This window comes from Giraffa tippelskirchi, chromosome 12 (assembly GCF_054371585.1).
Source record: "Giraffa tippelskirchi isolate mGirTip1 chromosome 12, T2T-mGirTip1v1.2.pri, whole genome shotgun sequence".
NCBI classification, from domain to species: Eukaryota; Metazoa; Chordata; class Mammalia; order Artiodactyla; family Giraffidae; genus Giraffa; species Giraffa tippelskirchi.
In genome coordinates, this window is record NC_137286.1 from 138,412,905 (window position 1) to 138,557,083 (window position 144,179).

At 41.8% G+C, this 144,179-nt stretch overlaps 1 protein-coding gene and 2 long non-coding RNA genes across 27 annotated transcripts; 1 reads left to right on the forward strand and 2 right to left on the reverse strand.

Annotated features, from left to right (window-relative positions):
* Positions 1–3,078: 3,078 nt before the first annotated feature.
* On the reverse strand, positions 3,079–5,654 carry LOC145529141 (uncharacterized). Its single transcript, XR_014070956.1, has 3 exons — positions 5,504–5,654; positions 5,260–5,334; positions 3,079–5,082 (listed from the first exon to the last, which is right to left on the reverse strand). It is a non-coding gene; the product is annotated as an uncharacterized LOC145529141 (long non-coding RNA).
* An 896-nt stretch (positions 5,655–6,550) lies between these two features.
* LOC145529142 (uncharacterized) lies at positions 6,551–28,960 on the reverse strand. The gene is made up of 5 exons (XR_014070957.1): positions 28,482–28,960; positions 17,791–17,847; positions 17,643–17,706; positions 12,750–12,844; positions 6,551–8,372 (listed from the first exon to the last, which is right to left on the reverse strand). It is a non-coding gene; the product is annotated as an uncharacterized LOC145529142 (long non-coding RNA).
* Positions 28,961–57,567: 28,607 nt separating this feature from the next.
* IPO5 (importin 5) lies at positions 57,568–119,061 on the forward strand. Of its 25 annotated transcripts, none has more exons than XR_014070958.1 (29): positions 57,568–57,594; positions 57,999–58,078; positions 69,002–69,113; positions 75,952–76,045; positions 82,299–82,379; positions 86,519–86,711; positions 90,628–90,730; positions 91,830–91,926; positions 92,136–92,240; positions 94,222–94,344; positions 94,430–94,550; positions 96,336–96,423; positions 98,260–98,366; positions 102,762–102,886; positions 102,980–103,069; positions 103,151–103,324; positions 105,049–105,267; positions 106,726–106,809; positions 108,175–108,307; positions 108,413–108,534; positions 110,062–110,158; positions 111,382–111,554; positions 112,435–112,546; positions 112,635–112,690; positions 113,715–113,837; positions 114,674–114,924; positions 115,734–116,028; positions 117,292–117,433; positions 118,306–118,451. XR_014070958.1 is itself a non-coding variant. In XM_081548887.1 (29 exons), the coding sequence occupies exons 3-29, from the start codon at positions 69,109–69,111 to the stop codon at positions 118,390–118,392; spliced, it is 3,303 nt and encodes a 1,100-aa protein (XP_081405013.1). In that variant the 5' UTR covers positions 57,568–57,691; positions 57,999–58,078; positions 69,002–69,108; the 3' UTR covers positions 118,393–119,061. The 25 variants fall into 25 exon arrangements, 24 of the variants coding, with proteins under 24 accessions (XP_081405013.1, XP_081405015.1, XP_081405022.1 ...); XM_081548887.1 differs by having other exon boundaries at positions 57,568–57,691; positions 114,674–114,893; positions 115,800–116,028; positions 118,306–119,061; XM_081548889.1 differs by having other exon boundaries at positions 57,568–57,691; positions 69,005–69,113; positions 114,674–114,893; positions 115,800–116,028; positions 118,306–119,061.
* Positions 119,062–144,179: the final 25,118 nt, after the last annotated feature.

A 144,179-nucleotide genomic window follows, 5' to 3' on the forward strand; every position in this document is an offset into this window, starting at 1 on the left:
TTCCTGAGCACCATCCCCCTGCTTCTCGGGTCTTCCCTCCCCCTAGCTCACTTCCCCTCACCTCGTGTGTGAGTGATAAGTTGCTTCAGTTGTGTCCAACTCTTGCCAGGTTCCTCTGTCCATGGGATTCTCCAGGCAAGAATACTGCAGTGGGTTGCCATGCCCTCCTCCAGGGGATCTTGCCAACCCAGGAATCGAACACACGTCTCTTACACCTCCTGCCTTGGCAGGTGGGTTCTTTACCACTAGCGCCACCTGGGAAGCCCGCCCGTGATCTCCTGAGCAGGTAAATCCCAACTTCCCCAAGTAAATTACAAATTTTCCCGGATCTCTTCACTTCCTTCCCCAGATGAGCACAATCAAGGCATGAGAATCAGAGGGCAGGGAAAATCTCGGAATCGCTGTCTTTAGGGATCTGTCACGTGTGATTTGTTGCAGTTGGTTTTCACCACAGCAAGCCGATTTTGTTCTGGGGAATGCCAGGATGGTCTCGGAGCTGGCTGAGCCTTGGAGGTGGTGTACCTGAATGCGTCACTAGGTGGCGACAGAGCATCACCACCAGCCCTTCACCCTCAGAGCTTGAGGGAAAGAAACGAGTTCACGCTCTGGGAACCAACTCTCCTTTTACATCACAAGTCACTGAGCCTTCCGTCACGTGGCAAAGCAGGCCAGGCAACAGGCCTCTACCGGTCTGTTCCGGTTAATGATTTATTGATTTTGTTGGCTGCGGTTTTCACTTAATCCTTCGTTTGATTTAACTGAGCTTCGGGAGTTTTTGTTTTTCAATTGGTCAGTCTTGCTAGAATTCTACCCAAAGAAAAATAAACCGTGTTTATAATCGCCTATGGTGGGTCCAGTAGTTCTGTGGATTCTAACAGGAAACTAGCTCGTGGGCACTGTTTAGTCCAGAAGAGAAGAGAGCAGTAATGCTAATGAGGAAAAGGCCAGCAGGTGGGTGGCTGACTCCCAGGTGGAGTTATTCCAGCCCCTGACCCCAGGCTGGGCCCCTAAGTCTTAGTATCTGTCTGTACAAGTCATATGTCACAGAGAGGCTGGCTGAGAGTTGCAGCAATCTGCTTCTGCTACCAGAGAGTCCAAGGGAGGGGGATATCAGTGCCTCAATTTCACATGCAAATGACAGCCACAGCTAATCCATCCAAAAAAGCTTTGTTGAGTTTCCTAAAAGGTCCAGATCCTTGGTGGCTCTTGCTAAAGACTGTGAAGCTGCCAGCTGATTTCACAATCAATCTGATTTATATCAACAGCATAACTGTAGAGTAAAGAAAAGTATCATAGTACCATATGATGCTTCAAGATGTCTTGAGGGAACTCTAACTTGCATTGATTTTTTTGTTTTGTTCTGTCATGCTGCTGCTGCTAAGTCACTTCAGTTGTGTCCGACTCTGTGCGACCCCATAGACGGCAGCCCATCAGGCTCCGCTGTCCCTGGGATTCTCCAGGCAAGAATACTGGAGTGGGTTGCCATTTCCTTCTCCAGTGCATGAAAGTGAAAAGTGAAAGTGAAGTCGCTCAGTCGTGTCCGACTCTTAGCGACCCCATGGACTGTAGCCTACCCAGCTCCTCCATCCATGGGATTTTCCAGGCAAGGGTACTGGAGTGGGGTGCCATTGCCTTCTCCGTTTGTTCTGTCATAGCATGTGTCAACTTCAGAAGGGGAAGTCATTGCACCAAATTGAGGCATAAAGAGTTTAACTGTTACACAGACACTAAAAGGAAGGATTGGAAGTACCCTGGTCCTTCCCCAACACTCTAACCTGACAGATTTTGGAGCAACAGTCTTCCTTTAATAATTAATTCATACTACTAAAGATGAACTATGGGACATTACGGTTGATTCACCATAAAATTTACCATTAAATTTTGCAAATGAGTTTCCAACTTGGCTTACTAAGACAAGCCAAGGGCAAACTGGGCAAATTCCTTGAACCAAAATCTTTCAGGTCTACAAAATTTGCATACGGAGGGGCTTCGTGTAGGGTTTTTGCTCTGTTGTTTAGTCACTAAACACAACACCTGCAGGAGACCTAAGTTCGATCCCTGGGTTGAGAAGATCCCCTGGAGAAGGGAAAGGCTACCCACTCCAGTGTTCTGGCCTGGAGAATTTCATGGACTATACAGTCCATGGGGTCGCAAAGAGTCAGACACGACAGAGCGACTTTCACTTTAGTCACTAAGTCGTGACTCTTTGCGACCCTGTGGACTGTAGCCCACCAGGCTCCTTTCTGTCCATGGAATTCTCCAGGCAACAATACTGGAGTGGGTTGCCATTTCCTGCTCCAGGGGATCTTCCCTACCCAGAGATCAAACCTGGGTCTTCTATGTCTCCAGCACTACAACTGGGTTACCACTAGTGCCACCTGGCAAGCCCTTTAGAAGCCAGAAAAGGCAAGAAAAGAGATTCACTTCCAGAGCCTCCAAAACGGGACACAGTCCTGTAACAGCTGGCTTTTAGCCTCATGAGACCCATGTCAGACTTCTAATACACAGAAGCGTGAGAGAAGTTGTGTTTTAAACCATTAAATTTGTAATGATTTGTTGCAGTAGTAATACAAATCCCAACCCAGGTCTCCCGCATTGCAGGTGGATTCTTTACCAGCTGAGCCACAAAGGAAACCCAAGAAAGTGGACTGGGTAGGCTATTCCTTCTCCAGGGGATCTTCCCAACCCAGGAATCAAACCAGCGTCTCCTGCATTGCAGGCAGATTCTTTACCAACAGTGAAGTTGCTCAGTCGTGTCTGACTCTTAGCGACCCCATGGACTGTATAGCCTACCAGGCTCCTCCGTCCATGGGATTTTCCAAGCAAGAGTACTGGAGTGGGGTGCCATTGCCTTCTCCGGAAAGCCCAACTAAACAACTAAATAAAGGATAAACTGGTTAATACCTAATCCCAAAGTTATAACAATTCTGAATTTGTATGTGGTTGAATAACATTGCCTTAAGATATGCATGGCAAAAGTAGGAATTACTAGGAGGAATTGAAAACAAATTTCTCAATAACTGACTAACAAAGAGTAGTTAAGGAACAGAAAATCTAAAGACGTAATTCCAACTTTCACAGTGCACGCAGAACCTATAGAACTTTATTCTGGTTTAGTGTTAAACTGAAGAAAATTATAAGATTAGGCTTAAGGCAACTTGAGGAAGTATCATGATACAAAAGTAACATTTTAAGAAAAATTGGAGGACTTCCCTGGTGGTCCAGTGGCTAAGAACCTGCCTGCCAGTGCAGGGGACATGGGTTCGATCACTGGTCCAGGAAGATTTCACATGCTGTGGGGCTTTGGAACTAGTGAACCCACGTGCTCTAAAGACCATGCTCTGCAGCAAGAGAAACCACTGTAACGAGAAGCCCACACACCGCGACTAGAGAATAGCTCTCGCTCACCACAACTAGAGAAAGCCTGCAGCCAGTTATGAAGTCGAATCATAAACTCCCATTGTTCCTTGTCTACAGTTTATGGATAATGCTATCATAAAACTTCTGAAATATTCCCGCTGTTACAGGAACCATCAATGTCGAAAGATCATGTGATGTCAGAAATTAGAACAACTGAAAAATTGTGAGTTCAGCTCCAAGTAATGGGTCACAGTGGCTGTGATGAACGCTTGCTCCTCTTGGTGGCCAGGTCTCAGGTTACCTCATCACTAGATCTAAAAACAGTACAGGAAACACTGAGGAATGCCGTCAGGTTCTAACACAGGTATGTTTCACACTTACAGGGAAGCAAACAAAATGTTCGAGAGACAACAAAACCTCAGCCTTGCTAAGAGTTGGGTAGAAACCACTGGGAAATGAATCACACTGAAAATGCCTGGTGAGAGACCGTTGAAAGTTGATGGGCCTGGTTCTACAGCATGGCCAGGTTGAGTTAAACGCATTCCCCACACAAGCAGAGTCATTATTTCAAATTCGAGCATCCACTTGGAAGTCATTTTCTTAGCTCTGGCTGATTGCTTGGCTACACGAAAGGGGTAAATTACCCCAAGGGGGTGAGCCACCTCAAATTAATCTCCACCTTCAGACCTCTTCCTATCAGCATTAACTCGAATGACACAGGGTATTCTGTAGCTCAGGAAGGCCCAGTACTTTGGGGAGAGTAGTTTCTGTGAAATTACAAACGGGGGACACAGGGGCAGCTAGGTTACTCAGAGAAAGCTTGCCCTGCCCCCTCCCCCAACCCGACCGGAAGCTCTCTGAGTGAGTGCAAGTCACTCAGTTGTGTCCAACTCTTTGCAACCCCATGGACTATACAGTCCGTGGAATTCTCCAGGCCAGAATACTGGAGTGGGTAGCCTTTCCCTTCTCCAGAGGATCTTCCCAACCCAGGGATCAAACCCAGGTCTCCCACATTGCAGGCAGATTCTTTACCAGCTGAGCTACCAGGGAAGCCCGAAGCTCTCTGAACCAAGCTGATAACCCATCCACACTACAGGAGTAAGATGTGCAAGAGTTGAACAGAAGGACACTGGAAACACAGACTGGGTTGTAACTTAGCCTTCCTTAGTTGCAAAACAATAATGAAAAGACACAGTTCATATTAATAGCGGCTTCTCCTTCGAGTCACCTGTTAGGTAAGTCAGCACAACTAGAGCTGACACCCCACATTTATATGGGGTGCCTCATCTGAAAATCTTGGAGGTCCCTGCTGATTATGTGAGAGACATGTCCCCAGTCTGTCTACACAGACATTAGCTGCAGGATACGGGGAAGTCCCTAAAGTTCGGAACGTTGAGAGATGAAGGGTGATGGGGAATAAATAACAGGGCGACTGCCAAGCCGAGGTAGCAGCTCTGCAAACCTCTGAACCAAGAGGAACCTTGATCGGGTAAGGGAACGATCAGCAGCACAGCGCCCCTTGGTCGGAGGGCACAATGCTGCTGCTGCTGCTGCTAAGTCACTTCAGTCGTGTCCGACTCTTAGCGACCCCATGGACTGTAGCCTACCAGGCTCCTCCATCCATGGGATTTTCCAGGCAAGAGTACTGGAGCGGGGTGCCACTGCCTTCTCCGGGAGGGCACAATACAATGGAGAAATTGGCAACGCTGGCAAGACACGAGGCTGAAAAAGGAAGTAGAAGTTGCGTCTTATTTGAAGGTAATGGTTCTCACGCTCATTTAGTGGCAGCAGAACCAGCTGGAGGGCTTGTTAAACCGGAGGAGCATGCCCACTCCCAGAGTTCCTTGTTTCATGCATCTGGGGTGGGCCATGAGAACTGCATTTCCAACGAGGTTATACCTGATGCTGTGGGTCCAACGAACCATGCTTTGAAAAATCACTGCTCCAAGACGTGTCTACATTATCCCGAATGCCCTGGACATGAACAAAAACAGAAGGCTTCTGGAGGTGTGTCATAGCCGACCTGACCAGTGCATGGTACCTGCCGAGGGCAAGGACATGGCTGGGAGTCAGGAGGGCACGTGGGGCCTTGAGCGGAGTGAAGGTGTTTTGATACGGTTGTGGCAGAAAAGAAGACACAAACCTGTGCAGAGGTTCAGGTGGGTGGCTGAGCAACTGTTAAAGTATGGATTCAGGGGACTTCCCTGGTGGTCCAGGGGCTAAGACCCCACACACCCAATCCAGGGCTGCCAGGTTCGATCCCTGGTCAGGAAACTAGATTCCACTTGTCACAATGAAAGATTCCGCATCCCGCAAGGAAGACTGAAGATCCCACGTGTCACAATAAGACCCAGTGCAGCCAAATAAATAAAAATAAATGCACAAAGAGGAAAAAAAGCTTGGATGTGGTCGGAGACAGTCCGTTTGTTGTGGCAAAATTTTACCAGTTGCCTGACTTTCCCACCATGAGCAGAAGTGCAGGTATAACAAGAGAAGTACGGTGGTTTAATATCAAATAGAAAGAAAAGGGGGAAGAAAGAGGGAAAGTGTTGGACAATGGTAGGATTTTGTAATTTTTCTTTATTTATGTGTAGCTGTGCTGGGTCTTTGTGCCTATGCTCGGGCTTTCTCTGGTTGTGGCGAGTGGGGGCTACTCTTCATTGCAGTGCATGAGCTTATCGCGGTGGCTTCTCTTACTGCAGAGCAAAGGCTCTAGGTGCCCGAGCTTCAGTAGTTGAGCAGGCAGACTGAGTAACTGTGGCTTGCTGGCTCAAAAGCACACTGACTTCAGCAGTTGCGGTGCTCAGACTTAGTTGCCTCACAGCATGTGAAATCTTCCCAGACCAGGGATTGAACCCCTGCGTTGGCAAGGCAGATTCTGATCTACTATATCACCAGGGAAGCCCATGATATTGTAATTTATAAGAAATACAGATATGGTCATTCAGATGAGCCAGCTATATTTCTTGTTTGTGTTTGGTCTTCATTTATGGTTCCTGGCCCATAGCTCCCCAAACCCTTGGAATTTCCTGAGTGAAAAGACAACGGTAAGTGTCTTTTATTACAATGTTTGGTCTCTAGTTCCCAACTCCTGAAAATCTTCAGAGCCAAAAAGGTGAACTGGGTATATTGTTATTCCTGACAAGTCCTTTCCACCACAATTGGGTTTACGTTAATGAGATGACTTTCGTTTATTCTCTATTTTTTTAATTGAAGTATAGTTGATTTACAATGTACAGATAATTTCTGTTGTGCAACAAAGTGACTCAGTTATACATACATACATACATACACATTCTTTTCTATTCCTTTTCCATTACAGTTCCAGGAGATCGGAAGATGTTCCCTATACAGTAGGACTTCATTGTTTATCCATTCTACATGTAACAGTTTGCATCTCCCAACCCTAAACTCCAAGTCTGTCCCTCCCCCTCCCCATCCCTTGGCAGCCACAAGTCTGTTCTCTGCAAGTCTGTTTTGTAGACAGGCTTGTTTCTGCCACATTTTAGATTCCACATCTAAGTGGTATCATATGGTGTTTGTCTCTCTGCTTCTGACTTACTTCACTTAGTGTGATAATCTCTAGTTGCATCTATGCTGCTGCAAATGGAATTATTCCATTCTTTTTACAGCTGAGTAATATTCCACTGTATATATGTATCACATCTTTATTCATTCATCTGCTGATGGACAATTAGGTCTTTATATGTCTTGGCTATTATGAATAATACTGCTATGAACATAGGGGGTGCACGTATCTTTGCGAAGTGACTTTTGGAAAGCAACAGGAGAACCAACCATGAATAGAAGGGCGGAACTTTCAGTCACATCCCCTGGTTTCTGGGGAGGTGAGAGGGGATGAAGGTTGAATCAATTGCCAATGGTCAGTGACCTAATCAACTGTGCCTATGAAACCAAGCCTCTGTAAAAACCCAAAAAGAGGGGGTTTGGAGAGCTTCCAGGGTGGTGAATCAGAATGCTTCCATATGACACCGCACTGGGTCCAAAATCCATGAGAGTTTATGTCTACATGTCTTGGTCACCCACAAATGAGTAAACAGTATTTTAAAAGATGGACAGGACATCAATAAACTGAAGGAGTCAACCAAAAACAATATGGGAGGGGTGACAACCATGGTGAGGGATGCAACTGGCAGACGAGATGAGAACATACACACCCCAAGAAAGCTGAGTAAAGCTGGCTGCAGCAGCGACGTGAGTCACCTGTGGTGAGGGATATCCAAGACGCTCAGGGTCACACGGTTTCTTTGTGAGTTGACTGCTACACTCTAAATGAGGGGTCCCCAACCTCTGGGCCATGGACCAGTACCTCCTGTCCGATCAGTGGCGGCATGAGGTTTGAAATAAAGTGCACAAGACATGTAATGCACTTGAATCATCCTGAAACCATCTCCCCAACCCCTGGAAAATAAAAATTGTCTTCCACAAAATTTGTCCCTGGTGCCAGAAAGGATGGGGACCACTACTTTAAGCCAATAATAAGTAAATAGCCTTCACCTCATCACAAAACTTGCTTATCCACAGAGTCTAAATAAATGAAAGAAATTACAAGATACCCACCACACATGACATATTTCAAATTGCAAATGGGTCAAGAGATACTCACCATTACCCCCAAACCATATCAAGGAGTGCTAGGCAACAGCTGTTATCCACCTCATTGAGGAGAACGTTCTATGAGAAGCAGGCCAAGCATGGAACCTTTGGGAGGCCAGCTGAATATAGCACAAATGTCTGTGTCTGTGATCCAAGAGGGATCCAGGGATCCAAGAGCTCTGGCTTGCAGCTGTTCAGCTTTCAAAGACATGAATCCTCTTGGATATTTCTGGGCCAGAATTAGCACCCCTGTTCCGTGAGCTCCCTTATGCTGCTCGGCTGACATTCTTCCTGCCCTTTCTGAGAAAGTAGCTGACCTGAGAGGGTAGGGTAAAAAGTTCCAAAGAGTTTCACGCTCTGCTATTTCCCTAAATAGCTGTGGTCTGCCTTTAGACCTGTAAAGAGCAAAACAGCAACCGTGGATCACAGATGACCCTAAGAAAGGAAATTACTGGACAAGGCTAAGCCTGCCCCTTTAACCAGAACCCAAAGTCCAGTGGATGACCTTAGCATTTAATTTTTTTCAACACCAAAAGCATTTTGTATTGGGGATTTCCCAGGTGTCACTAGTGGTAAAGAACCTGCCTGCCAATGCAAGAGATGTAAGAGACATGGGTTTGATCCCTGGATGGGGAAGATCCCCTGGAGGAGGGCATGGCAACCCACTCTAGTATTCTTGCCTGGAGAATCCAATGGACAAGGATCCTGATGGGCTACAGTCCATAGGGTCGAAATGAGTCAGACACAGCTAAAGCAACTGAGCACATAGCCAATTAACGATGTTGTGACAGTTTCAGGTGAAGGGACTCAGCCATACACATAAACCTTAGCATTTCTGAATCAAGAACTGTCCTCAGACTAGAGTGATGAAAAAGCATGGTGGAAAGAGGGCTGAAGCGGGAATGGAGGACTTGGTTTCTTAGCATTGTCCTTAACCTAGACTTTGGGCAAGTCAACTGAACTCTGAGCCTTCATTCTCGCTGTCTTTAGAAACAGGAACGGGGTGTTCACTGGCTCCTCTGGCTTCACTCTCCACCCTGCTCCAACTTGCTTTCTACCCTGGGAGGCTGACCCTGGTAGGAGGAATGACATCAAAGTGTCTTTCACTCTCTAGATTCTGGCTGGGGATCTGCCAAAGGGTGCTCCTGGTGATCTCAATGAGGCAGCAGTGAGCAGCAATGTGAAGTGAGATCTTAATTCCCTGTCCAGGAATTGAACCTGGGTAGCCTGGAATCCTCCCTGGAGGAGGGCAGGGCAACCCACCCATTCTCCTTGCCTGGAGAACCCCCATGGACAGAGGAGCCTGGCAGGCTACATACAGTCCATGCGGTCGCAAAGAGTCGGAAGCAGCTGAGTTATGACTAAGCACAGCACAGCACAGCCTGGGATCGTAGCCACCAGACCAGCAAGGGCTAGAGGCTAGAAGCTTTTTTCCCCTGGATCTTTGCCCCCCGAAAAATGTGTTTCTCATGGAGGCCAGAACTGTAAATGTGCCTACCCAGCTTATTATTAAGAGATAACCACAACAACAAGTGGGAGAGCACACAGAGAAACAGTTTAACAAGATAGAAGCAAAGCAGAGATGCACAGCCAGAAAGGAAGGGCGTGGGTGTCCACCCCCTGGTGAGGAGCACAGTGGAGAGGCGGGTAAGTCACTCATATAGGGCAGTTTCTCTGGGTCTTTGTTGACCTTTAGCCAGTTATCTGTTGTCCACACCTGACCTATCCTAGAACCCTCCCCAACATGCATGCACAACTTTTTCTAGGATGGATTCCACCCCAGAGGTGTACAGGATCCATATTAGCCTCATATATAATGGGGTGGTGCCCCCTCCCTTTTCACCACCAAGGAGCTTTCCTGTGCACGTGCAATGTCTCCCTTGCCCCAAGGATGGGAAATATATGATCTTCTGATCCCTTACTCAGAAAAGGTTTAGCCCCTCTGTTCTTGCCAAGATTGTTGTTATCTTAAAGCGTCCACAGGAGACAAAGCCCGACTATTTACTCTGTTTCAGTCGTTACTTCCACAGTTGTAAATATCTAACCTGGAGCCCACTGATCTCCCGCTTCAGGAAATGCAAACAGGAGGCCAGTTGTAAGTGTCAGACTTCAAGCCCATATTTTTTTCTTGCCTCAATAAATGTAAACAGGAGGCCAGTTGTAATGCCTAGCCTGAGGCCCATCTATCTCATGCCTCACTGGAAGGCAGTAGAAGGAGAAAGGAGAGTGAGACTGGGTATATACTCGTTTTTCTCCTGGAGGGTCTCTTGGGAGTGGCGGAGACCCTCTCCTGAAAGCCTCTGCTCTCTCACGACAGCACCCCCTACACAGTCATCTTCCAGGTTCTAAGTGCTCGCTCAGCTCACCCTCAGGTCTACTGGTGGTTACAACTCCACTGTCACCAGCCCTGAGGGATCCCTCCACCTTGTGTGGCTCCCCAACCCTGCCTATGCTCTTGTAAATGCTTTAAAAAATTGAAAGGCTCCTGGAAGCACCCTAATTTGAGAGTGCCAACTGCTTCCTGTTGGGGCTGTGCCTGATACAATGCTAGATTAGAGGTATACTGAATACCATGGGACACTTCCAAGATTTCATCTGCATTTTGATTCAAACTGTATGGATGTTAACTAAATCTTATAGAAGACCGCGAAACCAGAAATCACCAAATACAAGTTTTGGATTCTTCCAAATTGCTTGGGCTTCCATGGTGGCTCAGTGGTGAAGAATCTGCCTGCAGTGCAGGAGACATGAGTTCAATCCCTGGGTTGGGAAGATCCTCTGGAGGAGGAAATGGTAACCCACTCCAGTATTCTTGCCTGGAGAATCCCATGGACAGAGGAGCCTGGTGGACATCAGTCCATGGGGTTGCAAAGAGGCAGACACAACTGAGCACACACACAGAGAAATTGCTTTACTCTTCTTGTTGACTGAGGCTAACATAAGTCAACAGAATACCTTTCGACTTAAAAAAGGTATCTTAATAGCAAAATTTCACTTGACTGGTTTTGCAGATCAGTGTGTCATATAAAATTTTATTCGAGAAGGAAAACAGACTTTACTGCTTTCAAATGTTTGATAACCACCAATAGTTGGCTTCTGGGTTCCTTCCAAGATTCTGAGACTAGATATTCCTTTCAAGAGCTGAGCCACACCTAACTCTCTCTCAGCCACGCTTCTGGGTGATGAAACAGGGTGGCAGCCCCTAGAGGTAACGTACAGGGAGAACTCTACAGGCCACTTCCACCACTGCCCAGGGCGACAGCCACTGGAGGCGGGACACCAAGAAGGTTACATCACAGGATGCAATAGCATCCTCCCCCCAACGCCCTCATCCCCTCAGCTCAGATGGCTTGTTCTTTTCCTCATCAAGATCTCTCCAGTAATAATATAATGATGCTCATTGCTACTGACCATTTCTTTATAACCTACTAAGTGCCAGGCAATGTGCTTAGAGCTTTATATTTGTAATTGGTCACTGATATGACAGTAGTATTCCAAAATGGAATGCTGTCAGCCCAATTACCCTGCCCAGCAGGAAGTCCAGGGCCCCACACCCCAACCCCTCCCACCAGCAAAGTGCTCCCCAACTCTGGGTGAGGAGGGGTGAGCAGGGGACTTCCAGGTAGTCCCACTGACTCCATCTTCTCAGGCTAAAACCATCAGGAAAAAACTTTACCCCAAACTGGACAGGGCTCCCTTTTAGGTTATTCTTCTGAGCTGCTTTTTATAAGGTCTAACTTTGCCCTCGGGAGGGCCAGGTAGGGGAAAGTAGCAAGCAGGTTGGCTTCCTGGGGGATCAAGAGACACCTGGACTCCGCGCTGTTCACCAGCTCAGGGCTGCAGACCAGCCACCACCCCCGGGCTATACGTCTTTCTACCTTAGTGGTAATTTTACTTCAGTGTCTTCATCACCCTGTCTCGGCTTGGGGTCCCCCTGAACCTTTCAGAAGACTGTTCTGAACCTCGATTCTTGGGGACAAGAGGTTAGGGTCTTGGTTCCCTGCTCTCTTAGAAGGTCCAGTGCTCTGTATGCGGATGTTGAAGATCCATCAAGCACTCTGCTTTCCAACAGGGTATGTGATGGGAGACTGATGGAGGCACTCTCCCTGTGCACCCCCTCCCCAGTAATTCAGATCTTCTGCAAAGTAATATTTGCAGTCTCTACCAAAAGCTCGCCAAAGTTTTAGGACCCAAATCACCAAGTACTGCCAACTGTCCACATTCTGTTTTCTCAGCTCCATTATTCCCAGGTTACAGCTGCAGTCTAGAGTGTCCCAGATCCTAAACACAGGAAAAGGTTTAGCTGCAACTGTCATGTTTCAGGGCAGAAGAAAACGCCAACAATTATGCCCATTTCTAATTTCTATTATGAGCAGAGATCTCTCGAATAAATCCTCCTGCTCTGACTTTAAAGTCATCCTGTATTGTCAGGACACCAGATTCTAAAATAGAGCGCTTGGGGAGCCAGGGGTAATTTTTAGAACCACAGTGAATTACAGAGCATGCAGAGCCTCAAAGTCAGAGTAAGGCACGTGTCTCTGATGAATGAGTTAGCAAAAAAAAATTGTTCTAGTTCAATTCAAACCCCGAAGTCAGACTCTGCTGTTTTTAGAATCTGTAAGGGTTCTGCTAAGTTCAATTCAAGTTCAACAGTGTAAAGAAGAGGCGTTCGATTGTCACTGTGAAAACGGGAGGAAGAACTCCAGCTTTGGAGGCAGGGGAGCAGACTTTAGTCCCAGCTCTGTCTCGGGTGGGCGCATTACTTAACTTACCTGCAGCTCAGAATCATCATCTATAGAAGAGAGACAGTAGTAGCGACTTGGTTGTGAAAAGTCAGAGATAATACAAGCTGAACTCCAGACAAGTCCTGCCACATTGGAGACAATAAATATTCAATATTCAAATGAATAATGCAATAAAGCACCAGGTATTCACTCAGAGACTACTCAGAAAAATTGATTTCCTCCTCTAAGTTGAAGCACGGGTGTGACTGAGGTCATCCAAGGGATGAACAGACAGTGAAAAGAAGGAATTCCCTGGTGGTCCAGTGGTTAGGTACTTTCACTCAAGTCCCACAAGCTGCTCGGTGTGGCCTAAAAACAGAACGAGAAGGGCCGTGCAGGTGTGCAGGGACGGGCGGGTGGACCAAGTGGTGCCCATAGATGATACCCTTCAAGGGACCTGCCAGCTGCCAGGAGGTAGGGCCTGGGAGAGAGGAAGATGGAAGGAAAGAGGTTGATGAATGCAGAGATGCCCACTGTCTGGTGCTAAAGATTAGAATGGAAATATGTCCGGGTGATTAAAAGATTAGGAGGCCCTTGGGTTCCAGGGTCAAGGTTTCAGCAGAAAGAGATGGTAGTTCCAAAGAGAGCTTCATAGAGACTATGTGGAAGGCTGGGGGCAGACTTACAGGAAAGTGGCCAGGGTGAAGAACCTGGCACTGAAACAGCAGGAAGCCACTATCACCCTTGGGTGAACTGGAGAAGAGGGGTCAGGTTCTCCAGGGCCCATGGACACAGACTGGAAGAGGGGCTGTCCACATGGGGTCTCGGGAGAGAAGGCACAGCCCTTCAGAGATGGCCACATGGGCGGGAACTGCTGCTGACTCTCCCCTGTCCCTCCTCCCTCTGCCCACAGTCTCCAGACCTCCCCTCACCCCTCTCCCCACCTCCATCTCTCTCCACCTTCCCAGTACATATACCCTCCCTCCTTTTCCTCCGCCCCTCCACCCTCCTTCCATCTGCCCCCCCTCCCTCCATCTGCCCCTCCCTCCATCTCTCCCTCCCCCTCCATCTCCCCATCTCCCTACATCTCCCCCTCCCCCTACATCTCCCCTCCCCCTCCATCTCCCCTCCCCTTCATCTCCCCTCCCCCTACATCTCCCCTCCCCCTTCCTCTCCCCCTCCCCCTCCATCTCCCCCCTTCATCTCCCCCTCCTCCTCCATCTCCCTCTCCCCCTCTAGCTCCCCCTCACCCATCTCGCCCTCCCTCCCTTCTTCCCTCCCTCCATCTCCCCTCCCTTCTACCCCCCTGCACCTCCTCTTTCCCTCCTCTCTACCCCTTCCTTCCACCCCTCCATCTCCCCCTCACCTCCCCTCTCCCCCTCCCCCTTCCCTTTCTCCCTCCCTCTTTCCCTGCTGGCCTCCACCAGCAACCAGCAGTCAAGGGAATCCAGGTGGTGCCATGGGTGAAGGGTGGACCTGTGGCCCACCGTCCCATCCTCAGTGCCAGAGCAGTTTTCACAGCAGGGAAGTGGGGAGAAGGTGCAACAAGCCCTCTACACACAGCGGCTCTGGGCACAGCCTGAGTGTCTACGTAACCCTGAAAAAACAAACCACTACACAATGCCACCTCCTATAAGACAGCCTGTTGTTCAGAATGAAGACAAGGTCTCCCTGGCCTCTCCCCGGCCTCTCCCCGGCCCCCGCTGAGCTGGGTGTTCCTGCCCACTGTCACTGTGAGCTGCAGATCAAGCACTGTTGGACACTAAATAGACATACCTCAGCGGCTGTATTGGATGGCAACAAGCCATGGCACTGTTTCTCTTAGAAACTGTAATTCCCAGATCTGAAAACCCTTTGAGAAAGAACTAAAAAGAGGAGTGTGTCTGCTCCGCTTCTCTCTCTTGCGTCATCACCAGGCAGGGATGGGAGATATTTCAGCTCCTCCTTGGAGGACAGACGTGCCCTGACCCACCTTCCCTCCCCCTGACTGCTTGGAGCTATCTTTGAAACTGGGTCTGCACTGGGGCTGTGTGTCCTCAAAACCCTGGAGCGAATCAATCAGGCACTAAGGTCTGTGGGCAGGGAGTGGGGGAGCCAGGGGTGGGGGCATTTTTGCTTTTCGGGATGGCCCACAGTACACTGGCACAGTACACGCCATGGTCTGCACCCTCCAAACTTAAAAAGCAGCAGGGCATCACCTCCACCCTGAGGGGAAGCCAGACCTTCTGGATGGAGCTGGAGCTACTTCTTCCCACCTGAATACCCTCAGGCCACGGGCACATCCAGGGAGGTCTTGTGGCTCATGGAGCCACGGGTCAATGCACCAACTCTCTTACAGACACTGCGCAGCTCGCATCAGCAATTCTGACAGCTTCCGGCTTGTTCCATTTTCCTCCAGGCCCTGTTAAAACATCCTTTGCCAGCAATTTCCCAGACCTTTTGAATGTGAAATGTGACAGGTTCAGGGGACATTGGGGGCCCTAAGCGTCACTCTCCATCTCTTCAAGGGATTCCATCAGTTGACGTGTGGCTTGAACCATTTGGAACTGCTGTTATTCTTAGGTCAAAAAAATGGTTGAATGTCAGCACTGGAGTAATCCAACCTAAATCACAGAAAGAACCAACAGTCGAAATATCATCTTTATGAATGGCTTGGACAATGCCCAGCAACATCCCAAAGGCAAGGCTGTCTGGGGAAAACTAGATTAGCTGAAGTGCATCCCGAGGCCTGAATGGAGTCTCCAGTTGCCTTTGCCTAGAACTGCTGACCTGTCGAGGTCGCAGGAGGCAGGGTAGGGTGAAGGTTACCCCTTTACTTCACTCTGAACAGTGAAAAGTGGCCACCGAACAAGCTGTCCTGCATTAGCCTGGGGTATGGACACACTAGAGTGAAACTGGAAGAACAGCACGGTTGTGATGGTTAATTTTATGTCAACTTGGCTGATCATGGGGTGCTTAGTCACTCAGTTGTGTCCGACTCTTTGCGACCCCATGTGCTGCAGCCCGCCAGGCTCCTCTGTCCATGGGATTCTCCAGGCAGGAATACTGGAGTGGGTTGCCATGCCCTCCTCCAGGGGATCTTTCCTGGAGATTAAATATCAGTTCTGATGTGTCTGTGGGCTGTTTCCAAATGAGATGAGTGTTTGAATCAGTGGACTTGGTAACATAAATCATCCTTCCCAATGCACGTGGCCATCATCAAATCCACTGAGGTCCTGAAGAGAACAAAAAGTGGAGAAAAGAAGAATATTCTCCCCCCCCCTTTTTTTCTGCCTCACTGCTTGAACTGGGATCCTTCATCTAATCTTATTCCGCTCTTGGCCTTGGGTTTACACCATGGTTCTCAGGTCTTCAGATTTAGCTGAGTCACAACACTAGCTTTCCTGCGTCTCCAGCTTGCCGGCAGCAATCCTGTGAGCCAGTTCCTTGTAATGAATCTCCCTTCGGACTTGAGGATTGTCTCCTACTGGTTCCGTTTCTCTGGAGAACCCTGACTGGTAGAATCGTTCAGCAAAAGAGCACCCCGGTACTCTGCTTCCCCAAGCTACTTGTGGCTTCCAGGGGCGTAGGTAGAACCAAGAAATTCCTACAGTCCCTACGTTGAGGACTCAAAAGGCAGCTGAGTTAAAAGCAGCAATGGGCCCGCCATGGTGAAAGGAGGAACAACCAGAAACAGAGCCCTGGGGTGGACTCCCGACCAGGGGGCTGGTGCAGAGATTCAGTATGCTTAGAACACCAGTAAGAACCAAGGCCAGGTCTCACGGGAGGGCTACCAGGCTCTATGTTATTTGTGAGAGCAAATTAACACATTAGTTCCCACCAAGACTGTAGATGCACATGCCAGGAGGGTGTGTGCCAACCAGAGCCGCCGGGGAGACTCGCACCTGACAAAGCTGTATTAGTCACCGTCCGCGCTCCTTGCATCCGGAAGCCATCTTAGACGGCAGAGAACAGCGCTGAAACAAACGGCAGCAAACCACAACCAACGCCGACTTACTAAACACTCCAAAACCCTGACTTACTGAAAAACCTGTTTACGTGTACTAGATTAGACCATTTTTTTCTCTCTACTCCTTAATGTGGTGATATTTATGAGAAAAACTAGATAGCTATAGAAGAAAATTAAGAAACATCTGAGAATAGTGTGAGCAGAATTTGTGACCCTACTATACTTATGAAAAGTATTTTGAAGAAACGAAAAAGACTACACTATATCTTTTGCTGGAACCTTGCATAATCTAGATGGATTTTGGTACACACCATATATGCATGACATCCAAAAGGCTTAAAGTAAAAGGATGCAGTGGATAAAACTATTGGTCCCAACTCTTCCTTCATCCCTATATCTATGCCCTTTGTCATGTGATTATGAAGTTACTGCTACACAAAAGATGGTGTGAACTTCCCCACCCCTTGACATTCTATTTGACTATGTGACTTGCTTTAGCTAAAGAGATGTTAGCAAGAACTAGGCACATGATAACCTATTGAAGCCTGTTTTCTATTTTTTCCATCACTGATAGGTAACGGGCCTTGGCTGATCCCAGAAGAATGAGAGCTATTTGGTGCAGCGATATCCTCACTGAGCTGGAACATAAAACAGTTGACTCAGCTGCCTCAAATTCATGAGCAAGAAATAAATGTTTATCTCTGTGTGACACTGAGATTTTGAGATTGTTAGGCAGCTATAGCTGACTGACACAAAGACAGAAAGCCTTCTAGTATGCTGGAACTAGTCCAAACTTAATCTAGGTGGTAGTTAACACAGATGTATAAAATTCATTGAGCTAATCACTTAAGATTTGTATTCTTTGGTGTTATATAAGTTACACCTTAGTTTAAAAAAACAAAAAATTATTAATATTAGTATCAGTAAGCTTTTTTAAAAAATTGAAATCAGACAAAAATTTAAGATAAAATCTGCTTGATTTTCTCTCTTACCTCTTTTCCCTTGAAGCATCTTTAGTTTGGAGAATTACCTGATATGCTCAATGGGGACACATTTCTAAAACAAAAACAGTTGGCCATTTTTAAGTGTTATGCAAAGCATAATGCAGTTAAATCAATTTTTAATCTTTTTTCACTTTACCTTATAACATGGGACAGTCTTTTCTTCTGCAGATCCTTCTGAGCTGTAGTTAGTTGACTTGTAAAAAGAATGAGAATTTTCTGTGCCTCATTTGAGCCATAAGAATCTGGGAACAAAATCCTGCTAGCATTCAAAAACATTTGGACGTTGTGAGGAATATTTAGAATATGTAATGTGGCATTCTAGCCTAGGCTAGCCTATGCACTAAATGTGTTGGTAGATTCCTTTATAATTAATGAGATTTCTTTCATTGTGAATATTTCCCCTTTTTTAACTTCTATCTTTTGAATATAGACTGTATTCTGAAACATAAAGTCTAAGAAGTTTCTGACAATTTAGTTTAAATCACTAAGATACTAGACTCTCGAGCTTTGCCTCCCCTGGAGTAAAATTTATGTTGAATGGAGTTCCAAACAGACATATCGAACTCCAAACTGTAGCTTATCAGGGCACTTTAGGTAGCTTTGTAGATGGGGCAAGAGGCTTGTCTGCAGAAACCCTTTCCCTGTGTACTAAGGACTTAACCTTTTCTGGGTCAACCCCAGATGTTCTTTGACCCCAGAATCTCCTTTAGAATCTACTCCCACTACCTCTCTGACCTCCTTCTCCTCCAGATATCTAATGGTTGGGGCACCCCCTACCTACAGTAACTTCCCACATGACTACTTATTATGAATTAGAGTGGTTCCAAAATCAGTGTCACTCCCCATCTCTTTAGCAAATTCGCCTCACAGCACATCATCCATCTACAAAGTAAAGAACATATAGCTACCACCAGTTCTGCTAATGAAATGTGTTTTCCCTACTGGGGAAAAAACAACCAAGGTAGCTTTTCCTCCATCTCTGGGGAAGGGTGGGGGACTCATGCTCCCTAGAGTTTCTCCCATGCTTTTCTACTCAGCATCCTTTAGATCTAAAAATCTCCATCCCTCCCTCTGGGTGTACCGCTCCCGCTTCCCACGTGATGGGCACTCAATTCATTCACCATATGAACTGAAGTTGGAATAATGGCATTTAGAATTCCACACTGATTTCCTATTAAAAAGAATCTAGGCCTGTGCCCCTTGGGAACAAGAGTTACTTTTACAGGTTACCATGAATATATCAGTACTGAATTAATTTAGAATGTCCAAAGTTTAAAAAAAAAATCTTTCAAATAACTATGACCACAATCATAAAAGTCAGACCACAAGACTAAGAGACAATAAACAGGGAATGGTACTGATGATTTTCAATCCCAGAGAGCCTCTTACAAAGCAAAAAGAGTCTGAGCTGAAAACAAGATTTACACATTACCTATTTCCGTGGGTTTTTTTCCTTAGACATCACCTGGGCAGCTGACCTATTTCCCTGTCAGCAGCAATGACATGAGGCTCTATGTGATATTTTCCTACATCTGTAGGCTTGAAAATAAACAATTTTGAAAACCTGCAGCTCAGCACTTGGCATTTCACCAGAACTTTCCCAACTCCCAAAAGACAAATCTGTTTTTTATTCCACTATAGAGTGCCTCATCTATCTTTCCAGGAGAAAATATAATAAAAACTAGAGAATTTGGTTCAGAGGATATATAATGGACACTTAAAACAATCCTGTAATAACAATTTTTATTAAAAGCATATCATAGATTTATATATATATAATAGATATTATGTAGATAGATTTATATTTACAGACATAACTTATGTATAAATAGGTAGATTATATACATACATATGGTCTAGTAACCCAGTTTTTATTCTATCTCTTCATTAGTAGAGTAATAAAATTTGGGGCAAGAGATAGCTGCTGCTGCTGCTGCTAAGTCGCTCAGTCGTGTCTGACTCGTAGTGACCCCATGGACTGTAGCCTACCAGGCTCCTCCATCCATGGGATTTTCTAGGCAAGAGTACTGGAGTGGGGTGCCATTGCCTTCTCCAAGAGAGACAGCAACAGAGCTAAATAAAACAGAGGCAAAAGACCAGTCTTTTAGTATAATTATTTACAGAATCCTGAGGGGTAAGTTTCATAATATAGCTAACATCATACCTTTAGTCAAGAAGGGACAAAAGGGCTGGTGCTGTCTTTATAGCATATGAAAAATTCATTTTTTCTCAGCAAAAAAAAAGTGATAAAAATTGATCTATTCCTTCTAAGAAAAAATTTACTATGGCGGAAACACTCAATATTGCAGTCATTTATTACAAATGTTGAATTCAAGAAGTACAGACTTAGTCTGCCCTTGACTGGTCAGATTTATTTCTCTTAAGAATAATCTGGAAAATCCCTGTACAAATGTAAACCATCATGTGATTCAGGGTGGCCAAAGGCCTGACATAGGGCCTGCTGATTTAAAACATGTACATGAACGACTATACTCCAATAAAAATAAAATAAAACATATCCGTGTATTATGCTGACTGAAACTTTAAATGCTATCAAAATGTTAAAAGTGTTTAAACCAAAAGCCAATTATCATTTCCTGCAAAATAGGGCACTTAATCACCCACGCCATCTACATTGTCAGGGGCAAAGGCTCGCCTCTGTGATTATCTGAAAGGGCCCCCACCAGTTCACCCAGGGCTTGGGGGAATCAAAGAGCTATTCAACTGCTTCAGCTGCCCACAATTCCAGTCCAGAGACAAAACAAAAGCAGAAGCTGTTGTCCCAGTAAGATGAAAGCTGTGCACAAAGGGGAAGACCCCACTGAGCCCGCCTGTCCTTCAAGCAGGTGTTAACATTGTCCCCACCTTCTGAAGAACAAGAAGGCTCAGCTGGTGGAAATGGCACACAGATGCACACCACCACCCTTAGTGGCCGGCCTGCCTTGGGCCTTAAAAGAGGAGTTCCCAAGTTCATTCTCAAGGGATAGACCAGAGTAGAATGTCACATCTAAAGAAAGACACTTTGCACAGGTTAACTCAGAAGACAGAGGAGCTCTGGCTAAGCTAGTGGAAGCTTTCAGGACCACTTATGATGACAGATACGTGGAGATCCACCATCACTGTGAGGCAATATCACAGGTCCAAAAAATATCTATGGTTCTCACTGACAAAATGGAAAGGGAAGGGCTAAAGATCTTGCCACCAAACTAGGATAAAAGCACAATGTTAACTTTTCTGTATGTAAAAAATACAAATTACCCTTCAAAAAGACTCAACCTCACAGCAGTGTCTTCACTCTCCAAATTCCCATACTGCTACTACATCCTAGCACATGCAAACACATGCATGAATACCCATGACGGCATGTTGTCTTTTTCCATTGAGTTAAGGTGAGTGACATGACTTTGGCCACCTGATGCAAGGAGCTGACTCATTTGAAAAGACCCTGATGCTGGGAAAGATTGAGGGCAGGAGGAGAAGGGGACGACAGAAGATGAGATGGTTGGATGGCATCATCAACTCGATGGACATGGGTTTGGGTGGACTCCGGGAGTTGGTGATGGACAGGGAGGCATGGCGTGCTGCGGTTCATGGGGTCGCAAAGAGTTGGACACGACTGAGCGACTGAACAGAACTGACATGTCTTTGCTAGCTAAATTACAATCTACAATTTATAATCTCCCCAAGCATGGATGGAGGAGCCTGGTAGGCTTCAGTCCATGGGGTCGCTAAGAGTTGGACACGACTGAGCGACTTCACTTTCACTTTTCACTTTTGAAAAGTGAAAGCATTGGAGAAGGAAATGGCAACCCACTCCAGTATTCTTGCCTGGAGAATCCCAGGGACGGCGGAGCCTGGGGGGCTGTCATCTATGGGATCACACAGAGTCGGACACGACTGAGGTGACTTAGCAGTAGCAGTAGCAGCAGCAGCAAGTCTAGAAAATGTTATCACTCTACCTTGTATTTTAATTACTTGGTATCTGTTCTAAAGCTCTCCTACCAGGCTGCAAGTTTATTGAGGGGAGAAAGTGTATGTTCCTCATCCTTGGACTTAACTGATTTAGGACTAAGATCATGTTGTTGTTGTTTCTGTTGTCAAAGTTCCTCATGCAGTAAGAGCATGGCAGCAAATGAGCAAAGCCTAAATAGGGCTCCCAGGACCTCCACCACGTGCCCAGATCCACATCAGATATCAGTCTCCCCACCTTTGGGATTATCTCAACACTGCAAGTGGTGAATGGGTTAGTAGTTCTCAATTTTCCCATGGTGGCAGGACTTAAAAGAATCAGCATCACACTAGATTGAAGTCTAGTAACAAACAGATAGCAAAATTTTAGTGGCTTCTCAAATCCAAAGTTTCTTTCCTATTTATAAAATGTCTAATAGAGCTGCTGTCCTTGATGTGGTGACTCAGTGATAGAAGCCACCTCCCTCTGTGACTCCTCCATGTCAAAACAGTCACCACCAAAAGAAAGATTATGAAAACCTAGACTTCTTTAACTCCCTTGGACCAAAAGTGACAAAAGTCCCTTTTGCTCATGGCCCACTGGCCTTAATCTAGGTACCTGGTCCCAACTCAGTTATAAGGGAGGTTGACAATTAGGGGTGTCCATGGAATTATCTGTTGAATATTGCTGGCTCACCATACAACTGAATTTATGAAATGAACCAGGGACCAGTTAAGGAATGACACTTATGTAGAGAGATGGCTGTATGAACAGAGTACACAACGAAGATGTAACGTTTCATCATATCACTGAATCCACCATTTTTATAAAAGATCTAAGTTTTTGCAATTTACTTTTACCATTTTCAAGGAAAGTAAGTCCTATAATAAAAAATATGTTTTCTATTACAGATAAGACAATAAGGTGTTTTGACTTTGGAGGGAAGTTCTTAAAATAATACATCAGGCTCATCTGTTGAGGCCCTTCTGCTGCAGCTTGCTATTGCCCAGTTTGCTGTCTCTTATAATAGTAACCAGCTTTGAGGCCAAAATAAACCCTCTAGTTGTTCTTTAGGACACCCCATCTGCCGCATCCTTCAACACCAGGAGTGCTTCCAGGGCTCTCAATGGTTATGGCTGCTGCTGCTGCTGCTGCTAAGTCGCTTCAGTCGTGTCCGACTCTGTGCGACCCCATGGATGGCAGCTCACCAGGCTCTGCCGTCCCTAGGATTCTCCAGGCAAGAATACTGGAGTGGACTGCCATTTCCTTCTCCAGTGCATAAAAGGGAAAAGTGAAAGTGAAGTCGCTCAGTCGTGTCCGACTCTTAGCGACCCCATGGACTGTAGCCTACCAGGCTTCTCCGTCCATGGGATTTTCCAGGCAAGAGTACTGGAGTGGGGTGCCATTGCCTTCTCCATGGTTATGGCAGTGCATAGTATAAATCAATGGTCACAGGGCTTTGCTCCATCCAGGCTAAAAAGATGTGCTCATTTCATCACTACTGCAAGAATACTTGAATTTTTTTTAAATTTCATACAGCAGTTTTCCTCATATCTCCATCTTAAACACTGCCTTTGGGAAGGCAAACAAAAATTATCTAAAAACATTCCTTGGAAATCAAAATAACATCAGAAGAGAATAATCACACACAAAAAAAATAAGTTTTGCATCTTTTAACAAATGCATTTATTCTATTTATATGCACAGACTAATCATTTCATCATAGCCCTTTTCTTAGTTTACTAGAAGAAAACAGAAAAAGACCTATTTTTGTAACTTATAAATAATGTTTTTATAACTTATAACTCTAATAACTCCTAAAGTCTGTGACAAAAAAAAAGTCAAAACCAAAAACAATTATAAAAATCACACTGGTGTTTCAACAAATTCCAATAAAACGGCATCCGCCAAAATGCCAGTACTCTTCCAAACTGTCAAGGTCATCAAAAATAAGAAGAGTCTAAACATCACAACCAAGAGGCACCTAAAGAGACATGACAAATAAATATACTGTAGTACCCTAGATGTAATTCTAGAGCAGGAAAAATATCATTAAATAAAAACTGAGGAAATGTGAATAAAGTATGGACTACAGAAAGCAGGAGGCTGAGGCTCCAGCCTCAGGCTGGAGGGGGATGGGAGTTATTGTTTAATGGGCAGAGAGTTTAAGTTGAGGATGTTAAAAAAGTTCTTGAGATGAACAGTGGTGATAGCTGCCCAACAAAGTGAATGTACTTAATGCTACTGCATGCCCACATGCTCAGTCACATCCAGCTCTTTGTGACCCCATGGACTGTAGCCTGCCAGGCTCCTCTGTCCATGGGATTCTTCAGCCAAGAATCCTGGAGCAGGCTGCCATGTCCTTCTCAGGAGATCTTCCCAACCCAGGGATCAAACCTGTCTCTCTTGAGCCTCCTGCATTGACAGGCAGATTTTTAACCACTTGAGCCACCTAATGCACACATAAAACTGGTAAAAATGGTAAACTTTATGTTGTATGTATTTTACCAAAATAAAAGCAATCATAAAGTGTGATATGTGTCACAGTGGTATTACTCAGTTTAGAGATAGTTTTTATAAGTATCAGGTGTGTTCTCTGTTCTCAAGGAACTCCAATATATTCTAAACATTAATAACAATGGGATGTAACTCTAAGTGAAGGCTCAGGAAGTGTTGATTAGTCAAGAACAGGGAAGCTTTCCCAAAAAAGTGTAACCTGAAATCCTTCTAGAAGAAAAAGAAAATTTGGCTGAGAGGAGGTGTTGATGGAGAAGGCAACATTTGATCCAACAAATGTTCTTCTGCCAAGAATTAGGCTTCTAACTGATTTTGGATTAGATCTGCTTGAGTTGGATTCAGGCACAGAACGTGGCTGACTAACTCTGACTAGCCTTATGGTTGCCACCACCCACTCACACCTTTGTAAAATAAACTTCCCCAAATTACTCAAATCTGAGTAAACCATCTGTGTCTTGTTAGGACCCTGACTGGCACATGGAATCAAATTATAAGTCGCCGAGTTTGGATTCTGCCTTGGACAAAATTAAAAAGGAAACTGTAGGTAACACGGTATTTGATGAGAAGCTTTTGGAAGAAATAATATGTTGACATATAATTTGCAAACTCAAAAAGATGCTGGTTATTATCCTTGTAGATAAAATGAGAGGACAGAGACAGGAGATATAGGTCAGCCTGGGCTTCCCTGGTGGCTCAGACAGTAAAGAATCTGCCTGAAATACAGGAAATCCAGATTTGATCCCTGGGTCAGAAAGATCCCCTGGAGAAGAAAATGGCAACCCACTCCAGTATTCTTGCCTGGAAAATCCCATGGACAGCGGAGCCTGACAGGCTACAGTCCATGGGGTTGCAAAGAGTCAGACATGACTGAACGACTAACACTTTCACTTTCAGAGCAGAGAGCAGGATGGATAAGAGTGGAAAGTGTACCTGGACGGGCAAAGGGAAGCTATCCAGCACATTCCACAAGAAAAATACTATAGAAGGATTGGGAGCTCTGTCAATTATGATACTTTGGACTATAAGAAATAGTAGACCCAACTAATAGAAGTTAAAATAGGGATTTATTATTTTACAGTAAGTCTGGAGAGGGGGAGGGGAGCTATTTCTAGGTAAATCCATGATGTCCTTAAAAGTCAGAGGCCTTCCATTTCACAGGCATGAGAACAAGGTCTCTCCTCTGGGCCACAAGATGGCTGCAGATGTTCCAGATGTCACACACTAATCTAGCAACATCTAGTCAAGAACAAAAGTGTTTTGCCTCCACGGTTTTCTTCAGTGAGGAAAATCTTTCACAAACTTTCCATGTAGGATACCTCAGATCTCATTAGCCAGAATTCAAGCCTAAACATTCCCTAGCAATGTGATTGAGACTGTCACTTAAATTCATCATGATTGATGTCTGGGATTGGGACGGACCTACAAATTCAGAGGTCTACCAACAAAGAGAAGGGTGGGAATTTCTGAGGGCTGTTATCCAAAATGCCCAGCTCAAGAGAGGATAATGTATTAATAACATTCTTTTCTAGAAAGAGGCTTTCTTGTAGCTTCTCCCTCCTTCCCCCAAGAGATCTTCAAAGTTAAGGTAAAATTTTTTAGTGAGAGGAAGTTTGGAAATTTCTATTCCTCTCTGCATCCCTGCCTTTAAGAAAGTGCATCATGGGGCTTTTTACTTAATCTTCTCCTGCTTTCATTCATTCATTCACCAAATATGTGTGGAGAACTTAACATGTGTCCAACTTTGGAGATATAACCAAAAATAAAAAGACAAAGTCCCTGAATTCTAGAAGCTGACAACTGATGTCAAGAGAGCGACCATAGAAAGTGCTCTGTGTATGGAGGAAGGGCAGGTGACTGCAGTCAAAGAATGGGCAAAGGTGGCCAGGAGATACCTTCCACTCTGGAGAGCTGGGTGGAGAAAAGGAAGCAGTTGCTGACAACTTATTTTAGATGCTGACTTTTTAAAAAATTTTATTGAAGTATAGTTGACTTGCCATGTTGTGTTAATACCTTCTGTACAGCAAAATGACTCAGGTATATATATATTTTTCATATTCTTTTTCATTATGGTTTATCACAGGATATTCAACATGGTTGCCTGTGCTATACAGTAGGACCTTGTTGTTTATCCATCCTATATAAACTAGCTTTCATCTTCAAATCCCAAACTCCCAATCCTTCCCTCCCACACCCCACTCACACTTTGGCAACCACAAGTCTGTTCTCCATGTCTGTGAGTCTGTTTTTGTTTCATAGATATGTTGATTTGTGTCATATTTTAGATTCCACACATAAGTGATATCACACAGTATCTGTCTTTCTCTTTCTGACTTACTCCACTTAGTATGATAATCTCTAGGTCCATTTATGATCTTGCAAATGGCATTATTTGATTTTTTGATGGCTGAATAATACTCCATTATGTGTAGATATACCATGTTTTATACACACACACACACACCCCACATCTTCTTTATCCATTCATCTATTCATAGATATTTAGGTTGTTTCCATGTCTTGGCTATTGTAAACAATGCTGCTATGAATATAGGGGTACATGTATTTTTTCAAATTATAGTTTTGTCTGAGTATACACACAGAAGTGGAATTGCCGGATCATATGGCAACTCTGTTTCTTTGAGAAGCCTCCATACTATTTCCCCTACTGGCTGTACCAATTGACATTCCCACCAATAATATAGGAGGGCTGCCTTTTCTCCACACTCTCTCCAGCATTTGTTAATGATGGCCATTCTGACCACTGTGAAGTGAACTACAACTTTAGAAGGGAGATGCAAAGACTTTACTAGGATAAGAAATAGGGAATCAGGACAAAGTTTCTTTAGACGAAGGATGTATGGTTGACAGAAGCCCTCCCTGAGCTGGCTCTCGGGAACCAGAGTGGAGCGGTGATGACTCATGAAGAACACCTTCTCATAAAAATGCAGGGAGGGGCACGGTGGGACATCCCAGCCAAGAGATATCACAGGAGCCAAGGTTCAGAGATGAGACTCCCAGAGCTAAATGCATACATGTGCGAGATAAACCTCCCTTGGGGCAGAGGTCTGTGACTACAGAATGGTGGAATATGGAATAGAGGTCTATGCCACATGCAATGAGTTCCTAAATGAAACAATCCTAATGATGGCTGTAAAGATGACCACAGTGATGAAGATGATGATAATGACAACATCCCGATGGCTGACTGTGATCACTTTCATAAGCCTGGTAGGTTAATGTAGGTCTTTCCTTGACTACTCTTACAGTGTCACCTACAGGTAAACTTGGGAATGACCTGACCCTTTTTATCGCTTGACCCATAAATCCTGACAACCTCTCTGATGCTTTTCAGGAGGATGTTGCTAAATATTAATATTTAGCTAAGTAATACCTCTATCACTTCACATGATGATCATTTCTTTTTTATAGTGGGAACAATTAAGGTCTAGTCTCAGGACTTCCCTGGTAGCACAGTGGATAAAGAATCCACCTGCCAATGCAGGGGACATGGGTTCAATCCCTGGTCCACGAAGACTCCACATGCCATTGAGCAACTAAGCCCAAGTGCTACAATTTCTGAGCCTGTGCTCTAGAGACCACGCACCTAGAGCCTGTGCTCTGCAGCAAGAGAAGCCCTTGCACCGCAACAAAGAGAAGCCCCCATTTGTCATAACTAGAAAAAGCCCATGAGCAGCAATGAAGACCTAGTGCAACTAAAAATAAATAAATAATTTTTTAAAAAAACTTTAAAAAAATTCTAATCTCTTAGCAGCTTTGAAGTTTATAATACAGTATTGTTTTCTATAATCACTATGCAGTGCATTAGATCTCCAGGATTTATCTACTAGTTCCAAGTTTGTATCTTGAAACAACACAGCCCCAATTTCCCTACCCCCACCTCCAGCCTCTGGTAGCTATGTTTTTACTCTGTTTTTCACCAATTTGTTTCTTTGGATTCCACATATTAATGATATCATAAGTATCTGTCTTTGTCTTACCTTGATGCTTAGCATAATGGCTTCAAGATCCAAAGGTCCATCCATCCTGTTGCAAATGGCAGAATTTACTTTTTTATTGTGGCTGAATAATATTCCATTATATGTATACACTCCTATCTTCTCTATCCATCCATTGATGGGCACTTACTGTTTCCCTCTGTTGACTGCTATGAATAAACACTGCAATACACAGGGGATTGTAGACATCTCTTTGATATCCTATTTCCATTTCCTTTGGGTATATAACCAGAGGTGGAATTGCTGGATCACATGGCAGTTCTATTTTTAATTTCTGGAGAAACCTCCATACTGTTTTCCATAGGGACGGTAAGATTTATATTTCAAGGAAGAGAGAACAATTACCTGAGGCTGTTCTTCCTGGAAAGTCTCTGGGAACAGGTAGTCCTGGTCTCCGGAGAGGACTCCTAGGCCCCACACTGCTTCCGGGTGCAGCGCAGAGAAACAAACAAGGCCGGTGTGATGCCATGGCTCGCACCTGGGCTTGGTGCAGTCCTGGACCTGGTAGACGTTAGATGGGGGCCCTGGCGGCCCACAGCAGAAGCCTGGGTTCCTGGCGTGGCCCTTCGGTCTCTCAGAAGCTGATGCATTTGCAGCACACGCAGGAGCAGTTCCCTCTCCCACTCCGTCCTCGGGTGCTCCGGCTTCTGCAAAGCCACAGGCCTGAGCCAGTCCTTAAGAGCCGCGGGCGCAGCTGGGAGGAGCTGGCCGCCACACAGGCTCAGGGTGAAAGGCATGAGCGGAGGCAGCCCCAGGAGCGGCTTCGGCCTGGTAGGCGATGGGAACCAAACTCCATTCTGAGCGAGGCACCCAGGTGTTTCCCCTTTCAGGAACCTCTCGCCAGCCTCTTAAGAACTCGCGAGATCCCGTGAGACTTGGCTTCCGCTGGGGAAAGGGCTTCTGGGAGGAGCCTTTCTGGCCTGATTCTGCCGTCCTACGGGCTATCTCGGATGGGCAATGCATCCCAGCCCATATTCTTCCTGCCGTTCCATATGATCTTTTATTTACCACCACCACCACCCCCCGCCCCACCCATACACGTTGTGGATCACAACAAGCTGTGGAAAATTCTTAAAAGAGTTGGGAATACCAGACCACCTGACCTACCTCCTGAGAAATCTGTGTGCAGGTCAAGAAGCAACAGTTAGAACTGGATATGGAACAACGGACTGGTTCCAGATCGGGAAAGGAGTACGTCAAGGCTGTAAACTGTCACCCTGCTTATTTAACTTATATGTAGAGTACATCATGAGAAATGCCAGCCTGGATGAAGCACAAGCTGGAATCAAGATTGCTGGGAGAAATATCAATAACCTCAGATATGCAAATGACACCACCCTTATGGCAGAAAGTGAAGAAGAACTAAAGAGCCTCTTGATGAAAGTCAAAGAGGTGAGTGAAAAAGTTGGCTTAAAACTCAACATTCGGAAGACAAGGATCATGGCATCTGGTCCCATCACTTCACAGCAAATAGATAGGGAAACAATGGAAATAGTGAGAGACTTTATTCTTCGGAGCTCCAAAATCACTGCAGATGCTGACTGCAGCCGTGAAATTAAAAGATGCTTGCTCCTTGGAAGAAAAGCTGTGACCAACCTAGACAGCATATTAAAAAGCAGAGACATTACTTTGCCAACAAAGGTCCATATAGTCAAAGCTATGGTTTTTCCAGTAGTCATGTGTGGATGTGAGAGTTGGACTATACAGAAAGCTGAGCAGCAAAGAATTGATGCTTTTGAACCATGGTGTTGGAGAAGCCTCTTGAGAGTGACTTGGACTGCAAGGAGATCCAACCAGTCCATCCTGAAGGAAATCAGTCCTGAATATTCATTGGAAGGACTGATGCTGAAGCTGAAACTCCAATACTTTGGCCACCTGATGCGAAGAACTGGCTCATTGGAAAAGACCTTGATGCTGGGCAAGATTGAAGGCGGGAGGAGAAGGGGATGACAGAGGATGAGATGGTTGGATGGCATCACTGACTCGATGGACATGAGTATGAGCAAGCTCCAGGAGTTGGTGATGGACAGGGAAGACTGGTGTGCTGCAGTCCATGGGGTCGCAAAGAGTCAGACACAACTGAGCGACTGAACTGAACCCATACCCGAAGCCACAAAACACACCCTGTAAGCTCCAGCCTGCAGACTCTGCTTCCCTTCCTGGCAAACACCAGGCACTATCGCCATGGGTTGAGAACCCATTTACTTCAAATTCCAGGCCTGACACTATTGGTTCGACCTTGATAAATTCCACAGAAAACAGAACCAGATAACAAAACTAATCTTTCTAATCCTTAGCATCCTCATCTGTAGACTGGGCACAATAATATTTACGTCATTGCGTATACAAGAACTATATAAGATAATATATGTAGAGTACAAAACACAGGTCTTGCCACATTTTTACCAGGATGGCATTCATTTAAAGTATCTTATAGGGCTTTTCAGCTCTCCAAACATGTGAGAAAAATGGATATAAAGTGTATGTAGAAATGTATGCATATGTGTAATATGTACACATATGCTATAGATAGGTAATAAATGTTTAAACTTATACATACAGAACAAAAATGTATAAAAGAAAGTACAGTGAGATGATTTTCTCTATTATACTGTTTCTGGATTATTTTTTAAATTCATCTGTATTTGTGTATTTTCTGCAATAAACATCAATGACTACATTTTGTAAAATATATATACATATTTAGCTAAGGTGATGTATATATATAAATATATACATTTAGCTAAGTGGCTCAGTGGTAAAGAATCCACCTGCCAATGCAGGAGATGCCAGAGACACAGGTTCAATCCCTGGGTCAGGAAGATCCCCTGGGTCAGGAAATGGCAACCCACTCCAGTATTCTTGCCTGGAAAATCACAAGGACAGAGTAGCCTGACTGGCTACAGTCCATGGGGTCGCAAAGAGTGGGACACGACTGAGCACAGATACACAAGGATTTGCAATTGGATTTTCAACCATACCAACAAGAGCACAATCATCCTGTTTGAAAGGCTCCCACTTCAGAAACCTGTATCACCCCACAAGTTAATGAGCTTTTCTATACATAGTTTCTTCCAGTGTGTAATTACTGGCCTGGCTTCATATTATTTTAGGATAGTGTCAGCAGCTAATCGCGGTACAGTCTGAATGCTCTGAAATGAGTTCGGCTGAGGATGAGAATAGCTCAGCAAATTTAGGGCTGTGTGTGCATCATTTTTCAAGTCTATTGTTTAGAAGGACACTGAACATGGCAGATTAATGGTGGCGTCCAACTGAAAGGGCAAATGACTGTGGAATCTGACCTGTTTCACATTTCACTTTGAACTTCCTAAACTGCTCATTCCTCGGTACCTACTTGTCACATGTAACCATCATAGGATACTTGAGTTGACCTAAGCATCCAGGGGAGCCTCAGGTCCTGGCAGCGCTGAGTCCCTAACATTGCTGCAGGCTCTTGTAGAGAAGGAAGCATTTATTTCCTCCCCCTTCAGATTTCCATTAAAGGAAGGGAACTCCTTTTCATTCACCTGGAGGCAAAAATGCATGCAGAATTTTTCTGGCCTCTTTTTTCTTCCTTTTTTCATTCCTTAGGGTACAGGAGTATGTTATCTGATGGATCTTTGGGAAAATTAATGACATTACTGACTTAATCACCATCACTCACTCTGTTACTCCTGTTTGGAGATACAAGTCTTCTTTTCCACATGAAAACCTGCCCCTGTAGGAGAGACTTGTACTTACCATGGCAAGCTGTGTTTTCCTGACAGTTTTCCCAATAATTAATGAAATAATTTAAGGTGAAAGTGTTAGTCGCTTAGTTGTGTCCAACTCTTTGTGACCCCATGGACTGTAGCCCTCCAGGCTCCTCTGTCCATTGAATTCTTCAGGCAAGAATACTGGAGTGGGTTGCCATTCCCTTCTCCAGGGGATCTTCCCTGGCCCACAGATCGAACTTGGGTCTCCCACATTGCAGGTAGATTCTTTACTATGTAAGCCACCAGGGAAGCCCAAATTCCACATATTTATTGAACCAAAAGTTGTAATATAACTGCAGTGGGAGGATAGAGGAGATAATGAAATACAGCAAAGCTAAATACTTATCTACCATCATGCAAAATTAATAGACAATGTCTAAAACTGATGAGACATAAGATAGTGCAATATGGGATTCAAATAGGTAGGACAGGATAGATGCCAGAAGAAACAGTTTAATCCATCTAAAATCGTTACCAGTAGAAGAAAAACCAGGAGAAGCAGGGAAATATGGAGGTATGAGTCTACTCAGACTGTCGTAATGAGACACCACTGTGGGGGGTGGGGGTGGGGGGACGACTTGGACAACCGAAATGTATTTTCTCACAGTCCCTATGGCTGGGGAAGTTCCAGATCAAGGTGCTAGCCAATTCAGTCCCTGCTGAGGCTCTCTTCCTGGTGTATAGATGGACTCCTTCCCATCATGTGCTCATGTGGCCTTTCCTCGGAGCCTGCATACGGAGGGGGAGAGCAAGCTCTCTGGTGTCTCTTGTTATAAGAGCACTAATCTTATCAGCTCAGGGCCCTACCCTTATGATCTCATTTAACCTTAATTCCTTCTTTAAATACAGTCACACCATGGGTTAGGACATCAACAAAGAAATTCTCAGCCTGGAGCAGAGGACTTCTGTGTCCCTGTACATCTGGGAACTAGTCTGACCCAGCTAGACCATGGTGTTCTCCTGTTGCATATAAACAACCTCATGAGAGACCACCATCAGTCAAGGTTATTCTGTGACTGTGATGAAGTGAGGCAAAGTAAGCCCACATCTAAATTGTGTGCTTTTGTTCAGTCACTAAGTCATGGCCGTGTGTAAGGAAAGTAAATTATGTGTAAGCAAAGACAAAAAACAAGATTTCTCTGCTACCTACAAAACACCAAGCATTCTCCTTCCTAGCTAACAAGAGCGGCAACTGCCTTCACCAATCATAGCTTTATCAAGTTCTAGTCTGCCTTCTCTAACACAACTAGACATGAAATTGGAGAGACGGGAACAGACTCTGATGGTAGTGAAACTGTGCAACTCAGAGTGGGACTTGAACCCACCAGCCAGGACTCAAACCTAGCCAAAACCCAGACTGGGACTTGAATGCACAGTCTTTCAACTGAGATCACATCTGATCTCAGGATTTAAAGAAGCTCAGTTTCTTTATGTCTCTTTGAAAGAAGAATTGAGTGAGAGACGAAGTGATAGCTAAGAAGTAGATTTATTTAGAGAGAAACATTCCACAGAGTATGGGCCATCTCAGAAGGAGAGAGTTGCCTCTGGGTATAAGATTGTCAGTGTTTACAGACTAATGAGTGGGACAAGTATTCCAGATATTTTGGGGAAGAAGTAGGCCAGGAATTGGGCTTCCCTGGTGGCTCAGACTGTAAAGAATCCACCTGCAATGTGGGAGACCCAGGTTTGACCCCTGGGTTGGGAAGATCCCTTGGAGGAGGGCATGGCAGCCCACTCTAGTATTCTTGCCTGGAGAATTCTATGGGCAGAGGAGCCTGGCGGGCTACAGTCCACGGGGTCGCAAAGAGTTGGACACGACTTAGCAACTAAGCACAGCACAGCAGGCCGGGAATTGAGCTCCTGCCCACTTTTTGAACTTTACAGTTGGCTGCTGAACTGTCTTGGCACCTGTGGGTGTGTCATTTAGCTTGCTGGTGTGTTCCAATGAGTGTAGACTGAGGTTCAAGATCTAGTGGAAGTTGACTCATCTGCTATCTTGGATCGGTTTGGTTCTAATCAGTTTATGGCATGTCCTCGGGCTATGTCATCCTTTTCAAGATTGTGCCCTGCCCCCCTCCCTCCTGTATCATTACTGCCAAGGGCCTAGGTTTGATCCCTGCTTGGGAAACTAAAATCCCACAAGCCGTGCAGTGTGGCGAAAAAAAAAAAAGGTACTAGATCTATCCGTATGAATAGTAATGTTTTTAAAAAAACGTTCAGTGGAAAATCTTGATGTAGATCAAATATATTGTATAGCATCACTTATATAAATTGAAAGCAGTAACCTCACAGAGCAGTTTTATATACTGATTATAGATACACAAACACATGAAAAGAAGATGAACTGAGCAAATACCTACAAAACTCATAATAGTGGTGATGGAAACAAGGATGGGACATGAAGTCAAATGTCACTTAAATGTTTATCTATAATACTTAGTTAAAAAATAAAATGACAAATATAACAAAAATATTCCATGTTGATCCCAGGTGGTTAGAAGCTAGTGCTTTTTACACTATTCTTTTCTATTTATTCTTCCTACCTTTCTATCCGTGTAAGAAATAGCTAATCTGTTTTACAGCAATTAGTTGAAGGAAAAAGAAAGTCATTTCGCACATTTATGCCCATATGAGATTATTTTTGCCTCGAGGAGATAAAATCAGATCTCTGTTGTTTTGGACTCAAGAAGAAGATTAAAATGTTTCCCTGCCTTTTTGTGGGTAAAAGAGGCCTTTTAGAATTCTTATGAGGCCTCTGTGCCTTTGGGCCTTGGCAATCACTTCCTGTTAAAACTCTTCAACAACCTCAGAGGTAGGGTCAATATTGCTTTTGTTGTTTTACCCAAAGAAGTCTGTTCACACAGTCCTTCAACCTACATCCAATCAATTAATTTAAAAGAAAAAAAAATATCTCTATCCCCGGGATGAGGTCCAAGCCCTGAGATACCATGTGGGCTGGTAAGAAAGTTTAAAGCAAAATACTGACTTAGGCTTATTGATTTCATTGATTTCATTCATCTGGGGGCCTGGATGGGCCCCAGTCTCATTGGTTGTGATGACTAGAAAGAAATAAAGTGAATTACATTTAAACTACAAGGTAATAATCAGGTACTTCCTGCTGGTGCCTGAGGGAGAGATTGTGTGTGGTGATTCAGGTGGGAAGATGGGGTGGGTCCACTTCTTCCTCCTAATAAGCATTTTTTGAAAATCTTAGAATTCATTTTTTTGTAGAGACTTCTGAACATGTATCCAATTCCAATTGATATTGATGTTAAAAATCTGATCTCATATTCCTTTCGCTTGTCTCATTTACATTTCTACCAGATCTTAAATTTCTTTATGCTAAGATTTCAACCTCTGGAATTGACCGTCAAGGGGAAATTGATCTCTATCACTCCCATGCTTAAGCCTTCAGACTCAGCACACACAAAAACAGCGATTTCCCTTCTCTTCTCTGTGGCAAGTGGTGGTGGTTTAGTCGCTAAATTGTGTCCGACTTTGTGACCCTATGGACCGTCACCCACCAGGCTCCTCTGTCAATGGGATTCTCCAGGCAAGAATACTGGAGTGGGTTGCCATTTCCTTCTCCAGGAGATCTTCCTGACCCAGGGATCAAAATCAGGTCTCCTGCATTACAGGCGATCTCCTGGATTACAGGCAGATTCTTTACTGACTGAGCCACCAAGGAAGCCCTCTCTGTGGCAAGTGATATGATTACTCCTCAATACTTGAGTATGAGAAAATAGGCACTTCTCTCTAAGCCAAGTAAATCATGTAGTAGTCCACCGGTGGTGATCCTGGTCAAGAGAGGATCTCTCCACAGTTCATGGAATTATGAGATTCCTAGTGTCAGAAAGCAGGAGAGGGCTGGTCCAGGGCTTTGACCTCACTGCTGGGGCTCCCTCTGAGATGTTGCCCAGGTCCTCTCTGGGTGAGCCCTCATGCAGGCAAATGCAGGAGTCCCTCTGTTGACCACCTGTGGAGCACAGACTCCTCTCTAGAACGCATCACTGCTGCCACCCTTGGTCATCCACAGAGATGGCCATGGTACAATGTTTCAGGGGGTGAAGGATAAATGAGGAGTTTGGGATTAACATATGCACACTACTGTATATAAAACTTCCCCTGTAGCTCAGACAGTAAAGAATCCGTCCGCAATGTGGGAGACCTGGGTTCAATCCCTGGGTTGGGAAGATCCCCTAGAGGAGAGAAATGCTACCCACTCCAGTATTCTTGCTGAAGAATTCCATGGATAGAGAAGCCTGGCAGGCTACAGTCCATGGGGTCACAAAGAGGCAGACACAACTGAGTGACTAACACACACACACACACATACACATATAATAAAACAGATAACCAACAGGGGCAGTTCCAAATAGGAAAAGGAGTACATCAAGGCTGTATATTGTCACCCTGCTTATTTAGCTTATATGCAGAGTACATCATGAGAAACACTGGGCTGGAGGAAGCACAAGCTGGAATCAAGATTGTCAGGAGAAATATCAGTAACCTCAGATTTGCAGATGACACCACCCTTATGGCAGAAAGTGGAGAAGAACTAAAGAGCCTCTTGATGAAAGTGAAAGAGGAGAGTGAAAAAGTTGACTTAAAGCTCAACATTCAGAAAACTAAGATCATGACATCCGGTCCCATTACTTCATGGCAAGTAGATGGGGAAACAGTGGAAACAGTGGCTGACTTTATTTTGGGGGGCTCCAAAATCACTGCAGATGGTGATTGCAGCCATGAAATTAAAAGACGCTTACTCCTTGGAAGAAAAGCTGTGACCAACCTAGACAGCATATTAAAAAGCAGAGACATTACTTTGCCAACAAAGGTCCGTCTAGTCAAGGCTATGATTTTTCCAGTAGTCATGTGTGTGAGAGTTGGACTATAAAGAAAGCTGAGCGCCGAACAATTGATGCTTTTGCACTATGGTGTTGGAGAAGACTCTTGAGAGTCCCTTGGACTGCAAGGAGATCCAACTAGTCCATCCTAAAGGAGATCAGTCCTGGGTGTTCATTGGAAGGACTGATGTTGAAGCTGAAACTCCAATACTTTGGCTACCAGATGCGAAGAGCTGACTCATTGGAAAAGACCCTGATGCTGGGAAAGATTGAGGGCAGGAGGAGAAGGGAACGACAGAGGATGAGATGGTTGGATGGCATCACCAACTCAATAGACATGAGTTTGGGTCAGCTCCGGGAGTTGGTGATGGATAGGAAGGCCTGGCGTGCTACAGTTCATGGGGTCGCAAAGAGTCAGACGCAACTGAGCAACTGAACTGAACTGAACTGAACTGAACAGGGACTTACTATATAGCACAGGGAAATACACTCAGTATTTTAATAAACTACAAGGAAAAGAATCTGAAAAAGAATAGATACATAGATTATATGTATTACATGTATACATATATAATATATATATATAACTGAATCACTTTTGCTATACACCTGAAACTAAAACAACACTGTACATCAATACTTCAATAAAAAAATAAATTTTAAAAATTATATTAAAAAACAATTTATTAAATAAACTGTACCAGCAGGCAAGGACCTGTATAGGACAGTGAACTCTATTTAATATCTTGTAATAATCTATAATAGAAAGGAATCTAAGAATATATATATTTTCTATATATATCTTTTAGATCTATAGCTCTATATCTTTTATATATAGACTGAGTTTAATATCTATATAGATACAGCTATTAAATATATCTATCTATCTATATATATATATATAGATTCTATTAAACTGAACCACATTGCTGTATACCTGAAACTAACACAACATTGTAAATCAACTGTACTTCAGTTTAAAAGAAAGTACCAATGGGTACATTTCTCCAGCAAAGAAGCCTGCTATGTATTTCTAAAGGCCCTGGGCTGCCACTTAACCTCCACCTCATCATCTTCCACTTCTCCATTCCCTTCCTGGTGAGGGAGAAAGTTTTTATTTCTCATACCTTTTGAGACTAAGGAAAAATAAACATGAACTGATCAAATTATACCCCCCCAGTGAACTCTGTTTTTAAAATGTCTTGACATTTTTTCCCAGACTTCCACACAAATGTGAGAAATTAAACAGATTTAAATGTTGAAACACATGCATAAAGAAATCTCATTTTTTGACATAACTACTAATTTTTTAATTAAAAGAATGACATACATTTTGCAGATTTTAATGAGTTCATATGTCCCCTTGCCTTCTTACACTTTATGAATTCATCTCTAGGTTTTGTCCATCGTCTCACATCGGTCTGCCCCAGGAAAGGAAGGGTGACAGTTATGAGTCTATCCCGGAAGATGCTAGATTGCATTCTAACTTAAAGAAATCATTATCAAATGTCAGTGCTTTATTATAAACATAGATAAATTGTGGAATGCCTGACCGATAGATGCACTCAAGAACTCATTCTACCGCATTTCTGCTTCTATATTATTTCAACCTTTCCCACTCTCTAAGGCCAAACCCAAACATGTTTCTCCTTCCGCATTCCCCAGGGTCCCCACCTGCCTCCATTTCCTGCTGGGCCAGAGTCCCATCCTTTCTCTGGCTTAAAAATGCCAATCTGACCAAGTCACTCTCTCCTGACTGCTTACTGCCTTGAAAATAAAATCCACAATACAGCCTCCCCCCTGGGAAAGCGGTGTGGGGTGCCTACTTCTCCTTCCCTGCCTTCAAACCCCCTCCACTCCCATAAACCACCCCCCTCACATCCCCCAACAGGCTCCAAAGAGCAAAGACTCTGCCTGGAATACCACTTCCTCAACCTTTCTGTCCACCCTCTTCTCTCCCTGACCACCCCTCCCACTCAGCATCACCTTTGCTAATTCACATACTTTTAACGCAGGTGGGATCTCAGACCAAACTACTTGGGTTCAAGCTCACTTATACCTCTGTGTGACCTCGAATGAGACATTTAATTTCTCTGTGTTTTAGCATCCATTAAGTGTAAAATGGATATATGTGCTAAGTCGCTTCAGTCGTGTCCAACTCTGTGTGACTCCATGGACTGTAGCCTGCCAGGCTCCTCTGTCCATGGGATTCTCCAGGCAAGCATACTGGAGTGGGCTGCCATGCCCTCCTCCAGAAAAAAACGGATATACTGAGATGTTAATTTAACAAATAATGATTGTTGATTAAAATAATATTAATAACAGCACCTATTGGCAGGGTGGTGATACGAATTAAATTAGCTAATAGTGAGCTCCAGGAGTTGGTGATGGACAAGGGAAGCCTGGCCTGCTACAGTCCATGGGGTCACAAAGAGTCGGACACGACTGAAGGACTGAACTGAACTGAAATACTATTCAGTGCTTGGACCAAAGACCAGCAGGTGGGAAAACCATACCACCAGCTCTGCTCCAGCTTGATCTCTGAGGAGTCCCCAGTCACTCCTCCAAATTGCCTCCAGCTTCTCCTGTCTGTGTTGTGACGGTTTGCTCAGCGTTAGATAGAGAGAGGGTTCTTCATTCAGGTCAGTGATGTCTTTGTCACTACCTCTGCGCCCAGAGCAGATCACATTACAGTGAAAACAGCACAGATACTGGCGTTCAGCCAGACCACAGTTTTCCAACCCTAGCTGCATATTAGAATCACCTGGGAGAGCTTTTAATACTTAGCTGCTCGGGACGCCGGGCCAGACGAATTACATGGAGATCTCAAAAGATGGGCTCCTGACGGCAGTACTTTTTAAGCCCTTCCCTAGGTGATACTAAGCTTCCCTGGTGGCTCAGATGGTAAAGTGTCTGCCTGCAACGTGGGAGACGTGGGGAAGATCCCCTGAAAAAGGAAAGAAATGGCAACCCACTCCAGTACTCTTGCCTGGAAAATCCCATGGATCTGGTAGGCTACAGTCCACGGGGTCGCCAAGAGTCGGACACGACTGAGCGACTTCACTTTTTCTTTCAGGTGATGCTAACATTCAGCCAGGAGTAAGAACTATTGCATAACATAAACCCAGGCTTCAACTTCAACTCTTCCTCACTTACTAGCTCAAGGACCTTGGGCAAGTTACTAAAAATGCCCAAGTCTAGACGTGGAAAAAAAATGTCTAACTGCAAAAGTCGTGTGCAGAATGTGTCGCTATCGCCCTCACCTCCTTCACAAATACCCGGATAGGCACAACCGCCATGTTCGCCCTCCACCTCCTCCATCCCCCACACACATCAGGGATAGACCCAGCGAGGTCAGGGTATTTATTTCTTGGCCTTCCACCCTCCCAGGTCATCTCACATGTCTTGAGTCCCTCCCCCAATGGCCACAACTGCTGCTGGGTGGTGCTTTCCTACAGGCAGAGTAATAGTCTCCCTATTGTAGTAACCAGAGCATTCCCTCGCTTTTCCAGTACAGGCTCCATGATGGCTGCCTGTTCTCTCGGTCCTCACAAATGTTCAGTCCGCCTTGTTGCTTCTCCTTAACCGCCCGCGTGTTTACAGACAATCCTTTTATTAAAATTTCCCATAAGCCCCTTCAAATGTGCCATCCTTAATCCTGCCATGAGTACATCGGGGTGTGGGGGCGGGGGGGACCAATGACAAGAAAGGGAAGAAATTAGAGAAAAAGCGGAACATATGGTTAAATGTTTATGAAAGTGTAAACACACACACACTCTCCTAAATCCTGTCTTTACTTGCAAAATTCTCCCATGGAGCCCTGTGCTGTGCTGTCTACGCTTAGTCGCTCAGTTGTGTCTGACTCTATGACCCCATGGACTGTTGCCCACCAGGCCCCTCTGTCCATGGAATTCTCCAGGCAAGAATACTGGAGTGGATATCCATGCCCTACTCAGGGCATCTTCCCAACCCAGGGATCAAACCCAGGTCTCCCGCATTGCGGGTGGATTCTCAGCCACCAAGGAAGCCCTCTAATACTGGAGTGGGTAGCCTATCCCTTCTCTAGGGACTCTTGCCGACCCAGGAATCCAACTGGGGTCTCCTGCATTGCAACCAGATTCTTTGCCAGCTGAGCTACCAGGGAGCCCTAGAATGCTTCAAAAGTACTCTGGGTAACTGTGGTTCACTATTTAGGGGAAGAAATAACACAGAAAACTGAATTTTATCTCGTGTTTCTCTGAGACTTTGTTTCAGACTTTTTTTTCCCCTAATTCATTATATTGTTCCCTTCTTGTTCTCTTCATGTTGGCATAAATCATCTAACAGGATCACTGTGAAGATTAAATAAGATACACCATGAAAATACATAGTTTGTGCTAATAGTGCAGTGGAAGAAGCTTGGGCTTTGGTACCCATGTTGATAGAAATTTGAATACCAATCCTTGTTCTTTAACTAGACATTTTTGCATATTGCCTCTGAAAATGGGGTATGAGTTCTTGTCTTACTGGGTTGTTGTAAGATGATATATCATAATAATGATAATAGTTATTATTTCTGAGCACCATTGTGTGTCAGGCAATGTGATATGTACCTTAGATGCCTTAGCTCATTTAATTCTCATGAAAACCTGTGAAGTAAGTGCTGTTTGTTATCCTTATTTTACATATGAGGAAGCTGAGGATCTGGGAGGTTAAGGAATTTGTTTGAGATCAAATAGCAAGTATATAACAGCATTAGGCAATAATGTATGATGTAAGGTGACTAGAGTGCAAATTAGGTACATATTAATGACAGTCTCTGATATTTTGATAATGATTAATTTTCCTTCAAAAAAAAACCAAGATGAGTTCAAGATAATGTCATGAAGTTCCCAAACTGAGTAATCATATCATTTGTTTCCTACCTCAATAGTCTAGGTTTCAAAGTTTTTCTGTCTGGAAATTGAAAATGGAGTATAACGTCCAGTATTTTTACTCCTACAAATTTTCCCAGTAGAGAATTTTTCTTTTTTTATTTTTGGCTACTTCTTCTTTTCTGCATATTCTTTGCTGTGCTCCTAGCTTTCTCTAGCTGCAGCAAGTGGGGCTACTCTTCCTTGTGGTCTGTGGCCTTCTCATTGCAGTGGCTTCTTTTGTTGGCTTCTCCTGTTGCAGAGCACAGGCTCTAGGTATGCGGGCTTTAGTGGCTGTGGCTTGAGGATTCTAAAGCACAGGCTCAGTAGTTGTGGCTCATGGGCTTAGTTGCTCTGAGGCAGATGGGATCTTCCTACACCAGGAATCGAACCCGTGTCCCTGTGTTGGCAGGTGGATTATTAAATACTGGACCACCAAGGAAGCCCAAGAGTTTTATTCTTAACCATCTAAAACTAGAAACTACCCAATAGATAGTGACAGGTGAAAGTCTCTCAGTCGTGTGCAACTCTTTGAGACCCCCATGGACTATATAGTCCATGGAATTCTCCAGGCCAGAATACTGGAATGGAGAGCCTTTCCCTTCTCCAGGGGATCTTCCCAATCCAGGGATCAAACCCAGGTCTCCTGCATTGCAGGCAGATTCTTTACCAGCTGAGCTATGAGGAAAGCCCAGAAACTACCCAAATGTCCATCAGTGTAAAATGGAAGAATGAATCGTAGTATAGCCATGCAGGGCTTCCCTGGTGGCTCAGCACTGTAGCCATGCACCTCCTTATTCCCATCCAACAAGAGAGAGTAAAGGAAGGACTTCCTGTTACTCTCTTAATAACAGAGAGAGGGATTTCCCTGGTGGTTCAGTAGTAAAGAATCTTGCTGCCAATGCAGGAGACATGGGTTCGATCCCTGGTCTGGGAGGATCCCACATGCTGCAGAGCAAATAAGCCCGTGCGCCACAACTATTACGCCTGTGCTCTAGAGCCTGGGAGCTGTAACTGCTGAGCCCACATGCCGCAACTACCTAGAGTCCGTGCTCCACGAGACAAGCCACCACAGTGAGAAGCCCATGAATCTCAACTAGCGAGGAGCCCAAGACCAGCACTGAAGACTCAGCACAGCCAAAAATAAATAAATAAAATTATTTTTTTTAAAAGGGAACAGAAAACTTACCTAGAAGTCTCTAGCAACACCCTGCATCTCTTTGGTCAGCATTGGATCACTCACATGTTTATGAACTAATTCACTAGTCAGAGGATTCAGTTACTCTTAGAACAGTCAAGCGTGCCCTGGAGGAAGGACAATCTCCTAGAATGCCTGCTGCTGCTCAATGGGGAGGAATAAACTTGGGAGCGCCAGCCATAATATCCACTAGAGGAGCTTTAGGAGACCAAGGCTGGAAGGTAAGGGTTAACCCAGATTATGGAGATGCTTTAATAACAGACCGAGGAATTTGGATTTAACATAATAAGGTGCAAGAAAGCAACCTAATGCACATGATAGTTGTAGGATTGAGAGAAGGGTATTGGATTTGAATTTGCAGGTTCTAAGTCTGGTTCTGCTGCTTGCTGACTTTCAAAAAGTGGGCAGTGGCCCAGTTCCTGGGAAATCCCCACCCTTCCCCCAAATAGCATGAATATTCCTCTCTCTTGTTGGCCTATGAAGTTACGCAATCCATAAAAACCCTCGACCCCATGCCCTGGGGCTGCTCACACTTTCTGAGATGGTCAAGATCTGTCTGTGGAATGTATATCTGTTACAGTAATCTGATTTCCCTTTACTTTGGCTGGGTCTTGATTTCTTCCCTGGGCAAAGTCAAGGACCTTCACTTGGCAGTCCATCCTAAGGAATCCTGACTTTTCCCTGTCTGGTAACATCAACATGTACAAAGTATTAAAGGATGCTGTCATACTTGATCAGTATTTAGTCAAGATTAAAAACAGGATTTAGATACAAGACAGAAAAGATGTTTCTGAAGGTTGATCAGAGCTATCACAGAGAGAGAAGTTGACAAGGTAAAACCAAGTTGTCCCCTGAAGACACTGGGATGTGTAAACTGAAAAGTTCTAGATCTTGCAGAAGAAAAGTAATTTCTCCCTCTCTAATATGCTGCTCCCTGACGTGAAGAGCTGACTTATTTGAAAAGACCCTGATGCTGGGAAAGATTGAAGGCATGAGGAGAAGGGGACAACAGAGGATGAGATGGTTGGATGGCATCACCAACTCAATGGACGTGAATTTGAGTAAACTCCGGGAATTGGTGATGGACAGGGAGGCCTGACGTGCTGCAGTCCATGGGGTCGCAAAGAGTCAGACATGATTGAGCAACTGAACTGAACTGAACTGAACTGAACTGAATCTGAGATCCTCTATTTTAAAAGGGAAATGTTTTTCTGGAATTACATCATACATATGGTTAAGTGCCTAAATCATAAGTTTACAGCTCAATGAATTTTCACAAAAGGAGCCAACATTTGTAACCTCCACCCTGAAGAAACAGAACATGACCAGCCCCTGAGAAACCCTACATGGGCCACTTCCCAATCCTTTCTCTCTGTCACTGCAGAAACCTCCAGTATTCTAACTGCTAATCATACAGTGTACTTTTTTGTGTGTTGGAATTTTTACTCAGTACTACATTTGTGAGATTTATCCATGTAGTTGTTTATAGTAGTTTTTTTTAAATTTTCTTTTTGCATAGCATTCTACTGTATGAATATATCATGATTTATCCATTCTACCATTGATGGAAATATGGATGTTATCAGTTAATGATTATCACAAATATGCTGCTGCATGCATAATTTTACATCTTTTAGGGGTTTATATGGACACCTTTCTATTGTATATACCTGGAAGCAGAGCTACAGAATCATATAGTCTAGATGCCTAGGTTTTAATAAAAAGTGGTACCAGGAGACCCTTCTGAAAGGATTTTATGTTTGTGGTCAATTTGCATTAAGAACGTATGTATTGCCGATGTAGAGAATGGACTTGTGGACACAGTGGAAAAGGAGAGGGTAGGATGAGTTGAGAGAGTAGCTTGGACACATATACATTACCACGTGTAAAATAGATAGCTAGTGGGAAGCTGCTGTATAGCACAGGGAGCTCAGTCTGGTGCTCTGTGATGACCTAGAGGGGTGAGATGGGATGGGAGGGAGGCTCAAGACTGATTCATGTTGTTGTATGGCAGAAACCAACATGACCTTGTAAAGCAATTATCCTCCAATTTAAAAAAATTAATTTAAAAAACCTTATATAGCAGGGAACTATATCCGATATCTTGTAATAAACTATAATGGAAAAGAATATGGATATATATGTGAATATAAATGTATATATAACTGAATCACTTTTCTGTACAGCAGAAATTAAAACAAATTGTAAATCACTGATGTGTATGTTAGTCGTTCTGTCATGTCCAACTCTTTTCGACCGCATGGACTGTAGCCTGCCAGGCTCCTCTGTCCATGGGATTCTCCAGACAAGAATACTGAAGTGGGTTGCCATTCCCTTCTCCAGAGGATCTTCCCAACCCAAGGTTCAAACCTGGGTCTCCTGCATTGAAAGCAGAGTCTTTACCAATGAGCCACCAGGCAAGCCCCCCTAAAACTGCCTGTACTTCAATAACAAACATTTTTTAAAGATAATTACAATCCACAGGGTGCTAAAAATAACAAAAACAAACAGAAGAAAAAAAGGATATATCAGTTACTGCTGCTGCTGCTTAGGCACGTCAGTCATGTCTGACTTTGTGACCCCATGGACTGTAGCCCGCCAGGCTCCTCTGTCCATGGGATTCTCTAGGCAAGAATACCAGAGTGAGTTGCCATGCCCTCCTCCAGGGGATCCTCCTGACCCAGGGATTGAACCCAGGTCTCCTGCGTTGCAGGCAGATTCTTTACTGCTGAGCCACCAGGGAAGCCCCATCAGTTACTATGTAGGCCATAATAAACCAGACCAGAATGCAGAATCTATTTTGTTGTTGTGATTCGTGATTCTGTAGATCAGCAATTTGGTTGGCTAAACCAATAACCTTTTCTACTGGGGTCACACCTGTGGCTGCAGCTATCTGACAGCTCAAGGAAGTTCAGTGGGATAAAATATCCTTACTTATGTCTTGGCTGAGCTCTGTGTCTCCAGCAGGACAACCTGTGTCTTTCACAGGCAGCAGAATTACAAAGGACAAGGGCTGAAGCTGTAATACTTCCTGAGTCCTAGGCTAGGAAGCTGTACATCATCACTTCTGCTGCATCCCGTAGGTCAAAACAGGCAAGCCACATTCAAGAACAATAAACATCTCTTTTTGATAAGAGAGTCAGCAAAATATTGTGCCCACTTTTTTTTTCTTCAAGTTCCCATTATCTTCAACCTGACCGCAATTACTTATTTTCCTCTCACAGGCAAAATATGCTCACTTCCACCCCAGGAACCCCACGTGTCTCATCCAATTATGGCATCAGGTTCAAAGTCTAAGATCTCACCACCTGTGAAAGTATTAGTTGCTCAGTAGTGTCCAACTCTCTGCGACCCTATGGACTGTGGCCCGCCATGCTCCTCTGTCCGTGGAATTCTCCAGGCAAGGATACTGCAGTGGGTTGCCATGCCCTTTCCCCAGGGGATCTTCCCAACCCAAGAATCGAACCTAACTCTCCTGCTTTGCAGGCAGATTGTTTACCATCTGAGCCACAGGGAACTCCATTTGGTCCAAATGAGGTTCCCTGTGTGCTATCCTCAGCTGCAGCTCCTATCAGTATGGACACCTGCACCACAAAAAAGCAAGTTTTCCACTCCCCACACACCCCAAATGTATTAGGAAGGCAGGATAACCACAGTAGACACTCTCATTCAAGGGAGGAGGAGGCTGGGGAGCACATAGTAGTCACTGTTACATGGAAATTCTGAAATATGGCAGAGCACATGGTTACTAAGTCCCCCTGAGCCAGAAATAGGAAGGGTTTCTTTTTAAAAAATATTTTTTTATTTTTATTTATTTATTTGGCTGTGTCAGGTCTTAGCTGCAGCATGTGGGATCTTTTGTTACGGCTCACAGACTCTCTAGTTGTGGCCCATGCGCTCAGTAGTTACCGCTCGTAGGCTTAATTGATCCCTGGCTTGTGGGATCTTAATTCCCCAACCAAGGACTGAACCCGAATCCTCTGCATTGTGAGGCAGATCCTTAACCACTGGACCGCCAGGGAAGTCCAAGAAAAGTTTCTTGATCATGATCCATCACTGTTCCCTGGGTATTGAACCATCCAATCCATTTTTCTGGAAGCCTCTTGACTCAGCTCCTATCAGAAATGGCCCATTTTGCAGCTGAGTAGGTTTCTCAGGCTGCCTGCTACCTATAGAGAGTTGAGAGCTCAGAGGTTGTTTATTCTCTGTTCCTTTTAGTCTCAGCTGGCAATGATTTTGCCAGCAACACTCTCTTTAAAATTTTGTGGATTTCCTCTGACTCTGATACAGGTCTACTCAGTGGGGCAAAAGTCACACTTACAGTTATTTTTGAGGCTGGTCTCTTTCTATGTTGGGTCATACGTCAGGCAGCAGTCGGACAATGCTCTTTTGTCTCCTGAGAGAGTCTAGCTGACACTGCCTCAAACTGTCCAATGATCTTAAGTGTGACATTAAGGATTTAGACCTTGGCCCCAGGCCTCATTTTATTTTGAGAATCTTATTTGCTATGGACACTGGACATAATAAACAGCTTTATTTTCCAGCCGAGCACATCTTGGATACATTATGTTTTTCTCAAAACTGTGCTTGCAAATTAAGCAGTTGCATTTTGACCTCGTCCATCTCTTCCTGGTATCTTATCATATGCATTTGCAACCAACAAAGTGACACTCACATCGTTTTGCCTGGAGATTTCTTTAGGCAAATCCAAAAGTTTATTAGTAGCATTTCCTATCTTCCACGTTATTAGAGACAACAGTTTTGTACATTGTTGGGGCACTGCATAATGCCACCCATATTGCTGATGAAGTGTTCTCACTGCTTTTCTAATCCCCACTAACGGTTGGTTTGCCACTAATCCAGCTTCTACTGAAAATTTTCTCAGCAGTGTCTGCTCTTTTTCCGCGGCAGGATAGTTTATTCAGGTGGTAACCTTGAGCGATGGGTTAGTATCTACCCAGGGATAAGGAGCGGGCTTGCTTACTGCTTGCTCTAAAAGCAGTGGATTCCCCAAGCTCCGTGTTTCTCAGCTGCATCCCAAACCCACTGCGTATACAGCACTCATCTAGGCTGTATCACATCATCCACACAGGACCCAAGGGCAACAAGAACTGAAGCAAATATGCTGATGTGCATGCTGCTTGCTCTGCCATGAATAATAAAGTCCCACATCTCAGCCCCGGGAATCTTTGTCTATTGCCAGCAACTTAGGAAATAGTGACAGGCTCAATGATTCGCTTGTAAGTAGGAAAAACCAAATCCCAGATCTAATAGTCTCCATCTCCAGAAGGCATTCTCAGTTTAATTTTCAATAAAACTTAACACTACCAAAATCTGGCCATGACCTGAAAAGAAGTCTCACTTTCCAAAGATAAAAGGGGGAGTGAAAAGAATTTTTTTTTTCAAAGTTAAGAACTATATCACAATTCAGAACTGGAAGCAAATCCTGTTGACATCTCTGTACCCATGTTACTTTGTATCTCCAGAGCTGGCCTGGCCTCAGATCACAAGAGGATATTACAGCATTGTTGAAAATTGTGTATTCTCTTTAAGAAAATGTTACCTTTTAGGCCATTTATCAATCCAGCAACAGAAAAATTCCAACAACTGGCCAGCTTCAATGATTTACATAATTTATAAACAAACATAGTCATCTTTTAAGTACTTTTTTGAAAACAATTTCTTGGCCACACCATGCGGCATGTGGGATCTTAGTTCCCCAATCAGTGATCAAATCCATTGGGTTTGGAGTGAGAAGTTTTAACCGCTAAAACACCAAGAAAATCCCACATAAGTCATATTTAACTCTGTGATCCCCAAATATGTCTGTCTTGTAAAACAATAAGTCAAAGGAAGAACAGGGGTATCAGAAGTGGGAAAAAAGGATCGATAAGATTCATACAAGAAAGGCAAATACTGTATGGTATCACCCAGATGTGAAATTTTAAAAATTCATATTCAAAGAAACAGAGAGTAGATTGGTGGTCCCAGGGGTTGGGGGGTTGGGAGAAACGGGGTGATGTTGGTCAAATAGTACAAACTTCCAGTTGTAAGATGAATAGAACTTAAGAATTAGATTTGAGGATATAATGTACAACCTGGTGACTATAGTTAACCGAAGTGTATTGCATACTTGAATGAACTTACTTACAAAGCAGAAACAGACTCACAGACTTTGAGAACAAGTTTATGGTTGCCAGGGGGAAGGATAGCGGGGAGGGGATAGTTAGAGAGTTTGGGATGGGCATGTATACACTGCTGTATTTGAAATGGATCACCAACAAGGACCTACTGTACAAGACAGGGAACTCTGCTTAATGTTATGTGGCAGCCTGGATGGGAGGGGAGTTTGGGGGAGAATGACTACATGTATAGGTAGTGCTGAATCCCTTTGCTGTTCACTTGAAATTATCACAACATTGTTTGTTAATTGTCTATATCCCGGTACAAAACAAAAAGTTTAAAAAAGTGTATTGTATACTTGAAAGTTGCTAAAAGAGTAGATCTTAAGTGTTCTCACCACAAGAGAAAAAAAGATTTAAAAAAACCATGTGAGGTGTTAGACGTGGTAACTAATACTATTGAGGCAATCATTTCACTAGAAATATGAATATCAAGTCATCGCATCACACATCTTAAAACTTACACAGTATTATATGTCAATTATATCTCAATAAAGTTGTGGGGAAATTCATGGATCACTTACCATATGACAAGAAACTGTAAAAAGTTCTTTTACTGACACTGATGTGAAAATTTATTATGCCTCTTGTTGTTTTAATCTTTTAAGAAATAGCATAGCTTAGTGCCTGAGATCACAGGCTCTGGAACCAAATACCTGGGTTCACAGCGTAGGCCGGCTGGTAATTAGCTCTGAAAGGACAGGTATGTTATTTAGCTTCTCTAGGCTTTGTTGCTTCATCTGTAAAATGGGGGAAACATTGGCTCTGAATTCACTGGGGCGTTGTGTTGAATTAAAAGAGTGACACATGTAAAATGCTTTTCTCAGGGTGAAGACAAGTAAGTGAAGAGGATGAGAGAGGAAATTGCTCCAATGCACAGGCACAAGAATGACAATTTGCAGGACACCCTGAAAATCCAGAAGACTGGGATGTCTTGAACGCCTGAATTTCTTGATAATGATAAATGGACTCCAGAAACTTTTTTTTTTTTGGCTTCAGCATCTTTCTGAAATCTAGGAATCTAATTTCTTTGATCTTGGATTATAGTGTCCAGAACTGTGAGACATTACATTCCTGTTGTTCAAGCCTCTCAGTTTGTAGTACTTTGTAGTGGAAGCTCTAGAAAACAAATACAAAATACTAGGGCAATTCTGTCATTTTCTTTTTTTTTTAATTGAGATGTAATTAATTTATAATGTTATTAGTTTCAAGTGTACAGGAGAGTGATTCGATTATACATACATATATTCTTTTTCAGATTCTTTTTCCATTATAGGTTATTGCAAGGTACTGAGTATTATTCCCCATGTATTTTCTTTTCTAATCAAAGTAAGACATAGCACTGAAAGGCATTATGACAAGTAACAACTTCCTGCCCCATCCTTCCCCTCTCTGAGTGCAGTTCTTTTAAAGGACCCTTTATAAGTCAAACAGAGAAGGAGAAATATCGTATGACATTGCTTATAAATGGAGTCTAAAAAGAAATGATAGAAATGAACTTACAAGACAGAAAGAGACTCACAGTCAGAGAAGGAATTTATGGTTGTTGGGGGGAAGGGATAGTTGGGGAGTTTGGGATTGACATGTACACACTGCTATATTTTAAATGGATAACCAACAAGGTTCCCAGGTGACTCAGTGGTAAAGAATCCACCTGCCAATGCAGGAGACATGAATTCAATCCCTGGGTTGGGAAGATGCCTTGGAGTAGGAAATGGCAACCCACTCCAGTATGCTTGCCTAGGAAATCTCATGGGCAGAGGAGTCTGGTTGACTACAGTCCACGGGGTCGTGGAGAATCGGATACAACTAAGTGACTAAGCATGAATGGGGAATAATAGCTCAACATATTAAACCCAGTGCTCTTCCTTTCATCTTTTTTTCTTATACCGCACAGTCGTTTTATAATCTCTTTTCATTAGGACAAGATCTCTACCTTTCCACAAATTTTTGCAAACACATAGCAGTTATTTTAAAAGCCAAAACTTATTTTTTTTCTCTTTCTGTCCTTTCTCTCTTCCTTTTTTTCTTTTTCTCTTTTTTTTCTTCTTTTTTTGGAAAGAGTCAAAAAGCAAAGCTCTGAAGATGCCACCGGTAACGTTTATCTTTAAACAAGATCTGGGAGGAAGTTGGGTTTTTCTGGGTGAGGATGAGAACTCTGGGGGGTGGTAAAGGGAAGAGGTAGGTCCCCCATTCCTGGAGGTTCCTCTCCTCAAGGAGCCGAGTCTCTTCAGGATAGTCTGGCCCCTCCAGGTGAGCATCTTTGATCTCAGCTCCTGGAAGTTAGGCTGGGAGCTCAGTCAAAGCTAGCAACCACCACTGCCATTCGGGAGCACTTCCTGTTGCAGTGCTAAGAAGCTGCAATGGTTTTGTTGTATCCCTGAGGGGCCTCCCAGCAGCAGCCAGTGATGTGCCAGGTGACCATCAGCAGGAGGGACTCCTGTGAGCAGCTTCAGACTTTGTATAGCCCATCCAGAATCACTCAGGACGCAGGACACATGTCTGTGTCTGACTCTTTGTGACCATATGGACTGCAGTCCACCAGGCTCCTCTGTCCATGGGATTCTCCGGGCAAGGATACGGGAGTGGGTTGCCATTTCCTTCTCTAGGGGATCTTCCAGACTCAAGGATCAAACTGGAGTCTCTTGCATCTCCTGCATTGGCAGGTGGATTCTCTACCACTGAGCTACCTGGGAAGCCCCTCTGTGTCCCTAAATGTATCCCGATTCTTGAGCAAAATACCAGCTGTCTTCAAGGTTTGCTTTAAGGATGCAATAACCGACCTGAAAGTATCCAGAACAGAGTCAGCCTCAGCTCTATGGAGGTTTGTTTTCTTAGGCAGGCCCATCTCTAGCTCCAGTTACACAGGAATTGGTGGAATGCCATCGCCACGTGTACAAAGTGTCCTATATGCTGATAACTCAAGTAGCGTGAAAGAGAGGGAAAGAAACACCAGTCACCTCATTGTGTGGCTGTAAGTTATGAGGTTGGTTCTCCCCAAAGATGACCATCTGACTCTGAACAAAATTCCCCACAGAGGAGGGTCCACGCAACTTGGAGCAATGGTGCGGTCACTAGGAAAAGTATGCAGTCTCCCCACTTTGAAGATCAGCACTTACTTAGGTGTGTGAACTCTAGCGACTGATGTTCAGTTTTCTAAGTCTCTTCATGATGTAATTGACCTCCTGAATATTATGAGACATTTGTCATTGTTTAAGATGCTCTAAATGAAGTTTATGTTTCTCAGAAATCATTAGACCCATAAAAAAGTCTACCTGGACTATAAAATTTTTATTGTTACATTTTTATTTAGCAGTTAAACTTCTTCCATCACAGGGCAACAAATGACATCAATATTTCCTGAGTAAATACCAGATAACTGCATTGTTAGAGGCAATGAGATGTTACAAAGGAGAAATTAGACATGATTGCTTGACTTCTGGTTTCTGAGATCTGAACAGAAAGATAAGACAACTTAACATTGAAATCAATAGAGAAGTGGAGGTAGGGTCAACTAGAAATATGTTTAACTATTTTCATAATTAATGTCGATTTTTTACAAGGCCAACTTTGCAAGGAGAATATTTTGTTAACTTTTACGTTCTTAGCTTTGTTCACATTCATCATGATTTCATTATGCTTTTATTTTCATGCTTACTTTATTTTTTACTATACCATATTCACTATTTTTTTTTTTTTAAATATTTGTTTGACTGTGCCAGGTCTCAGTTGTGACATATGGATCTTGTTCTCAAACCAGAGATGGAACCCAGGTCCCTTGTGTTGGGAGTTCAGAGTCTTAGCCACTGGACCACCAGGGAAGTCCCTTTATTTTGTTTTAAGAGGAGATGATGAGATCGAAGTAAAACGGGCTGCCCTAAAAATTAGGTGCCATAAATATTCTCCAAGGAAATAATTCTTTCAATGACAGCATTTTTGTTTCAATTTATAAATATACAAACTACTGTTAAAATCTTTGCATTACAATATTTGCTCATGTACTCATCAAAGGGAACATTTCTTAGTGGGAGGTTTGTAGGTTATATGAAGCCCATTTGACTTAAAAGGAAATGTACACGAGGGGGTCGTGTGACTTCTCCAAACTCTGACCACGAAGCATAAAAGCAGAAATCAAGTTTCCTGACTTGGTCTTCCGCTGCGTCCACTTCATACTGTGTTCACTGATTTTAAAATGCAGCTACTTCAATCCATTTTTAAGTTCTTTTCAGAGCTGGTTATAGTTATGCCTACAATGGCTCAGGAAAACATCCATATTTTATGTGTCTAGTTTTCTCACAGGACACTGACATCGTCACAGGACTTCAGAGCTGGAGCAGGTCTCTGAGATCTAGTCCAACACTCTCATTTTATAGATTGGGAATCTGAGGCCCAGAGTGGTTCAGGAGCTCCAGGAGAGGAGATGCTCCAAGATAAACAACGGTATATAAATCGATCCTATGAAAAAAGGTGAAAGGCACTGATGTTGCTTCCTCCAAACAGCTAATCAAATATGACCTCTGAGTATTAGAAGCGTTATGATTCAGGAAGTTTAATAAGGAAGTTGTTTCCCTCCCTCTGTCTCTACCAAACACAAAAGGGAATGAGTTTTGCTTAGAGTGAGCAAAAAAAGAATGAGGATAAATATAAAAAAGGATTTTCTGGCAGCCAGAATGATTAAAAAAACTGAGATAGGAAACCTAGAGATACAGTTCACCTACTGCACGATTCCCCTGTATAAGGTGTCAAAGTCAATAGTTGTTAGTATAATATAGTCACAGTTGTGCAACAGTAAACATAATCCATTTTAAAACACTGTCATCAACTCAGGAAAAACCCATACCCTTTAGTTTTGGCTCACTGTTCCCTCCTTTCTCCTAGCCATAGGCAACCCCTACTCTACTTTGTCTTTACAGATTGATCTCTTCTGAACATTTCATGTAAGTGGAATCTTATAATATGTGGTCTTTTGTGACTATCTTCTTTCCTTAGCATCAAGTTTTCAAAGTTCAATGTTGTAGCATGTGTCAATATTTTTGTAATATTTTGTAATATTTTTTAAAATATTTATTCTTTAGTTTTGGCTGTGCTGGGTCTTAGCTGCTGCACATGGGGCTTTCTCTAGCTGTGTCAAGCAGGGGCCACTCTCCAGTTGTGGTATGTGGATTTCTTACTGTGATGGCTTCTCTTGTTGCGGAGCACAGGCTCTAGACACTTAGGCTCTGTAGTTGTGGCTCACGGGCTCCAGAGTGCAGGCGTGGTTAGTGCGGCTCACGGGCTTAGCTGCCCCGTGACATGTGGGATCTACCCAGACCAGAAATCGAACCAGCATCCCCTGCATTGCAAGGTGGTTTCTCAACCACTGGACCTTCTTCATTCCTTTTCATTGCCAAAATAATACTCTATTGCATGGATATACTACATTTTGCTTATCTGTTCATCAGTTGACAGGTATCTGAGTTGTTTCCAACTCTGGCTTTTATGAATAATGCTGCTGAAAACATTCATCTGCCAGTTCTTATGAGGACATCTGTTGTTATTTCTCTTTGGTATGTACCAAGATTGTGGAACTGCTGGGTCAAATGATAACAAGTATATTTAACTTGTTAAGGAATTGCAAGACAGCTTTACAAAGTGGCTGCCCTGTTTTCACTCCCACCAGTCGTGTAAGAAGGTTTCAATTTCTCTGCATTCTCACCAACATTATTATTATGACTTTTTGATGCTAGCCATTCTAGTGGGTGTGAAGTGATATCTCACTGTGGTTTTGATTCTTACTTCCCTAATAATTAATGATATGGAGCATCTTTTCATGTGTTTATTGGTAATTTGTGTGTCATCTTTGCAGAAAGTTCTATTCAGATCCTTTGCTCATGAAAAAAAAATTGACAGGTAAAGTGCAGATTACATTCTTAGTCTCTGGGTTGCTTCAGATCGGGTCCTCTATTATATAGAGTCCTAGTTGCATGAATTTGAATTGTTCCAATTCTAGTTCCATGAATCTACAATTTAGAAGAATTTCTGTATTTTGAGTTTGAATTTTATAGAAGGAAAGGTGAGGAATAAAATGTTGCAAAAGGTCCCCACTTCCTACAGAGATGAACTTTCGAGTTAGAAGAGCTACAGAGACTCATGTCAGGAAACTCCTCAGTTTGCATGGTAAGTCCTGCAAAACTGGTTTTCCATATTGGTGCAAAACCTGGCCCAGAAAGGAGCCAGTGGGCAGATGTGCTTAACTTCCCGCAGCCTTTGAAAAAATAAACCCAGTTTTTGTCTGAATTACATTATAGGGTGATCCATCTTCAACCAGCTAAGAGTGTAGCTACGTTGTTCCACCAAATGTATGATGTAGCATGAAAATATACATCCCAACAAAAGCAATTCAACAGGGTCTCATTATAGACATGCTCGTGAAGGGTGCAGCCTTGGCAGGGAAAGCCAGCACTTTGCTTCCAGGCCATTCCCTTCCTCTGAGTTCTTATGTCACTTAATTTAAAGATGAACATTTAGGCCCTTCCCTGGGGTCCAATAGTTAGGACTCCATATTTCCACCGCAGAGGGCACCCAGTGGTTAGAACTGAACACTGCCACTGCAGGGGCACATGGTCAATTCTGGGTTGCAGAACTAAGATCCCGCAGCCACACGGTACAGCCAAAAAAAATTTAAAGATGAAAAAAATAAAGTAAAGATGAACATTTAAATTTGTTTTAATTATTTTTTTTTTAAGTCTGCAGGCTCTACATTCCCAAAATAAGACTAATGATGGTAGGAAAGAAATAAGTATGTACAAAGTTGTGAGTGCGTAGATGTAATAGTTTGAGGTTTGAGAATTTAGGGTAAAAAGGTGTGATCTGGGGCCAGTGAACGCACCACAGTTGATCATTTAAACACAGCATGAGCTCACTGAATATTTAAAAATGAGTGACAGGAGTTGGTTTTTTTTTTCAAGAACGGAAGATATTTACATTATCCATCACTAATATGCCCATCACCATCTCAAATAGAATTAAAGTGGTGAAGGCTACATGAACAGCTTAAAGGATTCAAGCCTATTGTTGAGTGAAAAAGGACACCATACCTAAGTAATCATTAGAAGGTTTACATTTTAAAAAGAAGAAGAGATCACGGGGTTTTCTGATTATCCAAGAATCTCATGGCTCATTTTGTGCCTAACATGGTGCGTGCGTGCTCAGGCACTTCAGTCGTGTTTGACTCTTTACCACCCTATGGACTGCAGCCTGCCAGGCTCCCCGGCCTATGGGATTTTTCAGGCAAAAATACTGGAATGGGTTCCCATGCTCTCCACCAGGGAATCTTCATGACCCAGGGATCGAACCCACATCTCCTGCATTGCAGGCAGATTCTCTACCACTGAGCCATCCGGGAAGCCCATGCCTAACATGGAACAGAAGGCAAATAAGGCCATAAAGGCCACAAAGCATCCACCCTAAGTCCCTCTATACCTGATTTTCTAGCCTACCCTTACCACTATGATGCTTCCTATTCAACTATTTTTCCATCAGTTGCACCTGCTGATGAAGAAGTCAAAAGATAGGCCCCAGATTAGTCTTTGTTATTGGTGTGAAATGCTCAAAAGTCATCCAGGGCACTCAAGGTCAGCCAGCAACTGGTTACTTTCCCAGGGGCTGGAGGAATGGCTGAGATTCATTCCTTTAATATGTTCGTCATATGTCTTACGATCACCTTGTAATCAACCATTGATTCTTAACCAGTATAATTCTGATTTTGGACTCTTGGTAGGATCCTCAAGCAAAATGCCGTGAGGACACCTCACAGACATAAGCCCTGCCCAGGAGCCAAAACATTAGAACAAGCAACACGTGATGGAACTGAGGACAAAGAAATGGGAAATTGGCACCAAAGAACTTTCAGGTTTGGCAGGGAGACCTTGAAAGTGCTTAGACCTCACATTTTAACAAGAAAAAAAAAATGTGACCTTTACAAAGGGGTGTGCTTGTGTTTTATGAAACAATTTTATAAACTGAAAAAATTGATTTTCAGTCATTAGTGATGAAAATTAAGAAACAGGAGAAATACTAAACACAGTGAAACTAGGTCATTGAGGACAATCTAGGCCAAATTTGATCAATTAATTTATCATATGAGAACTTAAAACTACAGACCAAAATGCCATATACTTATTTAACAGGGCATTGCCTTTTGCTTCTATATAAGTTTTTATCTACTTGAGAAATCAGTTTCTCTTTTCAGTACTGAGTAGTAGAATAGAAATGAAATCCTAGGTCAAGAAGCTAAGTAGTTTCAAAACTGAAGTTGCTGATATATTTGGAGTCTGAGTAACCCCCAACCGCCTGAGTTGTCCCTTCTGTGGCTTTGGGAACAGTTGGGTCAGCTAATAATAACTGAACGGCTGAACAGCCTGGGAGGCTTGTGTGGTGGGCAAGTTGAAGGGGGCCAGCAGCGTGGCACTGCTGACCTGCAGCGGGTCACAATGGCAGTCAGCGGTCTCCATGGTAACGTCTCTGAGCCATGAGGTTGGAACTGTGGGATTAATGACATCCCACGACTGGAGCAACCATAGCACTGAGAACAGCTTTGACTACGGTAAGTCATCCCTGGACCTGAGATATAAATGAAAACCTGTAAGAACTCAATCCAGACTGAGAACAAATTCAGCAGATTCTGGAGGGCAATCTTCCGTGTGAGATACTGCAGGGTCTTTTCACTTTCTCCCCATCTGTGGTCCCCATAGTGGTACCAACAAGAGAGGAAAGGCCAGAAAAAAATGATTCTGAGAATGGATTAGACAGAAACCAAGAAAGAAAGAATGTGAATTCCATGACCGCAAGTTATTCCCTGAAACTGTGTCTTAAATTAGCTGTTGACCGCCTTCGTGTATTTAAGGAAGCATCATTTGGCTAGAGTTGCCCAAAAGAATGTAGACCATTGCCCGAGTGATCTGGGTGGCCATCCTGGAAGAGTTAGAAATGCGTTTTTGTTTCATTTAGGTGGTTCCGGGAAGAAGCTTTTCCAGGACCTATGTATGGGCACGGCTGTTTCCCCTGATCAGTATCCTTGCAGCACCCAAGTAAGACTAAAATTATCAGATACATTTTGTTCTATCTCTGGCCACTGCTAACTGCGTTCTTTGTTTCCTTTATAACAAAAAGTACCTACTATTTTCTTCTACAGTGATGATATTCATTACTTGATCATTTCACCTGCCAGTCATCAATACATTGAAATCCAAATCACCAGGATTTTCCACCTGACTTTTCTACAGAAAAATAAGCACTTAAAAGCAGTTTGACTGTTAGGGTCTTTCATTTCTCAAGTGTCTCAAGATAAGCTCTGTTTAAAATCTTTAGAATTTCCATCTTAAGCCTCTGTACATTCTGGCTGCTTCCTCTCAGAGGCTGAGGACACATTATTTTAATTTTTAGGGACTACAGGCTAGTAAAGGAGGGATAACATAATTCATTTTCACTGCGGGAAAAGTAAATCACTAAGCAGTCAAAAGGCTACTTACTTGATGGACTACCTTACTTAACTGTTTCTCCGAGAACTTAATCCCCTAACAAGGTATGTGAAGTTGCTTAGTCGTGCCTGACTCTGCAGTCCCATGGACTGTCCTATCAGGCTCCTCCGTCCTTGGAATTTTTCAGGCAAGAGTACTGGAGTGGGTTGCCATTTTCTTCTCCAGGGGATCTTCCCAACCCAGGGATTGAACCCAGGTCTCCCACATTGCAGGCAGACACTTCACCATCTGAGCCACCAGGGAAGCCCAGCAAGGTATAAAAAAGCCAAAATTACAAAGAAAATTATTAGATATAGGCAACCTGTCAAGGGTAATGCTCTTATTATTGAAAGTCTAATTTAGGCCTTCCTAAACAGTTTTGCTCCATGTTTTTAAATGTGTTTAAACATATATATGTCGGAACCTCCATAACACTAGCAGTAAGAGGCAGCTTTGTGCTGGGGCATTGTGTCAGCCCCTACTTAAATGTTTGGAACACAATTAGGAAACCCTCAGTGAAAAATAGCTGAGTGGCCAAATAATAGTAAAGCTTATGCATGGGACTCTACAGAAAATATACGCAATTTTCCCTATTTCATATACCATTTAATGTACTTGGTTATTTAGTCTCCAAAGTCCACAGCAAACCAGATGATGAGAGCAGCTGACAAGGAGAGACGGCTGTCATTTTATGTTGACAGCTGTGAAAAGTGGCAAGAGACCTGTGTTTGATCCCTGTGTCGGGAAGATCCTCTGAAGAAGGAAATGGCAACCCACTCCAGGACTCTTGCCTGGAGAATCCCAGGGACAGAGGAGCCTGGCAGGCTACAGTCCACGGGGTTGCAAAGAGTTGGACATGACTGAGCGACTATTACTCACACATTCACTTATAAGAAGTGGCAGCTGAACTGACAGGAAAAATAAAAAATGAAACAAAGAAAACTTCTAAAACCCAGGCAGATATAAGACCTCAAACCCCAGAGGTGCAGAACAACTTTGTTTCAGGACAGGCACCTCTAAGTGCCCTCTGTAGTCATCTGTTTCAACAACAGTGAGATAATTGACTTAATTATCCTCAAACCTTGGTGCTGGAAAGATTTCTTGGGACGTAGCCCAACTCTCCCAATTTACAGATGAAGAGATGGAGGCCTAGGGGCCCGGGTCAGCATTGTAGCTGGTTAGTAGTGGAGCTGTAGTTGGAACCAGTTTTATTCTGACCCCAATACACTTTTTTCTTGACAAAATGGTTGAAGCCTCATTGGTTAAAGATGAGGATCAACTGAGGTAAAGTATAGGAGGTTCACACAAAAACAGAAACAAATTGATATCTTGTTAGCTATTATTATGAATTTTTAAGTCTGATCTAAAAAATGGTGAGTATTTTTAATACGAATCTTTCAAATAACGTTTCTTCTTCTGAAAATTAATTTCCATGAAGTAACCCGTTCTTGGGTGCTAAAACGTCACCTCTTCAGAAAGGTTCTCCCTTGATCAACCTATTAAAAACAGTGCCTCATTCTTTTACTTTCTCTCTCCTTACCTTGGTTTAATACGTCTTATAACCTAACACTATCTGAAGTTATATATCAGTTCAGTTCAATTCAGTTGCACAGTCATGTCTGACTCTTTGTGACCCCATGGACTGCAGCACTCCAGGCTTCCCTGTCCATCACCAACTTTCGGAGCTTGGTCAAACTCATGTCCTTCGAGTCAGTGATCCCATCCAACCACCTCATCCTCTGTCGTCCCCTTCTCCTCCTGCCATCAATGTTTTCCAGCTTGAGGGTCTTTTCCAATGAGACAGTTCTTTGCATCAGGCAGCCGAATTATTGGAGCTTCAGCTTCAGCATCAGTCCTTCCAATGAATATTCAGGACTGATCTCCTTTAAGATTGACTGGTTGGATCTCCTTGCCATCCAAAGGACTCTCAAGAGTCTTCTCCAACACCACAGTTCAAAAGCATCAATTCTTTGGTGCTCAGATTTCCTTATGGTCCGACTCTCACATGCATATATGACTACTGGAAAAACCATAGCTTTGACTAGATGGGCCTTTGTTGGCCAAGTGATGTCTCTGCTTTTTAATATGCTGTCTAGGTTGGTCATAGGTTTTCTTCCAAAGAGCAAGTGTCTTTTAATTTCATGGCTGCAGTCAACATCTGCAGTGATTTTGGGAGCCCAAGAAAATAAAGTCTGTCACTGTTTCCATTGTTTCCCCATCTATTTGCCATGAAGTGATGGGACCAGATGCCATGATCTTCGTATTTTGAATGTTGAGTTTTAAGCCAGCTTTTTCACTCTCGTCTTTCACTTTCATCAGGAGACTCTTTAGTTCTTTTTCACTTTTTGCCATAAGGGTGGTGTCATTTGCATATCTAAGGTTATTGATATTTCTCCCAGCAATTTTGATTCCAGCTTGTGCTTCATCCAGCCCAGCATTTTGCATGATGTACTCTGCATATAAGTTAAATAAGCAGGGTGACAATATACATCTTGATGCATTCCTTTTCCAATTTATATATATATACCCACACAAACACATATATGTTTTATATATATATATATATACATATATATATATATATATGTATGTATATAAAGACTTCCCTGGTGGTTCAGTGGTAAAGAATCTGCCTGCCAATGCAGGAGACACAGGTTCAATCCCTGGGTTGCGAAGATCCCTGGAGAAGGAAATGACAAACCACTCCAGTATTCTTGCTTGGGAAATCCCATGGACAGAGGAGACTGATAGGCTACAGTCCATGGGGCCTCAAAGAGTCACACACGACTGAACCACTGAACTGAACAACAAATTATACACACACACACACACATATATATATATAACTGATGATAACAAGCCTAAATAGTAACACATAACAAAATCCCTTTATAATGATGGTGTTTAGATATAAGCACCAATATTCCCACCTTAAGTTGAGTTCTATCAAGATTTTCTATCTGTAGTAAGGTTTTAAGAGGAAATATTTGGCCTGTGGTAGAGGTGAATTCATATAACACAAGCTTTCTTATTACATGGTTTCAATGTCACTCTTACTGGTCATGGCAGAATTAAAACATCTTCCTGAATTTTCCTATTTACTTTCTATGTTCTTTAAAAGGGCCTGGACTATTAACTCTGATGATCAAGAAAAAACTTAAGTGTAAACAAGAATTAGATAACAGCTTAGACTGAGATCAGAAAAGAATAGCATTTGACATCTTAGTATTGATTTGATCTAATTTCTTTAAATGATTATTTTAATTCCATATTATTAAAGCATGGTTTCTAAGTGAGGTAGAGAAGTAGATGAGACTGTAGGAAGGCTGATAGTTGAAGATTTAGAGAAAATAGTATTTCCTCAGCACCACCACCACTACTACATCTCCTGAAACAAGAAAAATAAAAATAAGGGGACTTCCCTCCTGGTTCAGTGGTTAAGACTTCGCCTTTCAATGCAGCGGGTGCACCAGTTTGATCCCTGGTCGGGGAACTAGCTCCCACATGCCTCATGGGCCAAAAAACCCAAACAGAAGACAGTAACAATATTGCAACAAAAGCAGTAAAGACTTTAAAAATGGTCCACATCAAACAAAATCTTTTCTAAAAATCCCCTCAAATAAAATGCTATGCAATTGACATTTAACATTTGTGCCTACTTGTTCCTTTGACTATCTTTACTCTCACCCTTAGTGGATTCCTAGATATTAAAACAGCCCTTGCAAACAGATCAAAGGAAATTAGAATATAAGGGGACATGTTCATTGTGCCAGTTCCCTCTTATGATTGTATGTATGTTATGTACGAAATAGAAACCTCCTGCCTGACCTCCAATGTTAGGATGTCTCAAGGCTGAGTCCTTGGCCCTCTTCTCTCTTCCCCAGGCGACGTCACCCACTTCCACAGCTTTAAATGCCATGAATGAGATGGCTGAAGTTGGTATTTCCAGCTCTGCTCTCTTCCTGATTGCCTGGCCTCTTGGTCCAACTACTTGCTGGACATTGTCTCCTAGGTGCCTAGTGGCATCTCAAATTCACCATGAACAAAACCCAGCTCTTGTTTTCTTCTCTCCAGACCTTAGCCCTAACAGATCTTCATCTAAATGGCATCACCGGTTATCAGATCCCAAACCTAGGCATGCTTGATTCGCTTGATTCGTCCATCTCATCCTCATCAGAGAAGGATCCACCATAAAACTTGTGAAGTTTCATCTGTCATGCCTTCCACATGCACAGGACCCTTGCAAGGCACCACGTTTTGTGCTTGGGTTTTCATTTTTCTTACAGAGGGCCCTCAACTTGTATATATTTCAGGTCCCGTTAAACTTGGATCTGCCTCTGCACCCTACCTCCTGCCCTATTTCGTAAGAAAAGTATTCCAAGCCACCACCTTCTCTGACCTCGAGTACAGCAATGACCTTCAAATGTTCCCCACCTTCCTCACTTCCCTCCATACAGCAGCCAGAACGATCTTTTGAAACTGTTTTCCAGTCATACTTCTTACTTAACCCACTGGCTTCCCGTTCCACTTAACATTAAGTCACACCACTGAACCATCGTAATGCCTGTGGTTATCTGGTCCTTGCTTCGCTTCCAGTCCTTTCTCTGCACAGCTGACTCCCCGCTAGCTGTACCCTTCTGTCCTTGCTGGAACACACCACAGTCTTTCTTGCCTCAAGGCTTTTGTACTTGCCCTTTCCCGGGCTTAAGGGAATTTTCCCCATTTCTGCCCTTATCTCTTCATCATTCAAGTCTCAGCTCAAAGGTCACCTCCCCTCAGAAGACTGTGTCCTTTGGGTGGAGATTCAGCTCCACCCCAATCATTCTTGATCCCATTATCCCCTTCTTTTCACTTGTCACAATAAGAAACTATCTACTCAGTTTTCTTAATTGTCTGACTTCTTTCAAAAGATTAGGTTCTCTGTGAGGGTTCACTTGCTCACCACTGAATTCCCCACAGCCTAGCAGTATCTACTGCAGAGAAGGTTGCCATAAAGTATTTGCTAAATAAATGCACAAGTGAAATGTGTGTTAAATAAATACTAACATAGCGAAATATGCTATGAAGAGGTACTACACACAGAGTCAGTAGGATTGAGGAATACGAACTTTTTATGAAGTCTTTTTTCACTTCTTCCTTATTAACTGTAGACTGGTAAAAACCTATCCTTGCAGTGGATGCATATTTGAGATGTGAATTGATGTCACAATTAATATTCCACTCTGTACAGCATCATAATACGTGAGCTAAAATGTATATGTCATTGTGCCCAAACTGTAAGGTACTTGCCATAAGTAGCAAGTAAATGGAGAAGAAAATATACAGACTAAACCTCATCTGAATCTCCCCATTCTTCTTTCCCCCAGATATTGGTTCAGGAGCGCTCAGGTTGGAGGGTTATGAATGTTATCCATATATTCTGAACAGAGCTACATATATTGTGAAAAAAATAGGAAAAAAAAATCAGTATTTGAGATTTGTGTCAATTTCCTTCAGCTCTCTCTCTAAGGAAAAGCATTTTTTTAAAGAATCTGCTTTATTGAGATATAATTCATATACCATAAAGTTCAGTCTTTCAAAGTATACAGTTGAGTGTTTAGTATTTTTACAAGAGTTTCACATCCATCACCACAATCACATTCCAGAACATTTCACTTCCCCAGAGAAACCCCACACCCATTACCAGTCACTCCAGGTTCCTTCCCCTCCTCTCTTACTCAGCCCCCCACCTCCAGGCTTCTGGCAACCACTAGTCCACATTTGGTCTCTCTGAATTTGCTGATTCTGGAAATTTCATAACCATGTAACCAAAAATTATGTGACTTTTAACATTAGGTTTCTTTCACTGATAATGGTTTAAAGGTTCATCCATGTTGTACACTGTGTCAGTATTTCATTTTTTTTAATCGCCAAATAATATCTCATTGTAGAGACAAGCAACATTTTATCTATTCTTCAGTTGATAGACATTTGGGTTGTTAATTCTTCTTGGTTATTATGAATAATGTTGCTATGACTATTCATGTACAAGTTTTGTGTAGATATATGATTCCATTTCTCTCAAGGAGAACTGCTGAGTCATATAGTATTTCTATGTTTAACTTTTAAAGAACTGTCAAACTGTTTTCCAAATTGACTGCTCCATTTTACATTCCCATCCGAAGTGTATGAGGGTTCCAACTTCTACACCAATCTTTCCACCAGAATTTGCTATTGTCTTTTTTATTATAGTAATCCTTGTGGGTATGAAATGGTACCTCATTATACATTTCCCTAATAATTAATGATGTTGATCATCTTTTAATGTACTTAAAGCTATCTGTATTCATATATCTTCTTTGGTGGAGTGTCTATTCAAATATTCTGCTCATTTATTAGTTTGGGGGATTTTTTTGGCTATAGAGTTGTATAGTTCTTTATACATTCTGATGTAAGTCCCTTAACAGCTATATGATTTGCAAATATTTCTCCCATTCCATGGATTGTCTTTTCATTTTCTTGATGGTTTCCTTGCAAGCACAAAAGTTGTATCTGTTTTTTTGTCTTTTTGTGATTTTGGTGTCACATCTAAGAAACCAATGCTTAATTCAAGGCCATGAAGATTTGATCTCATGTTTTCTTCCAAGAATGTTACAGTTTTAGCTCCCACATTTAGATCTGTGCTTCATTTTGAGGTCTACAAACTGTGAAAGATAGCAGTCCAGCTTCATTCTTTTCCACATGGATATCATGCAAAAGATAATATCAAGTTGTACCAGCAATCTTTGTTAAAAAAAAGTGTTCTTTCACATTGAATGGTCTTGGTACCTGTATATATCAGCATTCTCCAGAGAACCATTAGCATACATTATAGAGAAATTTATCTTCAGGAATTAGCTACCATGATTGTCAGGCCTGGCATGTCTGAAATCGTAGGGCAGGCCAACAAATGGAAATTCTGATAAAAGTTGATTTTGTAATCTAGAGCCTGAACTTTGCAGAGCAAGCTAGCAAGTTTTCCTATGTTGCCATCTTGAAGCAAAATTGCTTCTTCTTCTGTAAGCCTGTCTTTGCTATCAAGGCCTTCCACTGGTTGAATGAGACCCAGTCACCTATTGAGTGTAATATGCTTTACTTAGATCAACTACTGTAAATGTTACTAACATCCACAATACCTTCCCAGCAACATCTAGACTAGGGTTGGACCAAACAACCGGGCTTCATAGCCTAGTCAAGTTGAAACATAAGATTAACCATCACAGCACCCTTGTCAAAAATCAACTGACCACAAATGTATCATTTATTTCTAGATTCTCCACTCAATTTCATTGATCTATATATGCCTATCCTTATGCCAGTACTGCTGTTTTGATTATTGTAACTTTATGGTAAGCTTTATAATCAAGGTGTGAGTCCTCCAACTTTTGTTTTGTTCAAGATGTTTTGGCTATTTTGTAGTCTCTTGCAACTCATATGAATTTTAGGATCAGCTTGTCCATTTCCGAAAAAAAAAAAGAAGTTGAAATTTTAATAGTTACTGCCTTGAATCTAATTTGAGGAATACTGCCATCTTAATATTAAGTCTTCAATTCATGTACATGGAATGTCTTTCCATTTATTTAGCTCTTTATAATTTCTTTTAGCTATGTTTTATAATTTTCAGTGTACAAGTCTTCAGTTCAGTTCAGTTCAGTTCAGTCGCTCAGTCGTGTCCGACTCTTTGCGACCCCGTGAATCACAGCACGCCAGGCCTCCCTGTCCATCACCAACTCCCAGAGTTTACCCAAACCCATGTCCATCAAGTCGGTGATGCCATCCAACCATCTCATCCTCTGTTGTCCCCTCCTCCTCCTGCCCCCAATCCTTCCCAGCATTAGGGTCTTTTCCAATGAGTCAACTCTTCGCATGAGGTGGCCAAAGTATTGGAGTTTCAGCTTCAACCTCAGTCCTTCCAATGAACACCCAGGATTGATCTCCTTTAGGATGGACTGGTTGGATCTCTTTGAAGTCCAAGGAACTCTCAAGAGTCTTCTCCAACACCACAGTTCAAAAGCATCAATTCTTCGGCACTCAGCTTTCTTCACCGTCCAACTCTCACATCCATACATGACCACTGGAAAAACCAACAAGTCTTACTCTTTTGTTAAATTTGTCCCTGAGTATATTATTTTTGATGCTGTTATAAATGGGATTTCCTTGATTTCATTGTTTTGATTGGTCATTGCTAGTTTATAGCAATGTAATTGATCTTTGTATATTGAGCTTGTGTCCTGCAACCTCGCTGAGTTATAATAGCATTTTTGTGGATTCATCCAGATTTTTTTGCATACAAAATCATATCATTTATGAATCCCCAGTACAATGTAAAATAGAAATGATGGGAATGGACATTCTTATCTCATTCTTGATGTCAGGGAGAAAGCATTGATTTTTCCATCCAGTAAGCATGATATTAGCTGTGGGTTTTTCATCAATGGCTATTATCAGTTTAATGATGTTTCTTTCTTTTCCTAGTTTGTTGAGTGTTTTTTATTATGAAAGGGTGTGGGATTCTGTCAAAGGCTTTTTCTGCATCATTGAGATGACATTGTGATCTTTGTACTTTATTCTATTACTGTGATATATTACATTGATTGATTTCCTTATGTTATACCAACCTGGCATTCCTGGGATAAACTCACTTGGTAATAGTATATAATCCTATTTATATGTTGCTGGATTCACTTTCCTAGGATTTTGTTGAGAATTTTCACATCAATATTTATATTGGTAAGTGGTTCTCCCGAGCTATCTGTCTTTAGTTTTGAAATCAGGTTAACATTAGCCTCATAGAATAAATAAGTGTTCACTACACTCCTGTTTTTTGAGTTTAAGAAGGATTGGAGCTAACTCTTCTTTGAATGTTTGGTAGAATTTACAGTGAGTCCTGGAATTCTGTGAAAAGTTTTTTTTAATTATTAATTCAATCTCTTTTCTATTCCGATTTTATATTTCTTCTTGAATTCACTTTCAAAGTTGAGATTTTCTAAGAATTTCCCCATTTTATTTAGGTTATTTAATTTGTTAGCATATGATTCCTCATAGTATTCCCTTATAATTCTTTTTATTTCTGAAAGTTTAACAGTGATCCCCTCTTGTCTTATTTTATTTTGGGTGGCTGTGCCATGAGGATTGGGGGATCTTAGTTCCCTGACCAGGGGCTGAACCTGGGCCACTGCAGTGAAAGCACTAAGCCATAACCACTGTACCACAAGGGAATTCCCTCCTTTTTTATTTCTAATTTTAGAAATTTGAATCTTCTTTTCTTGGTCAACCAAGCCCAAAGTTTGTCAACTTTTTGACTTTTCAAAGAATAACAATTTTTTTCTATATTGTTTTTCTAATTCTCTATTTCATTTATTTCCTTTCTTTTTATTCCTTCTTCTTACTTTGGGTTTAGTTTGTCCTTCTCCTAGTTTCAGAGAAATTAGATTATTGATTTGAGATCTCTCTTCCTTTTTAATGAAGATCCTTACAACACTGAATTTTCCTATGAGAATTGTTTCCACTGTGTCCCCTAGGTTTTGGTATCTTGTGTTTTCATTTTCCTCCATCTCAGCACTTTCAAATTTCTCTTGTGACCTCTTCTTCAAGCCACTTGTTATTTAGGAATGGGATGATTAATTTCTACTTATTTGTGAATTTCCTTTGTTCTTGATCTCTAATATCATTTTACTGTGGATGGAGAACATACTTCACATGGCTTCAGTCCTTTGAAACCCACCGAAGTTTGTTGTATGGTCTAACATATGATTAATCCTGGAGAATGTTCCCCATGCATTTGAGAAGAATGTGTATTCTGCTGTCATTGGATGGAGTGCTACAGATAGATGTCTGTTAGGTCTTCTATTTATTGTTGCTTTTCTGCCTAGTGGTCCTACTCATTATTGAAAGTAGAAATTGAAGTCTTCAACTATTTTATTGAATTTCTCTCTTCAGTTCATTAAAGCTTTACTTCATGTATTTTGGGGCTCTATGGATAGGTACATATGTTTATAATTGTTAAGTCTTCCAGACTGACTGACACTTTTATCATAATAAAATGTCCTCCTTTTCCCCTGATGACAATTTCATTTTAAAATCTATTTTCTCTAACATTAATATAGCCATTTCAGCCCTCTTTTGGATACTGTTTGCATGTATATCTTTTTCTATTCTTTTACTTTTGACCTATTTGTGTTCTAAGGAACAACATTAAACTTAAAAACTAAACTGTTGTGCTAAGTATATTTTTGTCTCAGATACTAAAATGCAGCAAATGATGGCTTTAAAATCCATTTACCACATTTAAATGAAAATAATATCTAAATAATAAAAAAAAAAGAAAATAATATCTAAATAATAAAAGATAGTCTTCCATCCCCGCCATCTCTTAACCAGTCCTTGATTTAACCCATAACGGTTTATTCCACAGGATTAAATTTGGAGTCTTATTTACCTTCTAACAGTTCACCAATCCATTTATTGTCAAACCAGCAGGGAAAGGAAATTCCTAAGCAAGGAACACTGCTCAGAAAGTACTATACCATGTCTCCAAATCCCTGAGAATCAAGTCCAGAAAACTGGAAGCAACGGAGAGCACTATGAGGTAACTGATTTTCATTTGAGTTCCTAAACCTACGTGAACAAAGTACTCAGGACACCTGAGTTAGTTTTATTATTTTATTCTCTGGGAAAGCACTGTCCAATAAAAATATAACATGAACAAATGCAAATCACATATGTAAATTTTAAAGTTTCTAATAGCCACATATTATTAAAAAGAAAAAAAAAAGCCAAACTTATTTATTCTTTAGCTAATAATTATAGTTTATTAATAAATATGTTTTATTTAACCCAATATAATATCATTTCTACGCATGACTAATACAAGATTATTATTCTTTGTTGTTTTCAGCACTAAGTCATGTCCAACTCTTTGCAACCCCATGGACTGCAGCACACCAGGCTGGCCTGTCCTTCACCATCTCCCAGAGTTTTCTAAATTCATGTTATTCTTAATTTCCTACTGAGTCTCTGAAATTTACACTTAAAGCACAACTTAGTGAAAGCCAGCCACTTTTCAAACAATTAACAGCCATATTCACTAATGGCTATCACGTTGGACAGTGCAACAGCAGTATTAAAGCTGAAAATTAGTCTTGGAATCCTCTATGATGACCAAATCGAACATAAATTTTTTTCTTAACCACTATTATTATCCATTGCTTATATAATAGGAGCATAAAAATGTAATAACCTAACAGGTGGTGCAATCAGAATTAAATTTACAAAATTTGGAGGTTCCAGTCTGCATTGGTTCAGCAGACTGCATGGAACAACACACTGGTTCCAAATCAGGAAAGGAGTACGTCAAGGCTGCATATTGTCACCCTGCTTATTTAACTTATACGCAGAGTATACCATGCAAAATGTCGGGCTGGATGAAGCACAAGCTGGAATTAAGATTGCCAGGAGGAATATCAATAACCTCAGATATGCAGATGACACCACCCTTATAGCAGAAAGCGAAGACTAAAGAGTTTCTTGATGAAAGTGAAAGGGAAGAGTGAAAAAGTTGGCTTAAAACTCAACATTCAGAAAACTAAGATCATGGCATCCGGTCCCATCACTTCATGGCAAATAGATGGGCAAACAATGGAAACAGTGACAGATTTTATTTTTGGGGGCTTCAAAATCACTGCAGATGCTGACTGCAGCCATGAAATTAAAAGATGCTTGCTCCTTGGAAGAAAAGCTGTGACCAACCTAGACAGCATATTAAAAAGCAGAGACATTACTTTGCCAACAAAGGTCCGTATAGTCAAAGCTATGGTTTTTCCAGTAGTCATGTGTGGATGTGAGAGTTGGACTATAAAGAAAGCTGAGCACCGAAGAATTGATGCTTTAAACTGTGGTGTTGGAGAAGACTCTTGAGAGTCCCTTGGACAGCAAGATCAAACCAGTCTAGCTAAAGGAAATCAGTCCTGAATATCATTGGAAGGACTGATGCTGAAGCTGAAACTCCAGTACTTGGCCACCTGATCTGAAGAACTGACTCACAAGAAAAGATCCTGATGCTGGGAAACTTTGAAGGCGGGAGGAGAAGGGGACAACAAAGGATGAGATGGTTGGATGGCATCATCGACTTGATGGACATGAGTTCGAGTAAACTCTGGGAGTTGGTGATGGACGGGGAAGTCTGGCGTGCTGCAGTCCGTGGGGTCACAAAGAGTCAGATATAACTGAGCGACTGAACTGACTGAATATGCATTGGTAATGATTTCTAACATTTATTAGGCATTTGCTCTGTGCCGGGCACTATGACAAGTATTTTAAAACATAGTGAAAGTTACTTCTGTTATCTCCATTTCATGGAAGAAGAAACCGGGGCTAAGAAAAGTTCATTAACTTGGGCAAGATCAAGCAGCATGTAAATTTTGAAGCCTCTTTTTGGCTGGCTCTGGAGCCTGTAAGCCAAGCCTCCAAATTCTACTCCCTCCCTAAAATGAACCAACCACCTGCAGACATGCAGTGAATTTCATATATAAAGCTATGAGAGAGAGTCCAAATTTCCCCTGCATGTGTTCAATTCAGCAATTTGCTGAGGGCCTATTGTGTCCAGTGCCCTTGGGAATCAGGTTTCACTAACCCCTGGCTGGCATGCTCTGACTGAAACTGAAACTGCTTCAGAGAGGGGCTTGAACATTTTGATAAAAAGCGGCAGAAGAAATGTGAACTGTTCAGCATTTTTTATTTTCAGTAAATAGCTCTTCAACAGCTCTCAACTTTTTCTGCTTGCTCTCATCTAGGCAACTGATAACATCAGTAATGGAAAGAGTTAGAGATCTTCTTTATCAGCCAAGTGTCTACTAACTATTCTTTTTCATCCACGTACTATTTTAATTTAAAATAATTGAAAGACTAATAGAAACATACAGATATATTTTATACACACAGAAATGTGATTACACATTTATATCATATGTAGCTTTAAAAGTAATTGTTTAAGGCCTGTTTATTATTTAACACCCAAATCCATCTAACTAATGATAGCTGCAATTGCCAAGTAAATACAATGCAGATACCACACTATGTACATTTACAAATGTTATCCTAGCTTTTACAACACTCCTATGAAGAAGTATTATTCCCATTTTACAGGTGAGGAAACATAGCCAACTTTTTTTTTTCATTACACTATGTTAGCTGTTAATAAAATACAAACATCTTAAATAATATCATCACCTTAAACCTGTGTACAGTTACAGATGATAATACTTCCATTTACATCATCCAAACTGACTCTCATAATAAATCATGATACAGAAATCCCACGTGCTTACAACTACCAGGATAGGTAACTGAGGTTCTTTTGGAATCCTGCGGCAACTTTAAAAATATTACAAATTGTTCATTTGGGAGAATCTTATTTTTTTCTTTTCATTCAGCACCTAACGAACCAGAAATGACAGACAAGACCAAATTCTACCACAGCTGACAGGAGCTTTCACAGAAGTTTTATAAGCCTCATTTCTCTAGCCTCCTCCCATTTCTAGGACAGGCCCATCCACGTGGAAGCCCAGGAAACGAGAGCAGCAACTAGAGAGGATTCTGAGGCTCTCTTTTGCCTCCTGTAGCTTTATAAACAGACTGATGGCCAGTCAGCACAGTGCCTTCTCACAAACTTCAAATATCCTAAACTACCTAGATGTCAGGTCCCAGTTGACAGAAACTTCCAGCTTTCCATTTTTCCTACCTCACCATCTTTTATAGGGAGTTGTAAATACCCTAAGCAACTATGCCTCCAGAATTTAATAGAGGTCTGGAGAATTCCAGACTATACAGTCCATGGGGTTGCAAAGAGTCAGACACGACCGAGCGACTTTCACTTTCACTTTCAATAAGCTAAGACAAAGGCATTAAGAGCTGGCTGTTTTCCCGGTTAATCAGCCCAAAGCAATGCCAACCAACTGGGAGTAAGACTCAAAAAGTTTTCTGCTCCTCCATTTCATTCCCAATTATAATTTAATGTTAGAACTTTTTTGTGATTAGTAATATCATACCTTATCAACCATTATTATTCCTTTTTATAGATGAGACATTGAGCTTTAAAGACATTAAGTGCTCATCAAACTTCACATGACTAGTAAGAGACTAAAGACCCAAACCCGTTCAACTCAAGTTCAAGGTTCTTTACCTTAAGTCATCTAATCTCCTTGAGAAATAAATCTCTATTCTTGTGGACTGCCTTTATACAATATCTGAGCTATTTTCTTATGGGGAGATAATACTCAAAAAAACAAACTGCATTATCTCCATGGGAAACTGGTTTCCAGTGCAGTAAATTCCTAGAAGGCTGAGCATTACAAACTCTTCTAAGGTGGCAGGCAGTCCTGCTGCTGAGAGGACAGTAGGTCTTGCAATCTATCCACCTAGTAGGTTTTCTGGACGCCAAAACTGGTCTCAACTGTTAGGATGTCTGTTACCTACCCTCAAAGTTATAGGAATTTCTCCCATTTGGGAATCTCCTTATTCATTACCCTTAAAAATCTCCTCCTTCTCTTTTGATTAGATACTTACAATATTAAAATAAAGATGGGCTGTCATTCCATATTCTAGCAGTTGATGTCACTACTAATACTAACTTGTGTTGTTTCTAGCCTGAAATAACTTTATGCTTTTTTGCCTCATCAAGCTTCCTATTTTGACAAATCTGTAGACTTAAGTTGTGGTTTAGTCGCTCAGTCATGTCCAACTCTTTGCAACCCCATGGACTGTAGCCCACCAGGCTCCTCTATCCATGGGATTCTCCAGGCACGAATACTGGAGTGGGTTGCCATTTCCTTCTCCAGGGGATCTTCCCGACCCAGGGATCGAATCCACGTCTCCTCCATCTCCTGCACTGGCAGGTGGATTCTTTACTGCTGAGCCACTACGGGAGCCCTAGAATTAGGTTGGAATTTCTATTATTTGAGAGTTATTAAATATATGTAATCTACAGAGTCATTGCCTATAAACACACATACTACAGCAGGTGTTAGATCAGGCCACACTCTGAGCAAGACTGTAGGCAATTCACTTACTTCATAGGTAACCTAGTCATTAAAAGTTATTGTTGTTGTATGTAATTCCCCAAATCCTAATAAACCTTGGGTGAGGTTATTAAGCCTCCTCAGAATCTAGACATGTCCACTGCAAAAAACAAAAACCCAAACCTACCCCAAATTAATGTACACAATGGTTTGTCTTTGAAGAAATAACATGTTATAAGAATGACAAATTGTCACATCTAATAAACGTCAATTCTACCAAGCTAGGTTGGCAATCTTCTTATAGACAACACCATCACAGTCAGAGATAAAACTTTCTAAGGGGGTTTCCTCCATGAATCAATCAAAATTCTTTAAAAATATCTTGGCCAGCAATCACAGTTTCATGTGGATCCCTGGCAGCTCAGCTGATAAAAGAATCTGACTGCAAAGTGAGACACCTGGGTTGGGAAGATCCCCTGGAAGAGGGCATGGCAACCCCTCCAGTATTCTTGTCTGGCGGGCTACAGTCCATGGGGTCACAAAGAGTCAGGCACGACTGAGCAACTAAGCACAGCACCCAACCCTTGGCCCACAGATTCTGGACACAGTGGTCTAGACTCTAAATGTACAGCCAAGGTTTATCATTCACTAAAAAGCAAATGTTTCAAGACTTTCAAAGACTAGAACCTCAACAGAATAGTCAACAGGAAATTAAATCCCCTAAATAAATACTATGAGCAGCCAGAAGTGTAGTCATCTCTATGTACTCGATGTGGAACCTTCTCACTACAAATGTGTCTTCTTGAGGCAAAAATGAATTGTTATTTTCTTCACTGTCACCTTTAGCCCAATGCATTGGACACAGTAGGAACTCAACAGAAGTGCCCTTTGATTGGAACACTACTACTCCCTCAGCCTTTGGCAGCTCCAATGAAGGCATATTGGGGGTATTATCCATGCATTGAGTGAAGTGAAAGTGTTAGTTGCTCAGTCCTGTCCCACTCTTTGCAGCCCCATGGACTATAGTCCACCAGGCTCCTCTGTCCATGGAATTCTCCAGGCAAGAATACTGGAGAGAGGGTAGCCATTCCCTTCTCCAGGGGATCTTCCTGACCCAGGAATAGAACCTGCATCTCCTGCATCGCAGGCGGATTGTCCACAGTCTGAGTCACCAAGGAAGCCCAGTATCTATGGATTAGTGAACTTCAAACTGAAACCAGGTCTTTGAGCTTTTAAGGACTGCTGTGAACCAAACACTTATTGAAAGATCACTACAAGCCAGTGTTTCTTTAGGAAAGGGGATGGGGTCTTAATTTACCCCAGCCATTGAAAGAATGGCATCACCGACTCAGTGGACAAGAGTTTGAGTAAGCTCCGGGAGTTGGTGATGGACAGGGAAGTCTGGCATGCTGCGGTCCTTGGGGTCGCAAAGAGTCGGCGACTGAACTGAACTGATTGAAAGAAATGCGACCCCAAAACAAGGAAATCAAAGGAATCGTCTAGGATCCTTGGGTGAGAAGAGGGGGAGGGAAGTGTGTTACGTGGCCATCTCAGGACGACAACGGGCTAGGGGAGGAGGGGAGGCCTGGCGGCTGGGTCTGGGGCTGAATAACCCCTCTTCCGGGCAAGCCCAGGGCGTGAGTCACCAGTGAGCGTGGCGGGAGGAAGGGGCGGCCTGAGTCACAGCCCCGGGGAAGATCGGAAGGTCTGACTGACTGGGGGATCTGTGGACCTGGGGGTGGAATGGAAGCAGGAGGTGGATTTTGAAACCCACTCCCTCCCTCTGGGGCGGGGGTGGCGGAGAGAGTGGGGGTCTAACCTAGGGTCCCAGGGGCTGGGGGCACTGCTGGGGTCGCAGGGAGGCGCTGGCGGACAGCAAGGGGAGGAGACCCGCTCGCCTGCGGCGCCGAAATCTCCCGCGCTCTGGAGCTGGCCCCTCCTCCCCAGCCCGGTCTCACGCCCCCTCGCAGCCCGGCAGGCTCGCCCACCGGCTCCTCCTGCTTTCCCCGCGACACAACCGCGACCACAGCTGGGCCGCCAAGGCCCCGCCCCCGCCCCGCCCCGCGCCCAGCCGGGCGGCCGGCCGCGCGCCGCCAGTGACGGCGCTGCAGGGTGCGTGGCCAATCGGCGCGGCCCCCGAGGAGGCGGCCTCGGCTCCGCCCCCCCACCCGGCTTCCAGGGCCAATGGGACGCTGGCGCCGGCGGCCGCGGCGGGGGTGAGGGGTCACGAGGCCCCGCCCCATCCTCCCCTTTCCCCTTTGCCCCGCCCCCCGCCCCCCGCCCCCCTCCTCAGTCCCGCGCCGCGGCTGGTGCCGGTCCCCGCGCTGGGCCCGCCCCCGCCCCTCCCGCCGGCCCGCCAGCGCGCCTCACGGCTCCTGTCTCCCCTCCCTCCTCTCTCTCTCTCACGCCTAGCGCAATGGCGGCGGCCGCGGCGGAGCAGCAACAGTTCTACCTGCTCCTGGGAAACCTGCTCAGCCCCGACAATGTGGTCCGGAAACAGGCAGAGGTAACCGAGCGCGCCGCCCCTGACTCTCGGCGCCCCGGGCCGGCGCGCCGACCCTGCCCCCCGACGCCGCCCGCCCGGGCCTCGGCCGGTCCGCCGCGGCGGCGGCGGCGGCGCAGGCCGGGCCGGGCCGAGCGGGCGGGCGGCGGCCGCGCAGCCCACGTGTGAGGCGGCCCGCGGCTCCCTGCGGTGCCCCGGGGCCCTTCCGGCCCTTGCCGCCGCGGCGCCCAGCGCCAGTTACCTCCCCGCCGCCGCTCGCACACACGTGCGGCCGCTGCTGACACGCTGCCCCCGCCCAGATGGGGAAGCCGGGCTGCGGGGAGGGATGTGGGGTGTGGGGCGGGCCCCTCGGCTCCCCTCGCCCCTTTCCCGCTTTTCTCCCGCTGGGAGCCTCCCCCGCCCTTCCAGCTGCGGTCTCCACCCTGCCCAAGCCCTTTGGTCCCCCCCAAACCCTGGCTGCTCCCTGAACCATCACCCCTGCTTTTCTTCTGCCCCTCAACTCTTCACACCACCGTCCGTCCCTCCCTTCCCCGACCCCTCCTGCTGAATTGTGTGCCTCGTCTTCTTTCTACCTATTTCCATTTCGTCCTCTTTCTCAGTCTAGTTCCTAATATCAGAAGCCGGATTTCCATTCCTCTCCCACCCCCCACCCCACACAAGTTTTTGCGAAGTTGACTTTAGGATTTCTTTCTAAGCAGCTTGCACCTTACTTTGCTCATCCTTCAGATAAATTTTCTATGGTCTCTAGAGACTTGTGGTCTCTTAAATGGGATATCCTCGGACTTCCGTTGTCTATCTGGGCCAGTGCCACATGGTTAAGGCTTTTTTAATTTCACCCAATCTAACCTGAATTCCTCTTTCTTTTAAACCACCTTATTGGCTCCTTACCTCCAAAATGTGGAGCTGTGGATAAAGTTTCAAGAGACAATATTTGAAATGTATCTGCAAGTTCATTTATCAGGTAGCGGTAAGACACACTTGGTTCTGTAGAAGACTTGTTCGAGTGTGTTGAGATGCGATTTGAGACACGTCAAGGGAAGGACAGAAACTTTCCAGTTTCTGTGAAGTCCATTATCAGATCCTTTCCTCAGACTTGATTACATATGGAGTTCTTTGTTACAACCTGATTGAAGATTTTTATGAGATTCAGTGAAGGAAAAAAAAAGATTCAGTGAGGGATGTTCAGCCCTTATAGAGCAAGCATTTTTTTGTACATAGCTAACGAAATCCTTTTCAGGACTCAGGAGATTTTATAATTGTTTTTAAAATCACAGCATCGTTCCTACTTTAAATAGATAGAGGATCTGCAGGTTAAGCTTAGTGGTTTTATGATCCGTGAGGTAAATACTCTGGAAGTTCAGTGCTGTGTGAAAAGCACTTTAAACTATGATTAACTTTATCCTAATGACTTTCTATTCATTTATTATACATGTAATACATACTCAGGATAAAAAATTCAAGTTGCAAATAGTTTTCTATCCCATTCCCCAGAAGTAACCACTTTTAAGTGTTGTGTGCATCTTCCTTGCAAAATACCTTTACATGTATATATGTATACATTTATTTTTGCGCGAGTGGGTTTATAATACGCATTCTGTTGACCAACTCGGAATTTTTTACTCAGTATATTTCACATTGCCCCATTAGAGGGTTGGTTTTTTTTTTTTAAAGCAACTATGGATGTGTTTATTCAACCAACCTCCTATGAATGAATGTTGAAGTTTCCAGTGTCCTGCTGGTAAAAACAGTGCTGTACATAGGAGTACATGTATACTATCTTTTCAGACTTTTGCCAGGTTTATTTATATAATACTTCAAAGTTGTCTTTTCCTCAGAAGTGATGTGCATTTGTTAGTTGCATCCCTTTGCACTGATACCAGTGGGATGTGATGAGCCTATAAAAACGTTTTAATGCTGTCTGCTAACTCTAGAGGTAATTTTTCACCAAAATAAATTCTTAATCCCAACCCATAATAGAAATTTCCATGTGTTGCAGAGCAGAACAGCATTGTAATTAGTAAGCTAGTTTAATTCTCTCTCTTCCCTCCAGTTGCTTAAGTCTCTATTGTCAAACCTAGTGGGGAATCTCTCTTCTATTGAACTAAATACCAATGTCTGGTTCAGCTTGAATTCCAATTGGTGCCTGTTGTAAATCTTTTATCTCTCCCATCACTTTGGGGATAGTTAGCAGCATTCAGCACATTTTCTCATAAAGAACAATTGAAAATAAGTACTGTTACGCTCTTAGTCTCTTTATTCTTAGTGAAAACATTCAGATACTATATTTTTCCTTTCATTTTCTATCCTGGGACTATGTTAACATGTAAAGTAAGTACTATAATACACAGTTTTCTTAATTTGACAGAAAAGGTAAGTGTTTGAGAGGAAGCTCCCTAGCACCATAATGATATAGCACTAAACTTGTCTGTAGATAGAGCTCCTTAGGAAAGCAAAATATTTGAAACAGAAATGGCTGCATGAAATGATACCTTTATACCACCTTTTTCTCTTTTTTGCCTTACGAAGTGAACCTTTTATAACTAACCAAACTAAATAAAATTGAATGTTATAGTTTGTCGTAATGTAACCTGGAAGCCATCGGACTTCCCCGGTGGTTCAGCAGGTAAAGAATCCACCTGCAGTGCAGGAGATGCAGGAGACACCAGTTTGATCCCTGGGTGGGGAAGATCCCCTGGATAAAGAAGTGGCAGCCCACTCCAGTATTCTAGCCTGAAAAATTCCATGGGCAGAGGAGCCTGGCGGGCTATAATCCATGGGGTCGCAGAGAGTTGAACATTACTGAAGCGACTGAGCACACACACACAAACCACAGCAAATACAGAATTTTTTCTTAACTAAAGAATTGGCAAGGGCTCAGTAAGTATTTGTGTAATTTACTCAGTCAAAATAAAAATACTCAGTTGACACATAAATACCAAACTGTTGACTAAGGTGACCTGTTCTGACTTCAGATATGAAGTCAAGAACATTTAAAAACTTACTGTTATATATTGTTGAAATCATTGAATGGCTTCAGAACTTTTAGAAGTTAAAGCTTTTTCCATTGTACAAAGCATTTGGTAGGCTTTGTTTCTATTAAATCTTAAAGGATTTTTCTCTTTAGCTTTACAAAAAGTGTTTCTGGTATTTGAAGAAATGATTTAAATGCCCCTAAGTCCCAAAATTCAGTAATTAACAGAATAAGTTGAATGTCCATGGCATTCATGACTAGACATTTTTCTATGACATAAGCTTGAGTATTTCACTAATCATATATGCATGGATTTTATAGTCTCAGTTGTTTCCAATGGCTTCTATTCTTCATTGATTCTAGTAGGACACTTCACTGATGAGATTTGAAGGAGGGCAACATATTAAAAATTTTACCTGAACCAGAGTGTTGATTAGATAAAAGTTGTTTGTCCTCTCTTTACATTTCCATATACAAGGTAAGTGAAAGGGTTAGTCGCTCAGTTGTGTCTGACTCTTTACGACCCCATGGACTGTAGCCCACCAGGCTCATCTGTTCATGGGATTTCCCAGGCAAGAATACTGGAGTGCGTTGCCATTTCCTTCTCCAGGGGATCTTCCTGACCCAAGGATTGAACCCAGGTCTCCCACATTGCAGGTAGATTCTTTACCATCTGAGCCCACCAGGGAAGCCCATATACAAGATAGGCTTGCCATAAATATGTATGGAATGAGTGAGATGAGTGCATATAAGCATTTCTCCTTTGGGAGGGTTAGATGAGGTCTGCTTTACATTGTGTGATTGTGTTTGATGGTATCAAATGGAATTGAACTTTTATTACGGTGATACTGCTCACATTTCATTGAACCTGCCTGGGCTAGTGCTAGGAATATTAGAAAAATTCCTTGTATTTGCTGTACTCTAACCTGCTCGGTGCTGGGAATACAACCAAAAAGTGATACCATTTCTATCTTTGTGGAACTCTGTCTACTTAGGCTTAAGAAAAAGTTATTCTTTTGACTTCACGGCTGTGTTCTTTCTGCCAAACTATCCTGACAATGTTGTGGTATAAATGTAATAGTAGATCTGGATTGCCACACTGAAACATATCAAATGGGGAGAACCTTCTTTCAGGAGTCGGATCACACTAAACTCTCATCTAGTTGACTTTTAATTTGTTATGGAATAGAGTTTAGTAAGTTTTCTGAGCATGGTATCTTAGTGAAGAATATTTTTTCCCCAGAACTTGATTTAGACCACTGAAAAGTTAAATGTTTATAGCATCTACAGGGCAACAGGGGCTAAGCTAGTGCAAGGAACAAAAAGACATTTTTACTGTACTGTGAGAGAGTTTGTTTAAATGAAAATACCTTTACATGAATTACCTCATTTCTGGATAAATTCAGACCATCTTCTCTCCTCAGCTGTGAATGCTTTTGTGGTCACAGTTTTCAGCAGTGTTATGTTCCTATATGTTTAGGTACTAGAGAGGAACTTGAGGTTATCAGAAGATTTTGTATTGTCTTTGCCTCAAAATGTGTTCTTCCCCAAATTCGGATATGTTTGAGAAATTTGAAAACTAAATAGCACTGGTTGTTTAGGACAGTCGAGCTCCAGAGGTGAAACCCAGAGAGAGCATTCAGTGTCAGGGAGATTGGGGGTATGGTTAGCCTCAAAAGACCAGAGTTCTTCCCACTATTTATTGTCTGTGATATTGAGCCAGTTGTTTAACTTCTGAGCCTTTATCTCCTTATCTGTCAACATCGCAGGGTACCACAGAGCACTAGACAAGTGGGAGATGTGGATTCAGAGAAGTCCAGTTTTCCTTTCCTTGTCTTCGTCACTTCTGACTAAAAGAAACTAGGTAAATTATAGGGCACGGTAGCTGTTAGAGCACAGGCCAGCTCTTTGAATTTAGACTGCTGAGAAATTAATGTTATCTACATGTTATACCCTTAAAGTGGATAGATGAGAATAGAATATTTACTAAGAGACTTCTTGGAGAAAACAAGTCCAAGTATACTTAAAAGAATGATTTCTTTCCCACATTAAAAGATTGCCATTAAAAATTATTTGCATGCACATGAATCTATTTGTTGTTCAGTCGCTAAGTCATGTCCAACTCTTTGCAACCCCATGAATTGCAGCCCGCCAGGCTTCTCTGTCCATGGCGATTTCCCAGGCAAGAATACTGGAGTGGGTTGCCATTTCCTTCTCTAAGGGGATCTTCCTGACCCAGGGATTGAACCCGCATCTCCCACGTTAGCAGGTGAATTCTTTACCACTGAGCCACCAGGGAAGTCCACATGAATCTATAGCTCTCTTCAGTTTACTTTTGTAGGCATCATATACTCAGGTCTTATATTTCAATCCACTCTAACAGTCTTTTAATTGGTGTCAGGTTTTGTTTTGTTTTGTTTTTAACTGCTTTAACAGTTAGCTCTCGTTATTTGTGTTATTAATGGAAAAGGGAAGAAGTGTCCTGAATTACAAAACCTAGATTTCTAGATCTAGGAAAGTGATATTAAAAAAATGATACTAAGTTTTCTGGCCAACTTTCTCCTGACCTTTTATTTATGTATATAAAATGGTTTCAGTATAATCCTTGCTTGAAAGAAAATGTAGCGTAAAGAATTTGAATACTTGCCCTTTTTCTGACTTGCTTCATCTGAGTTTATTTCTCTGGTGTTTATAAGTAGTAATTTGAACCAGTTCTACATCATCTGATCAAAACAATGTTGACAAAATAAGCAAGTTTTCCATGATGGAAGAGGATATAGAGTGAGCCCTTAACGTTGCAGAATGGTAGCCCAAGTCACACTGATCCAGTTTTTCGTTCTCTTAGGCCTTGAGTTTTTTGGGTTTTTTTTCTTTTAATTAATTAATTTATTTTAATTGGAGGCTAATTACTTTACAGTATTGTAGTGGTTTTTGCCATTCATTGACATGAATCAGCCATGGGTATACATGTGTCCCCCCATCCTGAACCCCCCTCCCAGGCCTCGAGTTTTATTAATCAGAGGAGCCTAAGATCCTGTACATCAGAAAAATCTAATTAAGAAGGGTGGAAAGGATCTTAAATCAGTCACTTATTTGATATCTTCCCTTTCCTGGCTTGTCCTAAGTATGTTCTGTCACAGGAGGAAACTTTCACACCAGACCTAGATTGGTGGACTCATCACGCATGAATCTTCCTGCTCTTCTTGTCATTTCCTTTCACTGTGAAAACTCGTGAAGTTTTCTGACATGCTATTCTAACCTTTAATGTTTTTCATTTTCATGTAGGAAACCTATGAGAATATCCCAGGCCAGTCGAAGATCACATTCCTTTTACAAGCCGTCAGAAATACAACAGCTGCTGAGGAGGTACTTCTTTAAAACCTGAGAAATGTGACATTTTTTTACAAACAAGTTGGGTATCAGATGGTGGTCAGAGTGGGTAATGCGAACTATTGTTTATTGCATAGACATTACCAGAACTCTGAACTTAATTCATTGCAAAAAGCTACCGGGAATGATAATTTAAATACTCTGTTTTAAGACTGAGAATGTCTTTTTTTTCCATGTAAGATGGTGTATCCCAAATGTTTTCGAATTAATGGTTCTTAAATAATTACATAGAAATTACTAAATTTAAGTGATTTTTTTAATAGCTATAAAAATTTTTCTTCCTAGGAACAGTTCATTCTAAAGGAGCAAATTAAGTTCAGTGTTTTAATGTTTTGCCAAATGAAAAAATACTTTTTTGTCTTTGAAATTTTTATACTTAAGCTACCTGGATGGTGAAGAATTTGTGCTACAGATGCGTAAGAATAAGGACACATTTTGTTAGAATCCTTTAGAAATCATGATTTTTAGCAAATTACCTAGCCGTTTGTACTAGATTCAAATTTATACTTTGTTACTTTTCATTAGAGTTCCAAAGAATAGCAAGGAGAGATAAGAAAGCCTTCCTCAGGGATCAGTGCATAGAAAGAGAGGAAAACAACAGAATAGGAAAGACTAGAGATCTCTTCAAGAAAATTAGAGATACCAAGGGATCATTTCATGCAAAGATGGGCTCAATAAAGGACAGAAATGGTTATGGACCTAACAGAAGCAGAAGATATTAAGAAGAGGTGGCAAGAATACACAGAAGAACTGTTCAAAAAAGATCTTCATGACCCAGATAATCACGATGTTGTGATCACTCACCTAGAGCCAGACATCCTGGAATGTGAAGTCAAGTGGGCCTTAGAAAGCATCACTGCGAACAAAGCTAGTGGAGGTGATGGAATTCCAGTTGAGCTATTTCAAATCCTGAAAGATGATGCTGTGAAAGTGCTGCACTCAATATGCCAGCAAACATGGAAAACTCAGCAGTGGCCACAGGACTGGAAAAGGTCAGTTTTCATCCCAATCCCAAACAAAGGCAATGCCAAAGAATGCTCAAACTACCGCACAATTGCACTCATCTCACACGCTAGTAAAGCTCAAAATTCTCCAAGCCAGGCTTCAGCAATACGTGAACCATGAAGTTCCAGATGTTCAGGCTGGTTTCAGAAAAGGCACAGGAACCAAAGATCAAATTGCCAACATCTGCTGGATCATCAAAACAGCAAGCGAGTTCCAGAAAAACATCTACTTCTGCTTTATTGACTATGCCAAAGCCTTTGACTGTGTGGATCACAAGAAACTGTGGAAAATTCTGAAAGAGATGGGAATACCAGACCACCTGACCTGCCTCTTGAGAAACCTATATGCAGCTCAGGAAGCAACAGTTAGAACTGGACATGGAACAACAGACTGGTTCCAAATAGGAAAAAGAGTACGTCAAGGCTGTATATTGTCACCCTGCTTATTTAACTTATATGCAGAGTACATCATGAGAAATGCTGGGCTGGAGGAGGCACAAGCTGGAATCAAGATTGCCGGGAGAAATATCAACAACCTCAGACGTGCAAATGACACCACCCTATGGCAGAAAGTGAAGAGGAACTAAAAAGCCTCTTGATGGAAGTGAGGCAAGAGAGTGAAAAAATTGGCTTAAAGCTCAACATTCAGAAAACTAAGATCATGGCATCTGGTCCCATCACTTCATGGGAAGTGGATGGGGAAACACTGTCAGACTTTATTTTTCTGGGCTCCAAAATCACTGCAGATGGTGATTGCAGCCATGAAATTAAAAGACGCTTACTCCTTGGAAGGAAAGTTATGGCCAACCTAGATAGCATATTAAAAAGCAGAGACATTACTTTGCCAATAAAGGCCCATCTAGTCAAGGCTATGGTTTTTCCAGGAGTCATGTATGGATGTGACAGTTGGACTGTGAAGAAAGCTGAGCGCCAAAGAATTAATACTTTTGAACTGTGGTGTTGGAGAAGACTCTTGAGAGTCCCTTGGACTGCAAGGAGAGCCAACCAGTCCATCCTAAAGGAGATCAGTCCTGGGTGTTCATTGGAAGGACTGCTGTTGAAGCTGAAACTCCAATACTTTGGCCACCTCATGCGAAGAGTTGACTCATTGGAAAAGACCCTGATGCTGGGAAGAATTGAGGGCAAGAGGAGAAGGGGACGACAGAGGATGAGATGGCTGGATGGCATCACCAACTCGATGGACATGGGTTTGGGTAAACTCCGGAAGTTGTTGATGAACAGGGAGGCCTGGCGTGCTGCGTTTCATGGGGTTGCAAAGAGTCGGACACGACTGAGCGACTGAACTGAACTGAACTGCTCTTCTATTCGTTTAGCAGCCAACTTTATTCTCAAAAGGAATATCCTTGCATATAATAAATGTTCATTGAATAGCCTCCCTCATGGAAAAGGCATCAAAATACCCAAGTCTAGAAAACTTACTCCAAGTAAAAAGCATTGCATTAGAATTTTGTGAAGTGGGACTTTATTGCCAGCAGTCACATTAGATGTAAAATGCTTCTATTAACACATGATGGAAATGAAGTCACACTCATCGTCTCATAGTGTTACATCTGCCTTCTAGTAGGTCAGTTTCAGCTGGCAATTTAGTGTTTTCCAGTAACACTTAGGAAACACTATAAATGTGCCTCAGTTTTTTAAAACAGGTGGTAAAAGACACTTCTTCACCTTTGTAACTTAACTTCTTTAATTCAAAATAAATGTCAAATGTAAGGAACAAACATAGAAGTAACTTAAATCTCTAAAATAGTTGGCTGTTTTAATTCCTGAAGATAGATGCAGGTTGGCTGTGAGACATTTTCAAGCCAAGAATAATGTGAAAATTATTGAATTTTATCTTTAAAAACCTATTTTGAACCCTCTTTAGATCTCACTTTGATTTATGAACTAGCCTCAGAACCTTCATAAGTCAGTGTATGTGTGAGAAGAATTGCACTAATTTTAACCATTGTTTAACCTCTCTGAGGGGCTTCCCTGGTAGCTCAGACGGTAAAGAATCTGCCTGCAGTGCGGGAGACCTGGGTTCGATCCCTGGGTTGGGAAGATCCCCTGGCGAAGGGAATGGCTACCCACTCCAGTATTCTTGCCTGGACAATCCCCATGGACAGAGGATCCTGGCGGGCTACAGTCCATGGGGTCGCAAAGAGTTGGACATGACTGAGCATCTAAGCACTGCATAGCAACCTCTCTGAATCCTTTGTAGAGCATAAATTAAATTTTGCTCTCTGCCAGAAGTGATTAAAGTAAGATTCAGATAATGGAAAAAGTGGCAAATTTTATTTTTGTGGCTTCTTTTTGTTGTCACAATATCAAAATAGTTACAGTGATCATGAGTACCTGCAGTCCAGAAAAAAAGAACATGAAAAATTCAGTTTAATGTTTTCAGTGCTTTACTGACTTATGATAAAATTTTAAAATGGCATTTGTTTTAGCTTTCTTTTAATAATCTGAAGGAATATTATATAGGAAATGCCAAATTTAAATACATTTTACAGATTTGAAAATGGTTAGTAATACACATGCTGAGATTAGTTAGTACTTTTTAGGTGTGGGGAACTTGTAATATTTATTTCCGTGAATGAAATATAAAGACAAATGGATTTGATAGCATTTATATAAGAGGCTAATGAAAGGGTAATAATATAGTAAGATAGGCCAGGATGGGAGCATAAGATTAAATAGGAAAGGTACTTTATATACTGGAATGAGAGCTAGGTAGAGACATAAGAAAAGACTTATTGTAGGGTTTTTGACTTATATTAAGATTGACTTTTCTCCAAAGAGAATATTAAAAGTAGAAATTAAAGACAGGTTCATCGTTACCAAGATTCAAGGTATAATATGCTCAGGACTTTTCCTCAACTAGAAACAAATAGCTTTTGTGTGGCATTTTCTATACAAAAGACTAATGTGATTAGAAAGATTTTTATATTTTTTTTATGTATTTTACCTTTTTTTTTAATAACAAAGTGCTTTTGTAATGAACTATAAAAATAGAATAGTGAAATATATCAGTGGCAGAGTGGATGTAGTTTGTTGGAAATTTTTTCTCCAGTAAGACACCAGGTCATTAACAATGTTATCTATTTATAGGCTAGACAAATGGCTGCCGTTCTCCTAAGACGTCTTTTGTCCTCTGCATTTGATGAAGTCTATCCAACTCTTCCCACTGATGTTCAGACTGCCATCAAGAGTGAGCTACTGATGATTATTCAAATGGAAACACAGTCTAGCATGAGGAAAAAAATTTGTGATATTGCTGCTGAGCTGGCCAGGAATTTAATAGGTGTGTATGCAAATACATTTATCATTATGTTATAGAAGAAAGTGAGTACATATATATATATTTTTCTAGTGGAATCTTAGAGGAATAGTCACAAGTACTTGAGTATCATTTATTATGTTCAAAATGAGAGTGATTATGGATTCTGCATTTAAAGCCAAATATTACAGATGTTGTGAAATGCAGATATAATTCTTAACCTCTTGATCTTCAAAACCATTTCTCTGTAGAGAAATAATTTCCTAGTTTACTTTACAATTGTCAGTTTTATCTTTCCCTTAATCTGTAGTTGTGAAAGCACAGTCTAACTTACAAACCTGCCGATAGAAGTAGAAATCATGGACTCCAGGTGATTTTGTGCTGTTATATTTATGTTTGTAAATTAAGCACATATGCTTACTATATTACTATAGTTTGTTATTCAGTACCACAAAATATTTTTAGAAATTAAGTTAAAACATTTAAAAATGGATTTTATCAGCAGCCAGAACCTTTTTTGGTCACACTTAAAACATTAGTAGTATAATTGGGTATGCTGTTACCTTTTTTTTTTGACAGAATCATCATAAACTCCATTCACTTAGGTAGTAGTTTTAAAGGTTGAAAAGGATAATTCACTAAGATAAGCCTAACTTGGAGAATATTTTTAGTTGTGCTCAGTAAATTATGACATGACTTTTTAAATCTTTCCTGTTGGCTCAGGGGTAAAGAATCCGCCTGCAATGCAGGAGATGCAGATTTGATCCCTGGGTCAGATCAGAAAGATCTTCTGGAGAAGGAAATGGTAACCCACTCCAGTATTCTTGCTTGGGAAATTCCATGGGCAGAGCAGCCTGGCGGGCTACAGTACATAGGGTCAGAAAGGAGTCAGAGACACCTAAGCAACTAAACCACCGCCACTAGTAAGTTGCATATGTTCAACTTACTGATACAACCAGTTCTTAAAAATTAATAGAAAAGTTCAGTTCAGTCGCTCAGTCATGTATGACTCTGTGACCCCGTGAACCGCAGCACGCCAGGCCTCCCTGTCCATCACCAACTCCCGGAGTTCACCCAAACCCTTGTCCATCGAGTCGGTGATGCCATCAAACCATCTCATCCTCTGTCGTCTCCTTCTCCTCCTGCCCTCAATCCTTCCCAGCATCAGGGTCTTTTCAAATGAGTCAGCTCTTCACATCAGGTGGCCAAAGTATTGGAGTTTCAGCTTCAACATCAGCCCTTCCAACGAACATTCAGGACTGATTTCCTTTAGGATGGACTGGTTGGATCTCCTTGCAGTCCAAGGGACTCGCAAGAGTCTTCTCCAACACCACATTTCAAAAGCATCAATTCTTCAGCGCTCAGCTTTCTTTATAGTCCAACTCTCACATCCATACATGACCAGGAAAAACCATAGCCTTGACTTAGACGGACCTTTGTTGGCAAAGTAATGTCTCTGCTTTTCAATATGCTGTCTAGGTTGGTCCTTCCAAGGAGTAAGCGTCTTTTAATTTCATGGCTGCAGTCACCATCTGCAGTGATTTTGGAGCCCAGAAAAATAAAGTCAGCCACTGTTTCCACATCTATTTGCCATGAAGTGATGGGACCAGATGCCATGATCTTAGTTTTCTGAATGTTGAGCTTTAAGCCAACTTTTTCACTCTCCTCTTTCACTTTCATCAAGAAGCTCTTTAGTTCTTCTTCACTTTCTGCCATAAGGGTGGTGTCATCTGCATATCTGAGGTTATTGATATTCCTCCTGGCAATCTTGATTCCAGCTTGTGTTTCTTCCAGCCCAGCATTTCTCATGATGTTCTCTGCATATAAGTTAAATAAGCAGGGTGACAATATACAGCGTTGACGTACTCTTTTTCCTATTTGGAACCAGTCTGTTCCATGTCCAGTTCTAGCTGTTGCTTCCTGACCTGCATATAGGTTTCTCAAGAGGCAGGTCAGGTGGTCTGGTATTCCCATCTCTTTCAGAATTTTCCACAGTTTCTTGTGATCCACACAGTCAAAGGCTTTGGCATAGTCAATAAAGCAGAAGTAGATGTTTTTCTGGAACTCTCTTGCTGTTTTGATGATCCAGCAGATGTTGGCAATTTGATCTTTGGTTCCTGTGCCTTTTCTGAAACCAGCCTGAACATCTGGAAGTTCACGTATTGCTGAAGCCTGGCTTGGAGAATTTTGAGCATTACTTTACTAGCGTGTGAGATGAGTGCAATTGTGCGGTAGTTTGAGCATTCTTTGGCATTGCCTTTGTTTGGGATTGGGATGAAAACTGATCTTTTCCAGTCCTGTGGCCACTGCTGAGTTTTCCAAATTTGCTGGCATATTGAGTGTAGCACTTTCACAGCATCATCTATCAGGATTTGAAATAGCTCAACTGGAATTCCATCACCTCCACTAGCTTTGTTCGTAGTGATGCTTTCTAAGGCCCACTTGACTTCACATTCCAGGATGTCTGGCTCTAGGTGAGTGATCACACCATCGTGATTATCTGGGTCATGAAGATCTTTTTTGTACAGTTCTTCTGTGTATTCTTGCCACCTCTTCTTAATATCTTCTGCTTCTGTTAGGTCCATACCATTTCTGTCCTTTATTGAGCCCATCTTTGCATGAAATGTTCCCTTGGTATCTAATTTTCTTGAAGAGATCTCTAGTCTTTCCCATTCTGTTGTTTTCCTCTATTTCTTTTCATTGATCCCTGAGAAAGGCTTTCTTATCTCTCCTTGCTATTCTTTGGAACTCGGCATTCAAATGGGTAGATCTTTCCTTTTCTCCTTTGCTTTTCGCTTCCCTTCTTTTCACAGCTATTTGTAAGGCCTCGTCAGACAGCCATTTTGTTTTTTTGCAGTTTTTTTTTCTTGGGGACGGTCTTGGTTCCTGTCTCCTATACAATGTCACAAACCTCCGTCCATAGTTCATCAGGCACTCTGTCTATCAGATCTAGTCCCTTAAATCCATTTCTCACTTCTGCTGTGTAGTCATAAGGGATTTGATTTAGGTCATACCTGAATGGTCTAGTGGTTTCTCCACTTTCTTCAATTTCAGTCTGAGTTTGGCAATAAGGAATTCATGATCTGAGCCATGTGTTAAGTTTTTAAGTAAGTTCTAAACCCACAGAAACTTGAATTTTTAAATAACTTGGGAAGTTCTGTTTTCAAGTTTTTTGAAGTTTGCAGATGAAATTTTTATAGGTTACATCACTACTAACTCAAAATCACTTAATAATGGAAAAAGTGCTCTCTCCATAAATTTTTTTGTCATCACACTTCTCCTTTCAGAGAAGTTCAGCAAATATGGGGGCACTTTTTAAAAAAGAAAAAATGCATAACTTGTCTACATTCTCTGTAACTCCTAAGTTCTTTGTGACTGTGAAACCAACAAGTCTTAACTGGTTCAGTAGATTTTTGTGGTTCATTTTTATCACAAGGTATCACAAAAATCTGTTTTAAAAATCTTGTTAAAAATGTCAACACATTGATAACATCCTGTAGCACTTAAAACTGCAAAGCGTGAGCAGTGCTCCAGGATTCCCATTCTGCAGTTTATATGTAATAAGTATTTTGGTTTCAAGACTTGTTATCAGATATTAACTTTGCCTACTTTTTAACCTTTTTAATAGCAATAGTATGTGTGAAAGATTCAACTAGTCACATAGTCAAAGTGTGCTTTCTTTTCTCCATATCCCCCTCCTGAGAAATAACCACCACTAATATCTGTGCTTCTGTAACCCAGATTTACACAGTTGTTTTTTACTAGATTATAATGCCATTTTATGGTTGAAGGACTTGATTTCATTAAAATTTTTGTAAAAAACAGAGCAAGTGACACTTTTTGTAGCCACATATTTTGATGAGGCTTATGAAACAAATTCACCATCAATATTTTGAAGTTTTAATTTACACACCTTATGCCTGGATTTCTTTACTTTTAGATGAGGATGGCAACAACCAATGGCCTGAAGGTTTGAAGTTCCTTTTTGACTCCGTCAGCTCTCAAAATATGGGACTGCGGGAAGCTGCCCTTCATATTTTCTGGTATATATGTTGGTCTAATATGATTGGAAAAATTTAATATTACTAGTGCCCGAAGTGCATTTTAATTGTTTTACTCTAGTTTAACTTTTTAGCCTTAAAGAATGCCTCTAGATATGCTTTGTTCTGTACTTTTGTTGGAAGCAAAATTGGAAAGAACAAAGCTTTTCGTTTTGTATTATGAATCTTTTTGTTATACAAGGATTCTCTGCAATTTTTATTTATTTCCTTTGTCCTTTACGATTCTGAAAAAATTTCTGGGACAGTTTTTCTTCAGGAGATTAACAGTACCAACTGTAACTTTTAGAAAGCCATTCTAATACTGGCATATGAAAGAAAAGAAAGAAAATGGTGGTGAATCCCCACTGTCTTCTGGGTCTTCTGTGACTAAGCTTTATAAAAATGTATTATTTTAATTACCTCATTTATAAGCAAATGATCTAAGTTTAGAATTAAATGATTACATTTAAAAAATTTGGCCTACTGTACAGTTCTACTGCCTTTAAAATAATAATATACAATTGAATTTATAACTTACCACAATCATATGCATTTCTTGTGTGTGTGTGAGATCTACCTTGAACCTCTAAAGAAGGGTAGATATTACACCATTTTCTACTTTAGTTGTCAGATATATCTTGTTTCTATCAAAGATCCAAACTAGAGAATTAAGTAAAGGTATTCAGTTTAATTATTTACCAAATTTAAAATAGAGCAGAACATGGACTGCCTGGATACCAAGGCTGGGAGCAGCTTGTGAGCGTGGTTAGCACAGTTAGCCCTGAACCCCTGTGCTTACTCTTGCCCCGTCCTGCACTCCAGATCAGCTTGCTGCTGCGACAGAGCAGTAAGGGTAAAGCAGAGCCTAGGGCAGGTGTGCCCTGAGTCCCCTCTTCTCCCAGCCTGACCTCCTCTGCTGTGTGTGTGTATGTTCACCCGAACCCAGAGTGGAATTGCTTGGAGGTCGGGTAGGTGATGTTCAGCCTCAGGTATGAGTGTAAACTTTTGAGTCATGTAAGTAAACATAGAATTAGATGTTCTAGCTGACACCTTACTAAGATATGACATAGTTTTTAAAGGATGTTTTCTATCATTTTTTCAGGAACTTCCCAGGAATTTTTGGGAATCAGCAGCAGCACTATTTAGATGTCATCAAACGGATGTTAGTTCAGTGCATGCAAGATCAGGAACATCCATCAGTGAGTAATTTCATTCTATTAATATTAACACAGCATATAGCATCTAACTTGTGAAAGAAATCTATGTGTTTGGAGATTGTCTTGGCTCATATACTTGAAAATATAGATACTAGTTTGATAAAGAAAATTTCATCTTGTGGAAGAAAACTTGAATTTGCACATCTGTCAAAAATGTCTCAAGTTTGGCATTTGTCCTGTCTTCATTTTAGATCCGGACATTATCTGCTAGAGCTACCGCTGCGTTTATACTTGCCAACGAGCATAATGTTGCTCTGTTCAAGCATTTCGCAGACTTGTTACCCGGTTTCTTACAGGTAAGAAAATGGTTTAGGTGATAATTATATCCTTAACTAGTTTCCTGTTGCTTAGATTCTCATCATAGTTCTGTATTGCAGTCATTTATCCATTAAATGTTTATTGCCTGCTGTGTGCCAGCTAAGGATACAGCAGTGAACAAAACATGCACCTCTCAATATTTTTTGCCTTTGATATACCTTGGGTCTCTTCGTTTCAAATTTTTTCTTTAAGGCAAATGATAATAAGCAACATATGCTTATTATTGAGTATATAATCACAATAGGTTGTTTCTATTAGAACAACCAAATAACCTATGAAATGCCCATTTTACAGAAGGAGAAGCTAAGGAGGGGATAAGAAACTTGCCCAAGGTCACAGTGTTGAGCATGGTGGAGTCGTGCATAGTTGAAACCCAGATTGGCCCATAGTCGCTACTGTTAAATACAGGGCTTGTGACAGTTTGTATCACAAAGTAATTTTATAGTTAAACATTATTGGAATCCTAGGATAAGTTACTGTTTTAAAGACATCTGCCCCAATGAGAAAGTAAAATAAACTTGGGGAAGTTAGAGTAATTGCTCTCAACCTTGTCAGACTTCAAACCTCCTTTTATAACAAGTATTTTATAGTTTTCCATATTCTCTCTTAAAATTAAATGCATGGTAACAGCTCATGTACACATATAAGTTTTTAAAATAACAGTGTATGGTTGTAAGTGGATACAAAAGAAAAAGAGAAAGTAATGTTGAGTAAAATGACATGCTTTTCCACATATAAATGCTAGGGCCTAACCCAACAAAGACATTGGAGACTAGGTGATTTCTACACAGTCTGTACGAAAGCAGTAGCTAAAAATGTGGACTGATACAGAGATATCGTTGGCAATTTGAACACCATGATTTCTGTTACTGTTGGTGTTTTGAACTGGTGATTTCCAGAAAAGATACAGTTCTGGATGAAAAGAAATATGTGTTCCTTCTTTATTTGTACAGTATTTGCATTTTAGGGAGGAAATATATCATGGTACATTAAAACCAGGCAAAAAGGAATTTGTGAGTTAGGGTCTAGGTTGACACCATTATAAATGAGTTTTTTATATATGTGTTTGACATAATCATGTAAAGATGCATGATAAGAAGGTCAAATGAATGCCTCATAAGCGTTTGTGTCACAGGTGTGGGACATCTAGTACCCCAGGCTTTCCATGTCCTCAGTCTTGTGACAACCGAAAAAACACGTGAGAGAGAGTGTGTCCTGTTGAGGGCCAGGGTAGAGAGGGTTCAGGAGAACTGAGACTGAAAGGTTCGTATGTGATGGAGTTACTGCCAGGACTTAGTAGAAACTTTTTTTCCCATGATATTAAGCTGAAAATATAGTTTAGTCAATGATAAAACATAACCTGATGAAACATCTATTGTTTTATATTACCGACACATCTTGGCTTACTATTTAATTTCATATTTTTCTTGTCTGAATGTAGAGTAAGTTAAAATGTTAGCCAAAACTTCTAGGAGTTACGACTGTGATATAGGCAAAGGTAGATACAGTATGCTACATTAAAATTCCACAGTGACTGAACTTGTCATTAAAGAGAAATACAGTAATATTGGACACTTTAAATATATCATAGGATCTAGTAGTTACTATCTATATGAATATTGGAAGGACAGAGAAAAAGAGATTCCTTCTGGTTATGAAAACACTTCCTTGCCGGTCTTAAGTTTTGTTGTTGTGGTTATTGGAGATTCACTGGTTTTAATTTTGACTTAGGTTTAAGTCTTTATATTATACATGTCTAGTTAACATTAGACTAGAGGAAAATATATACATAGTTGTAAGTAGAACATCTGCATAATGTTGATTGCAAAGTTACTTAGTGAAAAACAGTACACTAGTGTTTCTCTGTTGTCCTTGCCTCTTGATATTCTGGCTAACGAGGCATCACAAAGTGACTGTCGAACACAGACTTTTTTTTTTAATCTATTTCATCTTTTCTAGGCTGTAAACGATTCCTGCTACCAGAATGATGATTCAGTCCTAAAATCCCTTGTTGAGATTGCAGACACGGTTCCAAAGTATTTACGTCCTCATTTGGAAGCCACTTTACAGCTGAGTCTAAAGGTAAATTAAATACTGCAGTGAATGTTCTGTTTCTTGTTTTCAGTGAATCAACTACTAAATGTGTACAAATACATCTTCTTTGTAGTTGTGTGGAGACACTGGCCTCAATAACATGCAGCGCCAGCTTGCCCTGGAAGTAATCGTGACCCTCTCTGAGACTGCAGCTGCTATGTTAAGGAAACATACCAATATTGTTGCACAGACAAGTAAGTCAAAAGTCTAAATAGTTTGTGTTAAGGTGGCAAAATTGTCGGATAGGCTTGCTGAGAGTTGTGCAAGGCCACAGATTTATTGGAGGAGTGAACGTCCTTTCAAACTCAGGTAAATCCATGAAAATGCACCAATACACTCTTAACTGCATAGGCCCCGACATGATGGCCATGCTCCAGCACCCTGAAACCTCAGCGTAGCAAGCATGGTTTGTCATACCTGGAAATAAGCCAAAAGATGTGTAAGACCTCTGGGGAAAATTGGGTGACACATTGAAAGACTATTAAGAGAACCCAGTGTCAGTACCCTTCAAATTAACCTAAAAATTCAGTGTAATTTCAGCCAAAAATTATAATAGAATTGGTCATGATAAGATGGAGTCTAATGTAGGGCCTGGAGTAGCCAAGACAATTTTGATGACTAAAGCACAAGTCTTGCCTATCAGCTGTGAAGATTTAGAATTTGTTGATAGTGCAACTATAGACACATGAATCAGATGGGACAGAGTGGCCCAGGGGCAGATTCACTCCCTTGAAAACAAAGTGAGCTTTGATAATTCATCAAAGATAGTTGGCACGGTTGTTTCTATGGGAAAAACATATTCGAACCTCCATTTTCAGTTGATTAGATAGGAAATAATACAGATACATTTTACACGTAGAAAGCTTAATAGTAGAAAGTGATTTTTTTAAGACAGAGTCAAAACCATAAGTGCAAAACATTGCTAAATTTGTACTAAAACAATTTTTTGACCAACCAAATACACTGTAAGTGAGATCAAAAGATAAGCCAGACTGGAAGAAGGTAGTTGAGTACACACATCAACAAAGTTTTGGTGTGCGGAAAACAGTGGTTGGAAACAGGAAATTCACAAAAAATATAGCTGTTGAACACTGCTCAGTCTCAATAAACACAAGTGTAATTAATGATTGAATACCAGTTGTCAGCAAATTTGACAGTGTCAAGTGTTGGTTGATGAAGGGTGTGGAGCAGAGAGGGCTCACAGGAGCACTTTACACCTGTGACGTAAGATAAGCCTCCTTTTGAGCTTCCCATAGGAATTAAGTGTATGGTGCCACTAAGGAGAGCGTTTGAGTGGGTTCTAGTAATAAAGATAATTGGAGCAGTTTCAAGTACAGAAACAGAGAGGAAGGACTGATTTGTCCAGGGTTGTATAGCCTGGTTGTACAGACTGGGTTTAATATCTGTTCTCTTCCTTTTCCCAATGCCCTGAGCTCACTGTTGTCAAGGAGATGTGTGTATCTCATCAAAGCACATTTTGTAATGTCCACCAACAGGTTGATGTGTTTATGTAATGGAATGCTGTGAAGTAATTCAAGTGAAATCCATGCGTCTTGAGAAAAAAGCAAGTTGCCAAAGGATATATGTACCATTTATTATATAAAAATAAAACCTTTGAATAGTACTATATGTTATACATAGAGAAAACTGTAGTTCAAGTGTAAAAAAGAAAAAAAGTTCAGTAATGAGAAAGATTGATTTTCTTGTGGTCTTCTGATGAGGGAGGAAGAAACGTAACAGGACTTGGAATTTTTGACTTTTCTCCTTAATGTTTACTTCTTAAAAAAGAACAAAATCTAAAGCCAGGGAGATGAAAAAGGTGAAAATAGAACAAGCCACATGTGAGGAGCACAGTCAAATAAGTTTTTTGTTTTACTCTTAGTAAGTCCTTTGTGTTTTACTTTTTAAAATTCTTGTTGGTGACATTGACAAAATCAAAGAGTCACGGTCTTTGGGTATGAAGTAGTTCCTTTCTTTAGTTCCGCAGATGCTAGCCATGATGGTTGACCTTGAGGAGGATGAGGACTGGGCAAATGCGGATGAACTGGAAGACGATGACTTTGATAGGTAATAACGCACACCGAACACTGTGCAGAGGTTCCCTGCCAGGACAGAGCAAGGCCAGGGGGCGGTGAGAGCTTAGGTTACAAGGGCTGTCTCTTCCCCACGTGGTGTTCTATAAATCTGAGGTTAAGCTTTTAAATTCGAAACGTGGGACATTTAGGCTTTCTCCATTGTGTGTTTTCCTGTATCAAATTTTGTAGATATTTATTTTTAGTGAAGTAGCTATCTCTTCTACCGTCGTACTCTAAACTTGTTCATCAAGAATTTTTTAAGAGTATCTTCTGAAATATATATGAAGGAGCTCTATTGTGGTAAACACCTTTATATATGTATAGACCTTAACTTATAACAGTTGTTTCAGCAAATTCCCTGTGTTTTCCTCATACAATGCAATTTAACTGTAGAATAGAAAAGGGGCAATGATTGTGAGATTTATACACTGGATGACAGCAACACTGAAATTACTGTTTTACTTGTTTCGACTCAGTAGGCACCCGTGAATACAGATTCCTATGGGAAAGTCCCCAAAATGTATATTCACCATGAAATAGTGAAAATGGCCCCTTACATAAGTATGAAACAGCACTTCAGAGCTGCCATTTTAATTGACCCTTTCAGTGGGCCTAAAGGTTTAGTATCGTATTTTAAGTGCAAAAATGGAGAGGAAGGATTGAGTGATTTGTCCAAGGTTGTGTGGCCAGTTAGTAGACTGGGCTTAAAACCAGTTTTCTTACTCTTGCCAGGACATCAGACTGCCTAACCTCCTTTTCTTAAAAAGAACTGAAATTATTTCCCTGAAAGATTGGTAGTCAGTGTAAGCTACTTTTACAGATATAATTAAAGACATTCGACTTAGAGAATATATGGTATATTTTTGAAGCTTGATCCTATCATTAAAAATGACTGACTTTTGGCCTGAATACCCTATAGAAGTATATGGAAATAATCCTTGACTGGAAATCACCTAAATAGGGCTGAAGAGGAGACTGGGCTCTGATCGAGTTTCCTTGTCCTGGTTCAGTTACTGTGATGTGTTGCTACCTGGCTTTCAATTTGCCCTGTAAAAGGCACTAAGGTGTATGTGGTGTTAAGAAGCTATTTTTTTCTGAACTAGATGAATAAGATTTTATCTCTGAGTAAGTAGGACATAAATACATTTTCAAGGTCAGGCTAAGTCTTAAGAGCCTGTTTTCAAGGTCACAGTGTTGTGTTTCTGGTCTTGCCTTCACAGAGCAGTTAGAGGTCATGTACGTGGCAACTGGTAATCTTGAGGTTCTAAAACAGAATAAATGTGCAAAGGCGCTAGTGCCCAAATTTCTTCAGTTTTCAGTGAAAAAAACTAGAATTGAGTTTCACTTATGCATAACATCTTGCAGGGCAGATTGAACCCCGTTAAAAATGAATAAGCTCCCAGTGTAGAGAAAATCACATACAGGCTCAGCACCCTTTTCTGTTTTCTGCGTTGTGATAAGTTTGAAGACTATATATCCAGGAAATGTGATTCAAAGGCTCTCCTAAACACTGCTGATCCCTCTGAGTCTTCAGAGTGTCAGAAGCTAAGTTTTAACCAGTGAGTGGGGACAGAGGGAAGTCGTGAAAGATCAGATTCAGACATAAGACTTTTAAACTGTTGATGAGGCATGATAAAAATTTTACACACACACACCACCACCACCACCACCACTTTTTAAATTCTAGGGTTTTTAACCTACAACTTCACTGCATATATTAGAAAATACTACTCGAGCTATTCTTCTTCAGTCTCTGTTTAAAAACGTGTCCGCGTACTGTCCTATTCTTACGTGTTTGCATATGTCGATTACATCGTTCTCTGTGTAGCAATGCAGTTGCTGGTGAGAGTGCTCTAGACCGGATGGCTTGTGGACTCGGTGGAAAGCTCGTCCTGCCGATGATCAAAGAACACATTATGCAGATGCTTCAGAACCGTAAGCTATTACCTCTTTGAAATGCTAGAATAGTGGAGCTTAGCTTAGACTGTGTCTAAACGTCAGTCTTTGCCTTTTTACGTTCTCTGTTTAACCTACATCTCATATTGATAAAATATTACTTGGTCATCTTTAGAAGTACTCAGTCTTAGGTAAAGAATGTTTTTTCCTCGATACTGCAGCTATTACTGTATTCTCCCTCCTCAGAGTTAGCTTCAGTATATTGGAAAAAGTTTTTAATTCTAGGAAAAATTGAATTTTACTCCCTAGTCAGAAATACCTAAGTTCGAATTTAATGTACCAGTATTTGCAATGTTTATGAAATATTAGTGTATTTGATTTAGTTTTCCTTCATCTAATATCTTTTATTTTTTATTTTTTTTAAAAAAAATGCCTAGTACAAATCAGAGGAGAAGCCATGTCTGTATTTGTTTTTATAATCTAACAAATACTTGGTCACTTACTAGCCTTGAACCATGTAATTTTTTTTTCAGTAAGAAAAATTGTCATTTTTGTCTTTATATTACAAAGTTAATGTGCTTGACGTTTTTTAAAAAGTTCAAATCCGAAATGTGTAAACTGAAAGGCCCTTAACTGAGATTCAGAGGTGCTCACTGTTGACGGTCCCCTGAGACTTGAGTCTCTGTCCTCATTATGCACATAGGCAGCTGTATTTAACGTGAGCAAAGCACCCAGACCCCATGCTTCCGGTAGCTTCTGCTCCACAGTGTATCCTGTCACCACATGATAACCTCCCATTTGTCTAACAGCCACGTAGCATTGCACAGTTCCCCATTAAACTGTACAGTTTTGTTGATAACAGATAATGCTGCTGCATACACTCATACAGAATCCCTGGCTTACCTTGAATTAACATGTATGTTTGTAGCATACATTGCAGGAGACAGACTTGAGGGTCCAACCTTTGATTCTGGGTCTTAATGTTTTTTATTATGTAGGTCCTCATTCTATAAAGCTCTTACTTATCCTAAAAGGGCATTGTCCAAAACCATTGTTTCTTTAGGATGATGGTGATTTTACATCTGGGTCTTGAACAATAGTTTCCCCTTTTATTAAGCCTAAATTTTGAAGGATTTTTCCCCAGAGACAGCATCACAGGTTGATCAGCCTGTATCAGCCTGTAGTAGCCAGAGTCTAGCTTTTCCATTTTTAAGATGAAGAACGTAAAGGCGAGAGATGTGAAAGTTTGCACAAGGTCGCCCAGTTGTCAGTATTTCACACTGCTCGGTGCCAGTCTTCAAATATATTGAGGACCTGCTTATCTGCAGTTAAAGAATTTGATTGTAAGTTTCTGCTACAATATTAGCTGGCTGCAGAAGGCTTTGCATGTATGGCAGTGAACTCTTAGTAAGGATTTGCTGTTGTTAAATGTGTGGCTTGGAGCAAGTCTGGACCTTTGATTTCCTTGTTTGTGGGGGAAAAAAAAGGGTCTTCCCGTGGAATTAGGGTCCAGAAGTGTATTTAGTGTTAATACTACATGTGAGAAGGAAATGGCAACCCACTCCAATATTCTTGCCTGGAAAATCCCATGGACAGAGGAGCCTGGTGGCCTGCAGTCCATGGGGTCACCAAGAGTCGGGCATGACTGAGCAACTAACACTTCACTACACGTGAAAAGAGTGTTAAAAATGACAAATAATACTTTTTCTCTAGTAACTTAACATCTCAGTCAGTTCAGTTCAGTCACTTAGTCGTGTCCGACTCTGCGACCCTATGAACTGCAGCACGCCAGGCTTCCCTATTCGTCACCATCTCCCAGAATTGCCCAAACCCATGTCCATTGAGTCGGTGATGCCATCCAACCATCTCATCCTCTCTCGTCCCGTTCTCCTCCTGCCCTCAACCTTTCCCAGCATCAGGGTCTTTTCAAATGAATCAGCTCTTTGCATCAGGTGGCCAGAGTATTGGAGTTTTAGCTTCAACATCAGTCCTTCCAATGAACACTCAGGACTGATTTCCTTTAGGATGGACTGGTTGGACCTCCTTGCAGTCCAAGGAACTCTCAAGAGTCTTCTTCAACACCACAGTTCAAAAGCATCAACTTAATATCTACCCCACTGTAATGTAATTTAATTTTTTTGTTGTTTATTTTCTTTTTGGCTGTGCTGGGTCTTCGCTACTGTGTGGGCCTTTCTCTGGTTTCAGAGAGTGGGGGATGCTCTCTAGTTGTGGAGCACGGACTCTAGGATGCTTGGGCTCAACAGCTGTGGCTCCCAGGCTCCAGGGCACAAGCTAAATAGTTGGGACACAGGCTTAGTTGCCATGTGGCGTGTGGTATCTTCCCGGATCAGGGATCGAACCTGTGTCTCCCCATTGGCAGACAGAGCCACTAAGCCACCAGGGAGGCCCTTGTTTTTTTCTTGCAATGATAAACAGCAATTTTTTAAAATCTTAAAATGCAAAGCAGAAAGGCCATTTTCACATCCCAATACCATCCCATCACATTTGCTGAACATACTTCCAGGAACTCTGCCCATTGAGAATATATGAGATGTAACTTTTTTAAATGTCCAAACCAAATATAGACATCTTTCTATTTCAATATTTGTAGCATTAAAGTTTTTTTCCTTTACTATTTATTTTTGTTTGAGTTATAATTGGCATAACAATATATCAGTTTCAGATGTATAGCATAGTGATTCAATATTTGTATACAGTGCAAAATCACCACCACAGTATAAGTCTAGGTTAGTATCCGATATTGGTTCCTTAAGATTCCTATTCCTCAGTTGAGAAATTCTGGCTTAATAGTATATTGATAACTGAAATACATTTAAAGTGTATATATAATAATGTTATCATAAATAATAAAGTTTTAATGTTTAGCAAAAACATTTAGCAATTTTTCAGAAAAAATTAGTTACAACAGACATCTTTACATGAGTTTTGGGCTCCCCAAAGGGAAGAATTAAGTCTGATCTCTAATTTAGGATTTTCTTTTACAACTTAGTTAGCTCTTACACCAGCAGTTCTCAAACTTTATAATCTCAGGACCCCTTTACAGTGAGGATCTCAGAGTGCTTTTGGTTTTTTTATATGAACATTTGCTCCCCTTTATAATATGGTGAGAGCATTTTTTTCATCAAGTATAGTTAATTTACAATGTTGTGTTAGTTCCAAGTGTACAGCAAAGTGAATCAGTTATACATATTTATCTGTATATATATATGTATGTGTATCTCCACTTTAAGATGCTTTTCCTGTATAGGGCATTATAGAGTAGAGTTCCCTCTGCTACAGAGCAGGTCCTTATAACTATTTTATGTATAGTGGTGTGTGTATGTCAATCCCCCATCTCCCAATTTATCCTTCCCCCTCCCCCTGGTAACCATAGGTTTGTTTTCTACAACCATGACCCAGAGTGCTTTCGTAAAACTGTTACATGTTAACAGAAATGACATCTTTCATGAAAAATGACTCTCCTTTCCAAGACAAACAGGAAAATATTAGTGAGAGTGTCTTTTTTTTATTTGGGGCATTTTTGTAAATATCTTAGGTAAAACTGAATTCTTATGTCTGCTTCTGGATTGATTTTCTCGATATTTCACATATGCTGTAATTCTGAGAATACTCTCTGTACTCTCAAAATGAGAGTGAAAGAATAATGTTATTAGGAGAATGATTTTGACCTTGTGAACGCCATGAATGAATCTCAGGAAATCCCAGGGTACTTGAACCCCACTTTGAGAACCATTGCTGTACAGGTTTTTATATTTAGGTGTATCTTCCTTTGTTCCACAAGGAATTTAAAGCAGCCTTAAAGTGAACAATAATATAGTAAAAACAAATATTTAGAAATGAGAGTCAGGGAAATTATATAGAATAGGATATGAAGTCCAATAAAATAAACATGGGTTTAGTTAATATCCCCTTAACCTAAAAGCAGATAGCCATTATTAACGTTAGAACACAGGTCAGCTTCACTCATACTCATTTACCGTATTATTAAATAAAAATTTGTCGAAAGCAGCATCTTTTCTCCTTGGTGTTTTTTCTTTTTAGAGAAATAGGACTATTTATCCATATAAATCGATACATAGAAACTAAATCTCTGTTCAATGAAAGGCAGTGTGTGACACAGAAAATCCATATATTCGTTGCCCATAGTCAGTCTGAGGGGTAACGTGTCTTATTTTTAGGTGGTTGGTATAAATACTGATAAGCTCTTTGCCACCATGTTGCCTTTCTAACTTTCGGAGTAGAAATGCTTGTGTGACATAACCACTGTGACAATAAAGTAATCCAGTCAGGCAGGTTTTTTTTCCTACTTAATAGCTATGTATAACCGTACTTTGTTACTGTCATACTCCTGACGACTGGAAGGCCCCGTCGGTGGTGTCTAATTGCTCTCCCCCCCACGTAACTGTTCCGCAGCTGACTGGAAGTACCGCCACGCGGGGCTCATGGCCTTGTCCGCCATTGGGGAAGGATGCCACCAGCAGATGGAGGGGATTCTCAACGAGATAGTAAATTTTGTTCTGCTTTTTCTTCAGGATCCTGTAAGTACCAGTAAATACTTGATTCGCTAATACATTGCCATGATTTCGCAGGGGACCCAACTGCCTTTACTAACACACGGGCTCCTTTTCCAGCATCCCAGGGTGAGGTATGCAGCCTGTAATGCCGTGGGTCAGATGGCTACCGACTTTGCACCTGGTTTCCAGAAGAAATTCCATGAGAAGGTAAGTAATGAGTCTGTAGACACTGAAAAACTCTGAGAAGAGGAGTGGCATTTGAAAAGCCTGTGTGATTTCATTTCACAGGTGATTGCAGCGCTGCTGCAGACCATGGAAGACCAGGGCAATCAGCGTGTCCAGGCCCACGCCGCCGCGGCTCTCATCAACTTCACGGAGGACTGTCCCAAGTCACTGCTTATTCCGTACTTAGACAGTTTGGTGAAGCATCTGCATTCCATCATGGTCCTTAAACTTCAAGAGGTAAGTTTCAAGGTCTTTTAAGCTCTCTGTTTGGCTGGTAATAGTGGATATCGGAGGGAAAGGTGATTCTGAAAGAGACTTCTCAGGAAGCATTAGCAGTTTCTGCCACTTTGAATTTAAAAAGATGAAAGAGAAGGAAGCAAAAAGTGCTGACCACTCTCCTAACCTGAATGATAGGCATAGAGAAGATGTGAAAAAAGAATATCCTTTTTGTATTAAACATGTTGAATTCTTAAAATAAGGCCTGGCCATCCAAATAGAAGATGGTTTATAGTTTACAGCTTAAGTAAGAGGCAACCTAAAAACAAATGACTAATGTCAGTGCAGCAGCATGAGAAAGACAGGGTGCAGGTAAGACAGGCAAAAACAGAAACCTAGTTTGTTATCAGGTAGAAGGAAATGAAATGTCTGCTATAAAATAGATGCACAAACTAAAAGCCTTTTAACTCGAATATTCAGCGAACATAAAGTTACTGTCAAATTGCTATAAAAGTTTTTAAACACTCAGTGTATGTACTTTGGCTCATAATGAACTGGTAACGGTTGGTAAACCACACTTCACCTAGCCCTGCTCTAAAGGAGAGCAGAGAGGAAGACAGGAAATTACAAGGTCCCAGAAGGCAGAGAAGGGGTTTAAAGCGGAGGGTGGGCACTCAGTGTACTGTGATAGCAAGCTAAGAGCACGACACAGGAACGTGAGTGCGTGAAGACAGGCAGGTAGTCAAGCTGAGGGCAGATCAGTTAGGTTAGTTAAATCAGGGATAGATGGATCAGAGAGGACATTACTGTAGATTTGGGTAAAGGGCTGAAGTGTGAAGGGTGGCTCTGTATAACCCAGCTTCCCGCGTGGGACCCGTGTGTGAGGTGCAGACTGAAGGAAGGGCTGCTGAGATGGGATGGGGAAGAGGGTCGTGTGTGTCAGAAGAGCTGTGCGGAGAGAGAGTGGCCAAGGAAGAGGACGTTCCCGCGGGATCACAGGCCAGTCGTGACATTAACTACAGAGCAGATGCGAGATGCCAAAGAAAGGAGTGAGCTCACCTTTCGGGGGGTGTGGGGACTCGAGGTTCAAGTAGAAAGAGCTCTGCCGAGAGTGGCTGTGGTTGATGAAGGGGTGAAGGGTCCCGAGCAGTTGCTGGCTCAAGTATCTCTGAACCCACAAGGAATTACAGAATAACATTGCCAGGTGCTGACATGGCCCGACCGCAGGTACCCAGGAAGGATTTTCCTCGGCAGGTCAGAGAACACTGGATCGTTGGTGCAGGGGGAAGGCTGATATCACTTGTTGCACCAGGATGGAGAACGGGCCACCTCTTAAGGGTGTCCTCAGTGGCATTATTCTGGAGGGAAATAGAAAATAAAGGAATGGGCCATAAAGGGAACTTTCTCCATGACCTAGTCGGACAGCACAAGATACAAAATGAGGAACAATGAGTAAAATAGAGCTTTCTGGATACAAAAATTTAAGGGAGTTCACATTTATGCTCGAGAACTAGCCGTGCTCTTAGATAAAGTGGACACGAGTGAGGACCGCTGTGCTGACAGGAGAGAGCACCTTGCACAGGTAGGTAGCAGGGGTCTTCGGTTTGCACCGAGACCTGGTCTCCACTCTGGCTGCCGTAGGGTGGGCTCAGCTTGCACTCTCAGAGCAGCCCTCGGGAACTGGCCGGGAGTGTTTGCCCCATCTTCTCCTCTGTGTGGCTGATGTTCTGTTGGCTTCCTTCCAGTTGATCCAGAAAGGCACCAAGTTAGTTTTGGAACAAGTTGTGACGTCTATCGCATCAGTTGCAGATACTGCAGAAGAAAAATTTGTCCCCTACTATGACTTATTCATGCCGTCACTGAAGCACATTGTAGAGAACGCAGTTCAGAAGGAACTCAGACTTCTCAGAGGAAAGACTATTGAGTGCATCAGCCTCATTGGTCTGGCTGTTGGGAAAGAAAAGGTCCGTGACTTGTCACCAGTGTGTTGGGTTTGTTGTGTGTCATCTGGCTTTGGGGGCACCGAGGGTACCAGAAGGTTTTTTCTTTCTGATGAAAGGTTTTCTGAAGACTACTGTTTTCAACCATCTTATTCTTGTATTACTTTAATTTTATATATAAATTGTTGCCTTCACTTTTTCATTGCTAATAAGGTTTTTTCTTAACTCAGTTTTGCTTTTGAAACCTTCCCTTACATGTACGGTCTTCTCTCTGGAACTACTTGTGGAATTCCAGACCTACATGTTCTGTTTCACCCATATTTACATATGTGCTCAGGGGACCCAAGTCCAGCGATTGAGACTCCGCCTTCCAGTGCAGGGGGCGTGGATTCCATCCCTGGTCAGGAAACTAAGACCCACATGCCTCAGGGTGCAGCTGAAAATTAAAAAAAAAAAAACTAAAAAAAGTGCTTGGGAACATTCCAGTTGCATTCCTATTAATCCCAAAAGCATTGAGTGTCCCAAGAGAAATATGCATTTATTTCTTTAGAAAATAATTATAAACTAAATATGCATTTAGTTCTTCAGAAAATAATTAGAAAGGACCATTAGACAATGTGTTTTTCTTCCTAGCCTGCATCTCAGCTGTCAAAGCTAACCCAAAAAAAGTTTCTGTTATCAGCCCCTCCCCTTCTGATTCTCAGAGCTTTCAACAGACAACCTTTCTGTCTGATCTCCTCCACAACCAGCATTTTTATCTTACAGTTTTGTGGGAGACACTGAGAACCTAATCAGTAAAACATTTTTATGTTCCAAAATACAGAGGTATTTTGGGTTTCAAACTATCTTTGTGAAACACTGCCTGTTTATGCGGTGGAGATTGCCAAAACTACACTGAGAAGTGAAAATCGTACAGTTGTTGCATGCTCAGTCACTCAGTTGTGTCCAACTTTGTAATCCCACGGACCATAGCCCACCAGGCTCCACTGTCCATAGTAGGATTTTCCCAGCAAGGATACTGGAGTGGGTTGCCACTTCCTCTTCAGGGGATCTTCCCAACTCAGAGATTGAACCAGGATCTCCTGCAGTACAGGTGGATTCTTTACCACAGAGCCACCGGGGAAGCTGTGGAGCAATCCAGAATTGTTTTTCTGAATTTGAGTTATCTTTTTACTGCTGGAAATGCATAAGCCATGAACCAAAACTGGATGCCACCAGAACTATCTTTACAGTGTAATTCATTTTGACTTTTAACTGGAAAACATTTTTCTAGAAATTCTAGAGCACTAAATCCATTGCAATATATGTGAAAACTCGTCTATATAGTACTTTTATCTGAGGGGTAAAAACTCATGTGGGAAATGTTAATAGATTTGGGGGGGAAAGATATTATTATGTAAGAAACAAAATTAGGTGGCAGTAGTATCTGTCTGATGTGATATACATGAATAATATGTGTCTTCTGCAAATATTTCCTTCCAGTTCATGCAGGATGCCTCCGACGTGATGCAGCTGTTACTGAAGACGCAGACAGACTTCAGTGACATGGAAGATGACGACCCTCAGGTAAAGCAGCACTCACAATCCCCTCCATCCTGGTTGATGGCGCAGGGCTAAATCCTGAGAAGAGAAACTGAGCAGTAGGTTTCTTAAGATAACACCATCCCCTGGTTTCAGGGACATTCTTCACTGGCTTTCCTCTTACTTTTGCACACCGTGTTTTTCCTCAGTCGATTTCCAGGCTGCTACTCTTGTGACTGAAGTTTTTGGTGCGTTGATGTCCATTATCGTAGGTGCTCGCATCTCCTCACTCCCCTTTAGCAGAGTCGTCCACAGTCGTGGCTTTGGTTTTCCTCCACAGGGTTGTGACTTCAGTCACTGAACGCAGGGTTTATTTACCCAACCACTTCCAAAACATGTCCGTTTGGATGTCTCCTGGCCCGTTCAGTGCCACGTGACTTCCTTCCCCTTTCGAAAGCAAAAGAAATGTCGCAGCCAACAATTGTAGAACGTGTTGTGCTCTTTTCTCTGCCTGGGAACAAACATCCTTTAGCTTAGAAAGAGCCGTCCCACTCAGCCTTTCTAACTGCTGCCCAGGTTTCCCGGCCAGTACAAGTCTCAGTGGTGGGTGCTTAGGACCCTGTTGTAATAATGTCGTAAATGTCTGTCCTGTTCTTAGTGATATTCCCAGTGCCTGCTGCACAGACAGCATTCAGTAAATAATTGTTGGATTAAATTTTAACTTTACACAGCCACGCTATAATTCATTTCCAATTGAAATGGTTTTTTTTTTCAAACACTTTTTTTGGTTTTGTTTTTAAAATTAGGAGTAGGGAGTGTGTTTGCACATGCCACATGAGATAAACAAGTATATAAATAGATTCTGGAGGGTAAAAATCCCTTTGAGGGCAATAGAGATGAAATAGAACCAGATTCTCTGTAGGTACTTTGTAGTGATGAAAGTCTTTGTAAATTGAGTAGTAGGAGAAGAGGTGTCTTAAAGGTGGACGACCCCTTACACAGAAAACTTAAACAGAGAGGCGAAAGGGATGATTAATATTGACTGAGTGGAGTGTTAGGCTGTAGGCAGTGTCAGGTAAAGTCTTGCCTTGGGGAAAATTAGCGGTTAGGGGTTGATAAGTCTAAGTGGATTTTTGTTGCATGATTCATGTGCTGTTATGTATTGCTTCTTGAAAACAGGAAAAAATAAGACATAGCCCTGGTCTGTCTCTTGCCTCACCTGCTGTCTGTATCTTGATGTAGAAGTTCTCAGTGACTTCTTATTGTTTCTGAACATTTTAAGTATGTGATCTTAGTGCACTTGTTGCTTAAAGGGCCAAAATAAAACATCATTTCTATGAGAAGGGGAAGGGGCTTTACACATTTTTGAAACATCAGTTTAAATTTAATTGTTAATTGTTTTCCCCCTAGATCTCTTACATGATCTCCGCATGGGCCAGGATGTGCAAAATCCTTGGAAAAGAATTTCAGCAGTACCTACCGGTGGTGATGGGGCCTTTAATGAAGACAGCTTCAATTAAGCCTGAAGTAGCCCTTCTAGATAGTAGGTGTCTTCATGAGGAAGTGGCACTTGTAAGATTTCTCCTTGTTATCGTTTTTAACAAAGTTAAAATGAATTTGCTTTGCTTCTTTTTGCTTGTTCTAATAGCTCAAGACATGGAGAACATGAGCGATGATGATGGTTGGGAATTTGTGAACCTTGGAGATCAGCAAAGTTTTGGTATTAAAACTGCAGGGCTGGAAGAAAAGTCAACTGCTTGTCAGATGCTGGTAATTATGTTTACTGAATTTTATTTTACAATTTCTCATGAATACGTGTGTGTGTAAATATATTTCATAGGAGTGCTTTAAATAGATAACTGAAGAAATTAGTTTGAAGAGCTGGGAATGTATTCTTTAAGAAATAGAAACCTTTAGACTCAACATTTCCACTTAACGGATTTTGATCCTAAAGAAATCATGTGGATGAAACCTTTTATTACCAGTGCTGTTTTTAATAACAAGAACAAAGTGAATAGCCCAAATACCTATTGTTAGCAAGATGATCAGGAAGCACTGTGCCTTGGAGTATTACAAAACTGTTACAAAGCTGACTGAGGGAAGGATTTTTGCCCATTTTGTGCTTAGTGTATGACAGGGGCTAAGGAATGTTTTTGAATGAACAAAAATGTGCTCATAGTATTAAAAATAAAATCAGAATGATTTCATTGTATTAAAAAAGACATGGTAGGAGAATCAGGATATTTACAGTGATTATCTTAACCTGTGTGAGCATGTGTTGTAGACAGGGAGGGGGGGTAAGTTTTTTTTTTGTTTTTAACTAGTTAAGAGATTATGGTAACACAACTTTGCAAGTCAACTAAACTTCATTAAAAAACTTTTTAAGAGATTATGGTATATTATAAATCTAGCAGTTAAGCCTAAATAAAAACTAATGGCTTCAATTTTATTTTTCTATTAACAAGGCATTGTTTTCTAATTCATTTAAGCATATCTCTTGAACTTACTCTTATCAGTGCCTGCGTGCTTATTTACTCTGTTGTGTTAGACTCTGTGACCACATGGACTGTAGCTCACCAGGCTCCTCTGTCTGTGGAATTCTCCAGGCAATAATACTGGAGTGGGTAGCCATTACCTCCTCCAGGGGGTCTTCCCGACCCGGAGATTGAACTGTACCTTGTGCATCTCCTGTATTGCAGGTGTATTGTTTACCACTGAGCCATCATATTTGCCTATAATTTATAACTATTTTGAAATTTTTATAGTATCTTTTCAATTTGAGAAAAAATATAAATGTAACATCTTTTACATTTACATAAACACAATTATCAAATCTTTTAATGTAGTAAAAGAGAAAAGAATTATGATGGGTTTTTTTTTTCATTTGATTGTTGTAATGATTTTTTAAAAAATTCAAAACAGAAACTCATAGCTGCAGATTAACAGAAGAGATGTGCTGTGATTACATTTTCATGGTTTTTAAAATAAATTTATATTGCCTTAATTAAGTGGTATCTTTCTTTTGAAGTATTTTCAGAGTACAGAAGCTTTTGCTAAATTCTTCCCAACACCAAATAAGACTATGAAGCGTTCCACCTTATGAATGACAATATATTTTACAGTTGTTTCATGGCTCTCTCCCATTTTACAGTTCCCATGAGTTAGATGACAGGTTTCCTTGTCATGCATACAGCTTTCAAAGTAGTTAGCTCTTGTTAGGGTAGAGCATTCTGTGGTCCTTAGGTTTTGCAGTTTGTAATGAAAAACAAATGCATAACATGGATACTTTTGTTTCAGGTTTGTTATGCTAAGGAGTTAAAAGAAGGCTTTGTGGAATATACAGAACAGGTTGTCAAACTCATGGTACCTCTACTGAAATTTTATTTCCACGATGATATCCTGTAATTTTTGAACAGAAAAGATTTCTAGGTATACAGCGGTTGTAGACTGTTGGAGTGAGTGGACATCACCAGTATTCGTTTGCACTGACGGTGGTTTCAGATTCGTAGACTGTTGAAATAGTAGACTCTGTGCCAGCTGAAGTCAGTGGACGTCACCAGTATTCTGTTTGCACTGACGGTGGGTTCAGATTCTTTGCCTGTGACTTTGTTTCACTTGTGCCAAAAACCTGAAAAAGAAAATGTCAGCTATCCACTAGTTTGACAGTTCTCTGTGAAGCACTGAAGAGTTTTAAGGACTGGGATTTTATTAGCCAATATCTGTAATTGTGTATTGCCGCTTTCCCCAAATTATCTTTTGGTGATGTTAAAAAAGTAAGATTCTTTTTAATAGGTTAGAGACCAACTTAACTTTCTAGCTCATTTCAAATGTGGATAACACCTCTGGGGAGAAATGTCTCTTAATAAATCTGCTTGTAACAATTGTCCTCTTCAGTATAATGGTAGTTGTAATAAGTATAGGTATATTTTTATACCTTTTTGCACACATACACACTTTTAGAATGGGTTAAAAAAATGACAGCCCAGTGGAGTGAGAGCCACAAAAGCAGATCTGTGGCCCCAGAGCCCCTCGGTTGTGATTCCTCACGCAGTATCCTACAGTGGCATCCTTCACCAAAGGTGGCTTTTCCCCAGCAGATGTCCCGTGATGCCTGAGCACAGGGCAGAATCATTTCTAAGAGGAATTCTCAAGACATTTATTTAGACAAGATATTAGTTAGGGTGAAGCAACTCAGCAGAGATTGATTCAGGAAGAGATCCTAGGTAGTTTTCTTAGTAAAGTCATTATTTCAGTTGCCTGAAGTTTGGGGATAGGTATATCCTAAGACATGCTGTGAAAGTCCTGGGTCTTTTCCTCAGTTATTTTTGTGTTGAGGGGTTACATTTGAACCTTTATTCCCGTTATATAGTAGGTGATGGGAAAGACAAGAAGTATGTCTTGGGGTGGGGAGACTTGTGTTTTTATACACAGGTTATATTGAACACAGGCTCTTGGAGAGCACTCTTAGATAAACAGAAGTTGCCTAGCACTCCTCTTAATAACTCAGTGAGCACTTCAGCATGTAAGTAAGCAAAATGATAGAAAAATCTTGAGGATAGTAATCACACTAAATGTTGTCTAAGGTTTGTTTGAGTACGTTTTTCTTAACAATAAAACGTGTTCGAGTGGCAGCAGCAGAATCCATGCCTCTTCTCCTGGAGTGTGCGCGAGTTCGTGGTCCTGAATACCTCACACAGATGTGGCATTTTATGTGTGATGCGCTAATCAAGGCCATTGGCACAGAACCAGACTCAGATGTCCTCTCAGAAATAATGCATTCTTTTGCAAAGGTAAATATTTTTCTCTTCAAAAATAATGTATAAGGTTGTGGGTCCATACTTTTTTTTTTTATGCTGTAACATAATTTGCAACCAAAAATGTTTAATATCACTCTTCTCCTTACTTTTTAAGAGGAGCTGCTCTTGTATTCTGGTCTTGATTAGTTTCCATCATCATTTACCTGGTAATCCAACCACAGAAACTTGGGTGTTATCCAAGTCAAGTCTAGTCTCTGTCCTCTTCTCTCTCCCCCAAATTCCCCTCTGTTTTTTGCTGTATTTCTTCTTGCTTTAGCCTCACTTGATCTGCTCTAGAAGCCATTCCTTCTTTTCCCTCACAGTGCAGTCACCTTTCCTCAAGCATTAACTTGCTCTTGAGTTACTCCCCATTTTCCAAGGCTCACAGCTCCGTAGCTTGCTCCATAACTAGGTTTAAAAATTCTTTGTCCCCATTTGCACTCCTCAAGTTCATATTTTCTGTTACTTTTCCAAAGAATGCATGCTTCTGTGCCTTCACTTGTCTCATTCCTTCTGTCTGTGATACAAGCTTAGCCTTTCTAGCACTGTCTCTGCCCAGAGTACTCATGTGATAACTGAGCTTCTGAAGAGCTAGTTGGTCTTTTCCATCTTTGAATTTGCAACACCCAACGTAATTTCTGGCACTTAAGACATGCTCAGGACATGTTTAAAGGAAAAATATTTTTTAAATTCTTTTCTTTAAAATACTGATGTGGTAGCAAATATAATCCAAGCGTATCTACTATTTAATCTCGGGGTAGGCGTTATGTTCAATTTTCTAATGCCTCCATCTGATTCTTAATGGAGTTAAACTTTGGACTCCAAAAACACTTAAATCTTATGAGTCGCTTTCTTTCCTCAAACTCATTTTTAGTGCGTTGAAGTCATGGGAGATGGATGCCTTAATAATGAACACTTTGAAGAGTTGGGTGGTATACTGAAAGCTAAACTTGAAGAACATTTCAAAAACCAAGAATTGCGGCAAGGTAGGTTTTCCATGCTTTTATTTCTGGATGTAATTCTTGACCATCTTTGGCAACCATTTAAAAAGACATGTATTTGGGTGTGTTTCAGTTAAAAGACAAGATGAAGACTACGATGAGCAGGTGGAAGAATCACTACAAGACGAGGTGAGTTACTCCGTTTAGAACTTACCTTACGTGACCATTTCTGATTCATCTGACTTCTCCTAAAATGTCCTTCTTAGTAATCTTCGAAGAATCGGATGCCTGTTTCATTTATTAATTTAGAGATTAAGTGGTTTGAAGTTAGCTGGTTTGTGTTTTGGGTGTGTGTGTGCGCTTTGTTGCAGTGACCTTACATATAAAAGCACTTTGGAGTTCCCGCATATCTTCTTCTACAGCCTCTCACAACACTCATCTGTGCCTGCTGGCGCTTTCACCATTTTGAAGATGAGGGAACTCAAACTCACATGTTAAGTGATTGCCTAGAGCCACACTGTTGATACTCTCATGCTTAAGGCCAGATCTTTCTGTAACACCAGCTCTCTTTCCCCTGGATCACAGGATTGTGCAAATTTCCCTATAAACAATGGGCGTGTGGTTGACATAATTCTTCCCGTTGTTACTCAGAACTCCTACCGTCAGACCACTTGATGCCATCAACATATGTCAGCTCTGTATTTAGGGTCTGCTGTGTGTGGCATGTGGCCATCTGATGGACCAGTGCTGGCTTGTGGGGGTCATCCCTGTCCTTGGCAGGTGCTCACCCTGACATGGTTCCCAGGGATGAGGTGTTGTAAGTAACTGACCCCACATTTCCCCACCATCCTGCTCCAAAACTAGAGATGTCCTAGAAAACAAACGAAAAATAGTAAAGTAAAATCACTCATTTCAGAACTTTGAAATTTGGGATAGTCTTTCAACCATCTGTGTTAAATATATTCAAAGGAAAGTATTTGCAGTTAGTGCGGTACTTGCCATACTCCTCCTGTCTTTTTATTGCCAGACATCACATCACTAGAGTAACCTCAGTCTCTGGACTCTTGCTATGCTCTTAAGAAAGTGACAAGAAATTTAATTTTCTATGTTTCTTAGATTTTTTTATAATAAATGTTAAGAATAGTGAGGACACTTTTTAAATACATACATACTTTTTTTGACACATAGTATGCCCACTTGTGTTTTTTTTTAGGATGATAATGATGTTTATATTCTGACCAAAGTGTCAGACATTTTACACTCAATATTCAGTAGCTACAAGGAAAAAGTGTTACCATGGTTTGAACAGCTGCTTCCGTTAATTGTCAACCTAATTGTGAGTATTACCTCTTTTTGACAATTATTTTAGATAGTTGACCTGAAAATCTGTTACAGCATTTGAAAATTTAACACTTTCAGGTTAAAATGGATCTTAGAAATCATAGAGTTTTCACCGTACCTCTTTAATTTACTGAGTTTATTGCATTGCCTTGAATATTTTCTCAGTGTATGCTTGGAAGTTTACTAATTAGGTTTTCTGTAGTCCAATTAATTTATAATGCAGTCTAAAAATATACAACTGCCTTTTTATTATTTCAGATTATCTATACCCTGCTAAATTAATAAATGGAAACAAAATGGTTATAGGTTTCTGTTTTAAAGTAGACCCTAGAGAATTCAGTTTTGATCTTTATTATGTACCACCAACAATCATAGGTTCTGGATGATAGCATTACATATTCAACTTTTTTAAATGTATTATAAATTAAAAGCAGTCATCAGATACTTATCCCTTTTTGGCTTTCAGTTTTGTGTTTTGTGATACTTAGTAGTGCAGTATGTTTTTTAAAATGGTCTAGGCACATGACATCCTGTTGAATCGGTACTATAAAGTTTTGCAGCTTTTACTATTATTGTGCTTTTTAGATATAGCACCACCATTATCTTTTTTGTAAAGTAAATGTATGTACGTAGCTGTGCTGTCGTTCTTCCTCATACTTGGTTATTTCAGATGGTGGAAAATCTATACAGTAGTTTGAGGGTTGTTATTCACAAGAACTGATTGTTATGTTTATTTTTCATTACCTGTGAGATGATAGCCAATAGTGAATATTTGTTTCTTTACAGTCTTCACTCCAGTATCCAAAGCTTAAAAGAGTATCTTTTTTGTAGTGTCCACATAGACCGTGGCCAGACAAACAGTGGGGACTGTGCATCTTTGATGATGTCATAGAACACTGTAGTCCAGCCTCATTTAAATATGCAGAATATTTCTTAAGTCCAATGCTCGAATACGTATGTGACAGCAGCCCGGAGGTCAGGCAAGCAGCTGCATATGGCCTGGGAGTCATGGCACAGTATGGTGGCGATAACTACCGTCCTTTCTGCACAGGTACTTCTGCTTATCTGGTTATGCGCATTTTGCCCCAGACATCCCTGTTAGCCCTACCTTGCTTTCTGCCCCAACCCTGAAAACAGTATACACTGCTTCCCTCTCTTTTCCTTTTGCAAACACCTTATTACAGCACTTAGGCATTTACCATCCTCATTCGCATAGAGATGGGAACGAAATCTTGAGTGGGACCAGCACCTCTTCGCCCTGGTCCCAGGGTGCAGTTCATCTGGGGCTTGGAGGGCGTGTTTTTAAGGCATGCCTGGGTCCCTGTGAATTCAGCTGTGTCCATTGGTGGTCTGAGCTCTGTCACTCTTAACTACTGCTTTTAGTTCATAAATAAATCCAGGGGCTACAACCACTCGTCTCATGGAGTTTGTAGAACTGGGCCAGTGGCTGCATTCCTTCACGCCTAAGTTCTCATTGGTCATACAAATACTGGAAGTCTTTCACTGAGGACATCATTAAGGAATGCTTCAGAGCCATCGTGGAGATGCGTTAACCTGCTCTTGCCTCTGAAGTGACCCGTTCTCCATCATGCTAAATCTTCTCCCTTGGAAATGACTGCTCTGGAATTTTCCTGATGAAAAAGATGAAACTCTAGTCAGCACAGGAATAGAGCTGGGCGGCTTTTAAAAGCTTTAGTACACCGAGGTGATCAGGAGTGCAAGTCTGGAGGCTACTGACCTCTTAGGGCCTATAAATTAATGTAGTGCAGCTGGTCCTGAGCACAGCGGGCAGTCGCCCTCTCCCCCATCATGGTTCTGAAGCCATGAAAACAAAATGCTCCTTACACTTGAACATTTTCTCACTGTAATTTGTAGCTGGACCAAAAATAAGACATATTTTTGATCATTTGCATGAAAATGAGCCTTGAACTGACTTTCTTCCAAATGCTTATTTTAGAAGCACTTCCACTGCTGGTAAGAGTTATTCAGTCTGCTGATGCTAAGACCAAAGAAAACATCAATGCTACTGAGAATTGCATCTCAGCGGTGGGGAAAATGATGAAGTTCAAGCCTGACTGTGTGAACGTTGAAGAAGTCCTCCCACACTGGCTATCTTGGCTTCCACTGCATGAGGATAAAGAAGAGGCTGTTCAGACTTTCAATTATCTTTGTGACCTGATTGAGAGGTAGGCAATGGGACAGCTCGACCTTATTTCCTTCCCCTTCACATAACTTGGTGCTTCCTGTGCATGCCTTTCAGGCGTTCAGGTTCTAATAATGCTGTCTTGATAAATCAAGTTAAGAAACCTTATCACAGTTAGGAGTGCCTTATAATGACGTCTAATTTTGAGTTATTTGTGGGATTTAGTTCAACAGATGAGGCATTGTAGAATAAGATGTTCAAAGAAGGTTCTGTTCTGTCTCCCGCCCCACTCATTCATTCTTTTATCCATTCAGTCATTAGCTTTACTGAGGCATCATTGACATATCACTTATTAGTAGAATGAGATGAAAGAACATGGTACTGTTATTTGATCCTCTGAAATACTAGTGTTCTTCTTTGAATTAAAAAATCAGTGGTCTAAGGGAAATATACCAGATGGGCACTCGGGGTCTGGCCCTTGACCTCTGGTGTTACTAGTGTTATTTTGTGTCTATGAGTATTGCTTGACCTCTGGCATTATTGGTGTTATTTTGTGTCTATGAGTATTGCTGAGAATTAGAACAACGAGGAGGTTACAAAAGCTATCACATCAAAGTTGTGTCCATTGGTGGTCTGAGCTCTGTCACTCTTAACTACTGCTTTTAGTTCATAAATAAATCCAGGGGCTACAACCACTCGTCTCATGGAGTTTGTAGAACTGGGCCAGTGGCTGTATTCCTTCACGCCTAAGTTCTCATTGGTCATACAAATACTGGAAGTCTTTCACTGAGGACATCATTAAGGAATGCTTCAGAGCCATCGTGGAGATGCATTAACCTGCTCTTGCCTCTGAAGTGACCCGTTCTCCATCATGCTAAATCTTCTCCCTTGGAAATGACTGCTCTGGAATTTTCCTGATGAAAAAGATGAAACTCTAGTCAGATTCACTGTTAGGTTTCTTTCCATTAAACTTGACTGGAACTTATTTTCCAGTTTACTTTTGAAATGCCCGTACATCTTTCTGAACTTCAAATTTATTTTAGAAACCATTCTGTAGTATCTAAATAAAATTTATGTTAAGGAACTGTTGCTATATGTATGGTTTACATGGGAAGAAACTGCAAAGCTAATCAGGTTTCCTCCTACTGGATTTAAAAGGCAGTTAATTTTAGTGCATAATCATTGTATAAGGAAGGACCTAATAACAGAATTTGGTATTGGGGGAAGGGTATGGGAAAGTATATGAGTGCTTGAGTGATTTTCTATTACAATTTTCATTTATAATGGTTTTCTTCTCTTATTTCAGTAATCACCCAATTGTTCTTGGCCCAAACAATACCAATCTGCCCAAAATATTCAGTATAATTGCAGAAGGAGAAATGCATGAGGCAATTAAACATGACGATCCTTGTGCCAAACGTCTGGCCAATGTAGTTCGCCAAGTACAGGTAAGCTGATTTGGTTAAATTGGGAAAGAAGAACTAAAATGGTTTTGGGGCTTTTTTGTTCAGTTTTGTTTTTCTGTATTTTTTCTAATAGAGGAAGAGAATAGAAATGCAACGAGCTAAGGAAATTTCACTTTTATATTATTTTGTCATCAAGCCTCAAATGGATTTTACTTAATATAATCTACCTATATATTCTCATTATCTATTAAAACAGAAACCTTTGTCTTAAATTTGAGACTAGCACATACTCATTATGTTGCTGTTTTTCTGTATATATATGAAAACAAAAGGTGAGGTGTTAGTCATAGTTACTGTCAGCTGCTGCTAAGCTGCTGCTGCTAAGTCGCTTCAGTCATGTCCGACTCTGTGCGACCCCATAGACAGCAGCCCACCAGGCTCCCCCGTCCCTGGGATTCTCCAGGCAAGAACACTGGAGTGGGTTGCCATTTCCTTCTCCGATGCATGAAAGTGAAAAGGGAAAGTGAAGTCGCTCAGTCGTGTCCGGCTCTTTGCAACCCCATGGACTGCAGCCTACCAGGCTCCTCCATCCATGGGATTTTCCAGGCAAGAGTACTGGAGTGGGGTGCCATTATGTTTTATAATTGACTTTTCCTTCCTAAGTGGATGTGTTTAGATAACTTGAACAGGTCATCAAAAGTGTACCTTTATCAATGTAAAAATGAGAAAGCTTACTGTAAGTGAAACAGACTTCATAGACATGAAAAGATTTCTTGCTTCTACAATGATGTTCATCAAGCTAATCTACTGGAAAGAAAGTATTTTGGCGTTACAGTCTGCCTGATGATGGTTATGAGAGTACTGCCCAGTGACCATTTCGCCAAATCTAAACATGTGACGTTGTTCTTTCCTAGACTTCTGGAGGACTGTGGACTGAATGCATAGCGCAGCTCAGTCCCGAGCAGCAGGCAGCCATACAGGAGCTCCTGAACTCTGCCTGAAGGGCCTTACTATCACCACCAGAAAACTAACTCCAAATAAACGTTTACCCTTTTGTTTAGGTTTCTTTGTTTCGTTTTTGAGCAAAAGAGAACGGTATAGAGTTGTGTGTAGGCCATTCTTCTGCAAAGCCACAACAGCAGGACGAGAAGCCCTGGGTTTCAGGGTGGTCTGTAAGTGGATTCCACCCCCCTCACTACTGAGGAAGTCCCGTGAGCCTTGCAGTAACACTGAAGAGTATTTTTCTATTGGTGTAACCCACCCATGTGAAGGCGAAAGGGAAACAAAATTAATTTTCCTCACTAGATATAAGGAAACTTAAGACAAAACAGCTTTAATTAAGATCCGTTCCTCAGCATAGATGTGTGTTAAAACAAATTGCTATACACCTAGTGTTCATTCTGTTAATTGGAGTGTGAGTCTTTTTATGGGGTAGAAAGAAGCCTTCTACCCAGCAAGCTCATAGATCCAAACATTGAAGAAAAGCTGAAACAAAAACAACGAGCATGAAAATGTTATTTTACGTCACTTTCGATCCTTTTCCCCAAAAGGCTTATGCAGTGACTCAGTTTGGAAAGCTTTTTGGCTTCCAGCCCTTGAATGTGAAGTGTTGTTGGCATGTCTGGCAGTAGTCTCATTCACTCCTCAATAAACAGCGTTGAAATACGAAAGAAGTTTGTGTAAAAATTCAGTACTGTCTGGCTTTGATTCATTTAATCTTTTTAATATAAGAGTAATATTTTTTAAAGTGATAACGATGGCTCTGCATTTTGTCTCCCCCTGATATTTTCCTCGTGCAATTCAAAGTTAAAAGCATCTAGTTTTTACCATCTTCCACTTTAAGTTATGATACACCTACTCCATTCACAATTGATGTGCAAACTTCAGTCATTTTAAAGCTAGCATTGTTCTTGTTAGAAAAAAAGAATTTGACTTAGTATTTTTGTTGCAAATTGTAATTGCTGTGGAGCCACACACAACTTTTAAACTTTTAATTTTATGATAAGTATTATGGCTAAAATTATTTACTGATAAATTCAGTAAAATGTGTGAATGTTTTTTTCTTTATGTATTAACCTCATAGCAGTAAATGACTTGCTGTTGTTTCTTTAAGGAATTTTTCTAAGAGGTCTTACTAGATTTCTGTTGAAACTCGAGTGTTAACAATTTTATAGTTTGTACTGAATTTAACCATGATACAAAAATGAATTTTATGCCTAGATCAGAATTTAAAATTAAAGGTTTTTTTCTTTAAATGATTTGCATTACTTTATTAAAAGTAAATCTGAAATGAAATAGAAACTAGAATAAATTCTATAAAGATGGTTTGGTTGGGAGCAAATACCCTTCACGTGTATTTTGTTTCCAGCCCAGAAGCTTTGGTATCTGGCTGGACAAACACCATGTTGAATGACTTCTCAAGAAGCTCATTGCTTTCAGTGGTACCTGTTTGACTCTCTTAATATGGAGGGAGGGGATATGTGAAGCTCCCTAATAGCCTGTTTTCCTGTTGGAGTAAAATGTGGTAGGAGAACCTGTCAGTCCTTTCTTAAACAGAATGCTGTTTGGAAAGCTCATTCATGTACTGATGGCAATCAACTGGAGCAATTTAGATTTGCTTTTTTTTTTTAACTTATTACTATATTTAAAACGTGTTAAAAATGTGGTGTATGCTCACCTAAGTTGAGATGGAATATGGTCTGAAGGTGGGTACATGTTTTTTGTGTTTTGGAAAGTCTAGTGTTTGCGTAGGGCTGTACTGAGCACTTATTTAAATGTTTTTGGAAAAAGTCAGAAGACATACCCGTCACAGGGGTCTAAGGTCCCTGAAAGAAGTAGGTGGATGCAGATCAATCAACTGCAGGTTGACTACGTCCTTCTGCATAGAAATAGAATAAATAATCGGAGTTGAACCAAATTAATCAGAGAAGGTTGGTTTTAAAGACAGTGTGACATGATCCTGAAATCCAGGGCTTGTAACTAATTGTGACACACAGTTCTTTGAAATTACCTGGGGAAACCTTTTTGACACCTCATTTTGTCTCTACAAGATGAAAATTCATTTTTTTTTTTTCCTTTTGTACCAAGTTTAGTGGCCTTGCATGACAGCCAATAATGATATATTTACGAATCTGAGGTATTTTTAGAAGAAGAAAATGTGCGTGGCCCTTACATTCTCTGGGTCTTTTGTAACACAGAGGGTTAAGCTACGTGCACAAGTGTCAGAAATTTTTAGCATAACTCATATGGAATATTTTCTTAATGCTGTAAATCTGAAGAAAAGCAAAATTGTCTTAAAGCTCACTTAATGTTTCCGTAATGAGAGTCAACGTTATCGTAACTCTGTAGTTGTTTGACTAACAAAACCGTCAGTAAATACATAAGCAAATAAACATCCGTGATGCACCTGGTCTCCTGATAAAATAAGGGGCAGTGCATACCTGCAGTGCCTTGAGTGTTGTATCCTTGTGGTCTCATGTTGAATGACTACCTGTTGGGAGTTACAAGCGATTTGGAGGGCTAAAGAGCTAAGCTATACAGTTCACTTAGTAATTAGTGCAGCTTCATTCTGCCTACGAGTATTGCATCAAACCATCTGGCTCTCAGCTTGTTCCGTAGAAATCACTTTGTTCCTCCTAACCCCCTGCCTCAAAGGAGTCGTAGTCAAAATCTTTCACTTCCTCATCCCTGAAGGTATGAAGCTTTAGAAGGAATTGAATTACCTGCAAGGAATGGGGTTGGATTTTTACTTCCAACACTTGAACTTCTGACCAGGTGGGGTGCTGGTGGGCAGTTAACTGTTGGAACCATCCTGGACTGACTGACTCCACTCTGCTCCCCCCTGTTTTTTCCTCACACAATCTGTAATCCTAACAGTCATTTGCTGGACAATATTTGGTCATGTTTTTTCTGTGTATTTTGTATGTTTGAGTGGATGAATACAAACTCTGAAGATAAATTGTAGCTCAGTTACTCATTTCTAAGAAATCCCAAAGCAGTGTGATCTTAGTTTTTGTGTAAAACACCACAAAAATTGTTTCTTTTTTTTAAATTCCAGTTAGAGTAGCAGAATTTAGTTTTGAAGTGTTCAGACAATACTTAACGGGTGTGGCTATGTCCCAGTAGACGACAGAAACAAGATGGGCCATCATGCCCGACACCTGATTAAAACCTTTGCTTGGGTTCCAGAATCTCAGGGTACACGGTACGTGTGCTGAGACTACAGACAGGCTAACTTCAGTACGTTAGTTGCCTTCTCTTTAAAATGGGAATATAATAGTACCCACCTTACAGAGAATTGAATTGAGTTTAGGAGTGAGGCTTGGTGTTAGCTATCATTAAGTTCTCAGTTTTTCAAAATCAAGTATTTTTTTGCAAGTTCCTGGAAGAGCCTCAACATTGAGAGGAAGTTGTGAAAAGTATCAACATCTTTGCAGAGTCAGCAGGGTGGTACCAGGAGTGTATCTGGCCGATGGAAATGCGATTTTACTTGCCCAGCACCAAGTGGCTGGTGTTTGAAGATCTGTGCACGTGGCACAGCCCCTAAAGCCACCCATTATATCATCTGCACCTTGACCTCAAAACGAAGAGTTTGTCCTTGACTAGGAAACACACTTCAAGCCTTGAGTGGTTCTGTCCACCACACCAGGGACCCTTGCCCTCGCGGTGACTGCCCGCCCCCCACAGGAGGAGGTCTCCGTGGTGGCCATCCAGAGGTGGACAGCCTGACCCCACTGTCATCAGTCTGGACCCTCAGCAAGCTCTTCAGCCTTTCTGTGCCTCAGTGCTCACTTGGAAGCTGTCCATCAACGGTACCTTCATCTGGGCATTCCAGCAAACTGCATCAGACACTGAAAGTCTGGCCTCTCCTGGTCACTGAAAAGCCTTCCCTGAGCAGAGGCGGTCTCTCCAGACCTGCTACCGCCACAGACTGTGTCGCAGAGGGCCCACATGGGAGCATTTACAACCAACATGTAGTGTGTGCCATCTTGGAGGGTGAAGGAACCAGCAGCAAAAAGAAGGCTGGGTCTCTCCAAGCCATCTCCCTACACCCACCTCTGGTTCCTGCTAGGGACTGTATTGCTGCTAAGTCATTGTTGGGTTGACAGTGAAGTTCAGTTGAGTCGTGTCCGACTCCTTGTGACCCCGTGAACTGCAGCACGCCAGGCCTCCCTGTCCATCACCACCTTCTGGAGTTTACTCACACTCCTGTCCATTGAGTCAGTGATACCATCCAACCATCTCATCCTCTGTCATGCCCTTCTCCGGCCTTCAATCTTTCCCAGCATCAGGGTCTTTTCAAATGAGTCAGTTCTTCGCATCAGGTGGCCAGCGTATTCGAGCTTCAGCTTCAGCATCAGTCCTTCCAGTGAGTGTTCAGGACTGATTTCCTTTAGGATGGACTGGTTGGATCTCCTTGCAGTCCCAGGGACTCTCAAGAGTCTTCTCCAACACCACAGTTCAAAAGCATCAATTCTTTGGCACTCAGCTTTATAGTCCAACTCTCACATGCATACATGACTACTGGAAAAACCATAGCTTTGACTAGACGGACCTTTGTTGGCAAAGTAATGTCTCTGCTTTTTAATATGCCGTCTTGGTTGGTCATAACTTTTCTTCCAAGGAGTAAGCGTCTTTTAATTTCATGGCTGCAGTCAGCATCTGCAGTGATTTTGGACTGGACTGAACATGAAGAGAGAAGGCTAAATTGTAGCCCTTTTAGAAACTTGGCCCTAACCCCTGGATTCAGTTTGTTGTTCAGTTGCTCAGTCGTGTCTGACTCTTTGCGACCCCATGGACTGCAGCATCCCAGGCTTCCCTGTCCATCATGTCCCGGAGTTTGCTCAAATTCATGTCCATTGAGTCAGTGATGGCATCTAACCATCTCGTCCTCTGTCATCCCCTTCTCCTCCCACCTTCAATCTTTTCCACCATCAGGGTCTTTTCCAATGAGTCGGCTGCATTTGCCCTCTTATTTTACCTCTTAGTGGGGCAACCAGTCTTGTTTGTTTCTGGCCTGGCTGTCAGTGGCTGCTGCTTTCCACTCTATTTCACACACTCCTGGATTTTCTCTAACCCCTCTCCCCTTGGGGGCTTCCCCGGTGGCTTGGACGGTAAAGAATCTGCCCACAGTGTGGGAGGCCTGGGTTCAGTCCCTGGGTTGGGAAGATCCCCTGGAGAAGGAAATGACAAACCCATTCCAGTATTCTTGCCTGGAGAATTCCAAGGACAGGAGCCTGGCGGGCTAGAGTGCATGGGCTGGCAAACAGTCAGACAGAACTGAGCAACTAACACCTGCACTGCTTTCACTTTGCTCTCCCCTTGAAGGAAAATTATAGTTTTAAACAGCCATTGAAATGAAGTAGATCCCACTTTGGTCAGGAAACAGTGAAAGAATGTTTATAGGGTTAGACCCTGTTGCATCTTCTTACTAAAAAACGCCCATTGAAAGTTCATTATTAAAAGCCCAGAAAAGATAGTTCTACTTTGGGAAAAATACAGCCCCTCAATGTTGTCATGTTTGTGAACTGGGTCTCATGGGGAACGGTTACCACCACTATGAATGATCAATAAGCCATAAGGCAAATAAGCTCTTATTGTGGCTGCTGTCTCAAGACGAAAGTAAAGATATAAATAGCATCACCAATTCCGAGACACAATGCACTGAAATAACCGTGTCTTAAAAGAGCAGTTGGTAAAGGTGCATAAGCGGAATGGAGGTTGCACTTGAGGACACTGACTCCCTTTTTAGGGTCACAAAAGGGATTGCTCCTCCTCCCAAAGTTAGAGACCTCAAGGGCCCTGTCAGCAGAAACAGAGTGAGGGGCACCTCCCTGGCCCTCAGACCTGCCATTCACCCTTCGGCAACTTGTTTCACCTACACAGCCTGCCCACCTGCAACACAGCAGCCAGTTCTGGAAGTCACTCCCGAAGGCCTGCAAAACAGGTCGGCCAGCCAGGCCTGAGCCCATCCCCGCATCTGACTGGTCACCATCCCTTTCAGTCCCAGCTCTCTTCCCACGTGATAAGGGAGCCCTAGACCCACAGGTTTCCTGCCTGAAAACCACTGTTTGCAACTGAAGGTAAGGTCTTTCCCTCTGCCCGCTCCTGCTTTATTACACAGTATACAGAGAGCATTTGCATCCAGATAGCTCAAAGGTCAAGATGGGATGTTTGCAGTGAACCAGGTCGAGGTAAGAAGCAAATGCTCTCCCCATGGAAGTGAAAGTGCTCAGTAACCCTTCCATACGAAAGTATTTGCTTCTTACCTGGACCTGGTTCGTTGGCAAACATCCCATCTTGACCTTTGAGCTATCTGGATGTTGTTTAGTCACTAAGTCGTGTCCAACTCTGGCAACCCCATGGACTGTAACCCACTAGGCTCCTCTGTCCACGGGATTCTCCAGGCAAGAATACTGGAGTGGGTGGCCATGCCCTCCTCCAGAGGATCTTCCCAACCAGGGATCAAATCCGCGTCTGCTGCTTGGCAGGCAGATTCTTTACCTCTGAGCCACCAGGGAAGCCCATAGATTACGTTGTTTCCAAATAGTTTCTTCTGGGTGCTCCAAAGGCTTCCTCTGATTGGTGTGTGGTGGAAGGTGGTAGTGAGGATTGAATGGAATCCAGTAACTGCAGTGCATTGTGCTCAGGGAACTCCAGTAGTGGCTATTACTTGACAGCTGCATCCAGGCCTGGGGGACCAGTCCCCAATCAGGCAGACATTCCAGATACAAACGGAAGTTGAGAATCTATTAGCAATCTGAGCTTCCTGCTTCTGAACACTTTGCTAGAAATATTATGGAAAAAAGCACTGACATATTTTCTTAATTCAGGTGGTAGGAGCAAGTGGATAAGTAAGGGATGCTCTCTGCCTTTAGTTCTCATATGTTACAAAAATATGTGGGTAATTTTAGAAAGGGGCCCAAATTCTCAAGAGTCTTAATTTCCTTTTTTAATCACTTAAATTTTACAAAAAGGGCCACCTTCACCTGGTTCAAAATTTAAGGTTTATGAAACATTATTCAGGGAAAGGTCTCTTCCCACACTTTTTCCTCAGCCACCTCCACCCAGCTCTACTCACAAGGAGAATTTGGTCCCTCCGGAACATTTTTGCTTGATGCAATTCATAACCGCCTTCTGGAAGGAAATTAGCATCCCTGATGAAAATGCAGATGTGTCTTTCTGTGGATATGAGTCTCAGGTTAAGAACTACTCTTGAGAAACTGCCCACCCTCCTAGGTAACCTAGCCTGAGTTCTTTAAAACATTTGGTCATCCTCTTTTTTTTTTTTTCCCATTAAGTCAACAGTGATTATCTACCTTAATTTTTCTTTTGGCCTCTAAATACCTCTGCTATGAAAGAAATTTTTGAAATTGGCCAACTCAAGGTCTGTGCCCTTGCAATAAGTGTATAATAAAGTTCCCACATAACTAAATTATCTGAAAATGATTTTTTAAAACATTCTCAGAAGGAAAGATTGTCTATTTAAATGTATACTTCCAGGGTGATAAACATTCAAATGCGTTTTTGGAATAAAAGTACCGTCATTTTGGTTAGGAATTAATTCTCAATATTGAACTTTGTTAAAGATGGAGGTTAAATGTCTCTTGTCCTTTCCAATAAATGAGAATATATAAAGTAGTATGTGCAGTACTGGTTACCATCAAACTTTTAAAACTAGCTCATTATATTGATTTAGAACCTCATTTTATCTTAAACTAAGTGACATCTGGCCAAAATCCTTTTACTACTAAATCAGCATAAAAGTTCCACTCTCTTTAGGGAGCATATTTTCAAGAATGCATTTTCCTAAATTAATTGTCTCATCATTTATTTCATTTCATCTTTTTTTTTAACTTTAATAACACTGTTCTGTTTTTAATGTGTGTGTTTTGTGGTTGCATGCTATTTTAATAGCAAATGATATCAGTCTGTTTCATTCATAGTAATAATTTAAAATTTTCTTTTAAAAAGTCACTGAGTGGACTTTTTAAATTATGGTGTAAACAGAGGCACAATTGCTTTGAGGTATAGCAAGTACATGGACAGTATTCATGAATGAAGTTCAGGAAACACTTTTTCTTGGATGAGGTTTGCAACACAATTGTATAGGTCCAAGAAGTTTTGTTCTACTTGATTAGAAGAAATACAGTGTGGTAATTATTGTGTCGCGTTAGATGAACAAAAGCCAGCAAGAAGAATATGGCTCAGCCAGTGAGACACTCGGAGGTATGAATCAGAGGAAAACGGGAGAACTGCATAGGTTAGTTGGTGGGGAGGAGCAGGTTACTTTTTATTTTGAAATAATTTCCAATTTATGAGAAAGTGTAAAAAAAAAAAAAAAAAGACAAAGACTCCCAGGTATCTTTTATCCATATTTTAAAATACTGTGACATTTTCTCTCTGAATCCCCTGAGAGTGACAAAGACTCTCCTTGACCCAAGTTCTAATCAGACTCCTCTCAGCTGTTTCCTTCACTTTGCTGTTGTTCAGTTGTTCAGTTGTGTCTGCCTCTTTGTGACCCAATGGACTGCAGCACACTGGGCTTCCCTGTCCTTCACCATCTCCCAGAGTGTGCTCAAACTCATGTCCATTGAGTCCGTGATGCCATCCTACCATCTCATCCTCTGTCGTCCCCTTCTCCTCCTGCCCCCAATCCTTCCCAGCATCAGGGTCTTTTCTAATGAGTCAGCTCTTCACATCAGGTGGCCAAAGTATTGGAGTTTCAGCTTCAACATCAGTCCTTCCAATGAACACCCAGGACTGATCTCCTTTAGGATGGACTGGTTGGATCTCTTGCAGTCCAAGGGACTCTCAAGAGTCTTTCCAACAACACAGTTCAAAAGCATCAATTCTTTGATGCTCAGCTTTCTTTATGGTCCAACTCTCACACCCATACATGACCACTGGAAAAACCATACCTTTGACTACAAAGACCTTTGTCGGCAAAGTAATGTCTCTGCTTTTTAATATGCTGTCTAGGTTGGTCATAGCTTTTCTTCCAAGGAGCAAGCATCTTAACTTCATGGCTGCAGTCACCATCTGCAGTGATGTTGGAGCTCAAGAAAATAAAATCTCTCACTTTTTCCATTGTTTTCCTATCTATTTGCCATGAAGTGATGGAACCTGATGCCATGATCTTAGTTTTTTGAATGTTGAGTTTTAAGCTAACTTTTTCACTCTCCTCTTTCACCTTCATTAAGAGGCTTAGTTCCTCTTCTCTTTCTGCCATAAGGGTGGTATCACCTGCATATCTGAGATTATTGATATTTCTCCCAACAATCTTGATTTCGAGCTTGTGCTTCATCCAGCTCGGCATTTTGCATGATGTACTCTGCATATAAGTTAGATAAGCAGGGTGACAATATACAGCCTTGACGTACTCCTTTCCCAATTTGGAACCAGTCTATTGTTCCATGTCCAGTTCTAACTGTTGCTTCTTAACCTGCATACAGATTTCTCAGGAAACAGGTAAAGGGGTTCCTTCACCTAGGGTTTGACTTTTCAGACTGCCATGTTTGTCTCTGCATCGTCCAATCTTAGCAAGAAGCCTGCCAAGTCTGTTTAGCCACCCTCTAAACAGCCACATACAGTATTTGCCTTTCTCTGTCTGACTTAGTTCACTAAGCATAATACTCTCTAGCTCCATCCACATTGCTGCAGATGGCAGAATTTCATTCTCTGTTTTTTTAACGGCTGTGCAATATTTCAGTTTCTATGTGTGCCACATCTTTATTCATTCATCTGTTGATATACACTTGGGTTGCTTCCGTATCTTGTCTATTGTAAATAATGCTGCTGTGAAAACTGGGTACATCTATCTTTTCAAATTAGTGGTTTCATTTTCATTGGCTGTAAATCCAAGAGTGGGATTGCTGGATCATATGGTCATTCTGTTTTTAATGTATTGAAGACCCTCCATACTGTTCTGCACAGTGGCTTCACCGATTGACATCCCCAACACTGTGCAAGGGTTTCCTTTTCTCCAACATTTAAGCATGGACTTCACAGTCAGACCAGGCTGGATTTGAAAGTTGCTCAGTCATGTCCGACTTTTTGCGACCCCATGGACTATACAGTCCATGGAATTCTCTAGGCCAGAATGCTGGAGTGGATAGCCTTTCCCTTCTCCAGGGGATCTTCCCAACCCAGGGATAAAACCCAGGTCTCTCCTGCATTGCAGGTGGATTCTTTACCAGCTGAGCCACAAGGGAAGCCCAAGAATACTGGAGTGGGTAGCCTATCCCTTCTCCAGCAGATTTTCCTGACCCAGGAATCAAACCAGGGTCTCCTCCACTGCAGGCAGATTCTTGACCAGCTGAGCTATCGGGGAAGCCCCATTTGAGTTGCAGGTATCCTCTTTATTAGTCGTGTGGTTTGGAAAATGCATTTGGCATCATAACCTCTCTACCTCAATTCGCTCATTGTGAAACATGGGAATACCTGTTCTGCTGGGTCTCTGAGAATTCAGTGACGTCAGGCGTGCAGACATTGTGGTGAAGCTTGGGTGCCCCCATCCCTCTCACAGACACATCATGCCTGTGGAACCTGAAGAGGATCCGTTCACAGCAGTTTACAAATAACTTAAAACACCTTTTCGAAATCTGACCTTTCACAATGTCTAGTAAATTCTTTTATTGGTGAGCAAAAATTGAGTTGATTGGTTGATGATGGACAGTAAAATAATCAAAATTGAATTTATTCTGAAATATGTATACTGTGGGTATCTTTTAAGTTTTTTTAAATTTTATTTGTTTATTTATTTATCTTTTGGGTGTGCTGAGTCTTCACTGCTGGGGCAAGCTTTTCTCTAGTTTCAGCAAGCAGGGCACATGGGCTTAAAGGCGTGTGGGATCCTCCAGGACCAGGGATCAAACCTGTGTCTACTGCATTGGCAGGCAGATTCTTTACCACTGAGCCTCCAGGGAAGTCCCTGTGGATATCTTAAAGTCTAAAAACATTTGAAAAAAAGGTTTTGCTGGGTACTCCTTGGTGGTCCAGTGGTTAAGACTCTGTGTTTTCACTGCAGAGGGCGTAGATCAGACCCTGGTTGGGGAACTATGATGTTGCAAGCTGTGTGGTTTGACCCCCCCAAAAGAACCTCTTTGGGGTTTCTTTTCCTCTCTTTTACTTTAAAGTGTACACAAAATACATTTGAAAGATACATCATCCTTGAATTCTGCTCAATGGAAAGTAAACAGTCACCCCATGAAATAAATGTCTGGAAGATAGATTACTGGGTTTTGTTTGTTTGTTCATCTTTATTTGTTTTTGGCTGTGCTGGGTCTGTTGCAGTGCGGGCTTTTCTCTAGTTGCGGCGAGTGGGGGCTACCCTCTAGTTGCGGTGTGCGGGCTTCTCATTGCGGGGGCTTCTCTTGTCATGGAGCACGGGCTCTAGGCATGTGGGCTCCAGGAGCTGTGACTCGTGGGCTCTAGAGCTCAGGTTCAGTAGTTGTGGAACACGGGCTTAGTTGCTCCAAGGTGTGTGGGATTTTCCCGGACCAGGGATCGAACCCGTGTCCTCTGCACTGGCAGGCAGACTCTTCACCCCTGAGCCACCAGGGAAGCCCCAAGATGACTGTTTTTAAATAACTGATGCTGTCAATAGTTTGCATGGTGAGCAACCTGTGTATGGTTTTTATGTTCTACTTGGGATGGGATTTGGGTGATTTGTCTCCCTGGAGAAAAAAATGTCAGAACCTTGAGGGGGCAGCAGAGGAGCGTCACTGCTTTAAAGAGTTAGCGAATAATGCTGCTAAGTCACTTCAGTCGTGTCCGACTCTGTGCGACCCCACAGACGGCAGCCCACCAGGCTCCCCCATCCCTGGGATTCTCCAGGCAAGAACACTGGAGTGGGTTGCCATTTCCTTCTCCAATGCATGAAAGGGAAAAGTGAAAGTGAAGTCGCTCAGTCATGTCCGACCCTTAGCGAACCCATGGACTGCAGCCTACCAGGCTCCCCTGTCCATAGGATTTTCCAGGCAAGAGTACTGGAGTGGGTTATAATGACTTCTTGTGTTTCATCCTTTTGGAGAAAAAAAATGCTGACCTGTATGGAAGCTGATTCTGAAGAATATACCGATTATATTAGAAACACTGCAACACTGAGGCCTTCTCTTCGGTCAGGTGGATAACGTGGCTGCCATCTTCTTCACAGGCCAGGGTTACATTTTTATCCTTCTGTGGTCAGTTTCCAGAACATAAATGGGTAAGAAATGAAGATTATCGTGAATTAGAGCCCTTGGGGCAGAAAAGATAGCAAATGATTCTCAAGTGGAAAGATTCTCTCCTGGCTTAATTACTAGTGTGTTTCTGTTATCGTTTCTGACCCTCCTTCATTGTTGAGACAAATAATTCAATTAACAACATAAACTTGGTAAGGCTTAAGTCTTGAGCTGTTATTTTGAAAATTTTCCACCGTGGAGGACTTAATAACTTTCTGTACTTTCAGTGCCCGATAAATGCCAACCAGTTATTTGATCTTCAATAAATATATGGTGGAGAATTTATTGCTATTTGATATCTAGGATTGTTTTTTACAGCAATATTTAGAACCCAGCTTCTAGGCATTCCCTTCAGAATTACAGCCTCGTACAATATGGCAAAGCAAGAGAGCTAGAAGAATTTTAAGAAACCACAAGCATTTTATGATCAAATGAATAACACAACAGAATTAAGGGACTCATTGAAGATAAATATTTTAAAATATGAAAAATAACATCTATTACCCTAAAACACAGGTGAAGCTAGCTCTGTGTTCTTAACACATTTCTGAAAAGGAATATGTATACAATATGGTGAATACTTTTTATATTGTTAAACATTTGGCATATGCCTATGGAGAAAACAATAGCCTTTGTATATAATAAAAACACATAATTTTGACAGTACTGAATTTCTTAAGTATGTCTTTTATCGTTAGTGGTCATAATATGAGTACATTTAATTCTCCCACACTAAACAGGCGACATGAACACTCAGTATGTTAATTTTTGTGCATAATCAAATTTGTGAATATTAAAATATGATTTGGTTAATGATGGTAAACATCTTTCCATGGGCTTAGTTGCCATCCCTAATTCCTGTTTGATGAAATATTTATTCATATCTTTTGCCCATTTCACAATTAGATTGCTAGTCTGTGTTTTGTTTTGTTTTGTTTTTTACTGTCAAGTTCTTTGAATTCATTGTACATTACAGATATAAAGTCTTTGTCAGATATGCAATTTGCTAATTTTTTTCCCATTTAGTAGCTTATCTTTTCAGAGTCTTTTGTAGCACAAAATAGGGCAGGATCTGTATGCTCAAAATCACATGTTGATTAAATAATCCAAAGAAGACCTGGATAAATGTAGAGATATATTGTACTCTTGGTTGGAAGACTCAATATTGTAAAGATGTCCATTTTTCCCCAAATTGATGAATAGGTTCAACACATGCACGCATGCGTACATGCTAAGTTACTTCAGTTGTGTTCTGACTCTTTCCGACCTCATGGACTATAGCTCACGCGGTTCCTATGTCCTTGGAGATTCTCCAGGCAAGAATACTGGAGTGGGTTGCCATGCTCAGCTTCAAGGGATCTTCCCAATCCAGGGATGGAACCCAGGTCTCCCGCATTGCAGGCAGATTCTTTACCAGCTGAGCTACCAGGGAAGCCCCAAGTACTGGTAGGCATACCTCTTAACACTTTTTTTTAACATGGCTACTTATTGTCCTCCTGAAAGGACAAACAAAAACTGAAAGATTCCTGTTTAAACGACAATATGCACTACGTGTCCTTATTTAATTCTCCCACCTTGGTTCCTCAAAAGTCCTCTAATTCTGTCCTCCATCTGCGAAGAAAGCATAGAAAACCCAAGATTACTGAACCATGTGCTTTTAAATTGGTTTCCCAATCATGCTGACGGATGTACGCACACCATCTCACCCAGACCCACTCAGAATCAGTAACATGCATTTTTAGGAGGGCTGAAATCAAAGTACAGTTTGTATTAATAACTATGTTAGGAGCAATGTGAAGGGTCCACATGGGGACTGAACCCACAGCCAAGGCCTCTTTCCGGCTGTCTCCAAGCCACAGAGACAGCGGATGTCCAGACAAGTAGCTTTGCAGGAAGATTCTCTCTTTCCAGAGATCCTTACTGACCAAAACAACCTTTTGAAGCAAAGAAAACAAGCTCATATTGGTTTTCTGCCTTGAAACAGAGTCGTCTTCCTCCGCTTCCTCCAATATAAGATTTAATAATGAGTTGTTAGTTTCAAAGGTTCATCACACAGCTGTTGCTGCTGCTGCTAAGTCGCTTCAGTCGTGTCCGACTCTGTGCGACCCCATAGACGGCAGCCCACCAGGCTCCTCTGTCCACGGAATTCTCCAGGCAAGAGCACTGGAGTGGGTTGCCAGTTCCCTCTCTGACACAGCTGTTAAGAATCAAGAAATAATCTCTGACTGTCTTCACTCAGCTTGCCAACAGCTGAAACTCTTTTCAGTTGTTGTCTACAGTCAAGGGCGAGGCTCGATCCCTCTCGTTACATTTACTGCGCTCGCCCAGCAGAGCAGGTTGCACACACAGAGTTCTTCGTCCCAGGAAGGTGCCAGCCAGTGTGACCGCTCTGTAAAGAATGAGTGGTCTTCCCTTGAGGGGTCTTCCCTAATGAAGACAGACCGTGTGCTGGGTAAGTCTGTAAGCCTCGAGGGTAAGATAAAAATGAGACAAGGTGCCTGGGCTGAGCCTGGCAAGGTCACAGTGGCCTCTGATATTTGCACAGTGGATATGCAACCGAAAGTGGGGTCCAGCTGCTCGCCGCCCAAAAGCAAATAGGATCCAGGTTGGTGGAATGGAAAATCTGCTTTCTTTTGAATGCCAGCCTCTGCCAGGGAGGGCAGACGCCTGTCCAAAGGCCAACTCCCACCCCTGACAATCAGTGGGCAAGAGCTTTTATAGACAGACAGAGGGGGTTACGTGCAGAAACAGCCCAGTCCTCCCTGACAGTCATCTTGAGATTGGTCAGCAATGGTTGGTCTGATCAGCGTCATCTTGGTTGTTCTAGGTGCAGTTAATCTTCCAGATTCCATTTCTTTCCATTTCTTTGAGGCCAAAGGGAAAATCTCAATTTTACGACCGAAAAATCAGGGAAAACATTTACAGAGGAATTTAGGACCAAGCATCACCATCCGAGGTCAGTTACCCCATCAAGTTGTTGTGCTTTGAGAGGAGAAAAGCAACATTTGTAAATCCTCAAAAACAGAAAAGGCTGCCATTAAAAACCATTCATTTCAAGGATCATTAAAAATGGACAATTGAATTTGCATCTCAAAAGTAGACTCAGAGCAAAGATAAATTTTTCCCTATGACTAATAGGAAAAACTTGGTGCAAATTATACTGTCATAATGGAAAATACAATATGTAACAACAAGGTATAAAAAAGGAACTAAAAAGGTTTTAAAGCAATGATATTAATGATTTAACAATGCTAGAAAGATGACAGTGAAACTAAGCGTCCCTCTAAAGGAACTTCATACTATTTTTTAAAACCCATAAATAGTAAGAGTGATGTTTGATTCATTTCTTTCTTCAACAACTGTTTACTGAGTGCCTACTATGGATCAGGCTCCATTCTAGAAGCTGACATTCAGAGACGTCAATTCAGGGCAGTCCTGGCCCTCAAATTGCCCACAGGCTTACAAAGGCAGATGGACAAGCATATAAGGTTGTACCATGTGCCGTGGGGTGCTCTTCAAGCTACACAAGAAGGCAAGGAATGGGCACCTGCCCCAGACAAAGAAAGAAAAGGCTCCTCAGCAGAGGGAAGGCCTACTTCTAAATTTCTAAAGTAGAGAGGAGTTATTCAGGCAAAGAGGGAAATTCCAGGCAGAAGGAAGAAAACCCACATTCAGGGACATAGAACATGAAGCAGGTGTGGCTGCAGCTTAGGGCAAAGAAGGCTGTACCTGGGCAGGTGGGCAACATTTGGATAAGAAGGTTCTCGTATTCCACGTGAAGAGTTTGGACCTAATTCTGAAGGCAATGGGGAATATTGGAGGATCTTAAGCCCAGGAGTGATAGGATCAAATACACAGTTTTGGAAAATGACTCTGGCTTCACTGAGAGGAACAGAACTATACGCTAGGAGGGCAAGTAGAAAGATGAGGTGGCAATCCAGAAGGAAAACTCTGAGGACTTGGAGGCAGTGGGACTAGAAGAGAGAAAATGAGACAGATATGTTACATTAAGGAATGAGAATCAACAAGTCATCGACTGGACTTGAAGTAGGGGGCAGGTAAGGTTGTCCCCAAGGCTTCTGACTTGGATGGCTGGGCTTTTAGGGAGCAAAGAAGGTGGTAAGTTCTATTTATCAATAGGGTTAGACCCTGTTGCATCTTCTTACTAAAAAACGCCCATTGAAAGTTCATTATTAAAAGCCCAGAAAAGATAGTTCTACTTTGGGAAAAATACAGCCCCCCAATGTTGTCATGTGTGTGAACTGGGTCTCATGGGGAACGGTTACCACCACTATGAATGATCAATAAGCCATAAGGCAAATAAGCTCTTATTTGCCAAATGTATTAAAATTGGAAGCATTGAAAAGTTCATCAGACCGGAAGTTCTCGGGTTTCTATGTGTATGAGAAGCTTGTTCAGATGCAGAGTCTGCTTCCGTAAGTCTGGGATGGGACCCCGAGATTCCCACAGGCTCCCGGATGATGCGCACGTTGCTGCACCACTGGCCACACTTAGAGGAGGAAGAATTTCCACTGCGAGGTCAATTAGATAACTTCATCTTATCACACACGGAAGAAATGAGGAAATACCTATTTTATGATATCTGACACTTAATAACACAAATATGATGAGACAAAGAAGAATAGACACAAAGAAGAAGGACTTTGGGAGAAATGCTTTGTTAAGTGCTATGGGTAGGAGGTGAGACCAGAAGCACTAGAGAAGAGACAGCTGGACAGAGGCTTCGAAGAAGGTGGGAGACCCGAGTGAGAGGACAGCGAGCCAGGAGGAAGGTCACATGGTCCGTACCCATTCCCCACCCCCACCCACCCCACCCACCCCACCCCACCCCACCCCACCCCCATCCCTCCACCGCCACCCTCCAACCCCCCCCACCCTCCCCTCCCCCGCGACCCGTCCTCCCCAATCAGCAGGCTTGTGGTCTTTGCGGTCTTGGTCGGCGGGGGAGGGGGCGTGGCACCTGTGCGCATGTGTGCACTTAAGTGGGCGTGGGTTGGTGGGCGTGGGTTGGGGCCGGGCGTGTGTCTGAGATACAGCTGGGTTCTGCATCTAGGCAGGCAGTGCACGGCCAAACACGGAGCCAGCAACAAGGGTGAAGTGGACCAGGGGCCGGCTGATAGCCGGTTGTGGAAAAGACCATCTTAACGAAGATAAACACACGCGTGACAGTTACAACAGGGACCAATTCCTCTAAAAGGGAAGAGTCACCGAGTGAATTTAAACACCAAGTCCAAGGATTTGATGGATTGGGGATTATGTCCAAAGACCCATTTAAAGAAAAAAAAAAAAAAGCCAACTAAAAGGAATGCCTGTGCCAGTGTAAGAAAGGCAGGAGTTTAAAAAATGAGCTCTGACAACACTGAGTTAAGCAAAAGCGAGAGGCAATAGCCACGTTGGCATGTCAGAATGATGAAAGGCACAGTAATGAAAACACAGCAGATTCATTAGGTACCACGGACTTCCTGACTACAGAATGTATGAGTGAAAAGGTGACAGTGATCCAAGAAGCAATCAATGAAAATCTATTAGGATTCCTTAGTACCTCGCTTCAGAATATGGCAGATCACATAGAATCACAAAGAATGGTTCTAAAGATTCAGACCTCAACAGCATCACTAGTAAGGTAGGATTAACAGAGTTTTCGACAATTAGATGAATTAGAGAATCTACCTTTTCAAAATGTGTATGAGTTTCTCTCATACTCCGGATAATCATAGATGGAGAAGTTTCAAGTAAATAAAAAGAATGTGCAGACAGCACATATATTGATAAAATTAGAAATATAATAGCAAACACTTGCATGGTGTCTGTTATGTGACAGGCATTGTTCTCTCTGTGCATGTTTACAAGTATTAACTGATTTAATTTTCATTAAATGAAACCTTATGAAGTGGGTTTCATTATTATCCTCATTTTACAAGTGGAACAACTAAAGCAGAAAAGTTAAGTAACTGGCCAAAGGCCTTACTAGGACATGACAGTGACACCATTGTATACACAGAGGTAGCCACTCAGTTTACAACAGTTCTTTTTTCTCTGACCTCCACAGGTCAGAGGCGGTGTCTGTGGTTTTCTTCGCAGTGGACCCAGAAGTAGACACTTGACCCAAGCTGAGCCAATCAGACTTTCTCTTCCTGCTGTTGAAAACTGACCCTGAGCAATCTGGAGGCTTGACTTGATTTCCCAGCTAAGTCCACAAGGGGGTGCCCTAGAGGCAGCCCCAGCCAGGGCTCCCAGGCACTTAATTGCATTTGAGAGCTGGCTGTTGAGCTCTTTACTATTCAGGGCTGTCCCAGGATCCTTCTAGTACTTTCTCCCTTGGCATAAGTTACCCAATAACCAGAAGAGCCTTCACGAATTCCCTGCAGCATTTAAAAACACTCCCCACGAAAGCATTGAAGTCTGTCCACCGAAATTCATGAGTGCAAAATGTTATTTAGAAGAAAGTACATTTCTCTAAATGTATCAATAAGAAGGCAAAAGGAAGATAGAAAATAGATCTCACAAGGGATTTAGAAAAGAAAGTAATTAAGCATTGCTCAACAGAACTGAACAAACTAGAAACTTTAAAAAAGAAAAAAGAAGAGAACTTAAACCAATTATTATTTCCTCAAAAGGTTAACCAAAGTAACAAACGATTGGATCAACTTTAAAAGTTAAAAAAAAAAAAAAAAAATTAAAGTTTTAGAAAGCTATTAATTCCGCAGGAGGAGGGAATTGGCAGTCAAATAAGACAACTCCTGTTGTAATATAAATGCATAGGATTAGCTGTGTTTATAGGCTTAAATTGCCCATTTATTAAATCTGTGTATGGCTCAGCCACTCTATCTTTGCCTCTTACCAGCTAATCTCTTTGGTTTTCTGGCATTTTTTTAAAGTACCATGTTAAGTACAGCTGCCAGAAGTTACAAATCACAACACTTCTGTCTCAGAGGATGGAAACAGCTTGGCCAGGGGTCAGACCCAGGTGTCTGGAGGACCTACAGGACACAGGAGCTGCACTCAGGTCCTCTGAGGTGAGTGGGCAGTCAGGCTGGTAGCCTTTTCATGGCCCATGCCCCTGTCGCCAGTGCCACCCACAGAGATCCTTGCTGCTGCTCCCATGTGGGGTGCAGTCTGAACCCCATTCTCCATATTCGAATTCCACTCCCACCCTCTTGGAGCTGGCATGTCTGCTAAATGCAGAAATCCCCAAACCGCTGCCCTGGCCAGTTCAGGGGAACCTCAGAGCACCTCTCCCCTGCTTCTGCCCCTCCCTAAACCTCTCATTCCAGCCATCACCTCTCAAAGCCTCGGGCTTCCACAGCCAAACACAGCAGTGGGGATCGTCCGCTGGGCGCCTGGTATTTCTGCTTTTGGCTCAGCATCCCCTTATCCACTAATGAACCCCCGAAGCCATGAAAGGCAGGTTCTTGCTTCCTTAGAAAGAGAAGAGAGAAAAGACAGCAGCAAGAAACAGACACAAATTAAAATCTCCCCTGACATGGTCCCTGGTTCCCTGTGGCTTCTGGGGAGGGGTCCTCAGCTCCTTGAGTGAGAACTGGCTGTGGTTTGAGCCCCAGAGTCGGGCTCCTTTGGACATCCACCAAAGAGTGTGGAAAGAAGAAGAGGAAGCCTTGACAGCAGATGGCTACCGTTCTGACATGTTCTCTGTAAGACAGAAAACAGTTTTTAAAAGGCTAGGAAATATCATATCTGTAAAAAGAGAAACCTATTTTTTCTATTTTCTGAAGGAAGCAAGTATATTCCAAAGAAAGCCAAAGTAACAGCTACCTTTAACAATAGCTAAAGTCTGGAGCCTTATGGATTTTTTTTGCGAACACTGTGTTTTTGTTCAGTTCAGTTGCTCAGTTATGTCCAACTCTTTGCAACCCCCTGGACTTCAGCACGCCAGGCCTCCCTGTCCATCACCCACTCCTGGAGCTTGCTCAAACTCATGTCCATTGAGTCAGTGATGCCATCCAACCATCTCATCCTCTGTCATCCCCTTCTCTTCCCGCCTTCAATCTTTAGTGAGTCGGTTCTTTGCATCAGATGGCCGAAGTTTAGGAGTTTCAGCTTCAGCATCAGTCTTTCCAATGAATATTCAGGACTGATTTCCTTTAGGATGGACTGGTTGGATCTCCTTGCAGTCCAAGGGACTCTCAAGAGTCTTCTCCAACACCACAGTTCAAAAGCATCAATTCTTTGGCACTCAGCTTTCTTTATAGTCCAACTCTCACATCCATACATGACTACTGGAAAAACTATAGCTTTGACTAGATGGATGTTTGTTGGTAAAGTAATATCTCTGCTTTTTAATATGCTGTTTAGGTTGGTCATAACTTTCCTTCCAAGGAGTAAGCGTCTTTTAATTTCATGGCTGCAGTCACCATCTGCAGTGATTTTGGTTTTGGTTTTTGTTAGCAATAAATTATTGCAAAAAATACAGTTGCTAAAATACACTTATTCATAAGTTTTATTACTGAAGATCTGGCCAGTGTTTTAGATATTTGTTATGGAACACCCATTTCTGTGGTCATCAGATTAATACTCTGAGATCTATTTCTTGGCATTTGGAGTTGTAAAATATAGGAACATTTTAGGATCTAAAAATATATGTCAAGATGCACTGTTACAAAGCACCATGAGCACTGTGCTATTTTAGTTAGATTGAGAAATTATTTGGAAGGAAAGCACACCAACTTGCTAATACATTATATTTAATAATTTATATTTACTTTAACAATACGATTATGATAATAACAGAACCTACTTTATAATGGCCAGTAGATTAAGTGCTAACTCATTGCCAATACTCTTCTGAGCACTGTATAGGTATTAACATATTAAAACCTCACAAAAAGGGAGGTCTTTTTTTTCTAGCTAATTAAAAAAATTATTTTTCAGCTTTATTTAGGTTTAATTGACAAAGTTCTAAGGTATTTAAAGTATACGTAGCAGTGGTTTTTAAAGTTTACTCTAAAGTAAAATTAGATTTTTAAAGGTTACTTACCATTTATGGTTATTTCAAAATATTGGCTCTCTTCCCTGTACAACACATCCCTGTAGCCTGTCTAATAGTTTGTGCCTCCCAGCTCCTCTCTCGTACATTCCCTCCCCACCACTGCCCCACGGGTAATTACTAGTTTGTTCTATCTGTGAGTCTGCTTCATTTTTTGTTATAGTCACTGTTTTTTGTCTTTTTTTTTTATTTTTTTATTAAAAGGCAGCTATTATTACTACTCCTTTTTTTGAGATGAAATTTGAAACCCCAGAAAGTTAAGACACTTGCCCAAAGTCACACAGCTAGTGCGTGGTCAAGCTGGGACCGGAACATGAGAATTATAGCTCTCATTATGTCCCTTTTCTGTCTTTATTAAAGTAGTTCAAGCTTCCTGCCAATGCAGGAGACTTAAGAGAAGCGAGTTCGATCCTTGGATCAGGAAGATCCCCTGGAGGAGGGCATGGCAACCCACTCCAGTATTCTTCCCTGGAGAATCCCATGGACAGAGGAGCCTGGCGGGCTACGGTCCATAGGGTCGCACAGAGTTGGACACAACTGAAGCGACTTAGCACAGCACAGGACAAGCTTAGTGATTAAAGGAAATAACAAGATGGCCCCATAGAAAAAGCTTCTTCTTTACTTGTCCTTATGGTTGTAGACCAGCATAACAAGCCAGCATCACCACCTCAAGGGTGGATTCCCAGTAATTTCCACAATGTAGCATCTGTCTGAGAGCTTTTTGGCCTAGCATCCCAGTTGGCTGATATTCACTGAGTTCTACCAGTGTGGAACCTTAGCAAACCTCCCCATCACCCAAGGTGGCCATACCCCCTTCCACAAGGCCTGTATCGCTGCCTGGGCTGGGGACGGGTCCTTCTTCCAGGGTTCTTCCTTTTTCAGATGCTTTGCCTCCTCGGCCTGGAGGTAGTGGCTGCTCCCTACACCTTCTTTTCAGGTAACTAGTTAGCAATTCTTGACATTAAACTCTCCCAGTTTGGATTACTGTGTGGTTTCTCCTGATTGGACCCTGTCTGACACAGTGAGCTATTCCCATAATTTATAATAAAGGCTACCATTTGTTGAATGTTTCTTACACGGGAGATACTGTTAAGCATGTAAAAAAAAAAATATTTGATTTAATCATACTAATAGTGCTGCAATGTAAATGACATTATCTGCATTTTCAGATGAGGAAGTTCGTGTCCGTGTTGCCTGGGTAGAATGACAGGCCTGATGGAACAGACTCAAAGTGTGTGCTCTTAACATCGGGCCACGATCAAGGACCATTAAAGAAACAATGCCGTCTGACACAGCTAAGGCGTAAGTGCCAATGTACCAGTAGCTAGTCTCCGTTACACATCCATTGCACAGCGGAAATCACAAGCTCTCTCGGAAAGCCCATAAATAACTAAAATCGCCTTCCCTTTAAGTATGTTCCTCTGCTACAGGGCAAACTGTCTTCCTTGGCAGTTTTCAGCTCATCAGCTTCCCCAAAGATCAAAAAATTAAGGGCAATCTCTGGTCCACAGATGGTCGGTGATTTTTACTTTATAAACCTTGCCCTGACTTTGCTCCGTGACATTTGATTTATAGACAATTAATCTTCCTTGTGTATAAGTTCGGTTTCAGCTGGGCTTTTAACTAAACTCATTTCTCTGAATTGCCCTTTGACATTCTTCCTGGAGGGCCCGCTGAGATCTTTCTGTTGGTGTGTTTGTGGGAGCCTGGAGGAGCATGCAGTTTGCATGTACACCTCAGCTGGACCCTGGTAGTCCTGGCTTGCTTTCTCTCAGTCCCTCTGGTAAGTGTCATTCTGAGCCAGTTAAGCTCTGTATCTTTTTTGTTGTTGTTTTTAATGTGATTTATTTATTTTTGGCTGTGCTGGGTCTTCGTTGCTTTGCGCCAGCTTTCTCTAGTTGCAGCGAGTGAGGGCTAATCTTTGTTGCGATGTGTGGACCTCTCACTGCAGTGGCTTCTCTTGTGGCAGAGCTTGGGCTCCAGGGCACACGGGCTCCAGTAGTTGTAGCATGTGGGTTCAGTAGTTGCAGCTTGTGGGCTCTAGAGCACGGGCATAGTAGTTGTGGCGTGTGGGCTTAGTTGCTCTAAGGCATGTGGGATCTTCCCAGACTAGGGATCGAACCTGTGTCCCCTGCAATGAGAGGTGGATTCTTATCTATTGTGCCACCAGGAAAGTCTTAAGCTCTGTATCTTGTGCACTGATTCTACTTCCTGGCCTAGTCTGGTTCTGCTGTGTCCATGGCCACTGAGTGGGGCGACAGGTCACATAGTGATGATTCTCTGGGAATGTGGCTTTGGGGAGCTCCAGAGCTGTTCTTCCTCCACGGACTGATGAACTGCTTTTCCGACTGTGGTTCTAAGACTGTTGGATTCCAAGACTACCGCAGAGCTTGACAGAGGATGCAGAGTGGGGCAAATTAAAATGCTACAAAGATCATGGTTCTTACCAAGATTCAGCCTGTTTTCTTGAATAAGGACTTTTTGGATTGTTGCAAGCCTTTGGTTAATTTTCAGAGTTGTGAAAAATTTTGTTTTGACCCTTTTTGCTGATATTCTCGCTTTTTTGGAAGATTGGGTATTCAGGAGTCTTTACTCTCTTGTTCTAAAGTGTTTTGATAGCAGCGTTGAAATAAATAATAAATTTGAGGCCTTGATTTGACTAACATTATTTCCAAACAAGTACAACAGAAAACAGCATGGAACAAACAGGAATCAGCTGCACAAGCCTCTAGAGTTACCATATCTTGCCTAAGGCGATTTTTCCATTGGAGAGTTTTGGGGAGATTTCTGAACAAATCGATTTTTGTTATCTTTGGCTAGTTCTGGAGGAGGTTAATAAATTAGACTTTAAAGTCTCTTAAATTAAAAGGGCTCCCATTCCAATTGATTTGTGGAGATGGATAAACGCAATTTAAAAAATTCTCTGAGTTGCAGTATATCAAGTATTTGAGCTTTTTCAAAGGACTAGCCTTTGTAAGCATGTGGAGTTAAAATTTATTTTTTCTCTAAGTATTCTTGGGTTATGTTGTGTTGATTTATACAAGCATATGTTAATCTCCATAAACTAAAGTATTGCCTTTACTTGTTGAATTATAAGGTTAAAAAGCAACACAAATACAAGTTGTTTTCAAGCTAAAAAATAATATACTAAAAAAACCCATAACTTTGCAGGCAAATGTAAAGATTTAGAAGATCTTGGTATATAAATACAGAAAAATTGTATAAGGGCAAGTTCAGGTAATGTTAATAAGTGATTCATCTTCGAACAACTTATACTGCTTTGATACTTTTGGTTTAAAAAGAATCATGTTTTCTCTATGATTTTTTAGCAGTATAAAAAAAAAGCATAATATTCTAGCTGATGTAAGGCCTGAGTTTACTCTCACACAGAAAACTTAATATGTCCTTAAATTTCCTATTCTGTTTTTCATAATCAAATAGTATTTTCACTAAATGTTTAATATTATAAATGATTAATTATCATAATTGATGTCTTCCAAAATACAGCTGACCCTTGAACAGGGATTAGACGTGTCCACCCTCTGACCCTCTGCACAGTCAAACTCTTGTGTATGAATTATAGACAGTCCTCTGCATCCCAGATTCTGCCTGTGCAGATCTAAACCTCCATGGATGGTGTAGTGTATAATATTTACCACTAAAAAAGTCATGTATAAATGGACCTAGGCAGTTCAAACCCCTAGTATTCAAGGATCAACTGTGATTTATTCTTACAAATTTCACACAAGCTGTCAGGATGGCCAGGTTGTCTAAGGTGCCATACTCAAGCTCAAACAAATTTCACATAATGCTGCAAATTATACAAATTGTGGTTTCCCATTTGCACTGTGTATAAAATTTTAGGTACCATATTTCTCCTAGACACATTTTTTTTTTTTTTTACTACGCATAGGTTTTAGAGTTTTTTCTTTAGTTTTTTTTCTCTTTTTAAATTTGTTAAATTTTATTGAAGTATAGTTGATTTACAACATTGTGTTAGTTTCAGGTAGACAGCACAGTGATTCATTTATACATGTATATCTGTTCTCTTTCAGATTCTTTTTCCTTATAGGTTATTACAAAATACTGAGTATAGTTCCCTGTGCTATACAATATGTCCTTGTTAGTTACCTATTTTATGTGTAGTAGTGTGCGTATGTCAATCCCAACCTCCTAATTTATCCCTTCCCTTCGGTAATCATAAGTTTGTTTTCTGTCTGTGAATCTATTTCTGTTCTGTAAATAAGTTCAAGAGAAAGAGCGAACTTTTTGGCCAACCCAGTATGTATGGTTCTGGAACTATCGCTATCCCCAGAAGTCCCCCAGTACTTCAGTTTCAATACTTCCTCCATCCTCAGTTCCTAGCAACCACAGATCTGTTCTCTCTTCCTAGAGTTTGCTTTATTCAGAATGTCGTATAAATGAACTTATACAGTATGTAAGTTCTTAAGACTGCCTTCTTTCACTTAGGCTAACATTAATACTTCTGAAAAACTTGATCAGTGTTTCTCCATCCTAGATATTTTCTGACTATCGCCAT

Bases quoted from the DNA above. Each gene is read 5' to 3' on its own strand.
- IPO5 (XM_081548881.1), top strand. From the start codon at position 57,623: ATGAAAACCTGTAAGAACTCAATCCAGACTGAGAACAAATTCAGCAGA. The intron at 92,241-94,221 runs GTAAGAAAATGG...CATCTTTTCTAG, and splicing joins TGTTACCCGGTTTCTTACAG to GCTGTAAACGATTCCTGCTA. The intron at 108,535-110,061 runs GTAATTATGTTT...CTTTTGTTTCAG, and splicing joins CAACTGCTTGTCAGATGCTG to GTTTGTTATGCTAAGGAGTT.